The 144,179-nt window shown below is 41.9% G+C and overlaps 3 protein-coding genes across 10 annotated transcripts; 2 read left to right on the top strand and 1 right to left on the bottom strand.

Moving 5' to 3' along the window:
• The first annotated feature begins 41,170 nt into the window (after positions 1 to 41,170).
• On the top strand, positions 41,171 to 72,471 carry LOC106605126 (thyroid hormone receptor-associated protein 3). 4 transcript variants are annotated; one of them, XM_014200463.3, is made up of 11 exons: positions 41,171 to 41,754; positions 48,958 to 49,079; positions 62,086 to 63,027; positions 63,755 to 64,489; positions 64,853 to 65,025; positions 65,594 to 65,705; positions 66,165 to 66,249; positions 68,390 to 68,571; positions 68,942 to 69,134; positions 69,418 to 69,571; positions 69,782 to 69,919. In XM_014200463.3, exons 2-11 carry the CDS (start codon positions 48,988 to 48,990, stop codon positions 69,784 to 69,786), a joined length of 2,673 nt encoding a protein of 890 aa, XP_014055938.2. In that variant the 5' UTR covers positions 41,171 to 41,754; positions 48,958 to 48,987; the 3' UTR covers positions 69,787 to 69,919. The 4 variants fall into 4 exon arrangements, with proteins under 4 accessions (XP_014055938.2, XP_014055934.2, XP_014055936.2 ...); XM_014200459.3 differs by having other exon boundaries at positions 41,177 to 41,754; positions 69,418 to 69,567; positions 69,782 to 72,471; XM_014200461.3 differs by having other exon boundaries at positions 41,179 to 41,754; positions 68,954 to 69,134; positions 69,418 to 69,567; positions 69,782 to 72,471.
• Positions 72,472 to 73,750: 1,279 nt separating this feature from the next.
• Positions 73,751 to 94,364, top strand: mnmip1 (manchette microtubule inner protein 1). Of its 2 annotated transcripts, XM_014200457.3 has the most exons (17): positions 73,751 to 73,909; positions 75,115 to 75,272; positions 75,559 to 75,616; positions 76,161 to 76,270; positions 77,262 to 77,352; positions 77,464 to 77,525; positions 77,636 to 77,681; positions 78,555 to 78,649; positions 80,166 to 80,267; positions 80,791 to 80,842; positions 88,515 to 88,565; positions 88,774 to 88,897; positions 90,346 to 90,511; positions 91,693 to 91,746; positions 91,995 to 92,185; positions 92,588 to 92,651; positions 92,972 to 94,364. In XM_014200457.3, exons 1-17 carry the CDS (start codon positions 73,906 to 73,908, stop codon positions 93,008 to 93,010), a joined length of 1,467 nt encoding a protein of 488 aa, XP_014055932.1. In that variant the 5' UTR covers positions 73,751 to 73,905; the 3' UTR covers positions 93,011 to 94,364. The 2 variants fall into 2 exon arrangements, with proteins under 2 accessions (XP_014055932.1, XP_014055933.1); XM_014200458.3 differs by lacking the exon at positions 91,693 to 91,746.
• Positions 94,365 to 108,922: 14,558 nt separating this feature from the next.
• eva1ba (eva-1 homolog Ba (C. elegans)) lies at positions 108,923 to 128,523 on the bottom strand. Of its 4 annotated transcripts, XM_014200453.3 has the most exons (5): positions 128,178 to 128,522; positions 124,414 to 124,451; positions 113,162 to 113,313; positions 110,913 to 111,012; positions 108,923 to 110,710 (listed from the first exon to the last, which is right to left on the bottom strand). In XM_014200453.3, the coding sequence occupies exons 4-5, from the start codon at positions 110,977 to 110,979 to the stop codon at positions 110,274 to 110,276; spliced, it is 504 nt and encodes a 167-aa protein (XP_014055928.1). In that variant the 5' UTR covers positions 110,980 to 111,012; positions 113,162 to 113,313; positions 124,414 to 124,451; positions 128,178 to 128,522; the 3' UTR covers positions 108,923 to 110,273. The 4 variants fall into 4 exon arrangements, with proteins under 4 accessions (XP_014055928.1, XP_014055930.1, XP_014055929.1 ...); XM_014200455.3 differs by lacking the exon at positions 113,162 to 113,313 and having other exon boundaries at positions 128,178 to 128,523; XM_014200454.3 differs by lacking the exon at positions 124,414 to 124,451.
• Positions 128,524 to 144,179: the final 15,656 nt, after the last annotated feature.

The following is a 144,179-nucleotide window of genomic DNA, read 5'->3' as shown; positions in this document are numbered from 1 at the left end:
TTTCATCTGGATCTTCGCAACTAGCTAACCGCAATCCCAGGTGACTACTCCTGGCTAGCGTTTCCATCCCGGAGCAAGCACCAATTAGCCTGAAACTAGCTCGGCCAGGGCTCCTGTGCTACCACCGAAGCCCACTCTTGGGCTACAATATCCGGACCCCTTCTACTGCCGGTACGGGGCACGGAACCCCGCCGATCCTCTACGACTGGAATACAGACATAATCTGCCCGAGGATTCCAACAGGCTCCTCAGGCGCGACGTCCGCTGAAGGCCCATTCTTCTAACCGGCCTGCTAGCTATCTAGAGCTACTTGAACCCTACTAATTCCACAACTGGTCTATCGACGTCACCACACGAAAACAAAAACAGACTTACCCCCATCGCGACTTCCCCCAAAGGCTAACTTGCTAGCCCCGGTCTGCTAACTGCAAGCTTGCCTGCCCCGGTCTGCCAACTGCTTGCTTGCTAACCCGGTCTGCTAACTGCTAGCTTGCATGCCCCGGTCTGCTAATTGCTAGCTTGTTTAGCCCCGGCCTACTAACTGTTAGCTTGTTAGCACTGGCCTGCTAACTGTCTGAATCGCCGTGTCCCCAGTCAGCCCAACCAATCACTGGACCCATATGTTCACTTGGCTACGCATGCCTCTCTCTAATATCAATATGCCTCGTCCATTACTGTCCTGGTTAGTGATTACTGTCTTATTTCACTGTAGAGCCTCTAGCCCTGCTCAATATGCCTTAACCAACCATGTTGTTCCACCTCCTACATATGTGATGACATCACCTGGTTTAAATGTCTCTAGAGACTATATCTCTCTCATCATTACTCAATGCCTAGGTTTACCTCCAATGTACTCACATCCTACCTTACCTTTGTCTGAAACACTATGCCTTGAATCTATGCTATCATGCCCAGAAATCTGCTCCTTTTACTCTCTGTTCCAAACGTGCTAGACGGCCAGTTCGTATAGCCTTTAGCCGTACCCTTATCCTACTTCCCCTCTGTTCCTCTGGTGATGTGGAGGTTAATCCAGGTCCTGCAGTGCCTAGCTCCACTCCCACTCCCCAGGTGCTCTCATTTGTTGACTTCTGGAACCGTAAAAGCCTTGGTTTCATGCATGTTAACATTAGAAGCCTACTCCCTAAGTTTGTTTTACTCACTGCTTTAGCACACTCTGCCAACCCGGATGTCTTAGCCGTGTCTGAATCCTGGCATAGGAAAACCACCAAAAACCCTGAAATCTAACTATAACATTTGCTAACTATAACATTTTCCGCCAAGATAGAACTGCCAAAGGGGGCGGTGTTGCAATCTAATGCAAAGATAGCCTGCAGAGTTCTGTATTAGTATTCAAGTCTGTACCCAAACAATTCGAGCTTCTACTTCTAAAAATTCCCCTTTCCAGAAACAAGTCTCTCACTGTTGCCTCTTGCTATAGACCTCCCTCTGCCCCCAGCTGTGCCCTCGATACCATATGTGAATTCATTGCCCCCCCATCTATCTTCTGAGCTCGTGCTACTAGGGGACCTAAACTGAGACATGCTTTACACCCCGGCCATCCTACAATCTATGCTTGATGCCCTCAATCTCACACAAATGATCAATGAACCTACCAGGTACAACCCCAAATCCATAAACACGGGCACCCTCATAGATGTCATCCTAACTAACTCACCATCCAAATACACCTCTGCTGTTTTCAATCAAGATCTCAGAGATCACTGCCTCATTGCCTGCATCCGTAATGGGTCTGCGACCAAACGACCACCCCTCAAATTTTTGCAACCCCTATTACTAGCCTGTTCAACCTCTCTTTCGTATCGTCTGAGATTCCCAAAGATTGGAAAGCTGCCGCGGTCATCCCCCTCTTCAAAGGGGGTGACACGCTTGACCCAAACTGCTACAGACCTATATCTATCCTACCCTGTCTTTCTAAGGTCTTTGAAAACCAAGTTAACAAACAGATTACCGACCATCTCGAAACCCACCGTAGCTTCTCCGCTATGCAATCTGGTTTCAGAGCTGGTCATGGGTGCACCTCAGCCACGTTCAAGGTCCTAAACGACATCATAACCGCCATCGATAAGAGACATTACTGTGCAGCCGTCTTCATCAACCTGGCCAAGGCTTTCGACTCTGTCAATCACCACATTCTTATCGGCAGACTCGACAGCCTTGGTTTCTCAAATTATAGCCTCACCTGGTTTACCAACTACTTCTCTAATAGAGTTCAGTGTGTCAAATCGGAGGGCCTGTTTTCCGGACCTCTGGCAGTCTCTATGGGGTGCCACAGGGTTCAATTCTCGGGCCGACTCTCTTCTCTGTATACATCAATGATGTTGCTCTTGCTGCTGGTGATTCTATGATCCACCTCTACGCAGACGACACCATTCTGTATACTTCTGGCCCTTCTTTGGACACTGTGTTAACTAACCTCCAGACGAGCTTCAATGCCATACAACTCTCCTTCCGTGGCCTCCAACTGCTCTTAAACGCAGGTAAAACTAAATGCATGCTATTCAATCGATCACTGCCCGCACCTGCTCGCCCGTCCAGCATCACTACTCTGGACGGCACTGACTTAGAATACGTGGACAACTACAAATACCTGGGTGTCTGGTTAGACTGTAAACTCTCTTTCCAGGCTCACATTAAGCATCTCCAATCCAAAATTAAATCTAGAATCGGCTTCCTATATCGCAACAAAGCATCCTTCACTCACGCTGCCAAACATACCCTCGTAAAACTGACCATCCTACCGATCGTCGACTTCGGTGATGTCATCTATAAAATAGCCTCCAACACTCTACTCAACAAACTGGATGCAGTCTATCACAGTGCCATCCGTTTTGTCACCAAAGCCCCATATACTACCCACCATTGCGACCTGTACGCTCTCGTTGGTTGGCCCTCACTTCATACTCGTCGCCAAACCCACTGGCTACAGGTTATCTACAAGTCTCTGCTAGGTAAAGCCCCGCCTTATCTCAGCACACTGGTCACCATAGCAGCACCTACCCGTAGCATGTGCTCCTGCAGGTATATCTCACTGGTCACCCCCAAAGCCAATTCCTCCTTTGGTCGTCTTTCCTTCCAGTACTCTGCTGCCAATGACTGGAACGAACTGCAAAAATCTCTGAAGCTGGAGACTCATATCTCCCTCACTAGCTTTAAGCACCAGCTGTCAGAGCAGCTCACAGATCACTGCAACTGTACATAGCCCATCTGTAAACAGCCCATCTATCTACCTACCTCATCCCCATACTGTATTTATTTATTTATCTTGCTCCTTTGCACCCCAGTATCTCTACTTGCACATTCATCTTCTGCACATCTACCATTCCAGTGTTTAATTGCTATATTGTAGTTACTTCGCCACCATGGCCTATTTATTGTCTTAACTTACCTCATTTGCACTCACTGTATATAGACTTTTTGTTTTCTTTTGTTCTACTGTATTATTGACTATATGTTTTGTTTATTCCATGTGTAACTATGTGTTGTTGTAAATGAGATCTTGTTCTCAACTAGCCTACCTGGTTAAATAAAGGTGAACATTTTAAAAAATAAAATAAAAATAAAAATATAATGTTTCATATCAGTAACCAGAGTGTATTGCACAACCTCAAGGAGCTGCACTACTGTATCTGAATATGGGGCATCCTGCTTCACAGATTCGCCTTCACAGATTGGCCTCTCTGATTGGCCACTCTGATTCAACATGCATTTTTGGTAACTACTTGGCCACAACACAACTGGATAAATATACAGTACATGTTTCTATTGCAGATTACAGTTTACTTGTTGGATTTGAAGTTATAAACGTATGGCCACTTTATGTCTTTCATCTTCTCCTGTATCTTAATTTGCTTTGACAGCTGGAATGAATGACTGGCAGATATTCAGTCGTGGCCAAAAGTTTTGAGAATTACACACATTTTTATTTCCACAAAGTTTGCTGCTTCAGTCTTTAGATATTTTTGTCAGATGTTACTATGGAATACTGAAGTATAATTACAAGCATTTCATAAGTGTCAAAGGCTTTTATTGACAATTACATGAAGTTGATGCAAGAGTCAATATTTGCAGTGTTGACCCTTCTTTTTCAAGACCTCAGCAAACTGCCCTGGTATGCTGTCAATTAACTTCTGGGCCACATCTTGACTGATGGCAGCCCATTCTTGCATAATCAATGCTTGGAGTTTGTCAGAATTTGTGGGGTTGTGTTTGTCCAGTCGCCTCTTGAGGATTGACCACAAGTTCTCAATGGGATTAAGGTCTGGGGAGTTTCCTGGCCATGGACCCAAAATATCGATGATTTGTTCCTCGAGCCACTTAGTTATCACTTTTGCCTTACGGCAAGGTGCTCCATCATGCTGGAGAAGGCATTGTTCGTCACCAAACTGTTCCTGGATGGTTGGGAGAAGTTGCTCTCGAAGGACGTGTTGGTACCATTCTTTATTCATGGATGTGTTCTTATGCAAAATTGTGAGTGAGCCACTCCCTTGGCTGAGAAGCAACCCCACACATGAATGGTCTCAGGATGCTTTACTGTTGGCATGACACAGGACTGATGGTAGCGCTCACCTTGTCTTCTCCGGACAAGCTTTTTTCCGGAAGCCCCAAACAATTGGAAAGGGGATTCATCAGATAAAATGACTTTACCCCAGTCCACAGCAGTCCAATCCCTGTACCTTTTGCAGAATATCAGTCTGTCCCTGATGTTTTTCCTGGAGAGAAGTGGCTTCTTTGCTGCCCTTCTTGACACCAGGCCATCCTCCAAAAGTCTTCGTCTCACTGTGCGTGCAGATGCACTCACACCTGCCTGCTGCCATTCCTGAGCAAGCTCTGTACTGGTGGTGCCCCGATCCCACAGCTGAATCAACTTTAGGAGACGGTCCTGGCGCTTGCTGGACTTTCTTGGGTGCCCTGAAGCCTTCTTCACAACAATTGAACCGCTCTCCTTGAAGTTCTTGATGATCCGATAAATGGTTGATTTAGGTACAATCTTACAGGCAGCAATATCCTTGCCTGTGAAGCCCTTTTTGTGCAAAGCAATGATGACGGCACATGATTCCTTGCAGGTAACCATGGTTGACAGAGGAAGAACAATGAGTCCGAGCACCACCCTCCTTTTGAAGCTTCCAGTCTGTTATTCAAACTCAATCAGCATGACAGAGGGATCTCCAGCCTTGTCCTCGTCAACACTCACACCTGTGTTAACGAGAGAATCACTGACATGATGTCAGCTGGTCCTTTTGTGGCAGGGCTGAAATGCAGTGGAAATGTTTTTTGGGCAATCAGTTCATTTGCATGGCAAAGACGGACTTTGCAATTAATTTCAATTAATCTGATCACTCTTCATAACATTCTGGTGTATATGCAAATTGCCATCATACAAACTGAGGCAGCAGACTTTGTGAAAATTTATATTTGTGTCATTCTCAAAACTTTTGGCCACGACTGTACTGTATGTCTCTGTGGCAGGTCAGGGTAATAATACTATAGTGAATGTAAGACTTCGAATTTAGAATTAACCTCATTTTTTGAAATAAAAAATACAGCACCGTTGTTCCCTCACATTTAACCCAAATGGACTTGAGTGGAATTTTCACATACATACATACACACATGGTGTCTGAGTCTGGTTGATGGTGTCTGAGTCTGGTTCCCCCCAGTTCTCCCAACTATCTCTCATTAGGGTCCAGCTGCTGAGTGTCCTTATCAGGTAAACCTTTCGAACTAAACGTCTAAACACTGGTTGCGGTTTGATATAGTACCCTTCTCCCCTAAGTGTGCACTCGTTCATTCCATCTCATAGATTTAAAAGTATGCGATTGGTGTAGGAAATATGGTGGAAACTCCCTCTACCCCATGCTCACACCATTCCAATGCTTTTAAATCTATGAGGTGGAGTCCAAATCCAAGGGTAGAGAATTGAACCACCAAAGTGCCTCAGATAACCTCATGGCAACCTAGTAAAGCCTGTCAATGGATCCCATCCATATCTAGACAGAACCCCTTGGTTAATTTTACTCCCCCAAATTGGCGGGCCCCACTTAATTAAAAATAAACAGTTTCAGGGCAGGCTCTACACCAAGAGAGGTGGCGAGTCCTGGGGCCACAAGTCAAGTTTCTCCCACAGGGCTAAGAAATGCAGGCCTTCTTCTTTAGGATACACAAGTAAGTATACATTGGGAAAATAATACATTGGATGAAGCTTGTGTCTTCATAGAAATGCCATCAGCAGTCAGCAACCCCCCAAACTTTGGGCCCATTCTGACCCCTCTCCGGCGACAAGGTTTCTTCAGCTATTTCTCTACTTCTCTCAGCACCACCCTCCATTTTATTTTCTAATTTTGTGTCTGGCTCAGTATTATTACAGATGTACTTACACCTTCAAAATATTACAACCTACTTCTTTTGTACACTCACATTGGAAGCAATACAGGGACCCTAGTATGGATGTTGTACACTGCCTAGATGTTGTGAGCAGAACATTTTCATCATAAATAGGCTCCAGACTCCTATGGTTTATAGTGGAGTTGTTCTACTGCTGAATTTGCCAAGCTAATAAATAACTACTGATGGTTGGCATTAATAAAGCAGTATGGTTGGCATTGGATGTTGTGGACCCTCTAGCTGCTTTGCTGTCTGGACTTGATTTACTTCAATTGAATCATCGAGGAGCCTCTGGTGCTGCCAAGCTGGGTGATGTCAAGCCAATCCAGAGCACGGAAGGATGGGATACAAATACACAGATTCATAGACACTTGTGCACTTGCGAAACGCTGCATCATGCATTCACATATGAACAGACATACACACCAGTGGAGGCTGGTGGGAGAAGCTATAGTAGGACAGACTCATTGTATTAGCTGGAATGGAATAAATGGAACGATATCAAACATATAGAAACCACATGTTTGACTCCATTCCGTTGATTCCACTTCAGCCATTTCAATGAGCCCATCCTCCTTTAGCTCTGCCCACTAGCCTCCACTGATACACACATAGAACACACACAATCACACATGTGGCCTTTGGCATGGCCTATTGGCCTTGCTGTTAGGAAGATCATCTGTAAATAAAGTAAAGTAGGGTTGCAAGTGGATAGGACACAGTGTTCGCGAGAAGCGGGGCAGTTGATATCAGACATACAAAGGAGCAACAAGTGTTCCCAAGGGGATCTGGTTCCCCTTATGTAACAAACACCAACTGAATAACAAAAGAGATCAATGGGGAGAAAACAGAGGGGGTTTGATTATAGGTTATGAGAGTGATGTTGTCTTGGCTGTGTTGCATTCTGTTTGAGTTGTAGGAGACTTGAACAGTTTAGCCATACTGTCATTGTAAATAAGAATTTGTTATTTCATGCCACCTGGCACTGTCCACCTAACCTACAATTATGGAAAGACATAGCACACAAACTGTCTACCTTATTGTGTCACAGCATTCCACTCTCCCCATCCCTCTGCCTTCTTGGAAACGTCTCACCTGTTGATCTACCACCCAAAAATCCTCTTCGCATTTTGATCGCCTTAAAGGGATACTTCAGGATTTTGGCAACGAGGCCTTTTATCTACTTCCCCAGAGTTTTATGTCTCTGTGTCCCGTATGAAGTTAGAGGTAATTTCGCAATCCAATGCTAACTAGCATTAGCGTAAAGACGGGAGGTCTATGGGTATCTACTAGCATGCTAGCAGATACCCATATACTTCCAGTCATTGTGCTAATGCATGAATTCCGAAGTATCCCTTTAACTTAAGAAAGTTAAATGGTTAAATAAATGTTGAATAAATTATAGAAGGAGAAAAAAGTGCTCTGTAATAGACAACTTGTAATGTATACTGTTGAGAATATCTTGTGGCAATTTTACGTGCAGTAATGACAAATGGCCTTCAGACCTACACTACGGTGGTCCTTGTTGACCTTTTTACGTGCAGTAAATCTGCACTTTACTGCACGTAAAAAGGTCAACAAGGACCACTGTACTGTAGGTCTGAAGGCCATTTGTCATTCTAAAGGACCAGGCTAAGCAGGGCAATGCTAAGAGCAGGTTATTTCAGACCATTGCCACTCACAAGGCATCTTGTACAAAAATCAATAAACCTGCTTAAGTTCAAGTTCATGGGCCTCGTTCTGTCCAGGAGCCTATTAAAATGACCATGGGAGAATGCTCCCTCCTCTACAGAAAATATAATTGTTCTGTTCTGTCATCTGTTTGTCTTTTCCATAAAAAGAGAAGGAGAAAAGAACTGGGAAGAGAGAACAACTGGATTTCTAGACATGTGTTCCTCATCTGGTGTTAAAGAGGCACCAAATCAGTATTCTATTGGGAGAGGCAATCTCCACAGGCATTGGGACTCAGGAAGTCAGACTGGAGAGAATGGATAAGAACTGGCCTGCAATCTACAAGTCCACCTACTGTATCTCCAGGACAGTCACATAATACAGACGTAGGATCTTAATTTGAGCCAGTTAGCAACAGCAGGAAAATAATCCTGCAGCAACTGGAAATGTGAATTATTATGTGGATTATAATTAATGGACATTTTTGTAGGGGTTGATACATTTTTCCTAAGGGAAAATCAAGTGTGTAGTGTCAAAGTGGAAATTACAAACTTCAGAAGCCTTTTTAAATGTCAAATACAATACAAGCTTTACATTTCCTGCATCGCATGAAAGTTCTCCTGCAAAGGGGGATCAAATTAATATCCTACATTTGTAATATAACATACCCATGCAAAGCCAAACCTCTTTGCACATGATGGTAGTAAAACTCTCCATATCACTAGTGTAAAGAATTATCAGCCTGAATAAAGATGATTGTGAATCCAGAGAGATGTCCGACTTGCGCAACATCTTGTCTTTTAGTAGGATCAAGGGACTGGGGTAACAGTCTAACATTATGCAAACTGGAGGAAGACCAGATTCATGTAGTGTTGTGTTCTTCAACATCTTCGTTGCCAGTAGTATGACTCAGCTGTGGAGTGCAGATGTTGTTAGTGGGTAGTTGCATGTGTGGGATGTTGCCTACAAAGTATACTGGGTGTGGTTCAGTGCATGATTGTGTATGGTAGATTTAGTCTATAAAGAACCAAGGCTTGGCTGTGTGGTTGAATTAATATAATATACAATGGCCATGATGACTAAAAGGTATGGGATGTAGCTATGGGATCTATGAAACAGAGTTAATGGGAATGGAAGTTTAACATGGTGTTGTCTGTGATTTGGTGTTGCTTTGAGGTAATTGAAAATGATAGCAGTGTGTGTGTGTGTGTGTGTGTGTGTGGTGTGTGTGTGTGTGTGTGTGTGTGTGTGTGTGTGTGTGTGTGGTGTGTGTGTGTGTGTGTGTGTGTGGGGGGGGGGGGGGGGGGGGGGAGGTGTGTGCCTGTGTATGTGTACGTGATAGAGCCAAATTAAAAGAGGTAAAGCACTGTATATCTGGCCTTAGATTGAACCAGATGTAGAGTATACTATTTCATCGTTCAGATCTTAAAGCCATTTATGAGAGGCAAGATTTTAAGAGTGCCTGGCGAGTTTACAATGGTGTCACATGTCGAAACAGCTACTTTGTGAAGACCAGGAGCCTTTGAGCCCTCTGTCTATTGACAGAAAACTTGCCCTCTCGATCTGGCCCCTGGATGGTCCCCCGTCTAAGCATACAGTATGCAGGGAGGAGACTGTAGACTGTTTCCCTAGGATTGGAGCTGTCAGAACCATTTTTTTAAGTGTGTGGAAATGAGTTTAAATGTAAATGTATACAGTGAGGGTACAGTATGTGTCTGTGTGATATCGCGAGTAAACTTGAATATGTGTGTGTAATGTGTGTGTGTGTCTGTGTGTGTCTGTCTATCTGTCTCTGTCTGTGTGTGTGCATTCGCGCTTACTTGTATGTGCACACATTTGGGTGTGGGTACGCATGTACGTGTAGGGGGAGTGAGTGTGTGTGCATGTGAACATTTCTGTCTGCACTATACAGAATGTGTGTCACGGAGAGTGCATTTACGGTACATGTGTCTGCACCATGGTGCAGAGGTGAGGAATGGTGGTAACGCTGCTTAACTTAACTTTGGACTGCGCCCAAGAGCCACAAGAGTAGAGCTCTGGATCCAGCATCACAGACTTCTAGTGGGAGTGAGACTGCACAGAACAGAGCCAAGCAGAGCAGAACAGTGGGTCTATTCAAACCAACTATTTTCACCCGCCAGTATTCGGAAATTATATAAAATGAGACCACCATTTTCTTTCACATTCAAAAAACGTCAAGTGACGTGAAAGGAAAAGAAAGTATTTTCCTTTCCAAAACAGCAGCTCAGCAGTGGTTATTGTCTCTTACAGTTCAGTTTTGCTTCACTGCAATGGCATAGCTATGGGGACAAGAGAGCGAGAAAAACGTTGGTCTCTTTTTCGGGTGTATGCGAATAGCACCATGAACCTTATTCACTCCTCATTGGAGACGGGAGACGGGAGACGTTGTATCCGTTCAAACACTGAAAGAAGAAAATGGAGTCGTCACATGCACGCGCGCTCCAGTGCCATTGTTCTCAGAAGTACCACTCTCCAAAACCCTGCTGTTTTTCGCCCAGAGACTGCAGAGTTATCATTCCACGTTCTGGCGCCTTCTGAGAGCCAATTAAAACCTTAGAAAATGTCACGTTACAGCAGAGATCCTGTATTTTTGATAAAGAGGCTACAGAAGGCCAAGAAATGGTCAGACAGGGCACTTCCCATATAGAATGTTCTCAGGTTTTGGCCTGCCATATGAGTTCTGTTATTCTCACAGACACCATTCAAACAGTTTTAGAAACTTTAGGGTGTTTTCTATCCAAATCTACTAATTATATGCATATTCTAGTTTCTGGGCAGGAGTAATAACCAGATTAAATCGGGTACGTTTTTTATCCGGCCGTGAAAATACTGCCCCCTATCCCTAACAGGTTAACATAGTCAATCTGGAACAGAAAATGAAACATTAAAAATAGAAATCACACACAAGCTTCATTACAGCAAATAGGACAGTCATCACACTGGCACTATGCACGAGATAGGGGTCAGCATGACAGACACCCCTCTCTGGGTACATCATGGTCCTTATGCTCAGGATTGTGGTCCTCATCAGAGATGTAGTCAGGAATAGGTCAGGGAAATCATTAAATTCCCAAATCATAATCAAAACCCAATTAAATATCCAACCAAAATTTAGAATGACATTGCTCAGTGATTCACATTGGCTTTATCACCCAAAATAAATAAAAAAAACTCAATTTAACACTGGCAGAATGTACATTTATATTACCATACAATATATTCATGTCATTGTTATAGTATTACATTCCTCATCAGGGCTATAATTCCAGATCAGTATCTCAATGCATTCTTAGCCTAAATCACTATAAATGTAGCAGTGTATAGATCTAGTCTAAATAAATGATGGGTAAAGTTGACCAACCCCCCGACCCCCCCCCCCTTCTCCGGAATTTTTCTTCAGATAGCTTCACAGTTGAAAATGGATGGCCCATGATAATGTACCAATTTCAACGTCTCACCTGAACCCCACCACAACTCATTATGTCCCATCCATTTGCCAACCAGTATACCAGCTCACTCCACGTGGACTTCTGTTTCACTCCTGAGAGAAAAGGCAGTTGATAACTTCAACTGGATGCTGTACACCGGTTGCTGGCTCAGACTCGGGTCTCTCGATAGAAGTGGTGCAGGACAGGGCCATAGTGAACGCCATTTCTTCAACCGGTTAGAGGGGGTTTGTCCTCAAGAAAGGACAAATCAGAACAACAATTCAGTTCAGTTCATATGAAAAAGTATTACTACTAGCAATATTCTTAATGAAAATCTCTAAAACACATATATATATCACATTCTGTTGAAACAATGTTTGAAATTAGCTTATACTCCCTTTTCACACTGTCAACCTCATCCCAGTCATAGGATCAGTCACAGAGTCATGATGTTTTGCTGATCATCCATCTGACCCAATCTGATGAGATTGATCAAACCAAAACAGAACAAACAACCATAGGGAGAGCGATGTCTCACTTCAAGGGTGACAGTTTCCACTTAGTGCTATGGAGAGGCCTGGGGCAACTACTGTAAACAACTCCAGTCAGCTGAAACTAATGTCTCCTTGGTTACAGTTGCAGGTTGAGCTCCACTCCAGCAACTTAAACTACAGGACCACACAGTAGTGTCCATTGATCTATTCAGTCATCTTTACAGAGTGTGATATGAAGAGGGGTGAATTTTAGAACATTTCATAAGACCTAAAATTATACACTTATTTGTGATGTGCTCTGTGTCTGAGGGAGTTGGTGTTATGGAAACGTTTTGAAGTGGCAAAGCCACCACTTGTGAGAGGTGCCGTTTAAGTTGGCAAACACTTCTAAATGTATGCCTGCTTTGGCTCTGGAGTTGCTAGGGTGGTTACATTTGTAGGTCTCAGCCCAAAGCTATGCACAATACCCGTAAAGCCAAGCTAAATGGAACAGTCCACACTGAAGAATACTAATGAGCCTGGATGGAAAATAGACTTTGTATTATCAGCTGAAATGCAACATTTTACTGCAATATTATATCACTGTGAACTGAGGTTTATAATGGTTGAAGGAAGATTCCTCTTTCATTTTATTGTTTAGGAGGATTTCTCTTCCTCCAATTTCTTATTACCATGTTGACTCGAGACCCAGAAATGTGATCTCCTCCCTCCTCATTGAGGTTGTGGTCTCTGGCTTTGGCCTCTTTCATCCACCATTTTTCTGCTCTCCAATTGGGATAATTTAGCACTGATCAGATTCAGAATGATTTGGTTTGGTTAGAATAGGCTCAGAGCCCTACACAACTAGGGTCTACACAACAATGTTCTCTATCAGCCACTGTGAGGCCCAAGAGAGCCATTGTGTGCCTTAACAGAGAAAACCATAGACATACAAATATTGTTTATCCATCATTGGAGGAAACATGGCATGACTTCAGTGTTCCAAAAGCCATTGTGTTCTTCTCACAAGTTTTACCACCGGCTAAAGCCTGAACGGATCCACACCAGCGGATACTGGAATGGTCTGGCCATCTTCCAGATGCTATTTCCAGTGCCATGACTGACGCCAATGTTTAATTTCTAATTTCTATGCATGCCCGCCTCTAAATCCCATCCCATGACTGGCAAGATTGGGACAGGAAGCGTGGCATAATCGGAACCAAATATCTTTTTCATTTTGTTGTTTCTCTGTCTCTCTTTCTCTATTTGAAAATGCGGTCGGAGACAGAGATTCAGCCCTGGAGCATTCTAGAAGGGACTTGCATTGTGGTTTTCCGAAGAGCATTCCTCTCTGACCCTATGTCTCCTGGAGGGAGCGGCCATTTTAATTTCCTCCAAAAGCCACACACTTTCGAGAGAGGAAAACCACTGAAGCAATGTTTTGAATATCATAAAAGCTATTTCTAAATGCAGTAGGCATATATCAACCGGTGTATGTTTAATGCCAGCGATTGTTAAATACAGCTGCATCTGATTTTTTTTGTTTTTGGAATATTTATTTCTGGGTGTTTCGGTTGTTTGTTTGTGAGCTTTGTTCTTTTATTTGGTCATTTATTCTGTTTGTCTCCTGTTGCTAAGTGGTTAGATAAGAGCCCAGTGGGCATCTGTATCGTCTTTATGAGATGAAGATTCTTTACGGCTCTCTCCCCAATTAACAACAAACGTTCCCACAACTTTAGAGAACGTTCCCTTAAGATTCTCATTAGGTCATTCACTAACGTTTTCATAGGAATGTTCCTGTGATGTGCAGGAAATGTTTCCAAGAGACCATTCCCTTAATGTCAAATGGAATTTTCCCAGAACGTGGTTACCATGTTCTCAGAATATAAGATATTAATGTTCTAGACATGTTTCATGGGAACATGGCAAAACCATTAATGTGTCCAGTTTTCTGTGGGTTAGGAGAATATTCCATCAACGTCCCAGCAAACATACCCAGAACATGGTTGTCATGTTCTTAGAACATAAAATGTTCAAGACATGTTTCATTGGAACGTTGCAAGAACATTTGTGTAAAAAATTACTTTACACATCAAGTCTTGTTACTGTTGCCAAGCCAATTAAGGCCCTGATTGGTGAACCATTGATAGCTCTTTGTCTGTTGGCAAGATTAGAAATACTCACGCACACAGTGATTTCAATTTACTGTACATATTTGACACACCTCAACTATATTGTGCATGTTCATTTATGCAGTTATTATTATTCAACATGTCTCCCCCTGGGATTTGAACTCACAACTTCTTAGTTCACGGTACTCCGATCTTCTTGCTACGCGACCATGTCCATGACAGGTATTAGTTAATCTCACATCATTGATTATATTTACTTACTTCAGCAATGTAAGTGCTTTCTGTATAGTTGTCTAATGTTGGAAGTGACTCTGATCAACACTCTATGCAAGAGGTTTTATTGTCTTCTCAGGAATTCAGCCTTCTCTGTACTATCTCTGTTGTGATAACATCCTGTAGGTCTGATGTTGGATTGGAAGTTAACAGTAATGCTATTGGTCAACAGCTCAGATCTAGAATCTAAACATGGTAAAATGGATATAAAAGGGTTGATTGTCTCTCACTCTCTATTTGTTCCTGACCTGATGTGGTCACTCTCTCTCTCTTTCGCTTTCTTTTTCTCTCTCTCCACCAAAAGCTTTGGGCCATGGCACAAGCCATGGATTATTTTTCTCTCTTTCCGTCTCTGATCATGCATAAAATAATGCCTTGTAATGCTTGTTAATGCTTTGTAACTTAAGATGTATGTCTTGTATGTGAATACATACATTTTATAATATTAATTAAATACACTTGCATTTAGAATTCCCTTCTCAGACTTTCTTGACCTAGCAACTCCTGCAATTCAAACATAGTCTCTTCCGTAATGCTAAATAATCTTTATGGAGTTAGTTAAAGATGCTGGTGGCCTCAGTGTGGTGGCCTGGGTTCGATACCTGCTAGTTGAGTCACCCTACTCTCACATTTATAGCGATATACACTGAGTGTACAAAATGTTAGGAACACCTTCATAATATTGAGTTTGCCCTCAGAACAGCCTCAATTTGTCGGGGAATGGACTGTGCAAGGTGTCAAAAGCCTTCCACAGGGATGCTGGCCCATGTTCACTTCAATGCTTCCCACAGTTGTGTCAAGTTGGCTGGATGTCCTTTGGGTGTTGGACCATTCTTGATACGGAAAACTGTTAAGCGTATAAAACCCTGCAACGTTGCCGTTTTTGACACACTCAAACTGGTGTGCCTGGAACCCACTACCATAGCCCATTCAAAGGCACTTAAATATTTTATCTTGCCCATTCACCTTCTGAATGGTACACGTACACTGACTATACCAACTATTAGGAACACCTTCCTAATACCAAGTTGCACACCCTCCTTTTGCCCTCAGAACCGCCTCAATTCATCGGGGCATGGACTCTACAAGGTGTCGATAGTTGGGTGGTGGACCATTCTTGATACACACAGGAAACTGATGAGCATGAAAAACACAGTCTCAATTGTCTCAAGGCTTAAAAGTTCTTTAACCTGTCTCCTCCACTTCATCTACACTGACTGAAGTGGATTTAACAAGTGACATCAATAAGGGATCATAGGTTTCACAGATGTTCCTAATGTTTTGTACACTCCGTGTATGTTAATTATTGTCATTTTTAGTTACACTTGGAAATATTACTGATGCATATCTGTTTATTATCATAATGTGTATAGATTTCTCCTCTTTCACGCATTTGGTAACCAGCTTTGTGCATTTGTGCACCCCCCTCCAGATGCCGTTTCATGTTTGATGTGGTGTTTCTGGACGAGCAGATCCATGCTGCCTTTCCAGAGTTGGCATTTGACTAAAACATTCTCTTTCTACTCGATTAACTCAAAATAATGGGACCATTTTCACAAGGAAAAGGTTAATCAGCCATATTTCTTACATTTTCAGCTTTACTATAGCCTATTGGAAAGTAGTTGACCTACAGATTGAATTCCTTTAGCACAAGACAAGGGTGGCAGGTAGCCTAGCGGTTAAGAGCATTGGGCTAGTAACTGAGAGGTTGCTGGTTCAAGCTCACTAGGTGACAAAATCTGCCAATGTTCCCTTGAGCAAGGCATTTAATCCTAGTCAAAAAGGAAAAGACTGTTGGCTAAAATGTGAACAAGGCATACATTTATTTAATTATTTTGTCATTTTGTTACAAAACTACTTATTACTGTAAATAATTTCTCTGCACAGAATCTGGTTTGAGGAAAAGGCCACCAAGCCACCAATGTGGGCCCCCTCCGCTTACGAGGATTGCGTGCTCCCGATCTCCATGGCCGGCGTGAGTAAGACATTTAAGCATGTTAACCCTCGCAAGGCTGCCGGCCCAGAAGCAAAGCAAGGTAACTGAACTAAATGACTAATCATAAAGTGCTTTGAGAGGCTAGTTAAGGACCATACCAACTCCACCTTACCTGATACCTTAGACCGGCTATTCCCAAACTGAGGTACACATACCCCCAGTGGAACGCGGAATGCCGTCGGGGGTACGACACATTTTTAAACAGTCAATTTTGATTATCCAACAGGGATATACATTTGGGTGACGTTTTCCTCTCGTCTGATTAGCCTCGTTTTACTGCCAAAAATCAAATTAAGCCATCTAGTGTTCAGCGAAATAACAACACAATGTCAAATACAGGTAGCCTAGTCAAATAATTAACATCCAATCACATTAACCGTTACTCTCTCACAGGAAACATGGTAATTAGAAAAATAAGCCACGGGAGTTTTTTGAGCGAGAATTTAGACGACTTTCGAGTAGTAAGACATGTATAAAAGCATCAGATACCTTTAATAAGAAGGGGTTAGAAGCGTCTTATATGGTGAGCTACCGAGTGGCTAGGACAGGCAAGCCCCATAGTATTGTGGAGGACTTCTTCCTGAAGTTGCAGATATGGCTGGGAAAATGCTGGGGGAAAAGGCCCTAAAAACTATACAGACAATCCCTCCATCAAACAACACATCAGTAACATGGCAGGAGATGTTTTGAAACATTTACTGCTTCGCATACAAGCCAGTGAATTCTATGCGTTACACCTGGATGAATCAACAGATGTGGCGGACCTGGCACAGCTCCTGGTATATGTCCGTTACGTTTATGAGGGGTCAATTAAGGAAGACATTCTCTTCTGTAAACCACTGGAAACCAGGACAACATGAGAGGATATTTATTAAGTACTGGACAGCTTTGTGACATCAAATGGACTTTGGTGGTCAAGATGTGTTGGTATCTGTACTGATGGCGCAAAAGCCATGACATGGAGACATAGTGGAGTGGTAACGCGCGTGCAAGCAGTTGCTCCCGATGCCACTTGGGCACACTGCAGCATCCACCGAGAGGCTCTTGCTGCCAAGGGAATGCCTTGGCAGCACTACAGTGAAAATGGTTAACTTTGTTAAAGCAAGGCCTCTGAACTCCTGTGTATTTTCTGCATTACGCAATGATATGAGCAGCAACCATGTAATGCTTTTACAACATACAGAAGTGTGCTGGTTATCAAGGGGCAAGTTATTGACATGTTTTTTTTAAAATTGAGAGACACGCTTTAAGTTTTCCTTACTGACCATAATTTCACTTGTCTGACCGCTTGCATGATGACGAGTTTCTCACACGACTGGCCTATCTGGGTGATGTTTTTTCTCACCTGAATGATCTGAATCTAGGATTACAGGGACTCTCCTCAACTATATTCAATGTGCGGGACAAAATTGAGGCTATGATCAAGAAGTTGGAGCTCTTCTCTGTCTGAATTAAGACACATTAAGCCCTTTGCAACCACGTACCTACGTGAGAGTGGATTCTCGGCCCTCACTAGCATGAAAACTAAATCCAGGCACATACTGCGTGTGGAAAATGATTTAGGACTGGGACTCTCTCCAGTACAACCCAACATTGCAGAGTTATGTTCATCCTTTCAAGCACACCCTTCTCATTAACCCGTGGTGAGTTATTCACCATTTTTGATGAGTTTTTGTTGTGACACCAACCTCCAGGTCGATCTCCTGTGACATCTGCCTCTTCCTCTGCCTCTAGCGGGGCCTTTACCCCTTTTCGTTTTCCTCTTCGTCTCCTGTCTTTTTTCAAATTTGATAAAGGATTTAGAGACCGGTGTCTTCTAATGGGATGTAAGGTGGGCGAAGACAGATGACACGTAGTCTGGGCTCAGTGGATTATAACTTTTCCTTGTGAAAAGATTCAGAAGTTGGTATCAGCAAACGTAATCTGCTTCCTGTTATTCTTATAGTATATAGTTCAGAGTAAGTTTAATAGTTGCAACACTGCTGTAGCTAGCAGTCTAACAGTGAAATCAAAAGATCAACTCCAATTTCCACTCTTAAAATAGAGATAGATTAGCAGGTTATTTCATTAAAATGCAAATATATAGTAGATAAACACATATAGAGGGCCCTCATTTTGGCTGTAGTCAGTGTGAAGCTTTTGTTGTCATTCTCTCAGGCTTTCCTCAGGTGTCAGTTGTCATGTAAAGATGGCTAGCTAGCTAATATTAGATTGGTAATCAGAAAGCAATTGTGGCTGATGACAGTATCAATGCTGAACAAGTTGAATTTAATGAAGTTGATGATTTCGTCTCTTTCGTGTCGTCTGAGATTCCCAAAGATCGGAAAGCAGCTGCGGTCATCCCCCTTTTCAAAGGGGGGGGACACTCTTGACCCAAACTGCTACAGACCTATATCTATCCTACCCTGCCTTTCTAAGGTCTTCGAAAGCCAAGTCAATAAACAGATTAATGACCATTTCGAATCCCACCGCACCTTCTCCGCTATGCAATCTGGTTTCAGAGCTGGTCATGGGTGCACCTTAGCCACGCTCAAGGTCCTAAACGATATCTTAACTGCCATCGATAAGAAACAATACTGTGCAGCCGTATTCATTGACCTGGCCAAGGCTTTCGACTCTGTCAATCACCACATTCTCATCGGCAGACTCAATAGCCTTGGTTTCTCAAATGATTGCATTACCTGGTTCACCAACTGCTTCTCTGATAGAGTTCAGTGTGTCAAATCGGAGGGCCTGTTTTCCGGGCCTCTGGCAGTCTCTATGGGGGTGCCACAGGGTTAAATTCTTGGGCTGACTCTCTTCTCTGTATACATCAATGATGTCACTCTTGCTGCTGGTGAGTCTCTGATCCACCTCTACAAAGACGACACCATTCTGTATACTTCTGGCCCTTCTTTGGACACTGTGTTAACAACCCTCCAGACGAGCTTCAATGCCATACAACTCTCCTTCCATGGCCTCCAACTGCTCTTAAATACAAGTAAAACTAAATGCATGCTCTTCAACCGATCGCTGCCTGCACCTGCCCGCCCATCCATCACTACTCTGGACGGTTCTGACTTAGAATATATGAACAACTACAAATACCTAGGTGTCTGGTTAGACTGTAAACTCTCCTTCCAGACTCACATCAAACATCTCCAATCCAAAGTTAAATCTAAAATTGGCTTCCTATTTCGCAACAAAGTATTCTTCACTCATGCTGCCAAACATACCCTCGTAAAACTGACCATCCTACCAATCCTCGACTTCGGCGATGTCATTTACAAAATAGCCTCCAATACCCTACTCAATACATTGGATGCAGTCTATCACAGTGCCATCCGTTTTGTCACCAAAGCCCCATATACTACCCACCACTGCGACCTGTACGCTCTCGTTGGTTGGCCCTCGCTTCATACTCGTCGCCAAACCCACTGGCTCCAGGTCATCTACAAGACCCTGCTAGGTAAAGTCCCCGCCTTATCTCAGCTCGCTGGTCACCATAGCAGCACCCACCGGTAGCATGTGCTCCAGCAGGTATATCTCTCTGGTCACCCCCAAAGCCAATTCCTCCCTCGGCCACCTCTTCTTCCAGTTGTCTGCTGCCAATGACTGGAACGAACTACAAAAATCTCTGAAACTGGAAACACTTATATCCCTCACTAGCTTTAAGTACCAGCTGTCAGAGCAGCTCACAGATTACTGCACCTGTACATAGCCCATCTATAATTTAGCCCAAACAACTACCTCTTCCCCTACTGTATTTATTTATTTTGCTCCTTTGCACCCCATTATTTCTATTTCTACTTTGCACTTTCTTCCACTGCAAATCTACCATTCCAGTGTTTTACTTGTATTTACTTCGCCACCATGGCCTTTTTTTGCCTTTAACTCCCTTATCTCACCTCATTTGCTCACATTGTATGTAGACTTATTTTCTACTGTATTATTGACTGTATGTTTGTTATACTCCATGTGTAAATCTGTGTTGTTGTATGTGTCAAACTGCTTTGCTTTATCTTGGCCAGGTCGCAATTGTAAATGAGAACTTGTTCTCAACTTACCTACCTGGTTAAATAAAGGTGGAAAAAATTAAATAAGAATACTAATAATTTACAACAGAAAACATAGCTAGGCAGCAAACTGTGACAAGACATACCAGACATGAAATGTACACTGCACAGCTGATAGTGCTTTGTGGGTGTCCATTCAATCCTCCATAAGGCAGCAAGCCACCTTTGCTGACAGTCTAAATCAGTTGGGATACGATGGAATTTAACCCTTTCCATTAAGGTGCAATTGTTACACTCAACAGCACAACATATTACAGGCATGTTTGCTAATTCAGCGATTTAGATAAAACTACTGAGGAAAATAGTGTGAATGCTAATGCTCTGCAACTGATTTTAATGGAACGATGCTAACGAGTTGGGCATCAGTATTGCGGGCACCACGGCAGCACCACTGTTTACGACGTCAGGTGCAAACCATTAATAGGGTTCTAGGTAGAACCATTTACAGACGGTTCATAGAGGGTTCTAGGATTTTTAAAAAGGTTCCCCTTTATGTGGTTGACATATATTTGGTTGCTGCTTTAGACTGATCACTTTTCCAAAGCGGGTCTGCTAGAGTAGCAGAGCAGCTAATGTCTTCACACACAGCAGAACATATTTCTTATAGCGACTAAGTTTTTAGGTCCCTTTCAATGCCTTTGTAACTTTCAGTAATAGTGGTGCTTAATAGTTGTCGTGTTTGAATGCATTTCACGGCAGTTGAACTGTTAAGTTATTAATGTAGCTTTCCTTGAGAGTGTGAGGCTCTGTCTATGTGCTGGTGTTGAGCTTGTCAGGCCATGTCTTAGGACCTTGGGGCATAGGCCCTCAGCTCCTAGAGACTGGCATAAATAAAGTACTGTATGTCAGCCATTGATTGCTGCGATTAAGTTACGGCTAAGGAGATGGCCTTTTGAAAATATGCCGTCTAATAAATGAGAGAGGGAAAAGACCAACAAATAAACATGATTTATTGCATGCCCACCCCGCCAAATCAGTTTCACCGTTACAAGAAAAGAGCAGAATGTTTTCTGTTGAAAGAGAGAGAGAGAAAGAGAGAGAGAGAGAGTGAGATTGATTGACTTCTGGGGCCACTTCTAGAGGGCAGAGGGGACCCGAAGAAAAAACAAACAACTTGTGGTGTGATAGTAGATTCACAGACTAAATGATTCTCAAACTAAGTTTAAATGAACTCCCCTTGAACCTCTTTCTGTGTGTGTTAGAAGTGCATTAGCGATGTGCTATATGATTCTCAAGCCTCCCAGACAAAAAAGCAAACTGGACTCTCGGGTGTCAGCAAAGGCCATATGAACGTTTTATGATGGAAACCATAGGAGCGTTCACTGTCCCATCCCTCTACCGCGATCTCCGGTTACCAGTGATACTCTGGAACACTAACGGTAAGCGAGACCGTTAATAGCCTGAAATGTTGACAGACAGGCCTGGGAGATAGGGTGTCCGAGGCAGGGTAGGATTTGCGTGGGCTCTCATTTTACCCAATTGTGCATGGGTGGTGGTGGGATAGGGAATTGGGGTGCACCTGTGATGAGGGTCTGTGTGGAGTGTTTGCGTGTGTGTGCATGTGTGTGCGTGTGGAATGTGTAGGCAGATGGCGTTCCATCAGGGATGTCTTTGTGATGTTTCACATCAAGCGAAGAGAAACCTGTTTAAAGCATCAAACCATAGAGCCTGCTTGTTTTCTTCTTTATTGAAATAACAGATCACAACCTTCCCACCATGGGATTGAGCCTATCGCTATAGAGCAAACGGTTCAGTTTGTTAACCCTCGTAGAATGAAGGTCTCAGCTACCCACCCCGGGCATCTCTCTCCCCTAGGGTCTCTGGCTCTTCCTAGGAGTTTGGGAAGGCAGCTGGTTTGTACTGTACCATGTTTTCCACATTCTTCCTTACAAACACACACTCACATGCATCTATGCACACGTACTCACAACCTGCACAACTGGAGAACTGTGTCCTTTGTGTGGCCCCACCTGTATTGTTTACAACACTCACCGCCCTCAGAGGAATGAGCTTCACAAAACCATAACTATTTGCATAATGTCAGCTCTATGCTGGAAGTGTGCGTTGTTCTCTTTTCTCTCTACACACAAACTCTCCAGAGACTAGCTCTAACATTTTCAACAGAAACGTAGATATTGACTATGAAGAAGCTGAAGCCTTATTAGTTGTGGAAGGAGGCTGTTGCAGAAGCATTCCGTCAATTACAGAAGTATGTCTAATCCCATTCCATTTGGTCTGATCTGAGTTTGATATGGATCAGCTGGGTTTTCCTACTTGTGCAATATCATGCTTCACATCTGTGCCATATTATCTGTTCCTTACATGGAAGCAGGCCCGGGACACGCCAAAGTGCTTCCTTGAATTTTGGGTCTGAAGATGAACATTCCAGTTGATCATGGGGTGACGCTACTCTGCCTGGTATTCCATGGTCGAGGATCTATCAAATTGGAGGAACTCCATTGCAAAGGCAGTGGAAGGTAAGTTGGGCAACCAGACAGCATGTTTTCATTTCACATCTCATTAATTACTTTGGGAAGAATCCACCACAAGAGGTGTCATGTAGCCTTGGACACCTCTGAGTTCAGGTTCAGATCATTTATTGGTCATCGGTGGAGAGGTTTGAATTTCCGTTGAGATGAGTTAAGACTACAGCTAAAGCACAAAGCCATAAACAACATAAATCGAATCATGTTACGGCAGAATCCGCCTCCCCCATGTTCCCCTCTACCCGCTCACAGGCCTTTCCACCTTGGGGGGGGTTCATATAGTTCAAATATTTTGCCATTCAATTTTAGCTCAACGCTTTCCCTCTTAAGTCCCCCAGGTGGGAAATGGTTGTACCCCTCAATACCACCACTCCCCTCATCCCCTGCTTGACGTAAAGACTGCTCTTTAGCAGTAACTCCAACTGACTCAGCTGCTGTGTGTGTGTGAGTAACACGCCGGGAGAGTTCTTATTTTATGAGTGCACCGTAGTGCATTATAACGAGGGATGTCTATTTAGGTCTGGGCTCTTGGCAGAGACCTCTAAGTAGGGGCTTAAGTACCAAACTTAGATGAGGAAAGAGGCCTGGGCCAGGAGAGAGAGAGAATCTCCTCTGTTACTAAGCCTTCTCAAGCCGCTGACTCTGTGCACAAAAAGGCCTGCTAACACTTTACTGAAACGTTCAAGTATAAGGCATTCTGAAGCGGTTATTAAAGCTCATACAAGTAATGAAGCATTATACCAGCAGTCTTTAAGTAGTGTTCTCAAAGGCCTATTTCATCTCTGTCAAAGCTAGCTCCTGGAATGTGGATAGTCTGTGCCATGGCTGTGCCATGTTACAGAGCTCTCTGACTCTGCCATGAATTGTTCTACGTTCTGCAATAAAGAGCCACGATAGAGCCCATGTGAGGCCCCAGAGCAATTAGAGCAATGGGAGAAGTTAACAACTCAAATTTGTCTCTAGCATGTGAACATTTTGTTTGGATACATGTTATATGCAGTGCCTTCAGAAAGTATTCACACCCCTTCACATTTTGTTGTGTTACAGTCTGAATTTAAAATCTATTGAATTGATAGTTTTTTTTTGTCACTGGCCTACACACAATACCCCATAATGTCAAAGTCGAAATATGTTTTTCCAATTTTTTACAAATGAATTAAAAATGAAAATCTGAAATGTCTTGTCAATAAGTATTCAACTCCTTTGTTATGGCAAACCTAAATAAGTTTGTTAACATGTGACATAATAAGTTGCATAGACAATAGTGTTTAACATGATTTTTGAATGACTCCCTCATCTCATCTCTGTACCCGACACATAATTATCTATAAGGTCCCTCAATCAATCAGTGAATTTCAAACACAGATTCAGCTACAAAGACCGGGGAGGTTTTTCAATGCCTCGCCAAAAAGGGGATGTATTTATTATTATATACATATTTTTTAGTTTTACCTTTATTTTAACTCGGCAAGTCAGTTAAGAACAAATTCTTATTTACAATGACGGCCTACCAAAAGGCAAAAGGCCTCCTGTGGGGACCGGGGCTGGGATTAAAAATATATATTTTTTAAATATATTAATATAGTACAAAACACACATCGCGACAAGCGAGACAACACTACACTACATAAAAAGAGACATAAGACAACAACATAGCAACGCAGCAACACATGACAACACAGCATGGTAGCAACACAACATGGTAGCAGCACAAAACATGGCAGCAGCACAAAATGGTAGCAGCACAAAACATGGCACAAACATTACTGGGCACCAAAAACAGCACAAAGGGCAAGACGGTAGAGACAACAATACATCACGCAAAGCAGCCACAACTGTCAGTAAAAGTGTCCATGATTGAGTCTTTGAATAAAGAGATTGAGATAAAACTGTCCAGTTTAAGTGTTTGTTGCAGCTCGTTCCAGTCGCTAGCTGTAGCGAACTGAAGAGGAGCGACCCAGGGATCTGTGTGCTTTGGGAACCTTTAACAGAATGTGACTGGCAGAACGGGTGTTGTATGTGGAGGATGAGGGCTGCAGTAGATATCTCAGATAAGGGGGAGTGAGGCCTATGAGGGTTTTATAAATAAGCATCAACCAGTGGGTCTTGCGACGGGTATACAGAGATGACTAGTTTACAGAGGAGTATAGAGTGCAGTGATGTGTCCTATAAGGCGCATTGGTGGCAAATCTGATGGCCGAATGCTTGAGAGCACCCTTACCTACCGATCTATAAATTATGTCATGTAATTTTACACATCTATTGGTAGATGGGTAAAAATAAAAAAAGCTGACATTGAATATCCCTTTCAGTATGGTGAAGTTCTTAATTACACTAAATTACATTTACACTGGATGGTGTATCAATACACCCAGTCACTGCAAAGATACAGGCTTCTTTCCAAACTCAGTTGCTGGCGAGGAATCAAAACAAATCAAATTGTATTAGTCACATGCGCCGAATACAACATGTGTAGACCTTACAGTGAAATGCTTACTTGCGAACCCCTAAACAACAGTGCAGTTTAAAAAAATATGGATAAGAATAAGAGATAAAAGTAACAAGTAATTAAAGAGCAGCAGTAAAAAATATCAATATATACAGCGGGGTGCCGGTACAGAGTCAATGTGCGGGGACACCGGTTAGTTGAGGTAGTATGTACATGTAGGTAGAGTTATTAAAGTTACTATGCATAGATGACAACAGAGAGTGGCAGTGGTGTGGAGAAGGGAGGGGGGAGGGGACTGATGACAATGCAAATAGTCTGGGTAGCCATTTGATCAGATGTTCAGGAGTCTTATGGCTTGGGGGTAGAAGCTGACCCATGCCAAATCTTTTCAGTCTCCTAAGGGGGAATAGGTTTTGTCGTGCCCGCTTAACGACTGTCTTGGTGTGCTTGGACCATGTTAGTTTGTTGGTGATGTGGACACCAAAGGAAACCGATCAGAGATTTCACCACAAGGCCAATGATGGCTTTAAAACAGTTACAGAGTTTAATGGCTGTGATAAGAGAAAACTGAGGATGGATCAACAACATTGTAGTTACTCCATATATTAACCTAATTGACAGAAGGAAAAGAAGGAAGCCTCTACATAATCCAAATATTCCACAAAAAAACATCCTGTTTGCAACAAGGCACTAAAGTAATACTGCAAAGCAATTCACTTTTTGTCCTGAATACAAACTGTTATGTTTGGGGCAAATCCAATACAACACATTACTGAGTACTACTCTCCATCTTTTCAAGCTTAGTGGTGGATGCATCATGTTATGGGTATTCTTGTAATCGTTAAGGACTGAATGTTCCAGAGTGGTCGAGTTACAGTTTTGACTAAAATCTACTTGAAAATGGTTGTCTAGCAATTATCAACAATGAATTTGACAGAGCTTGGATACTTTTTTTAAGAATTATGGGCAAATGTTGTACAATCCAGGTGTGGAAAGCTCTTAAAAATGTACCAAGAAAGACTCACAACTGTAATCGCTGCCAAATGTGCTTCTACAAAGTATTGACTAAGGGATGTGAACACTTTTGTAAATTACATATTACATTTTCAATACATTTGCAAAAGTTTCTAAAAACATGTTTTCACTTTGTCATTATGGGGTGTTGTGTGTTGATGAGTGAGAAAAAAAACAAATGTAATACATTTTTAATTCAGGCTGGAACACAACAAAATGTGGAATAAGTCAAGGGGTATGAATACTTTCTGAAGGCACTGTAGCTCAGGTTCAACATGACAAAGTCTATTTTATAAGTCTGAAATCCAAACTATGTGGGTCTAGTCTACAGAGGAAATGAAATACTGTAAATGTGCATAAAATGCCTGTCTTATTATGGGTTGGCCGGTTCTCTTCAAAACATGACTATTTTTTAATTTTCTCCCACGTGTTTCCAATGCAAAGGGTATATTTTGGAAAACACATTAGCTTCCTTGTATGGACTTCTTATTTTTCTAATGACGCTGTTAACTTCGAATGTATTAGCCCTTTTCATCCCTGTCACAATTCGAAACAGAAACATCATTCATTTTAAGCCAAGTTCACAGTTTTTTCCAAAGCGAAAAACATTAAACAAGTTCTGTTTGTTCCATCAGAGTTCTAAAACCCGGAAATTCTTGGTATGATGGTTATTCTCATGAGGGAATAAATAGTGAAACCAGTGCTAATCCACAAACCTACTGATACTGTGTTCACCTGTATACACTGTCCTTGGCCCAGTTAAATACAGTAGCGTCCTTTGTTTTCTTTCCTGCCTACAGCTTCTATCACATTTGTCAAACCACTTGAGTTGTATTTTTTTAACATCACGTCCCTGGATGAAAGCATCCTCAGGAAGTCCATCCATCTAATGACTGGCCAAAACTGCCTCACAGCTGTACCTACAGTGGGGGAAAAAAGTATTTGATCCCCTGCTGATTTTGTACATTTGTACGCCCTCTGACAAAGAAAGGATCAGTCTATAATTTTAATGGTAGGTTTATTTGAACAGTGAGAGACAGAATAACAACAAAAATATCCAGAAAAACGCATGCCAGAAATAAGTATTTGACCCCCTCTCAATCAGAAAGATTTCTGGCTCCCAGGTGTCTTTTACACAGGTAACGAGCTGAGATTAGGAGCACACTCTTAAAGGGAGTGCTCCTAACCGCAGCTTGTTACCTATAAAAAAGACACCTGTCCACAGAAGCAATCAATCAATCAGATTCCAAACTCTCCACCATGGCCAAGACCAAAGAGCTCTCCAAGGATGTCAGGGACAAGATTGTAGACCTACACAAGGCTGGAATGGGCTACAAGACCATCGCCAAGCAGCTTGGTGAGAAGGTGACAACAGTGGGTGCGATTATTCGCAAATGGAAGAAACACAAAAGAACTGTCAATCTCCCTCGGCCTGGGGCTCCATGCAAGATCTCACCTCGTGGAGTTGCATTGATCATGAGAACGGTGAGGAATCAGCCCAGAACTACATGGGAAGATCTTGTCAATGATCTCAAGGCAGCTGGGACCATAGTCACCAAGAAAACAATTGGTAACACACTACGCCGTGAAGGACTGAAATCCTGCAGCGCCCGCAAGGTCCCCCTGCTCAAGAATACATATACATGCCCGTCTGAAGTTTGCCAATGAACATCTGAATGACTCAGAGGACAACTGGTGAAAGTGTTGTGGTCAGATGAGACCAAAATGGAGCTCTTTGACATCAACTCAACTCGCTGTGTTTGGAGGAGGAGGAATGCTGCCTATGACCCCAAGAACACCATCTCCACCGTCAAACATGGAGGTGGAAACATTATGCTTTGGGGATCTTTTTCTGCTAAGGGGACAGGACAACTTCACCGCATCAAAGGGACGATGGACGGGGCCATGTACCGTCAAATCTTGGGTGAGAACCTCCTTCCCTCAGCCAGGGCATTGAAAATGGGTCGTGGATGGGTATTCCAGCATGACAATGACCCAAAACACACGGCCAAGGCAACAAAGGAGTGGCTCAAGAAGAAGCACATTAAGGTCCTGGAGTGGCCTAGCCAGTCTCCAGACCTTAATCCCATAGAAAATGTGTGGAGGGAGCTGAAGGTTCGAGTTGCCAAACGTCAGCCTTGAAACCTTAATGACTTGGAGAAGATCTGCAAAGAGGAGTGGGACAAAATCCCTCCTGAGATGTGTGCAAACCTGGTGGCCAACTACAAGAAACGTCTGACCTCTGTGATTGCCAACAAGGGTTTTGCCACCAAGTTCTAAGTCATGTTTTGCAGAGGGGTCAAATACTTATTTCCCTCATTAAAATGTAAATCATTTTATAAAATTTTTGACATGCGTTTTTCAGGATTTTTTTGTTGTTATTCTGTTTCTCACTGTTCAAATAAACCTACTATTACAATTATAGACTGATCATTTCTTTGTAAGTGGGCAAATGTACAAAATCAGCAGGGGATCAAATACCTTTTTCCCCCACTGTACAGACAGTACTATATATTTATTTTTTGTTTCTGCTGCATGTAACCATTTACACAATAGCAGACTTGTTGACATTCATATGCCATTACAGCTGAGCTGTACTCATCTTACTGTATGCCTTGAATGTATCAAAGTAGAACAATTCTGAAACTATTGTAACAGCAATTATGTCTGTCATGTCTTTAGATTCAGAGTGGTTTGACAAGTGTAGCACAGTAAAAATGTAAGCGATTTGGCAGCCTTAATTACCTTCACCAGTGGACTCCTGAATTAGCTTTCAGGAAAAGGGTAGCCATGTTAATAGGGACTCATATTTAATCTGGCGCTATGCCAGATGTAATCCAGATTTACAGCAGCATGAAATTTGGGCAGTTTTGGGAATCTGAACCATAGCAATGCCAGCGACGGAACAATAACCAACTCACTACTACCTTAGACAGACTTCCAGGCTGAAAAAAACTGCATTAGACTAGCCAAAATTTCAAGCTTGTCTATGCTGGTTCATAATGGTCTATGCTTGTCAAGCTGGTCTGACTAGCTGGTTAGGCTGACCACCGGGTTCTTGGTCACCTCCATGACCAAGGCCCTTCTCCCCTGATTGCTCAGTTTCGCCAGGCAGCCAGCTCTGGGAAGAGTCTTGGTGGTTCCAAACGTCTTCCATTCATGAATGATGGAGGCCACTGTGTTCTTGGGGATCTTCAATGCTGCAGACATTTTTTGGTACCCTCCCCCAGATCTGTGCCTTGACACAATCCTGTCACGGAGTTGTAAGTTGTAGAAACATCTGAAGGATGATCAATGGAATCAGGATGCACCTGAGCTCAATTTCGAGTCTCATAGGAAAGGGTTTGAATACTTATGTAAGGTATTTCTGTTTTTTGTTTTTAACCTGTTAGGGCTAGGGGGCAGTATTGACACAGCCGGATAAAAAACGTACCCGATTTAATCTGGTTACTACTCCTGCCCAGTAACTAGAATATGAATATAATTATTGGCTTTGGATAGAAAACACCCTAAAGTTTCTAAAACTGTTTGAATGGTGTCTGTGAGTATAACAGAACTCATATGGCAGGCCAAAACCTGAGAAGATTCCATGCAGGAAGTGGCCTGTCTGAGAGGTAGTGTTTCATCTTGGCTCTTTTTATTGAAGACTGAGGATCTTTGCAATAACATGACACTTCCTACAGCTCCCATAGGCTCTCAGAGCCCGGGAAAAAGCTGAACGATATCGAGGCAGGCTCTGGCTGAAACACTTTATCGCTTTTGGCAAGTGGCCGCTCAGAGTACTATGGGCTTAGGCGCATGCCCGAGTCGACCGAATGCTTTCTTTTCTTTTGTCTGTTTACCTAAACGCAGATTCCCGGTCGGAATATTATCGCTTTTTTATGAGAAAAATGGCATAAAAATTCATTTTAAACAGCGGTTGACATGCTTCGAAGTACGGTAATGGAATATTTAGAATTTTTTTGTCACGAATTGCGCCATGCTCGCCACCCTTATTTACCCTTTCGGATAGTGTCTTGAACGCACGAACAAAACGCCGCTGTTTGGATATAACGATGGATTATTTTGGACCAAACCAACATTTGTTATTGAAGTAGAAGTCCTGGGAGTGCATTCTGACGAAGACAGCAAAGGTAATAAAAATTTTCTTATAGTAAATCTGACTTTGATGAGTGCTAAACTTGCTGGGTGTCTAAATAGCTAGCCCTGTGATGCCGGGCTATCTACTGAGAATATTGCAAAATGTGCTTTCACCGAAAAGCTATTTTAAAATCTGACATATCGAGTGCATAGAGGAGTTCTGTATCTATAATTCTTAAAATAATTGTTATGCTTTTTGTGAACGTTTATCGTGAGTAATTTAGTAAATTCACCGGCAGTGTTCGGTGGGAATGCTAGTCACATGCTAGTCACATGCTAATGTAAAAAGCTGGTTTTTGATATAAATATGAACTTGATTGAACAAAACATGCATGTATTGTATAACATAATGTCCTAGGGTTGTCATTTGATGAAGATCATCAAAGGTTAGTGCTACATTTAGCTGTGGTTTGGGTTTATGTGACATTATATGCTAGCTTGAAAAATGGGTGTCTGATTATTTCTGGCTGGGTACTCTGCTGACATAATCTAATGTTTTGCTTTCGTTGTAAAGCCTTTTTGAAATCGGACAGTGTGGTTAGATTAACGAGAGTCTTGTCTTTAAAATGGTGTAAAATAGTCATATTTTTTTTAAATTGAAGGTTTTGCATTTCTAAGGTATTTGAATAACCCCCCACGGGATTACACTGGGTGTTGAGTAGGTGGGACGCTTGCCATAGAGGTTAATAAATTTGCAAACACTTCTAAAAACCTGTTTTTGCTTTGTCATTATAGGTTATTGTGTGTCGATTGATGAGGAATATCAGAATAAGGCTGTAACGTAACACAATGTGGAAAAAGTGAAAGGGTCAGAATATTTTCATGATGCACTGTATGTAATGTACTGTCTTAAATAATTAAGCACTTCGATGCTGGTTTATGATGTTGTGCTGGTGACCAGTTTATGCTGGTGCAGACCCAGTTAGGGTCTAAATATTTTCCGATTACACTATCTCTTTGGGAGCATATACCAGTGTGTAGGTTTAATTTGTGTTCCACATTTCTTAATATGGAATGACAAAGAACTGTGTCAATTAAGATGATCGTAAATCTGCGTGTCAACTTTACGTGTCATCTGTCTGCTCATCAAATTTGGACTGTTGATTATAATGACAGGGTCGATAAAATCTTAGATCAGATGGCACCTTCTTGTGTTTCCGACCCTCGTCTCCCTTGAGTGCTGACACAGATCGATGTGGCCTGAGGAGGTCCGAGCCCACAGGTCTGTGGAAACATCTAGAGGGTGATAAGAGGTTCTGAACAGAGGGATGACACCACCTCTGGAATCAGTCTGGAGTCATGGGCAGCTGCCCACCCCAAACGGTATCATCCTCTTAGCCCAACCTCAGGTCAGCCCCGGCCTGTCTTTCAACGAAGAGGACGAAGAGACTGAGAGAGACATAGAGCCCGACTTGGTAAAGTGTGAGATGTCCAGACTGATTGTGGACTACAATAGAACTGGCCAGATGGTAGAGACATCGCATATCAATTTACTGGACTCATTATGAACAAATATGACATCTAACTAACTCTACCATCCTGAAATATAAATATTTTTTAACACATTTGATGGAGGTCTGTGGCTTTAGGGATTTACAACTGAAATGATGAAATGTACTTTCCTCCACACTGACATTTATATTATTGAAGTCACTAATTCTAGCCTTGTGGCACAAAAAGAACCCATCCTTCAATGCACTGCAAACAACAACAGATCAGACAACCATAATCAAATGTTCTTTGGGGGCTGAATAGTAGTGACAGTCAATGGAGGGTAATGGACATTGAACTAGTGTTTCATTTGTTTGTTTTCTCTTATTCATTTGTATGTGACATTGTGAAATCTGTGGATTTCAACTTCTAGTTGTTCTAATCTTGGTTAGAAAGGTTAAAGGCCTCTGTACTTAGGTGAAAAGGTTTACCTTTATGGGTACTCACCTCGAATCCTTTAAATCCAATTTAAATTCATTGGCCTCTCCTTTGAAGCTGACCTTTCTGGGCTCCTGGGTAGCTGGATAGTTGCAAGAGGCTCACATAAAAAGGCCTGTAATTGAATAGCAGTGTTTTGTAGAGGGTGGAACAGGTGCCATGGTTGTGTCAGCGTGGAGTAGGAAAGTGAGTAGAGGCTGGATTTGGGAGTTGACGTGGGATTTGACGATAGCATAGCGTCTTGGCTCCAACCAACCCCGTCTCCCCACGCCGCCATTACCGGGCAGGAAACCGTTAAAGTGTGTAGCACTATGTACTCTATGTATGACTGCTCTATGCGTCACTTACATAGTTTGGGCTTTACAGAGAAATTGATCTGAATGTTGAGAACGTTGTTTAAATACATACAACGAGATCTAAATCTATAATGCCTTCATGTCATCACAATGCTTCGTAGTTTAATAATCGAAACATGGCCAACTGTATTGCTAAACTGTAGATCCCGCCATGCTGTTGTAACCATTAACAGATGGTCAAAAGGCTTTAAAATCAATATCATGCAACATCACTGGCACAGAGACACTGGGAAAATAGTCAAGTTCAGAAGTGCTTCTGAGAAAACATGTTTGGTTCAGACTGCATGCCCATTTATGATACTAGTGTCCACACAGCAATGTTGGGAAATCACACAGCTGCCAAACACGTCACTTTCTATTCAAAGTGTGTCCTTGATCCCTAGTAAGGTACTGGTTAATCATTGGTCTCAATCAGTATTTTTTATTTAATTTATTTAACCTTTATTTAACTAGGCAAGTCAGTTAAGAATTAATTCATATTTACATTGATGGCCTACCAAAAGGCAAAAGGCCTCCCGTGGGGACGGGGGCTGGGATTAAAAATACAAATAAATTAAATTAAAATATAGGACAAAAGACACATCACAACAAGCGAGACATAAGACAACAACATAGCATGGCTGCAACACATGACAACACAGCATGGTAAAAACACAACATGGCAACAACATGGTAGTAACACAACATGGCAACAGCACAACATGGTAGCAGCACAAAACATGGTACAAACATTATTGGGCCAGACAACAGCACAAAGGGCAAGAAGGTAGAGACAACAATACATAACGCAAAGCAGCCACAACTGTCAGTAAGAGTGTACATGATTGAGTCTTTGAATGAAGAAATTGAGATAAAACTGTCCAATTACGTCTCCGTAATCTAACATGGGTAGGATGGTCATCTGAATCAGGGTTAGTTTGGCAGCTGGGGTGAAAGAGGAGTGATTAAGATAGAGGAAACCAAGTCTAGATTTAACTTTATCCTGCAGCTTTGATATGTGCTAAGAGAACGACAGTGTACCGTCTAGCCATACTCCCAAGTACTTGAATGAGGTGACTACCTCAAGCTCTAAACCCTCAGAGGTAGTAATTTCACTTGTGGGGAGAGGTGCATTCTTCTTACCAAACCACATGACCTTTGTTTTGGAGGTGTTCAGAACAAGGTTAAGGGCAGGGAAAACTTGTTTTACACTAAGAAAGTTTTGTTGTAGAGCATTTAACACAAAATCCGGAGAGCGGCCAGCTGAGTATAAAATTGTATAATCTGCATATAAATGGATGAGAGAGCTTCCTACTGCCTGAGCTATGTTGTTGATATAAATTGAGAAGAGCGTGGGGCCAAGGATCGAGCCTTGGGGTACACCCTTGGTGACAGGTAGTGGCTGAGACAGCAGATGTTCTGACATTATACACTACACTCTGCACAGTAGAGTTGAGATGATTTTCTTCTTGAGGTTCAGAATAGGTGTTGGTTGAGTCTGTACTTGCCATCCATAAGCATCTCCTACTTCAGTATCTTATATTATTCTTTACTACGAAAGCTGCACTGTCTGTGGCCCCCTGCAGATGAGGGCAGTTTTATGGAACTTAGTTTGGATATTGTAAAGACCTGTGTGTCCTGACCTGTCAGTTAGGGAGTAAACGGCTCCAACAGGTGGGCTGTATGTGGGGGAGTGAGACCTCTTTTATCCAGGCACAGATTAAGAAAGTGGTGTCAGAGGGGTCGCCCAAAAATAAACCTCCCTGCTGTCTGTACACTCGTGGGTTATACCAATTCTGTGGGTCACAGTCCAGGGCTAATAGGGTACGTGGGGAAGTCCATGAGGGGCGTGACTCAGGGGGCAACTATTCAACTGTAAGGGTTAATGCAAAACCACTCTTTAGTACATACACACACACCCACACAACAGTTGAGGAGGGAATGTGGCCTGTGTTTGGTATTGTCCAAAAAGGTTTGTAAAGTGTGCGCTGTTCAGTCAAAGAGAACCCAAATATCCTTGGAATCGATATATCACTGGATAACTATTCATTAATTTACAATAAAGACAAATGTGTCTCTATTTATGTAGACCTGCTGTTTTCAACTCTCTAGAGACAGCAGGAGCGGTAGAGATAGTCTCAAAGATCGGCTATGAAAAAGCCAACTGACACTTACTCTTGTGTTGCTGACTTGTTGCACCCTCGACAACGACTATGATTATTATTATTTGAGAATGCTGGTCATTTATGAACATTTGAACATCTAGGCCATGTGCTGTTATAATCTTCACCCGGCACAGCCAGAAGAGGACTGGCCACCCCTCATAGCCTGGTTCCTCTCTAGGTTTCTTCCTAGGTTTTGGCCTTTCTAGGGAGTTGTTCCTAGCCACCGTGCTTCTACACCTGCATTGCTTGCTGTTTGGGGTTTTAGGCTGGGTTTCTGTACAGCACTTTGAGATATCAGCTGATGTAAGAAGGGCTATATAAATAAATTTGATTTGATTTGAACTAGTAAAATACTGCTCTGAACCATAGACTGGGCTCTGAACACATACAAATGAATTCTGTCAATTGGATAGTAAATCATATAGAATATTTGTTTAGATATGAGTGCACAAAACTCATGTTGGTAAAACTACAGTGTTAAACGTTTTTGGAAGGTGTTCCTGAAGACAGTTTAACACCTTTACACTACATTTCACTCCCAACCCCCAAAAAATATTCTGACAGAGATAGTGTATTAAATAAAGTATTGCAGCTAAATTATTTTAGTGGATAAAGAGTAGGATAGTGAGGCCTTTTGGTGACCCCTTACAACCGTAAACACTGCATAACAACCCCTGCGTGATGGAGAGACATCTCTCTTTGACACTTTAACCACTTTACAACCACTGACCTCTACTTTGCCTGCTCTCACATCTACTCATGAGGTGAACAATGTACTGTAGGCGTTTGCTTTTGGCTTCCTGTTTTAAATTAATCAAATAAGCTCTCAGATAGTACTATTTGTTTTGAGATTGACTTGTGCTATACATGCCACACATTTGGTTAGAGGAATTTGTCTTTGCAATGCAAAATTGGTTCATTATCGCTGTCCAAGGTTCTGGCAGAAGTGGCCATCTGTTTCAAGGTTTAAACCTTCCAAGTTCTCTTATTTTATCACACATGAGGATAATTTGATAATATTCACAAAATATCTCAGAGTAGGATGAGTTTTGCCTTCAAAATCATAATGTGTAACATTACATGTACGGGGGGGGGGGGGGGGGGATCTGAACCTAGATCTGCACTACTACTCTGAGAGGCTTTATGAATACAGGCCCTGCTCTTTAAATATTGATAATGACATGCCACAAATGCCAGTAATGCTACACTAAGCTTCACAAGGAGGTTAATTTTGTACTCAGGTATGTTTTTCTGTTTCTCATAATGTGGTTTTCCCACAATGAGTTTTCCTCCTGGCAGAACAAGTGTTACACAGTAGAAAACAGGACGCAAAGACAGAAGCAACTAGTGTCTTTAGGTGATTTGCTAGCAGGCACTGTTATAGGCTGTGTTGCATCTTGAGCAAAAAGCTTTTGCTATGAGTGGAAAAGTCTAACTTCCCTTTGCTAGTTACAGTGGTGTAGGGTAACTAAGTAAAAATACTTTGAAGCACTACTTAAGTAGATTTTGGGGGTATCTGTACTTTACTTTACTCTTTGTATTTTTGACAACTTTTACTTTTACTCCACTACATTCCTGAAGAAAATATATAATTTTTACTCCCATACATTTCCCTGACACCCAGAAGTACATTACATTTCAAATATTTAGCAGGAATAGGGAAAATGGTTTATTTGTAAATGATGTCTGAGTGTTGGACTGTGCCCCTGGCTATCTGTAAATGTAAAGAACAAGAGCATTGTGCCATCTGGTCTGCTTAATATACTTTACTTTTGATACTTAAGTATATTTGAGCAATTACATTTACTTTTTATACTCACATTTAAAACCAAATATTGTTTTACTTTTACACAAGTTGTCACGTCCTGACCAGTAAAGGGGTTATTTGTTCTTATTAGTTTGGTCAGGACGTGGCAGGGGGTATTTGTTTTATGTGGTTCAGGGTGTGTTTGAGTATGTGTTCATGTAGAGGGGTATTTGATTTATTAGTCCGGGGTTTTTTGGTTAGTTCTATGTTGTTAGTTCTATGTCTGTGCTAGGGTATTGTATTTCTATGTTTAGGTATGGGGATTGGGGCCTTCAATTGGAGGCAGCTGTCTATCGTTGCCTCTGATTGAAGGTCCTATATTTAGGAGTGTGTTTTGGGAATTGTGGGAGATTGTTTCTTGTTTTGCTGTATGCCTGACGAGACTATCTAGTTCGTTAGTTTTTTGTATACGTTGTTTGTGTTTTTCCTCCTTCACTAATAAAAAAGATGAGTATACCTTTTCCCGCTGCGTTTTGGTCTACACCCTACGACACCCGTGACAGAAGTAGTATTTTACTGGGTGATTTTCACTTTTACTTGAGTCATTTTTTTATTAAAGGTATCTTTACTTTTGCTCAGGTATGACGATTGGGTACTTATTCCACCACTGGCTAGTTACTATTTGGGTATTGTCTTCTAGCTGGGTCTACGCAAGGGGTTACTTGTAGGTTACTTGTGGGTTACTTGTAGGTTACTTGTAGGTTACTTGTGGGTTACTTGTAGGCTACTTATGGGTTACTTGTAGGCTACTTATGGGTTACTTGTAGGTTACTTGTGGGTTACTTGTAGGCTTACCACTGGAACGCTGTAAGTCTACTTGGCAGGGGAACATTATCACTATGTACTGTACATTCTATCTGGTCGATGTCAAGATAAAAAGCAAAGATTAAAAGGAAGTGTGACAGCCAACAGTTGATGAAAAGGTCTCACAGCAATTGATGGTTGCCGTTAGTCTACTGTAAAGTATAGTTCTACATGCATTATGCTGATGTTATATCTCTACCTCCTGTTTTTTTTTTTTGGAAGACAATTCATTTCATTTGGCTTCAATTCATCTGGCTACTGTCTTTGGCATTGCTAGGGCCAGGTGTTTTTCCTTTCCCAGGATTAGATCACATGGTCAGAAAAAAATATTGTTGCCTTAACCATGACCTATGAATTATGTATCATTGTATGATGGATTCATTGTGTTGTCTCATCCCCTGGTAATAGAAGTCCGTATTTGGGGTTGTGGTTCTTGTGATTTGAATGGGCTCAGTACTACTCAACAGAACTTTGCCTAAGGGGTTGTTTTATTCCCTGTTTTTCCAGACTGTTAGCTTGATTCATCCTAATGTATACCAATATTTGCCTTGCAAATACACAGCTAAAGGCAATGTCATTGTAATTCCGGCATCTGAACGGTCAGTGCATCCAGTTGGTCCAAGCACTCAGGTCTGTTGATAAATGAATGTCTATGGTAGATATTGAACAATTAATGCAAAGTTCATGCCACCTTCATCATTTCAGTCTTTATGACTCTGGTATATCTTAATCAAGACTAATGATGTTTCCTTCTGTCCAATTTCTGCCAGGACAGAAATAACATGCTGTAGTATAGCAACAAATTATGGAACATGCCAATAAGATTCTTTCTTATACTGTATATGCAGCGTACATGACCAATGACATTTCTGCAGAAGCGCTGTAGTGACTGCAAATTGTAACAATTGTGGTGGACTTTGTCAGGAGCGAAAATCTGATATCAACTTTGGAGGGGACAATTACATGACATTTTCTCAAGAGCAATTCCTGAGGGGGACACCAAAAGTAGTGGTGTAACACATAGCCTACATTGTAATATGGTAAACGTATATTGAGGAACCAAAGAAATAAGGTGTTTGCTGTACTCCTAACTACCGGTACCCAAAACTACACAACTAATCACAACAGCAATACCATTGCCTTTAACAAATCTTAGTTCAGTCACCAGTTTAAGTTGAGAGTGGGGGTATCCATGGCATTTTCCAATTATGTTCCTATTTTACAAGTAAAAAAAATTGAGAACCTTTCATAATGTTGCCAAACAAAGACTCAACAAACTTACCTGAGACTCCCTGTCTCTGCCAGTCTGTCCCTGCATATCTGTCCCCAACTCTGCTGTCTGTGTGCCATCTGTTGCCTGCTCTGCCTAATGACATCATTGTGGAACATTGCCATTAGAATTTCATTTCTTTCTTATGAACATTTTATCAACTAGTCTTTGAGATATTAGGCTACTAGGGTTCTTACTATGCGTTTTGGTGTATTTATTTTTCTGCCATTTTTCTACCTGGCTGGCTGGCTGGCTACACACACACACAGTGTGTAGGTTATTTACAGTAGGAGATGGGCTTCTATCATTCTATTTGGGCTTCGATCTAAAAGGTAGCTAGCAAATGTGAAACGGATTAAAATGACAAGAGTTGACAGCTGTATGAGTTCACCATTTACACAACATATGCTGCAACCTTTTGTAATTTTAATAGTTTGTTTCATATTGGCTGGCTTCCAACAATAGCTGAATTTGCAAAGCTAGCGAGCACCAATTCAGTTTCAGTGGTGTTTGCTATAATCTTTGCTACCCGGGTTAAATAAAGGTGAAATAAAATAAATAAATAAAAGTTCCCTTGCGACAATTTAGCTTTTGCAACGAGACCATTAAATATATTTAAGACAATGGTAGAAGAGAGTGTAGTTCTGTTCAGTTTGGACTTCAGTTTATCGCTAACCTTATCACAGGGACTTTGAAGCACTAATTTACATCATCTGCATGCTGATCTTGGAATAAATTGACGATAGCAAAGATTCCATCTTTGATGACGCCACATAAATGGAATAGGTACTAGCTAGCTTAATAGTTCATATTTGCGCGCTAGCTCTGCATATTCAGCTAGTGTGTGCGCAATTGACTGGATTAACCTCATGTCAGTTACGTTCATTGAGTGCCTTTCAGACAGTAGACACGACCCCTCTGTTACCTTGCCAACTAAGGACCTGGCAGTGGATCAAACCATTGTGAGGCAAAGGGTGGGGGGGTCGCAATCTTTTGAAACTTAAAAACGCGCTATTAAGTGTCTATAATCAGCACAATAGCTTTCATTGCGTATTATTAATATTATTTAAATTACATAGTTATGTTTCAGTGATATATTGGGGGGAACAAATCATATTTTTCCCAGGATGGGGGGGTCGTGTGTCCCCCGTCCCCCCCGGGATTTCCGCCCCTGGACTTTGTTACAGTGTAACTCGCAGCTGCTGATGAAACAGAAAACATTTTGCTAAAGTGTAACTATACTGAACAAAAAATGTAAACGCAACATGTAGCAATATCAAAGATTTTACGGAGTTTTACTGTTCATTTAAGGAAAATAGTCCATTGAAATAATTTCATTAGGCTCTAATCTATGGATTTCAAATGACTGAGAATACAGATATGCATCTGTTGGTCACATATCTTTTAAAAAAAAGGTAGTGGCATGGATCAGAAAACCAGTCAGTATCTGGTGTGACCACCATTTGCCTCATGCAGCACAACACATCTCCTTTGCATAGAGTTGATCAGACTGTTAATTGTGGCCTGTGTAATATTGTCCCATTCCTTTTCAATGGATGTGCGAAGTTGATGGATATTGGCGGGAACTGGAACATGCTGTCGTACACGTCGATCCAGAGCATCCCAAATGTGCTCAATGGGTGACATGTCTGGTGAGTATGCAGGTCATGGAAGAACTGTTACATTTTCAGCTTCCATGAATTGTGTACAGATCCTTACGACATGGGGCTGTGTATTATCATGCTGAAACATGAGGTGTTGGCGGCGGTTGAATGGCACGACAATGGGCCTCAGGATCTCGTGACGGTATCTCTGTGCATTCAAATTACCCTCGATAAAATGCACTTGTGTTCATTGTACATAGCTTATGCCTGCCAATACCATAACACTACTAGCCACGATGGGGCACTCTGTTCACAACGTGGACATCGGCAAACCGCTTGCCCACACAACGCCATACACGTAGTCTGCGGTTGTGAGGCCAGTTGGACGTACTGCCAAATTCTCTAAAACAACGTTGGAGGCGTCTTATGGTAGAGAAATTAACATTCAATTATCTGGTAACAGCTCTGGTGGACATTCCTGCAGTCAGCATGCCAATTGCACACTCCCTCAAAACTTGAGACATCTGTGGCATTGCGTTGTGTGCCAAAACTGCACATTTTAGTGGCCTTTTATTGTCCCCAGCAAGAGGTGCACCTGTGTAATGATCATGCTGTTTCATCGGCTTCTTGATATGCCACACCTGTCAAGTGGACGGATTATTTTGGCAAAGGAGAAGTGCTGACTAACAGGGATGTAAACACATTTGTGCACAATATTTGAGAGAAAATAAGTTTTTTTTGCGTATGGAAAATTTCTGGAATCTTTTATTTCAGCTCATGCAACATGAGTCCAACACTTCACATGTTGCGTATATATTTTTGTTCAGTGTATGCTTGACGAGGGAATACCAGGAAGGAAATTTGACCTGCGTGCGCTGAGCACTGAGCAGCACTCACACCCCCTGCTGCGCTGCGAAGGAAGGTTCTACTGTAGCCAGTACTATAGCTTCGTATTGTATGCGTTCTCGGAGAATTTCTCCACTTTGAATTCATTCCTCGTGAGCGCACAGCGCAGTGTCTCATTACAACTGCTCTAGTTATTTAATGTGACCTGAATACAAAACGGACCTGATAAAAGGCTTGTTGAACGAGCTGATAAACGTCATTCCCGCACATTTTTTGGTCAATAAGATGCTTGACACACAGTAGCCAAAGTTAGCTCAACTGGCCTGTTTATTCGGACTGCAACCTATCATCGAAAATGACTTGGTTGACAGTGTGACAGCAACGGATCCTCTGTCACCCAAGAAGCTATACGACCCGGACCCGCCAGAGGAAAAACCCCCCAGAAACATCGGAGGTAAGCTATAGCCTGTCTATCCCTGCTGTAGTATGTCCTTTTATCCCCACCAGCTACTATATATGCTATAATGTATTACATGTGAGGTTGTTCTCATGGCATGATACAGTGTAATGTTATGTTTGTATTCCTCTGGGATTTCTTCGACACCATTTGTCAAGCTACTAGTGATGGGTCGTTCGCGAACGAGTCAGCTCTAAGAGCCGACTCTTGTAGGTGAACGTTGGGAGCCTGCTCGCATATTGGAAGAGCCGGCTCGCATATCAGAAGAGCCGAATCTATTTATAAAAATATTTTAAAAATAAGATATGAATGATCAAAAGATTTAAATGAATAAAATTAACTTATTCAAAGAACGAAAAAAGAAAGAAAATAATTTAGGCCTAAATACTCAAGTGCACACATTCGTTCTGAAAGAGCTGCAGATCTGAGCTGGTGGAAGAACAAGGCCTCTGTCTACCCACGGCTTACTAAAGTCATGACAGGGAGACTCTGCATAGTTGCCACATCCGTTCCCTCAGAGGGTCTTCTTGAAACAAATAATTACTGAGAGAAGAAACCGCATCAGCCCCTCGAAAGTGAGGCAGCTTGCATTTCTGAATGCAAATCTCTCGTAAAAGCAAAATATGGTCAGTATTGCTGTGTGCTGCTGGTTATAACATGGCAATAAAGAAGATAGAGAAAAGAGGGACCAGTTTAATGTTTTAAGTGGGATGCTACAGTTTTGCACATTGTTATTTATTTTTCTTTGATATGGTGCAATGTTATATTATGCTGTTCAGATTGTATTCGTTTTGAATGATTAGATTTATATGCACTTTGTTTATATACATTAAAACGTTATACTTTAAATGCAAATGTTTAATAGCATTCTTTTTCATAACAAACCAATGCATTTTTAAATACATTGTGGTTAAGGTAGAGATGGTTTCATTTCAAAATGTAATTAGAATTGTTTTAACACCAATCATAGTCAAACTATCGCAAAATGTTTTGACTTGAAACAATACAAAACATATTTTTTTAAAGAGCCGTTTGGGAGCCAAAAGAGCCGGCTCTTTTTGGTGAACTGAGCCGAACGAACCGGCTCACTGAAAAGAGCCGGAATGCCCATCACCACAAGCTACAGAAAGTCAACAGCTCGATGTCACTTTAAATGCATTTCATGTTGTCAATTGATTGATCAGCAATGCTAGAGCAATGCTAGAGTTCAGTCAGCCAGTGAGGTATCCAGCTTTCTTCATAAATGCATCAGTTGCATAGAGCAAAACCCGTTCATAGTTCATAGTTCACCCCCCAATTATCATTTCTAATTATTTCTAAGTAAAAAATGGGACATGGTTGATTGCGCCGCACTTTGCATAAATAATCACTACATCATAGCATATCCTGTTGCAGTTTGCTCTAAAATCCTGGTTTATTGTTCTCTTAATGCAAATAATATCTGTTCAAATGTACACAGATAAGAAAGGTGTAACCACATTCCCACAGGTATCCTGGCACAGGTCCTTATAACAAAGAGGCTGTACTGTACTGTCACTTGTTTATTTAATAAGAATAACTTTTATATTTGCTGTTAATGGGGATCATTGTAAAGCAATAGGATGTTGTTGACTAGTCTACAGTTGATGCTGTGAATGCATGGGTGATGCCTTCAATTCTGTGTGGTGTACATTTGAGGACACCCCGGTAACTGGCACTCTCCAGTGTCAAGGTGTTGTATCTACAGGACGTTGTATCAACACTTGTCTTTTCACAGGATTCACAACTTACGTGACATTTCTTTTCAGACAGTCGCAAAATGTGATGAGAAAAGGTGGAGTTCACAGGAGAAGTCGACAATTTGATATGGCGATATAACATCACTTGTGTGTGAATGTAACGACTCTGGCCCTGGTAGAATGGCTGACACTGAAAGTTGACCAAATACATCAGATATCTACAGCTTTAGCCTACATTTGAATGAAGATGTCTGTCAATGGGCAAGACCTAACATATACATCATCTCATCACATTGCTGATATAAGGAACGATAGCTTGCCATTTGCCATGCTGTTCACAACGGACCAAAATAGAGAGGACCTTTAGCTGTTGAGTTCCATCTTGATAGCAGCAAGTTGAGAAGCATGTCCTCACAATTTGAGGATGCCTCAGTAAAGTTCTACTATGTATTTTCAGGACAACAGTTGTGTAAATCAAAAAGCTCACGTAGATATTAACTTTCCACCTATTTACAGCAAGAAATAAACAAGAAATTAACATACTGATTATAGTGCTGACTGAGGAGGTTTTTAAGAAATCTCAAGTAGGAACAAAGAGTGATTATATGTGGTGTTCATGGATCCTACTCCATTGGTGGGAGTGGATGTGAATTAGCTTTGGCGGTTGCACCCAATAGAGGGACTGTCTCACATAGACAGACACTGAACTTTTAGTGAGGACACTGCTATGGGTTCCTGTATTTTCTCACTCTGAGAAAATAAACCACATAACTTTCTCAGCCTTTCAGTTATTAAGTGATTTTTGTTGTTGTTGTTGTTTGGTATTAATGATTATTGTTGCGTTGTCCAATTCAATGTTGGTTTGTCAGAAAATCAGTGTTGAGTTTGCCTCAGAAAATCACAATGACGCAGTCATGGTTGAGTTCATTCTTATCTGAGAGTTCCATTATTAATAGGCCTAAATCAAGTTACAATAGGCCTATTTGGTAATAAGGCGACTTTAAGAAACATAATAATTATCCTATGATGTCCATGGAACTGTATGGAAGGAAGCTACATAGTGTATCTTGACTCCAGCAGCAGGGTCCGCTTGGCAATCCATGAACCGCCTCTACAAAGCCACGTCTTGAGGGAAAACTCTGACACTCTGACAACGATGCCCACATTTCAGTGACAGTTGCTGTTGGGAGTGTTGTCTCAGTGGTCCATATAGTTGCCAAATGTGATTCCAGCTGCTTCTGAGGCATCCAGGTCTTAATGATAGAGTAGTTGATTGAGCGGGGTGTGTCTGCTTATATTCTTGCTGCTGTATCGAGTTGCCCAACCATTGTTCGCAACAACTTCTGCCCTTTAATAAAATGAACAGCTGACCGGGCTTGAGCAGCTATCACTCTTTGCACCAGGGTGGGTGTTTTTGTGTGTCTGTCAGTAGAGGGTACATAATTAGTGTAGATGCTTGTTACAGCCTTTTGGATGTTTAAATCCTAGTGATTAGGCTGGGGAGCACACTCTGTTAGGAGGAGACAGGCAGCTGCCTCTGGTTATCAGTTGGAAGTGGGTCACTGTGCTCTGACTGAAATGGACCCATGATTCATCACACTGTACTGACACTTATTACTTATTAAGTTACAGTTAACTACACCTGGAATGGGCTACACATATCCTTGCCATTTTACCAGTAAGATAAACCAGTCACACACAATTCAGGGGAGCATCTATTTAAGTTAAAGATGATGATACACGATACAATAGTTACCTAGTGAATGCCCAGTTTGCCCAGTTTTGGCCCCAGCAATGCGCTACACGGTTTTACCAGTAAGATAAACCAGTCACACAAAATTAAGTGAAGGAAGTGATTATACTCTAGTTACCTAGTGGATGAATGCACAGTTATGGCCCCCGTCTTGTTTAGTTTCATTTGACAGGCATTTGAGAGCTTTTAGAAAGGTTTATTCTCAGCCATATGAAACCTGTCCCGAGAGAACCCCTTTTCTTGTTTGTTTAATGAGTTTTTAACAAATTCTTTGTATTACAGTATATGCACTTATACAGCTATAGGCTACGGGTATTAACTCACCTGTGTATGACTAGGAGATAAAGGTCTTCTGCAGAGAGTACTTTGCAAAATGTCTAATTTCATAATATGCCATACCATCTGTTGACCAGGGTTTAGGTTCCCTTTATTTTCCAAATGTGGATACGGGAGCACGCTCTGAATGCTGGTCATGAAATGTGCCCGGTAAGAATAAAAGTATATTCCAGTGCCTTCAGGAAATTAGCCTTGGAAGCCAAAAATAACAAGCGCAGTCTGCAATGAAGAAAAGTGACGGAAGGAGCACCATAGAGGAGTAGCAGGAGGAGGGATCCATTTCAGTACTCACCAAAATAGTAGCAGGGATATACTCTGCGACCACCATGTGCTGCTTGATGCCGGTGCACCGTTTTTGAAGTCCTCTCAATGTTTAGTCTGCAATTTCCTCCTCACGGCATTCCCCCTCAGATGCTTCTCAAAATGAAAAATAAATGTTTTGATCCCTACTCACTTAGACCGAAGATCATATGCCATGGAGAGTGTCCATAGACTGAATAACCTCATCTGCTGGATCATATGAGTCATTCTCAGAATATAGCCAGAATCCCCTTAAGGAATCGTATTTACCCTCCACAGGGGTAAGGAACATGTTAAGATGTTAGGCACTGATTGTGCTATTCTAGAATGGACATTCTCGGGCCACTGATTGGCAGTTGCATTAGGCCCAATAATCAGATCATCTTCTCAACTCTCATGAGCCAATCCACTTGCTGGTCTGGCACCATATGCCCGTTATCCTTTCAATTAGTTTATTTCGGAGAGTGTTTTTCACACATTGTTGACATTCAAGGTGAGCCAGAGTGACCTCTTCCCTTCTCTTTATTGCCGGCCCAGTTGTTCAGTCTGTGAAACGTATAAAGCTCTCCAGTAATGTCTTGTAACTTTGTATAATCAAATCAAAGTTTATTAGTCATGTACACATATTTGCAGATGTTATCGCAGGTGCAGTGAAATCCTCCAACAGTGCAGTAATAATACCTAGCAATATGAAATTATACGCACATAATCCAAAAAGTAAAATAAAAAAATATTTAAAATATCAGAACGAGCAATGTCAGAGTTATTGGGTACGCCCATCTAGTACCGGGTCGGATCCCTCTTTGCCTCCAGAACATACTGAATTCTTCGGGGCATACAAGGTGTCGGAAACGTTTGTTGCTCAAATTATATCAAGGGACCTAAAGTGTGCCAGGAAAACATTCCCCACACCAGTACACCACTGACACCAGCCTGTACCAGGCATGATGGGTCCATGGACTCATGCTGCTTATGCCAAATCCTGACCATTGAATTGCAACGCCACTTTGTCCCTGTACTGTCGAATATACACTGCAGTGATGATGACCAAATAAAATTATATTGGGAGGTAATGTGGTCTGCATTTGATGGGGAGGTATTCCAGATCGGGAGAACAAAAGGACTTGAGTTCATGTACGTTACCACAATCACACCATGAGTTGTTAATCATGAAACAAACCCCTCTGCCTTTCTTTTTCCCTGAGAGTTTTTTCTTCCTGTCTGTGTGATGGATGGAGAACCCCGCTGGCTGAATGGATGGGGACAATGTATCCGGAGAGAGCCATGATTCCGTAAAACAGAGTATGTTACACTCCCTGATGTCTCTCTGGAAGGAGATCCTCGCCCTGAACTTGTTTACTTTATTGTCCAGGGATGGTATACACGCCGCTTGAGTCTGACTAGGGCCCCACTTCTTCTTCCACTTCTCTGGACTTCTTCCTCTTCTCCGACATCAGAATTTTGGTGCAGCCCCCAGGATGAATAGAGCTCCCTCGGAAAGATCAAACAAAGGATTCAGGTCAGGGAAGTCAAATTTCTGCTCAAATTTATGGTGAGTGACCGCTGATCTAATGTCCAAAAGTATTTTTTTTCAGCTGTAGGTAATAATCCAACAAGCGCTCTGAGCAAATAATGTAAGAGATAACACAACAACAACAAAAATACTGCAAAGTTGTCTAGGAGCTAGAAACAGGGCGACCGGGTCTGTCGGCACCATCTTGTTCTGTCGTGTATAATGATGATATAGTAACACCCCTGACCTGTAAATGTTGGCTGTCATTTTCTATTACATTCCATTTAGAGCTGAGACTGATTTGTATGCTATAAACTTGTTATAAACATCAGTCATGTATTTTGTTATTTCTTCATTGGTCGCATCGTGTCCATAAAGCCTTTGCTGTCACTCCTCATACTCCTTCTCTCTTTTTATTTTCCACCTTTGCACGTAAAGTGGTTCTAAAATCGTCTACAAGTGAACAAAAACTGGGTTGTAATACTATTAAATATTGGAATGATGAATGAGTTTTCAGTATGACTCTGTGCCGGGTAGATACCATAGAATGCTGTCCTAACAATGAGACTGATGGGTGTTTGGTAAGAAGAAAGATAGTAGTGAAACAACCCCTACTCTCCTCTTGTATCTTTGTTGAAAGCTGCCATTAGTCTATTTTTGAACAGCTGGCTATAAGGATTTTCTCTCTTGGGAGAATAAACATTCCCATCAACCATTCTTAGACTAGCACAATAATTAGAGACAATGTAATAGGCTAGTGGAATGAATAAAGTGTGTATAGAGGCTTGAGCCTAGAATGCATCTATCCCATTATAGTGAAATCTAGACATAAGCAGACTTAGTGTAAGGTTCCTCATCTTTTCTTGGGACCAATACAAGTCAAAAGTTCAGTCTCATCACTGGAATGAAACAGATTCCTTAATGCAAATGACCGACTACATGAAACTGGTTTGACTGACTACATGAAAGTGGTTATGTTACTTGCTGCAGTATCCACCCTGTTCTCCAACAGTTTTTTGGCAGCAATAGTTAGTTTGTGCTAGTAGCTTTTTTGCACTTCTTTTAAAGTTGCTTCACTGCACATTTTTTGCACAAAAGCTTTATATCTCTTGGAGGTATTGTTGTCATGGTTTTCTGGAGTCACAGCTCTTTATCTTAATCCCTCTGTTTCTGCAGTGACTGTAGATAATCATTCAGCGGCCTAGCCGTCTGGTTGTAGTTTGCCACCTGACACTTCGGTCACAGTGATTTACAGATTTGCCCACTTTTACTCTTTGACAGCCATTTTGCTCTGAATCATCAAATATGTTGTGAAGAATCCTTTATCTTGTTAAGTTGTATTAAATTGTGGGTATCTCCTATGTAGTAGGCCTCATTGAAGAATATCCGTTTTTGTACGCAAAAATTAAATCATAGTCAATCATGTTTATTAATCCTATGACCAGCACTTTAGCTGATTACATTTTTCCTTGTTGTACTTATTCAATGTTGCCTATGTGGGCCTATGAAAATGTGGGTGAAATGTTGAAATTGAGTAGATGCTCATGATCACTGATCACTGATCTCTGTTTGTCTGACAGGCTGTTGTCTCAAAGAGGTAGCTTGCAGTGATGTCCAAGGCAACGAAGTCAGCCTCCAAGTCTCGGTCCCACTCCCGCTCCAGAAGCAGCTCACGATCCAGATCTCGGAAACATTGCTACAGGTGGCTAACAACGTAACTTACTGTAACTTAGCTAACTTGCTTACCTATAAATTACAGACCACCTCAAACTAGGACCACCTCAAACTAGGGCATTGTTATGAATTCATATTATTTTGTCTAATAATTGTCTATAAACAGGTTAAGAGGGATGAGGCAACATATTCCACCTTATAAGGACTTATGAAGTATTTTTTTTCTGTCTAAATTTCACAAAAGTTCATTACATGCGTAGAGAGCCTGAAGAAGATTTTGAAACGGAAACAAGAGGGGAGGTAACACTTTTTCTGAGAAAGATTGTTTCCGTCTTTCTGTCTATATGGAAAACAACGAGTGATAAATCGAAACGAGAAAAGAGTTGCTGACAGCGTCTTGACAGATATGCAACACATAGATTGTAAGAAATGCTTTTGACCCATCAAAGGTTGTTGCTATGTTGATTAGTCAAGGTTTTAAATGCTCCTGATTGGTTGCTGACCTTCAACAGTTATGTGTGGACCTACGCATGCTATGTTTGGGCCTCAATGCATGACCTGTTTTATTTGTCATCACCAACATGTGAAGTTCATTGGAGCATGTCAAATTGTGTGCATGGCATGTTTCATTTGTCATCACCAACATGTGAAGTTCATAGGAGCATGTCAAATTGGGTGTCAAATGAAAGCTGAGTCATAAATGTGTTACAAAGTATCTATTACCTTATATCATGCTTTATAAAGGGTCCATAAATGTGGCATGACTGTGACATAATCACCAATGTCAAATGTAACATAAATCACTATGTCGAATGTGATATAACCATGTGCTTTATAAAGGGTGAGATGTAGGGTCGAAGGATTGGATTACGATCTAAAGTAAAGTCATGTTAGTCACAAGACCCCTAATCTCATTCGCAGACCCTTCCACCCAAATGTGCGGAAGTTCTGGAGGACCAACGCATCAAACTTCGCTTTTATTAGTTATGGTTAGATTTAAAATCTAATTTTAAGAAGATAAATTGTGGAAGTGGGCAGGGTTTTGCCATAATTATTTATTTTTTACTGTGTTAACTAGTGACAATGACAAATACTTTACTCAGTAAGGTCACTCCCACTAAGGCCAACTTTGAATGGTTGATATCCCAGGCTTATATGTGCTGTGTGTGCAATAGCCTGGAGACGATGTTACACCAAGAAACACTTATCTTGATGAAAGCTCCCAACCTAAAGAAATTGAAAGTGTCTTTCTTCTGGAAACAAGTTACATGTTCCTCAGTGCACAAACACGCACACAACAAAAACGAGCCATACCGTGCGGTGTTGGGTCCATCAGGTCTTTGACACATTCACCCACTCCCCCGCTGAAAGATCAGCCACAAAATGTTGGCACCATTGTAATCAAGCCCTGGTCTCCAGCATGGGAACAGAAGAGCGTTGCGGTGGTCTCAGGTTGGACTACTCCAAATCATCTTGGCTCTGACACACACAAAAGCTTTGCAGGTCCATTAACCCATTTAAATACCTCAAAGTAACCTGTGGATCATGAGAGAACCTTCATAAATCAGCAGAACGTTAATAACCTATTTATTGACACTATGTAGTGTCCTGTAACACTTTGAAGTGAGACATCTTCGGTCATTCATAGCACATCCATTAAGACTATATCACATGATGCTTTCCTTAATTTAAAGTCAGACACATTTTGTAACTGAAAGGTTGCTAGATAGAATCCCCGAGCTGACAAGGTAAAAATCTGTCAAGGCAGTTAACCCACTGTAACGGCTGTCGTAGAGAGGGGACCAAAGCGTGTTGATTGCTCATGATTAATATTTATTAGAACTGAAAACACTAAAGGAAAAATAACAAAGAGAAAAACGAAAGCGCACAGTTCTGTCAGGTACATAGGCTAAACAGAAGACAACTACCCACAAACACAAGTGGAAAAAAACCCTACTTAAGTATGATCTCCAATTAGAGACAACGAAGACCATCTTCCTCTAATTGGAGATCATCCCAAAAAACAACAACATAGAAATAGAAAACTAGAAACTAAACATAGAAATACAAAACATCGAAAAACACAAAACACCCCGTCACGCCCTGACCTACTCTACCATAGAAAATAACATCTTACTCTGGTCAGGACGTGACACACTGTTCCTAGGCCGTCATTGTAAATAATAATTTGTTCTTAACTGACTTGCCTAGTTAAAGAAAAATAAAGTAATATGATGCTGTACTTACTATAAAGTCAGACACCTTTGGTCATTCCTAACACATACATCAAGGCTTAATGATGTAAACACAAAATGAATTATCACTAACAAATTAACATCAAAGACATGTTTAACCCATACATGTCCTTTCATATGCATATTTTTTTAACAATACAAATACTTAAAGTTTCAAGTCCAGCAATGCAATTACATTGAACATTACACAGAACTGTGAATAGTGCAGCTTGTCCCTGAGATGGCGGACAAATGGTTCTTGCCTCTGTGCCTCATGGAGGTACTGAATGTTGGTTCCAACCTTAAAAGTAACAACAACAAAAAGTTAGCATGTCTGTTAGCGTGTCTGTTAGGAAATGCCTTTGTCACACCATCTGGATAAGGGCATTTCTGTGCAGCGCCAGAAACTAAATGGGGAGATGGGAAATTCGATTCATATTATTATATTCCTCTTTCATTGACAAATTTCATGACGTGACTATGAGACGTGGATGTATCTAAGGGGATTTTTATTTAGCTGAGCCTGCTAGCTAGCTTGCTAAATTGAATCTAGCTAGCAATTGCTGTAAAGTTACCGAAATTATTTTAAATAACGACTGAGGTAGCTACAGTATATAATCTAACACGACCCTTAACTACTTTAAATTACAGTAAATAAAGGTTAATTTGCTTGTTTTTTGCTGCCCGGTTGGCACCACAATTGGGCATTTGATTTGCGAACTCATCACATGACCAGCGTCTCATCAGCAACACTAAAAAAGTACTTCCGGGTAACTGAATATCAAAAAGTTTAAAAATAAAAGTCCTCCCACATAACAGTATAAAAGTGTCAACAACATACATGTTATTAATGATATATGAAAGATTATTGTCTAAACATTAACAATATTTGTTCATATTTAAGTGACATATGCATTAATTTTGGGTTTTTAACATGTTCCAAGGTCAATTAAATTCCCCCAATGCGAATCACTGTTTATGGAATACATATTGGCTTATAGAGCAAGAACTATTCTGGGTGCCGCAGTAAAGGTATTGTAGGGAGTACTTGGCAGGGTCTATAGAATGTACAGTACCAGTCAAAAGTTTGGACACACCTACTCATTCAAGGGTTTTTCTTTATTTTTACTATGTTCTATATTGTTGAATAGTAGTGAATACATCAAAACTATGAAATAGCACGTGTTAAACAGCTTTGCTCACTCTTGGCGTTGGGATAGCATATCACTGCAAGATGCTGTGGTAGCCCTGCTGTGGTAGCGATGCAAAAAGTGTGGGTAGCCATTTGATTAGCTGTTCAGGAATCTTATGACTTGGGGGTAGAAGCTGTTGAGAAGCCTTTTGTACCTAGACTTGGCGTTCCAGTACCTCTTGCCATGCGGTAGCAGAGAGAAGAGTATGACTAGGGTGTATGGAGTCTTTTACCATTTTTAGTGCAAACCAGATGGGATAGCATATCACTGCAAGATGCTGTGGTAGCCCTGCTGATTAAGTGTGCCTTGAATTCTAAATACATCACTGATAGTGTCACCAGCAAAGCACCCCCACACCATCACACCTCCTCTATGCTTTATGGTGGGAACCACACATGGATGGATTATTCATTCACCTACTCTGTCTCACAAAGAAACAGTGGTTGGAACCAAAAATCTCAAATTTGTAGTCATCAGACCAAAGGACAGATTTCCACCGGTCTAATGTCCATTCATGTCTTAAAGTAATGAATGACTGTCGTTTTCCTTTGTTTATTTGAGCTGTTCTTGACATAATATGGACTTGGTCTTTTACCAAATAGGGCTGTCTTCTGTATACCAACCCTACCTTGTCACAACACAACTGATTGGGTCAAATGCATTAAGCAGGAAAGAAATTCCACAAATGAACTTTTAACAAGGCACACCTGTTAACTGAAATGCATTCCATGTGACTACCTCATGAAGCTGGTTGAGAGAATGTCAAGAGTGTGCAACGCTGTCATTAAGGAAAAAAGTGGCTACATTGAAGAAACTCAAATATAAAATATATTTTGATTTGTTTAACACTTTTTTGGTTACCACAATGTTATTTCATAGTTTTGATGTCTTCACTATTATTCTACAATTTAGAAAATAGTAAATATAAAGAAAAACCTTTGAATGAGTAGGTGACTGGTACTGTATATATGGTGTCATTTCTTGAGGCTCTGAATAATATGAAGTGTTGCTGGCCATTTACTACACCCATTCCATTGGCGGTCACAATACGAATCATTGTATATGGAATACATAATCATCACATGTGCGATTACTGCACTACAGAAAACCCTCTAACCAAACAACAGTGCAGGGCATGAGCGCTGAATTAAAGGGCAACTACACCAAAAAAATCTAAGTTTCTTAGATTTTTCACAGATCTAAAAACTCATCCCCTGATGTGGTTTGAGCATTGTTGTGGACACAGAAAATCTAAGTTTGTTGTTTTTCTATTAAAAAAGTGGGAAAAAACTGAGGGAAAACTTGAAAGTATTGTGGAAATCCGAAACCTGGATAAACTAAACTGAGAAAATGGAATGAGGTGAAAATTCAAATTGATTTTAAAAGGCCACACCAATGTTTTTTGGCTGTGCATGACTGCATTTTGTGGGAGGTCAGATCCAATATAGGGAAATAAGCTGGGCCATCCTAGAAATGTTTTAGAATAATGTAATATATCAAGTTTTGCCGATGCTTTTAATGAAAGAGACTTACAGTCATGCGTGAATACATTTTTATGTATGGGTGGCCCCGGGAATCGAAACCACTATCCTGGCATTGCAATGCTCTACCAAGATGCTTGACTTGACTTGTACTGCAATTGAATATGATATATAAGGCCTTTATTAAGCAGTGCTTATGCCACCTTTTATAATGCACAGGTTTATGTCATATTTGACATAGTGGGGTTATGTCACATTTGACATTGGTGGTTATGTCACATAGCTATGCCACATTTATGAACCCTTTATAAGGCATGACATAGATTATTTGTAACACATTTATGTAGTGTTTATGAACGCTTTATGAAGGCTTTATGAAGCCTTTATAAGCTGCACGTCATTTAAAGGTGGAATAAGCGAAGGCTTTGATTTCTTGTCAAACATGGAAAAGGGGTCTTATAAAACATCTACCAGAAAAAGTCGTAAAAGGTATTAGAAATACATAAAAACACAATAATGTTGAAGACCCCTGCCAAATAATATCAACACTTAAACTTACTGAAGGCAGAAAACATGTTAAGAAACATTGCCTTGTGGCTTAAAATTGTTACCAATATCCCACATACTCTATCTTTAAGAAATTTTCTAATACGAGGAGAGAGGATAATGAACGTTCACAGAAATAACAAGTAAAAGTAGACCTATCAATTAGTTAGTGTTTTTACTAATATACACTTTGTTTATGAATTATTAAGTGGATAAAACTTGTAATTCAGCTACCAAATCGGTAACAGAATTTCAGAAAGATCGGTAACAGAATTTCTGCTATTTTAATAGGCTAAAATGGGAAATCATAGTAGTAACAAACCACAGTTGGGTCACCCGCTACTGTCCTTCCTTCCACTGGAATATGGTTATGTTCAGCTGATAACGGTTTCCTTTCTATTTCTGTCGTCATGTGGTCAAAGCAAGAGTGTGAAGAGTCGGACTGTAACGGCCGTCGTATGAATTGGACCAAGGCGCAGCGGGTTGAGTGCTCATTTTGACGTTTATTTTAAATAACCACGAACACTTCACAAAAACAAGAAACCGGACGACAACATAACAGTTTGCAGGCTAGCCCTAGCAGTGCAAAACAACCTCCCACAATTCCCAAAACAAACATACTCCTAATTATAGGACCTTCAATCAGAGGCAACGATAACCAGCTGCCTCCAATTGAAGGCCACAATCCCAATTACTAAACAAAGAAATAAACACCCCTAGAAACAGACATAGAACTATACAACATAGAACTAAACCATAAACCCCGGAAACATAAATCAAACGCCCCTCTACATAAACACACACTCAAAACCATATAAAACAAATACCCCCTGCCACGTCCTGACCAAACTCTAATTACAAATAACCCCTTTACTGGTCAGGACGTGACAGTACCCCCCCAAAGGTGCAGACCCCGGATGCACCTGACAAAAAATAAATACAAAAATAAACCCCTTACTAAAAGGGAGGGAAGGGAGGGTGGCTGCCGTCACCGACGGCTCCCGTGCTACACCCCCCCCCCCCCCCCCTCCCCAAACCTCCTACAGTGGAGGTGGCTTAGGCTCAAGCCTTAGTCCCCTACTTGACCAGTCCACCCCCACTGAATACCTCGGCCTGAAGCCTGTCACTGTAGACCCTGGACTGGACTCTGGGAGCTCCGGACTGTAGGGCAACTCTGGGAGCTCCGGACTGTGGGCCGTCTCTCTTGGTTCCGGACAGTGGGCCATCTCTCTTGGTTAAGGACAGTGGGCCGTCTCTCTACGGGGCACTGTCGCCGGAAGCTCTGGACGGGGCACTGTCGCCAGAAGCTCTGGACGGGGCACTGTCGCCGGACACTCTGGACGAGGCACTGTCGCCGGACACTCTGGACGAGGCACTGTCGCCGGACACTCTGGACGAGGCACTGTCGCCGGACACTCTGGACGAGGCACTGTCGCCGGACATTCTGGACGAGGCACTGTCGCCGGACATTCTGGACGAGGCACTGTCGCCGGACACTCTGGACGAGGCACTGTCGCCGGACACTCTGGACGAGGCACTGTCGCCGGACACTCTGGACGAGGCACTGTCGCCGGAAGCTCGGGACTGGGCTGACGCACTGGAGGCCTGGTGCACTGGAGGCCTGATGCGTGGGGCTGGCTTAGTGCGCGCCAGACTAAGCACACGCACCACAGGGCTAGTGCGAGGAACAGGAACAGGACGTACTGGACTGGGCTGATGCACTGGAAGCCTAGTGCGTGGGGCTGGTACTGGAGGTATCAGACTGGAGACATGCACCTCAAGGCTAGTGCGAGGAGCGGGAACAGGATACACTGGGCCGTGAAGACGCACTGGCGGTCTTGAGCGCAGTACTGGCTCCACCCTTACTGGCTGGATGCCCGCTTCCCCCTGGCAAATGCGGGGAGCTGGCACTGCGCACACTGGCCTGTGAATACTTGGCCTCAACGCCGTGCGCATCACTCCAAAGCACGGGACCTGACCAGTAATAAGCTGCCTCCAATAAGCACGGGGAGTTGGCTTGGGGCTTAACCCTGGCCCAGCCAAACTACCCGTGTGCCCCCCCCAAAATAATTATTGGGGGTGCCTCTCCTCTACCTGCTTCCCAGGCAGGCTGTCACAATGGTCCAGTAGTTGTTTCCACGTCCAGTCTATCCTTGCCTCTAATACCTCCAGCGACCAGGATGCCATCACCTCCCGAGCGCACTGCTTTCTCCACTCCAGGTGCTGCTCCCTTCTTTCCCTGGCCCAGGATCCTTGCTCCTCCTGGGCCCGCTGCTTGGTCCGTTGTTGGTGGGAGGTTCTGTAACGGCCGTCGTATGAATTGGACCAAGGCACAGCGGGTTGAGTGCTCATTTTGACGTTTATTTTAAATAACCACGAACACTTCACAAAAACAAGAAAACAAGAAACCGGACGACAACATAACAGTTTGCAGGCTAACCCTAGCAGTGCAAAACAACCTCCCACAATTCCCAAAACAAACATACTCCTAATTATAGGACCTTCAATCAGAGGCACGATAACCAGCTGCCTCCAATTGAAGGCCCCAATCCCAATTACTAAACATAGAAATAAACACCCTAGAAACAGACATAGAACTATACAACATAGAACTAAACCAAAAACCCCGGAAACATAAATCAAATGCCCCTCTACATAAACACACACTCAAAACCATATAAAACAAATACCCCCTGCCACGTCCTGACCAAACTCTAATTACAAATAACCCCTTTACTGGTCAGGACATGACACAGACAACCCCTCCGTCCCTCTCTCTCTCCTCTACCTCCAATTAATGTCACCTCTCACTGCTCTTACTGACACCTACCCATGAGCCCCCTCTCTTTCCATTTACTGTAACCAGCAGCATCATCCTTCATTTGGCCCAGACTGGACCAAATCTGAACCAATCATAAATATCTGTGTTACACAAAATTGGAACGCACAGTACATTACAGTACAGTACAGTAGAGCACAGTAGAGTGCAGAAAAGTAAAGAAAAGCAGTGTATAGTTCAGTACTCAAGAATAGAGTGGAGTAGAGTTCAGTACAGTACACAGTAGACCACACTAGAGTTGAGTACACTATAATGTATACCCTCCAGACGAGCTTCAATGCCATACAACTCTCCTTCCGTGGCCTCCAACTGCTCTTAAATACAAGTAAAACTAAATGCATGCTCTTCAACCGATCGCTGCCTGCACCTGCCCGCCCGTCCAGCATCACTACTCTGGACGGCTCTGACTTAGAATATGTGGACAACTACAAATACCTAGGTGTCTGGTTAGACTGTAAACTCTCCTTCCAGACTCACATCAAACATCTCCAATCCAAAGTTAAATCTAGAATTGGCTTCCTATTTCACAACAATTCATCCTTCACTCATGCTGCCAAACATACCATCGTAAAACTGACCATCCTCCCGATCCTCGACTTCGGCGATGTCATTTACAAAATAGCCTCCAATACCCTACTCAACAAACTGGATGCAGTCTATGACAGTGCCGTTTTGTCACCAAAGCCCCATATACTACCCACCACTGCGACCTGTACGCTCTCGTTGGCTGGCCCTCGCTTCATACTCGTCGCCAAACCCACTGGCTCCAGGTCATCTACAAGACCCTGCTAGGTAAAGTCCCCCCTTATCTCCGCTCACTGGTCACCATAGCAGCACCCACCTGTAGCACGCGCTCCAGCAGGTATATCTCTCTGGTCACCCCCAAAGCCAATTCCTCCTTTGTCCGTCTCTCCTTCCAGTTCTCTGCTGCCAATGACTGGAATGAAACACTTATCTCCCTCACTAGCTTTAAGCACCAGGTGTCAGAGCAGCTCACAGATCACTGCACCTGTACATAGCCCATCTATAATTTAGCCCAAACAACTACCTCTTCCCCTACTGTATTTATTTATTTATTTATTTTGCTCCTTTGCACCCCATTATTTCTACTTTGCACTTTCTTCTACTACAAATCTACCATTCCAGTGTTTTACTTGCTATATTGTATTTACTTTGCCACCATGGCCTTTTTGCCTTTACCTCCCTTATCTCACCTCATTTGCTCACATTGTATATAGACTTATTTTTCTACTGTATTATTGACTGTATGTTTGTTTTACTCCATGTGTAACTCTGTGTTGTTGTATGTTGTCGAACTGTTTGCTTTATCTTGGCCAGGTGTAACGGCTGTCTGAAGAAGTAGACCATTGTCGCTGATTGGGAGTCATACTTAGGCAGCCTGTTTTCCTTTGGGGTTTTGTGGGTAGTTGTTTTCTGTCTTGTGTGTGTTCACCTGGCAGAACTGTTGGCTTTCGTTTTCTTGTTTGTTTTAAAGTGTTTCATTAAATATAATTATGACCACTTACCACGCTGCATCTTGGTCCCATCTTCCAGACGATCGTTACACCAGGTCGCAATTGTAAATGAGAACTTGTTCTCAACTTGCCTACCTGGTTAAATAAAGGTGAAATAAATAAATACAAATAAATTGTACTGAACTGTACAGTTCCGAATACTGTTCTGAACTGAATTATACTTTACTTTACTAAATTCTACTCTACTTTAATATACTCTACTCTACTGAACTCTACTGTACTGCACTGAATTCTACTCTACTGTGCTGTGCTGTACTCTACTATACTCTACTGAGCTCTACTGTGCTGTACTTTGATGTCCAAACTTGTGAAACATAGATGTCAATGATTGGTTCAGATTTGGTCCGGACCAACCAAATAGGGTCTTGTTTGGTGGCGGAGCTCATTAAAAATAATATCCAAATATGCAAAGGAGGATATTGCATATTTCTACCTTTGTGTACCTATTCAGGATACATCACCATGAAGAGAATGACATTCATATCCATAGTTATGCATTTATGTGTAGGTCAGATCAGAGACCCACGATGAAATTCCTTTAACGCAATTCTGTTAATGGGTGTAAATCCACTTCACTTACTGTAGTTCAATAACCAAAATACACTCACCTGGGCTCCATCACCTCCTTGATTATCTTCCCTATATCTGTCACTCCCCTTGGTTCTTTCCTCAGGTGTTATTGACTCTGTTTCATGATGGTGCGTTGTTTGTGTTTCGTGTTTGTTGGTTTGTTTATTTGATTATTTATTAAAACACTCACTCCCTGATCTTGCTTCCCGACTCTCAGTGGACACGTTACAGTCAAGGTGTCATGTCATAGCTGACACCACATTCTTTCTGCCGATGTTCATGGTGTAATATTTGAGTGTGCTTGGAAGGGGTTGCAGTGGTGCTGAAGCATACACCTTTTGATTTCCTGCCTCAACCCATGCATTTCCTGTGCTTTATGGTGAGTTGGCGCTCATATTAACTGCAGAGCGACAACGGCTTTCTACTGGCCTTACCCAGGGTCTGGTGTACTTTATACAAAGGAAATTGATGTGTGTGGGAAAGAGCTCTGGTGCTGTGATGGCACACTTGCCTCAGTGAGACTTGGTTCTTGGTTATTGTTATGAGCTCTCCCACTACTACACAGACCTTTGACTTGCACTAGAAACATTTCAGAATTATTTGCATCACTCGCACCTCTCTGATTCGGAGGGGTTGGGTTAAATGCGGAAGACACATTTCAGTTGAATGCATTCAGTATAACTGACTAGGTATCCCCTTTTCCCTTACTACGATATTGGCATTTCCTAATAGGCTACATGTTCAACATCTACCTAGTGCTTTAACTAGGATGGGTAGCCCTAAATGGAAATGAATCTGTCAGTCGGCTGCAATGTTATTCATTGGAAAGGGAAACCTGTTTGAGTGTGATGCCACCGGCCACTCTTGCTGCTGGCAGAATTGTTTTGTGGAGTCTAAAATGCATGGCAGCTCTTCTCTGTGGAGTGGCGCTGCATGGCACTATTAAGCCATGGTCTTGAGTTCTGTGAGTTCAGAAAAGAGATGGCTTGAACCTGCAAGTCAATGCTGGACCTGGATTGGCCTATCACTGTTTACAGTGTATGAAATGTAACCCTCTCGCAGTACAAGCATGACTTATTTTAGATGTAAGCATTCCGTGAAATGTTCCTTCATCAAAATTACTGCATTTACCCACAGATCTTTAGCATTTCAAGTGAAATTTAAATCCAATGCAAATATAGCCTACGTTGTTTGGTTTGAAAATGCTGTACAATGTAATGTTAGGCCATTTCCATCATAAAATTGTGATTTTAGCTGTCCTAAATCCCTGTATATAGTAGCTGGCTGACTGAATTTCTTCTTTTAGCCTAGGTTTCTGGGCAGGCTGGCCAGCCAGGGTAATTGGCAAGCCAAGCCCACTCCTTTTGCTTAGAAGGATTAGAGTAGACATTTTTCCCATATGGCCCATGTGACTGCCTCTTTCCACTAGTGCTCAGCATAAGAGATGCAGAGTGTCTTGCTTTCAATGTGAGTGTGCCATGCTGCTCGGTGCACTACCTTTTCTACTCACTCTTTATTCCAATGAAAAAACACACTGGGTGAGTAGTACTGCAGGGCTTTATTTTCTTCAAAGGTTTCCAGATGGGTCTTACTTAGGAGTACTAGATTGTTCTGTCAATGGTGGTTTTCTTTTTCGATTTTGAGTGCTTTTAGTCTAAGTGATGTAATTTTAGGTATTTCTCTGTAATGCTGACTGTAGTTTGAATTTCTCATTGTTATTTGTGCAAGTTATCCATCTTTGCCTGCGTAGGGATATTGACTGCAGTGCAAAGCTGCTGAGCAGTTTGGGATTTGAATGACTTTTAACTCATATTATTATCAAAGGATTCTGACTATTTACCAGGCTATTTATTGTCGGATCGTGCTGATATAGGAGTAGTCTCAGATGCATCCTCTTTAAATGAGATTGTTTTCTTTACTGTAGCTAAGATGGACCAAATGTGTCAACTAAATCTTAGTACTTACAGAGGCGATAGATTGTTTATAGGAACTGTAGAAACGTGTCTAGTGGTACTGAAGGCTACTTCTGTTATGCTTTAGTGTCCATGGTGCTATGGAGCCACCATGTGGACTGGGTAGACCTCACAGCCATGTCTCTAGACGAATCGAGAAGTCTGTTTTTCTCCATTGCTCCATTGTGCACCCATGTATTCCCACTTCCCAGCAGTTACATTTTAAGATGTGGTTTGCTCCCTCTGTTAATATATTTGTCAGATGCACACAGATGCGTCACAGTGTGCCATGTACATGGGATTATGATGTACTTTACAGAAACAAAACTACTAAGTACATGAGTATCTGTCACTTTTTTTTTTCTGTAACCAGCAGGCACTTGATTATTTTTTAAGCTGTAGACCCAATGTGAACTTGAAAACAAAATGTGTTGGCCTAATTGTTTCAAAGGTCTTGGAAGGAGAACAGCATCACTTTCTTAAGCAACACAAACAAATGTATTGCTCAGGCTATAAGGTTGTTTATAGTCTTGAGAAAAACAGCATTGCACACTTTATTCCTCAAAGTACTTTTTTCTAACGATATTTATACAAAGGAAGGTGTAATCAGTCATCTTCTCTTCGTCTTCCCTCCCTTTCATCTCTCTATCCCTTCTGCCTTCTCTCTTTCTCCCACTTTCATAGCTCTAGGTCCCGCACTCGCTCGCGCTCCAGATCTCATTCTCCATCCCACAATAACCGAGAGCGGAACTACCCAAGGGAGTACCAGAATAATAACCGCGAGTTCCGGGGCTACCATCGAGGCTTCCGGAGGCCCTACTACTTCAGAGGCCGAGGGCGTGGCTACTTCCCACGGGGACGCTTCCAGAGGGGTGGGGGACGCGGCTATAACAACTACCGCCCCAATAACTGGCAGAACTACAGGCAGCACCCCCAACAACAGCACCCCCAACAACAGCAGCAACAACAACAGCAGCAGCAACAACCCCACAGCCCGAGACGGGGACGATCCCGTACCCCTAAAAAGCGCTCTGGTAGCCCTCATTCCCACAGCCACTCCAAGTACTCGGACCGCTCTTCCTCGCCCCGATCCCGGCGCTCCCACCGCTCCTCTTCCTCACATTCCTCCTCTCCCACACGTAGGTCAGGCTCTGGGTCGACTACGCAGAACTCTAAGGATGTCAAGGAGGAGCGTTCTGCCTCCAAGGAGGTCCAGAAGAAAGGAGGAGGAGGAGGAGGAGGACATGGTGAGCCCGTGGAGATCACAGGGGGGTCTGCAGGGCCTGATGGGGGCGCCAGTGGGGACAAGCCTAAGGCTGACTGGCAGGGCGTGACGGATCACAGCAGCAGCCCAAAGGGGTCAAGTCCTCAGGTGCGCTCAGCTGTTATCATTGGTCAGGGCGCTCCAGCTTCGACCCAGTCTAGTCCCTCTCCTAAAAGCACTAATGCTAATGGCCCCAATTACAATGGTGCCCCCTCATGGCAGATACAGACGGTGGACAGTTCACCTTCCACCAAAAGCCCTTCTCAGAAAAGCCCCACACCTGTGTTCTCTGGCTTTGGCTTCTTCTCTAAAGACGACAACCTGGCTGGAGATAAAGCAGCTATCTCCTCAGTGTTCAAAAGGTAATACAAATATTTGTCTCCTTTTCTCTTTGCCACTTATGAAATATCTTTAGAAGTGAAAGGTTAACACACGCACTACCATATTTTTCTCATTTTTGGTGCAAGAATTTACTGCCCCCAAGTTCACGTTGTAGCACACGATTATTGTCAACATTTTGGTCAAAGACCCTTTTCATGGCTAGGCAATATCTGTCATATTTTTTAAAACCTTTCATTTAGTGAGGTTAGTAGATAGTTGTAATGTGCCAATTGTATGAGTCTCTTATTTGTATTTAGAATTCATGGTTCTTTCCCAATGCGTCATGCACCACATAGAATAATTTGTCCCTGGTATTTGTTCTTGGCCCTAAGCCCTTGGGGAAGTTGTGGTCGTCATAGCATGCTGAAACAGGAGTTTGTAAGTTGAGAAGGCATTACAGACCCTTGGGAGTTTTGAGATGTGTGTTTTCTTGGCCAGTCAACGCTGCACTAACCATGACAAATCCCTCATGGCCTGGGCCTTTGAAGAAGGGAGATCTTTTGCTGGCCGTCATATTCTGTGTTTATAACTTCATCATCCATTACCCTAAGTCTTCCACAATAAGTGGGATTTTTACCTACACCATTGACAAGCATCGTTATTTCTTTCGCATTGTTTTGTAATACAGTTGCAGGGCACTCACCTGAACTGTTGTTCAAGATGCATTTAAACACAGTTGTTTCTCTTTCTCTCTTCGCCATTGTTTAGGTTCTTGGAAGAGCACAATCGTAAGAAAAAGCAGTCCGGTTGGGAGAATGGCAGAGAGATGGAAACCAATGGTGGGGATGTGGAGTGGGAGAAAGGGAATGGCATGAAGGCCTCTGGGGGCATCTTTGACAGAGAGCCCGACAAAGGGGAGAATGAGAAGTACAAGTACAGGGAAGACTTTGATGATGAAGGGAACGTGTTGTTGAACCATTTCTTGAAAGCCTCCCCTTTCTTTTCCTGCGATGGGGAGGAAGAGGAGTTGATACCCAAGCCCCGTCCCAAGGTGCTCCGCAAAGAGCATGACCGGGAGGACGACGAGTCGCCCAAGCCCAAGAGCAAAGTCACCCTCTCGGCCCGTGAGCTATTTGAGGAGCGCTTCGGCAAGTGGGAGGACCTGGCCTACTTGCAGGTGGCTGCCAAAGACGATGATCTTGATGCCATGGCGGAGGAGATTTACCGCAGCCGGAAGGAGGAGAAGGCTGCGGCCATAGCTGCGGCCTTGGCCAAGAGAGAGGCCATAGCGGGCATGCTCAGAGGCTTCTCCCCGGAGAACGTCAGCAAAGACAGGAGGAAGGAGAAAGCAGCCTCCAGCCCGTCCCCCACACCCGCACCACGGAGGAACTCTGACCGAGAGATGTTCATAGTCAGGCGGGAGGACTCTCCCCCAAGGGCCTCTGGGAAAAGAAGAGCGGAGTTCAGTGTCAGAATGGATTCTCTCAGAGATGACGTGGCAAGGTAAGCAGTATGCACCATCATCACATAGATTCACATAGAGACTCTGATGCCTTATCGCCTTGGATAGATTTCAATCTCCATTAGCAGGAAGCCATGAATCATGGCCCTCTGGCTCGGCCTGGACCTGAGCTTCTTTGAGTCATAGTTCTATGAAACCAGGAGCTTTATCAAAATGAATAAAGATGTGTGCTATGACAATTGAGATAATGAAATTACTCCTCCCGATTAAATCTTTCAGGTGTTGTTTATTAAAGTCTCATGAGAAAGATCCCATTCTCTTTGTTCTCTGTTTATTTTCACCATAAAGGGAAAAGGTGAAACATCAAATGAAATGTTTTTGTTGTTGTTTTGTCTCTTCCCCAGCTCCTCTGGTGTTATGGTTGGTGAGCGAAGGTTATCACGGGATCTTGTGCATCCTACTAAAAAGGAGCAGGAGTTTCGCTCTGTCTTCCAGCACATTCAGGCCACACAGTTACAAAGGAGTCCCTCAGAGCTGTTTGCACAGCACATTGTCACCATTGTCCACTACATAAAAGGTGACTGACTTCTCTCACCCCTGATCCTTTGCAACTGACCAGTCTCTCTGCTAGCTGTGCTTTAACACAGGTGCGAGTTAACGTGCAATTGCGATATCAAAAGGTTTATATAGCCTATACAGTATATCATTTGATAGGTCAAACTGAAAAGGGTTGCCAAATGCTTGTGAAATAGCTTGGCCAGTATGCCTATCTAGCCCTGCCACACATTGCAATCCTGTGTGGGAATGATTATGGAAAAATATTGCTGTACACCAAAAAAACATGGAGTCGTTTTTCAGGCACAAATGTTATCTAATTGAATTTGGTTTCGAGAAGTTTTCCGAAAATGTTTTTCATTGCTATGAAACATTTGCATGGTTATTAGACCTTGTATGACTCTGTGGCTAATAAACTCACGTTAAAAAATATATATATATAACCTTTGATACAGCTGAAAATATTGTTTTTATGGTCACAAGCTAACACTATGCGTAACTTATGAATTTAAAGTAATAGGAAAGTGCATTGGCACAATGTACGGTCATATCTGTTGTGTAACACAAGTTCTGGTTCCTGTTGATTACAGCACAGCACTTTCCATCCAACGGAATTACTCTAAATGAGCGATTTGCCATGTACCAAAGAAGAGCTGCACAAAAGGAAATGATGAAGCCAAGAAAAAGCCCAGAGATACACAGGTATAGTCTCCTTCTGAGTGACCATCTCACCTTCAGTGTGCTGTGGCATCACCTTTAGTTTTTATCAAAGCTTGCAAAGGTATTTATCTTACATTTTGTCATCCAGTGCACGTTCAATGGTGGTCTTGTTTGCTATGTGATATCCTGGAGTTATCCGGGTCTATACGTTGCTCGTAGACAGTTAATTTTAGTCCTCATCTGATCATCACTGAAAATAAGAATAATTCCTTGCAGTCATTTCAGTACTCACCTGAGCAGCACAGACGTGAAACTAGGAGTAATTCATTTCAGTTCTCACCTGAGCAGCACAGACTTGAAACTAAGAGTAATTCATTGCAGTCATTTCAGTCCTCATCTGAACAGCACTGACCTAAAATGTTTTAGAGTAATCCCTTGCTTATGTTATATTTGCCACCTGAGCTGTGGCAAAGTTAGACCTTGTGTATTTCTCTCTTGCAGGATAATTGATGTTTCTCTCAGTGCTTTTAAGAAACACTCTCACCTGTTTGAGGGGATGAAAAGCTCCGGGGATGGCAGTTACAAGGTGACTGAACATTTTGAAATATGAAGTATTTTGGGAAAAGTGAGACAACAGCAAGCGAGCGAGTGAGCCAGCCTTCCACCTTTAGACTGCGTTCTCTGTCTAAGCCTGTGCTTTTCTTTGAAGGGAGATGCATAACGTCTAAAAGCAAAGCAAATGCAAAACAAGGCACATTCAATTTGTTGTGTGTTATATACTCCCCCTCCACATATGATGATTTGGTTATACTGTGGGTACAAGCCTGCCTGAGGCCATTGAGTCGAAAAACATGAGGGGTCAGAAATGGAAACGGCCAATTGCTCCTGTGTCCAAGCCATTCAAAGGACTCTAAACAAATGTCATAGTAAGTATTCTTCTTCAACAAATAAGGGGAAATATAGTCAAAAGCAAAACCTGTTGTACTTATAGAGTGCTTATACAGTCTCTAGGCCTTCTTATAACTTCGGTCATTTGATGACATCTGACTGAGACCATTTTGCAGTATGGCTAAATTGAACTCTCTTCAAAACGGAAACATTTTAAGGGGAATAAAACAACGTGAGAGTCAATGAACTCAGCCTTCAGGAGTTTCAAACCGCATTATGTCCAGTTGTGTTGCAGAGGTTCAACATTGTGTTGTGCAGACCTGGGAAAGTACACTGAACAAAAATATAAACGCAACATGCAACAATTTTGTAGATTTTACTGAGTTCTAGTTCATATAAGGAAATCAGTCAATTGAAATAAATGAATTAGGCCCTAATCTACGAATTTCACATGACTGGGAATACAGATATGCATCTGTTGGTCACAGAGACACTATATATACAGAATAACTGTTCGTCAGGAGCTTCATGAAATGGGTTTCCAGGGAAGAACTGGGACATTTTCAGCTTCCGGGAATTGTGTACGGATGCTTGCCACAGGGGGCTGTGCATTATTATGCTGAAACATTAGGTGATGGTAGCGGATGAATTGTACGACAATGGGCCTCAAAGCCTCATCGTGGTATCTCTGTACGTTCAAATTGCCATAAATAAAATGCAGTTGTGTTCATTGTCTGTAGCTTATGCCTGCCCATACCATAACCCCACCACCACCATCTGTTCACAACGTTGACATCAGCAAACCACTCGTCCACATGACACCATACATGCCTTCTGCCATCTGCCCGGTACAGTTGAAACCGAGATTTATCCGTGAAGAGCACAATTCTCCAGCGTGCCGGTGGCCATCAAAGGTGAGCATTTGCCCACTGAAGTCGGTTACGACGCCGAACTGCAGTCAGGTCAAGACCCTGGTGAGGACGACGAGCATGCAGATGAGCTTCCCTGAGATGTTTTCTGACAGTTTGTGAAGACATTCTTTGGTTGTGCAAACCCACAGTTTCATCAGCTGTCCGGGTGGCTGGTCTCAGATGATCCCGCAGGTGAAGAAGCCGAATGTAGAAGTCCTGGGCTGCCGTTGTTACACGTGGTCTGCGGTTGTGAAGCCGGTTGGATGTACTGCCAAATTCTCTAAAACGATGTTGGAGACGGCTTATGGTAGAGAAATGAACATTCTCTCTGGCAATAGCTATGGTGGACATTCCTGCAGTCAGACTGCCAATTGCACACTCCATCAAAACTTCAGATATCTGTGGCATTGTGTTGTGTGACAAAACTGCACATTTAGAATGGCCTTTTATTGTCCCCAGCACAAGGTGCACATGTGTAATGATCATGCTGTTTAATCAACTTCTTGATATGCCACACCTGTCAGGTGGATGGATTATCTTGGCAATGGAGAAATGCTCACTAACATGGATGTAAACAAATGTGTGCAAAACATTGGAGAGGAATACGTATTTGTGCGTATACAAGATTTCTGGGATATTTTATTTCAGCTCATGAAACATGGGATCAACACTTTACATGTTGCGTTTTGATTTTTGTTCAGTGTAGTTCCAGAATGGTCTGTTTTCACTTATGCCGGTCAAATGTTACACAGCAGCCGTTAAACGGGCAGTTCCCAGAGTTTGTTGGTTAGTTATGTGCTTCTAACAGTTCTCCCGGTCCCTCGCATGCAGTGTACAAACAAGACAGATTGCAGACTGACAGCACCTCTCAATGCTAACCCATAGCATGTCCACGTTCTCGTGTTGTTTTTATTTTTACCTGCACAGGACGAAGGTAAAAAAATGAAGGGTGACTCAATGGACCTTCGTCTGGATATTGAGCGCCGTAAAAAATATTCCACCCGGGAGAGAGATTATAAACAGGATGGGGGGAGAGATTCAGGAGACTCCCCAGAGGCTAGCAGGGAGAGGTCCGTTGAGAAATCCTCCAAGCACCACAAGAAGTCCAAGTATGTTCAACCAACTCACACTCTATAGCAGTGGTTCTCAAACCTCTCATCGGAGCCCCCAACAGTTCCATGTATTTGATTTATTACATAGCAAGCACACCTGATTCAACTTGTCAACTAATTAGCAAGCCTTTGACTATGTGAATCAGGTGAGTTAGTTCAGAGCTACAGCAAAATTGTGAAAGGTCTTATGGTCCCTGAAAGGTTTTAGAACCACTTCTCTATCACACTATCACTTTACTACATTCCATTTACTACATTTACTTTACAAGTCATGTACATATCTACAACTAGCCAGGGTCTTACAAGACACGCAATGGAGCTAACAATAAACTGACTTTTAAAGTTATTTTGGTCCCTCAACCTTAAGCTCTTCCTCCAGGAAAAACAAGAAGAAGCAATCTCGCTCTCGCTCCTCCTCTTCATCTGCCGAATCTCACAGGGGAGGAGACTATCCCCACAAGGAGCCTGAGTTCAAAGACGAGGGCTTTAACAAGGCCAGGCTGGGGCCTCGGGGGGACTATGGCGGCCCCACGGAGAGGGGACGAGGACGCGGAGGCTTTGTAAGTCTGCTCATGGACGTGCACTCATATTCATTTTGGAAAGTAAAGGATCTGATAAAGAATAGAATCATTAAAAGAATAAGACAAAGTACCACCACAACTAACCTGAAAAAAAAAACATTTGGAATAGAAAAATATGCCATGATAGCAGTTTATTTTCTTCTTTGGCTTTGCACTTGGAAAGATTTTTCTGGAAATCAAACTAATGGATAGTTATTTTAATTTGTGCAATAATTGTCTTGTTTTTATGATCTGGGTTCTCTGTGTCTGACTCATATTGCAGCAATTTAGAATAAGAGGAAGGGGCTGGAACAGGGGAAATTACCAGGGAAACAATGCCAACGGTAATCCCCCTAACATGGGCATACCAGTTCACCCCAAGAATGAGGACTGGGACCCGGAATACACCCCCAAGAGCCGAAAATACTACTTGGTAGGTTTGTACCCATGCCATTATAAATTATATCTTTGTTTCCTCTTGCCTATATATAAAATTCCATTCTCAAATGAATTCATTACTCAAATCAAATCGGTGAATTCACCAAATTCACAACTTCTTTGAACTTGCTAATAATGGTACTACCTTCAAGCTCACTTCAAGATATTAACTCTTTCTCTCTTTTCCTGTCTTTCCATTTCTCCTTCAGCATGATGACAGGGAGGGCGAGAGGAAGTGGGTGGACAACCGAGGACGGGGGAACTTCCTCCGTGGCAGCAGGGGCCGTTTCATTATCCGGAAGGCCAGCGTTGGCCCACCCAACAACCACACCAACAACAACAGCAGCCCCAAGTGGACACATGACAAGTTCCAGGTCAACGGGGGGGAGGAGGAGGACGAGCCCCAGGAGGAGGAAGCAGAGCAGGACCACAAAGACCAGGAGAAGTCTGAAGACATGGAAAACACTGAGCAGTGAGGGAGCTCAGGGAGAGAGAAACATTGTACCAGCACAGTGGCAATGTTCTACTGTCTCAAGTCATCTGGGTCGTGTTCAAATGGATGAAAACAGACTGAAACAGGGGAGGAAAGGACTACCTGGACTTGTCCAGTAACGAACACTGTCCAATAAGAACTACCTGGACTTGTCCAATAAGAAAAGACCCTGCTCTCAGCCTTTATCCATCACAATGGCTGCACTTGGGAGAGAGTTACCCGTGCACAAAAACACACATTAGGAATCAATCAGGACTCTCTTTGACACAATATCTTTACGCAACATTATGTTATACTTTTGTCAGGGTATAGCTGACTTGTGTTTTATCTGCTTATAGTAGAAACACTGTTAGACAGTGAACTGCTGTGTTGGAATAGGAAATATACATAACCAACCTCTGCGCTTGATAGGTTAGCACTATGAACAGTGCATTGTGGGGTGTTATGCCTCTTAGTACAGGGCTGATGCAACATTGCATAACACTTTTTTTATATCTTGATGCGAGAAAGTCACACTTTTTTTGCAGAGCATGACAAGAGGATATTTTTGTGCCTTAGATTTGTTCAAATATGTCAGACACATTTTTATCTAATGAAATTACTTTTGAGGCCAAACAGATTAATACTATACTAGAAGATAAACATTTTATTTATTTATTTTATAGTAGTGATAAATCGTACACAATTATACAGTAGATATATTTTTAGACTAGTCAACCCCAGAAAATGCAGTATACTGTTTTAGGATTCAACAATGTAACCTACGGATTCAAATACGTAACCTGCATGTTCAACTACGTAACATACGTAGTTGATTTCAAACACGTAGCATTCAACTACGTAACATTCAAATACGTAACATTCAAATACGTAACATTCAACTACGTAACATTCAACTTTGTAGCATGTTTTTGGATTCTACTAGGCTAAAGTACAGCTAGAGGCAATCGAATCCCCTTTTTACATGACAACTGGGCCAGTTTCTAATGGTCTATATGGTTTAGACCGTATGGTTTATAGTGGTCTTGCGAGTCCAGCATCTTGCAAATGACCCCTCTGACAATGGGACCAAATCGGGACAAAGGTTATATTCTACAGACCTGCATTGTGGAGTGAAACAAGAGGCTCACAGTCCCCCAGAAGAGCAAACAGCAGTGGTGGAAAAAGTACCCAATCGTCATACTTGAGTAAAAGTAAAGATACCTTAATAGAAAATGACTCAAGTAAAAGTTGAGTCTCCCAGTAAAATTCTACTTGAGTAGAAGTCTAAAAGCATTTGATTTTAAATATACTTAAGTATCAAAAGTTAATTTAAAAATATATATATACTTTTAAAGTATAAATCATTTAAAATTCCTTATATTAATCAAACCAGACAGCACTATTTAGTTGTTTTTTAATTTATGGATAGCCAGGGGCACACTCCGACACTCAGACATAATTAACAAAAGCATGTGTTCTATGAGTCCGCCAGATCAGAGGCAATAGGGTTGACCAGGAACGTTCTCAAGTGCGTGAATTGGACCATTTTCCTGTCCTGCTAAGCATTCAAAATGTAAAGAGTACTTTTGGGTGTCAGGGAAAATGTGTGGAGTAAAAAGTACGTTATTTTCTTTAGGAATGTAGTGAAGTCAAAATTATAAATAGTAAAGTACAGATACCCCAAAAAACAACTTAAATAAAAATACTTTTAAAGTAGTACCTAAGTACTTTACACCAAAATAAATAAATACATAAATTGGCATACCCTGTCTGCAAAGTCACAACGGGCTACCTGGACGTTTGTTATCTTGTCTAGTTTGTTGAGAATCCTGTATTGGATTGTTATATCTTGTACATTTCAGAACTGTTAACTTGGTCTTGGGTTGGGTGTGTGCTACTTATTAATGTCTCACCATTGAAGTCTGTGCCTCAGAAATACCTTTGCAAAGTCATTCATTTAACTTTTGATTAGGCGACACAATTTGTAATTATTTGTAGCAATTAATGCTTCCTTTTGTATATTAAGAAAAAATTGTGATTGATTAGATCATGGCACACTCAATGCTTTGATGTGATAGGTTTTCTTAATTGAATGGGGACTTTCACCCTACGTCTATGTTAAGTTTGGATTGTAGAGTAGACTGTGTGGGGTGCAACACAGTCAACTTTGGTTGAATATAAAATACGTTTTAAGGTATTTGAATTTGAACTGAAATCATTTTTGCTGTTCAAGAAAATATAAAAAAAGGATAGAAAAAGTAGAATGTTGCACTATTTGGATTTGTATGTCTTGCTTTGGGAGGCACTGCTCTTTAATGTACATGATAAACGTTGTGGTTGACACATTCATGTTCAACTTTTTTAAATGGTTCCTGTAGCCAATGTTTTTCAGATGTAAATTAAAAAGAACTTTGGTTAATTTAACATCTGTTACATGTACATCTGTGTTGCTTATTTTATGTATCTTTATTCAATAAGGAGTTGAAAATCTAACATTTACATTATTGACACCTGTCTATACTGTACTGGAAAGGTAAGATTGTAAGAGCCAGAGCATAGGCCACACAGTACATGCACTAGACACAAAAGTGCAGAGACGTATAAGTCGTTATACTGACTTTCATTACTGCATTCTGTGTATAGTGAGGAGAAGTGGTGAAACCTTTGATTTACAGATGTAGGATCTTAATTCGATCCCTCTTTTGTTGCTGAGAATTTTCCTGCGCTGCAGATAACCTTCATAATTTACATAGATTCACTGAAACCCCACTCTAAAACACAGTTGCACTCCAGTTTCCTTTTCACCTCATTTAACACCTGATTTACATGACATGGCACACGTGGGGTGGTGGGCCTTTCTCTTTTACTCTATTGCTCCTCTATTGTTCCTCAAGCGGCTGTTGACATCACATATTCCCATCAAACCAACTCCTTGAATGCCCTACTCCTTGAAGTTTGCAGTTACCCTTTAGTGTGTGTACTTTACTGTATTTATGCTTGGGATATCGCTCTTCAACAGTAAAAGTTCAAAATCGCTGTAGGACGTCTTTAACAGTATTGCACGTTCATGTAGCCTACTTTAGGCCAGCTAATAGCCTAACCACCATTCAATCAACGTTATGGACTAAACATGTAAATTCTGTTGCTGTGGTATTCTTTCTGTGACAATACAGGTAGATAATATTTAACGGGAATCCATTCAATGAGGTAAAACACTATTAGCAATAGAGGGTGAAAATGTTCACATATTACTGCCTGGAGCCTCCAAGACATTTTCAATACCTTGAGAGAGTAATGCAATGTATTTATTCTTTGCTGCAACAATGTCCTTTTCATGCACGCCATTGCAGAGTTGTTCATGTTTAGTCAAGCATGCTCGTTATCTGCAATCTCCAATGTAAGCTTTTCTATGAATGGACACCTATTCTACCATAAGGGGTACACACACACATACACACACAATTACGTCACATTGACGTATTGTGACTGTCTTGTTTCTTTCCCATACAATGTATGACAATTACTTGTACTTCTGAAAATATGTGGTCATGTTCTTTTTTCACGCTTGAAAATCGTCTCTCTCCAAATAGAAACCTGTCCCACCTGTTCTCTCTCTCTCCTCTTACTCTCTCGCTTGCTCTCTCTGACCCATCCTCTTCCTGGCTGGTGGCTTGTCATGACTAGCCGAAGTAGATGTTAATGATTGACTAGAGGGAAGGAGGGCCCTGGCTAGCCATATATAGCTTTGCTTCTTGGGCAATACTTTCTTTCAGTTCTCCTTCTGTAGCATGTGTCTCTGTGATCTGAAGAGGGTTTACATACAAGTCTAGAAGAGAGAGTAAAGCTTTCTAAGAAGTCATGGGTAAGTGCATTGTAACTGTGTTGTCCGTTCAGCAGTGTCTAGAAGGGTTTTGGGGAATGTTTACAATGTCTGTCAATCAATCAGTTATATTCAGGGAAATTATTTGTATTCCCAATTAATAGTTGCGAGTGGAGGTGTTTTTAGTGTACCAGATATGTAGGCCTGTTCATGGTTCTAGATTATACACCCTCTTTGTTACAAAACAGACAGAGATAATGATCTTGCTTCTTTATTATCCAGAAAACAAAGGGGTAGTAGGTCTCTGGGTGTCCACTATACTTTTGTATTTGGTGTTGCAGGGTTGCTTCTTAGCTAGCATTGACATAAATGCCTAAAGCCAGGTAAACAGGTTAGCACTAGTACTTGCAGTGGCTAAGGTACATTTTTTCATTATTTTCTTACTTACAGGTTGGTTGTAGGCAATGGGTGTGTGTGGTACTGAATCATTTTTTATATTCCTTGCCTAAAAACTACTTGAACAGAAACCTTTTCACTATCCCAGGGCAAATTCCAAACTGTACTGTTTGGTATCCATTTTGCTGCCCCAGTACTGTACTGTAACCTTGGTTTACATACATGTTGTTCAAACACAAATATGCTGCAGGAGACGGATTTGGTTTACAAAGGCCTTGGTGTTTAGTCAGAAAAAAACAAAAGCTTTTCTTGCCTGTGATTTACTGTACGTTCCAAACACAATAATCTTGATGTCACATTGTTGTCCATTGCAACTCTACTAGTGTCCTCCAGCCATGCATGGAACATACCATATAGCCTGTTGAAACAAGCATTGCCTTTCTAGACGTTGGGGCACATTACCTGTCTAATGAGTCCAAATAAACTTGCAATACCATTACCCTTCTCACACTATGCAGCCAAGCGGAGTCAAACAAGCTGGTTATATACCCACCATAGTTGCCAAAACCATGCTAGAGAGAACAATGTGAAAGGCAATATCCATGCCAGCACAGTACGGTTTGGATCAGCACAATAGTGTGAAAAGGGTCCACGTAATCTCTCTCCCCCTCCCCGTGTCTTTGAGTTACCAGACTATGGTGTTAACCTTCTAGATGTTGGGCCACATTATTTGTTAAATGACTCTAAATAACTGCAGTTCCTCAAGCAATATTGTTAGGTCTGTTTGAAAAGAGAATGAAACTTGCAACATCATATTCTCTTCCCCCTCCTCCCCTATTTGTGTGTCTCAGAGGTGCTGGTGCTGATAGCCTTTGAGGGCACAATGGGAGATGAGATGACGGTGCAGGTGGGAGACGTAGTGACGAGTGTCACCAATGCCAGCGAGGAGGGCTGGCTGGAGGGGGAACTGAGGGGCAAGAGGGGCATCTTCCCCTCTAACTTCGTCAAGGTACGGTATGTCCATCAAGAGTTTGCCTTCATGCCTTCAGTCCCAGGATTAGGATTAATACCATCTCAATTCAGTCAACGAAGGAAGTCAGATGAAATGATATTCTGTCAAGGAACTGAAATTCCATTATTTCAGTTTACTTCCTTCCTTGACTGACTTGAAATCGATTTGACCACAACTCTGATCAGCCTACTGTTTGTGCATTTTCATGAACTACCCATTGTATACTGTATTACTTGACTCGCTTTTTCCTTGTATGTGTTTGTATCTTTTATTTCCCACACAGGAGGTGCCAGTGTATTTGATAGGTGACAGCAAGAGGGAACCAAGAAGTCTACGGAAATGTATGTCACTCTCCAATGTCTTTAAACCTCCACTACCATGATACACTGCTTATTGTGTTTCCCATAACTTGATCCGTAACAAAAACTGTATCCAGATATGTTTCCCAGTCTATCAAACATGAACCCTGTTTTGTACTGAAATATGGAAGTGTTTTGGTTTGTGCCCATCGAGATACACACACGTTGTCAGCAAGACAGGCTGAAACAAGTAATTAAAGGACTTGTGTAGATATACAGCCTCGCCTGCTAGCACCAAGCTTAATTATAATGTACAAAGAAGGAACAGATGAAAACCACACAGAGTCTACTGTTATGGCACAGTCCCTTTGAGGGATTCAATTAGTTACAACACGAAGAAGCTTCCATTCTTCTAGTCATGCTCTGAGTCTGGGGTCTATAAGTTATCATATTGAGACTTCTGTATTTGTTTAATTCTAAATTTCTCTACTGAATTTCTATTCATCATTAGTTTTAATTATTATTTTACAATAATAAGAACAGTTTTGACTAATTTTGTGGCTGGTACAATGCTTTGTTCATGCAGCAAGGATGATTACACCAACAAGGAAGTGTGAGGTGGCCTTTGCCTACAGTCCCTTGAATGAGGACGAGCTGGAGCTGGTTGTTGGGGAGACCATTGAGATCCTCAGAGAGGTAAAGTGCTGCTTTTATCATTACTGACACACTAGATTATCAATCGATGGGAAAACACTTGAAAACATACTAGAGAAGGAATCTCAAACAAATATCCCACAAGACAATTTAACGAGGCCCTAGACCCAAATTATTTTGAGACCCCTGCTATAGAGTATCAGTGTAAATGAGTTGTAGGTTGTTGGAGAGAACATTAGCTTCTCTATTTAGAAGGATATGTTTATGTTTTTACTTAACAATTGGAGTGTCATATCATATTTACTTTCTTTGTATCATATCTCTAATGGCAAATTCATGAGCATGAGGGAACAACCACAAATCATTTATCTTCTTTGCCGAGCTAGATATGATACTAAAATGTTACCCCTCCAAAAGCTCCGAAAAACAAAAAGTCGCACAGACATTTCCAGCAATGCATATTCATTGTGATATTTCCCCAAGATTATCCTGAGCAATCACGTTTCTCGCACACATTACAACTTTACTTTGAGGTGTGTACAGATGTTGGCTCTTCATTTGAGCCAGTTTGCTACAGCAGGAAAATAATCCTGCAGTAGTAACAGGAAATTATAGTTATTATGTGGATCACAGGAGGTTGGTGGCACCTTAATTGGGGAGCACAGGCTCGTGGTAATGGTTTCACCGTTCTAGACATTATTATAAGCCGTCCTCCCCTCATATAGCCTCCACTGATGTGGATTAGAATTCATGGATATTTCACAAGAAATTACAAACTTCAGAAACCTTTTTAAACCTCAAATACACTCAGAGTTTTACATTTCCTGCATTGCAGGAAAGTTCTCCTGCAACAGGGTGATCAAATTAAGATCCTACATCTGTAGACACTATGCTGACCAAACCTGTTTTGAGAATTCCTATGCATGTGGATGATTGGTGAAACATGCTCTGTTATACGGTGCTATTCTTATATTTCTGTTTCTGTTTCTTTTTACTTCTCTCTTTTTTTCTTCTCTCTTTTAACACCTGACAGATTGAAGATGGGTGGTGGATGGGAATGAAAAGTGGTAAAGTGGGAGCGTTTCCATCAAACTTCACCAAAGAGATATTTGTCTCTCCAAAAGGTGGGATTTTCAAATGGCCTTTTTTTTTGCACTGCGGAGTTACTGTACGTGTTCTGAGAGTGGACTTGAATCAATATATCCTTATAGAACTTCCTTCTCAATCTTTTTCAGATGTCAAGCATAATGAGAGCAAAACAAGACCCAAACTCTCAGATACAATGTTTAGTAAAGAGGTATGGAATGCAAGATAAATCAAAATACAATACATATGGGATGTTTTTCTCCTGAAAACATAGGTGTGAGATGCCATTGATTAATTTAATACATTTGTTTTTTTGTTAAGACAAAGCTACCTCAGAGGACGAGTGTTAGGAACAAAACAAAAAATGGTACGTTTTTATAGTTCTTATTCCTACTTTATGTATGTCGTATAAATGAGTGGACTGCATTTTTAAATACATTTTAAATTGTAAAATAAAAGGTCCATCCTTGTACCCCTCATCAAATTCATCCTCCTTGTGGGAGAGACTTTTTGATACATTGAATGAAACTGCAAAGCAATGTCTCCGCTGAATATAGACATGTTCTGACGTACTACAACAACAGTGAGACCTCTGCTTGTGACAAGTTCTATTTTTGGACCAAACTACCACTTAGGCAGGTGTCCACAAAGAATAGACAGCCACATCATTGGCATGTGACAGTCAGTAATTCCCGCAGTTTACCCAATAGGTTATGTGGGTGTGGGCCCACAGAAACTTTGACGTTAACCCTGGCTTGATGTCACAGTTTAATGTGGAAAGAAGTCAGTGGTTCAAACAGGTTAATCTCAAAGCTTCACAGTTCACACCCTTCACAGAAAAAGATATGGATGTATGGACTGATATTCTTCCTTGTCAATTGGTTAGTCATGATGTGTAGCGTAAAGCACTTCAGTAAAAATACTTTCAAGTACTACTTAAGTCGTTTTTTGGTGTATCTGTACTTTACTATTTATATTTTTGAAAATGTTTAGTTTTACTTCACTACATTCCTAAAGAAAATAATATACTTTTTACTCCATACATTTTCCCTGATACCCAAAAGTACTCATTACATGTTGAGTGCTTAGCAGGACAGGAAAATTGTCCAATTCACACACTTATCAAGAGAACAAGTGGTCATCCCTACTGACTCTGATCTGGCAGACTCACTAACCTATTCCAGCCATGCATTGCTTAGGTTCTCTTTATAACACTCCCTTCTCTTTTATGTCTACTCAGTGAAAGAATGTTGTCAAGTCATGTTCGACTATCCAGCCTTGACCGAGGATGAGTTAAATCTGAAGAAGGGAGACATTGTTACAATCATCACCAAGGTTTGGGTCTTTGTACGAATGCTGTCATCCATGTTCCCCAATACAATATACTGTACCTTCATGACTTTATGCCTTTTGGGACCAAAATCAAGAATATTCTGCTCCAGTTTCAGACTACAATAAACCTGGTTATACAATTTCATAAATATTTTTTCTCCTCTTCAACCAGACAAACCTGTTAAGTGACTTGTGAGCAATTCCGTGAAAATATGTGCCACTAGACGACAAAGCATGCACAATTACATAAGTAGGGAAAACATCCAAAAATCTGATGGTATAAATTATATTCCAAATTACAGTGGTGTAAAGTAACTACATTAAGTAAAAATACTTTAAAGTATTACTTAAGTAGTTTTTTGGGGTATCTGTACTTTACTTGACTTTTTATATTTTTGACAACTTTACTCCAATACATTTTTAAAGAAAATATGTACTTTTTACTCCCATACATTTTCCCTTACACCCAAAAGTACTTGTTACATTTCGAATGTTCATGGTAGGACAATAATGTCGTCCAATTCACGCATGTACAGTATCAATATAATGTATTGTCACACCTACTGCCTATATATATATATATATATATATATATATATATATATACAGTACCAGTCAAAAGTTTGAACACACCTACTCATTCAAGGGTTTTTCCTTATTTTTGCTATTTTCTACATTGTAGAATAATAGTGAAGACATCAAAACTATGAAATAACACATATTGAATCATGTAGTAACCAAAAAAGTGTTAAACAATTTGAGATTCTTCAAAGTAGCCACCCTCTGCCTTGATAACAGTTTTGCACACTCTTGGCATGCTCTCAACCAGCTTCATGAGGTAGTCACCTGGAATGAGTTTCAATGAACAGGTATGCCTTGTTAAAAGTTAATTTGTGGAATATCTTTCCTTCTTAATATGTTTCAGCCAATCAGTTGTGTTGTGACAAGGCAGGGGTGGTATACAGAAAAAAGCCTCCATATTATGGCAAGAACAGCTCAAATAAGCAAAGAGAAACGACAGTCCATCATTACACTTTTTTGGTTCCAAAATGATTCCATATGTGTTATTTCATAGTTTTTATGTCTCCACTATTATTCTACAATGTAGAAAACGGTAAAAATAAAGAAAAACCCTTGAATGAGTAGGTGTGTCCAAACTTTTGACTTGTACAAATATGACAATTGAATACTTTTTCCACCACTGTACTTAAAAGAGGTTAAGTATATTTAAAACCAGATACTTTTCGACTTTTACTCAAGTAGTATTTTCCTGGGTGACCTTTACTTTTACTTGAGTAATTTTCTATTAAGGAATCTTTACTTTTACTCAAGTATGATAATTGAGTACTTTTTTCCCACACTGCCAAATTATAAGTGGAAAAGGGAGGTTTATGATAACTTTGAAGATCAGATAATAGTGTCCACTGTGGGCAATGACCATGGTCCTCATGGACATTGTAGTTTTTTGAACTATGTGTAGTTTTTTGAGTTGCTTTTTACACAATCTCTTCTTCTGAAGGAAACAGAGGACGAGGGCTGGTGGGAGGGAGAGATGAACGGACGCAGAGGTTTTTTCCCCGACAACTTCGTCATGGTGATACCGACGACTGATGGTCTCCAAGTGAGTTGTAGCAAAGAATGAAGGAAATGTTCCCAGCAATGGTCTTGCTGTAGCCCTGTGAATGGGAGTTTCCCCCCAACACATTCCAGGGGGGTTTAGCCTTTACATTACACTGACCTAAGCAGCTATGACACCAACCAGTAATGAACACGAGCTATTTATTAGACCGCAACATGTCAATAAAAACAAAGCCCTTCATCTACAGTTGGCTGACATAAAAATAAAAATACATTTCCAGTCAGGTCTTTCTTATATAACTAGCTTATAAAGGTTTCTGACTCAAAGATCTCTTCAACATCCGCAGTTTAGGAGTCACTGACAAACATTTCTGTCTGTGGAAAGAGTGTGTTAGTTTACTTTTAATTGTATTCATTTTATATCATTTTTTAAAAATAAAACAATACAAGACAAGAAGAATGGCCGCTTGCATCACTGGGTGATCTAATCAGTGGGTGTGTGTTACTGCAAATAGAGAGTAAAGAGAGACTGAGCCAACCTGTGTTATCCGTCCCTTTTCCTCCAGTCTGGGAGCACCAGCCAACCACCTGCGCGCCGTGACACGGAAAGACGCTCAGGTAAAGACAGCAACTTCCTGTTTTAACAGAGAGACCAGTGCAACAGGATATACTGTTACACCAGTTAGTCCATGATACCAATATGACAGTACAGAATGTCTTGTGATTTAGATGCTGACGATGGAACTAATGAGGTTTAACAGAATAGCTGGTACAACAAAACATACTGTGACACCCATAGAGTTCCCAATAAATTACTTTTATAATTAGTATTAGTGTATTAATATTTTAATTCCTAATTCTATGGTGACACCAATATGAACACCAATATGATTTAGAGATGCTAATGGGAGCTGAATTAGAGAATTCTCACACAACGAAATGGCTACGGTTGCTAATGTTTTCATCTGCGGTGGTGTTCAGTCTGGAACGTTGTTCATGTTTTGGGGTGTGTGAGGTTGTTGTTTTAGCAGCTGAATATGAGATTTTGCGTGGTCCAAATGGCTTCCTGAATATTTCAAAATCAAGGTCTTTGTATTTTACAGATACTGTTCCTGTAGATGGAAAACAGACATTAACATAGGCATGTTACAAAAAAATGTTATACTTTTATTAGCAAACCAGACCACAGACACACTCAAATTTCTTCAGTCCAAACCACATAGGCAAATCTTATGTAAGTGAAACCCCCCCCCCCCCCCCTAAAGACCAATATAATGCAGGAAAGCCCCAGAATACTCAGCTATTTTGGCGTCAAATTCACACAACCACACCTATATTAAAACCTCTTGGCGTTCCCCTAGGATAGGGGGCGCTAAAGCGATTTTTGGAAAAAATGTCGTGCCCATTTTAAACGGCCTCCTACTCAAACTCAGAAGCTAGGATATGCATATAATTAATACTTGTGGATAGAAAACACCCTAAAGTTTCTAAAACTGTTTGAATGGTGTCTGTGAGTATAACAGAACTCATATGGCAGTCAAAACCCCGAGACAGATGGAAACAGGAAGTGGAATTCTGAATTGCGAACTCAACTTCATCACGTTGCCTATTAATCACACCGTGAGCTATGGTTCATTGAGCACTTCCTATTGCTTCCACTAGATGTCCCCAGTCTTCACAAAGTGGTTTGAGCCTTCTACTGTTAAAACTGAATGAATGAGACGCTGTGGAACGTGGTCACACGGAGAGGGCCATCACCATTATGACGCCGGCGCCCCTGGTTACCCTCCCCTTTCGAAACGTTTTGAAACACAATGCAATCGTCCCCCTCGAATCTTATTGGCTCTCTTGTTGAAAAACGCCCTGAAGATTTATGTTATACAACGTTTGACATGTTTGAACGAACCTAAATGGGAAAAAAATGCATTTTCTCGAAATGGCTGTCCCGAGGCCGACGAAGCATTTGGATCAGCCTTCAGACGCGCTAACAAGAACAAGCTCTTGGAACATAAAGGAGTCATTTTTTCAAACGAAAATACATTTGTTGTGGACCTGGGATTCCTGGAAGTGCTTTCTGATGAAGGCAACCAAAGGTAAGGGATTATTGACAATAGTATACAAGACTAGATGTGATATGCGATTGTTCCAAGATGGCTAGCCTATTGCTATTGCTAGCCTATTGTTCTGAGTATCGCATCCCCTTTTATCGCAAAGTGTGATTACCCAGTAAAGTTATTTTTAAATCTGGCATTACAGGTGCTTTCAAGAGATATTCATCTATAAATCTTAGAATGACAATATTACATTTTAAAAATGTTTTCGAATAGTAATTTAGTAAATTGTAGCTCTGTTTCATCGGATGCATTTGAGGGAAAATAGTTAGTCAACGTTACGCACCGATGTAAAATGCTGTTTTTATATATAAATATGAACTTTATCGAACAAAAGAATGCATGTATTGTGTAACATGATGTCCTAGGTGTGTCATCTGATGAAGATTGTCAAAGGTTAGTGCTGCATTTAGCTGTTTTTTGGTTATTTGTGATGCATGTGGTTGGTCGGAAAATGGCTATGTGGCTACTTTTACGATATACTCCTCTAACATAATCTAATGTTTTGCTTTTGCTGTAAAGCCTTTTTGAAATCTGACAACGTGGTTCGATTCAGGAGAGGTGTATCTATAAAACGATATAATTTGGAAAAAATATTGAATTTTTTTTAAATAAAATTTTGTTATGCTAATGGCGATATGATTTTTCGCTGGATGGAGGGACGGAGGCCGCACAGGGGTTAACGGATGTAACTGGTAACAGGTTAGATACTTGGACAATCTAAAATGTGGTTTGTATGATATAAATGGAAGCTCCCAATCATCCTTATTTCAGATACTAGTTTTTCTTGCCTCTCAGTTATCTATAGCTACACATCATACAACGAAGTCAGGTAGCATAAATGATTGTTCATTGTTGAAGTTTCAAAGCCGTTCAAATGTTTCAATTTGACCTCTCTTGACCTGATCAAGTCTAAATCAATCAAATCAAATCAATCAATCAATCAAATTTATTTTTATATAGCCCTTCGTACATCAGCTGATATTCTCAAAGTGCTGTACAGAAACCCAGCCTAAAACCCCAAACAGCAAGCAAAGCATGTGAAAGAAGCACGGTGGCTAGGAAAAACTCCCTAGGAAAAACTCCCTAGAAAGGCCTAAAGTCCTAGCATTTTAATATGTGGTATATTTAGTCTCAACGTTTTGATGACTGCGTGTTGTTCAATGAAGGAATAGACCCACTGGGCGCACCACATCATTTCAATGTGGATAATAAAGTTATCAATGGCGTTCAAGATTCTGAACAGAAGATTATAGCAATTGTGAAGCTCTCCACAGACCTGCGACAACCTTTGCATGCTATCTTGAACATATGATTACATAAGAAGAAATGTATAGCTACAGTAACCTCACAGTGGCCATGGATGTGTTAATCATTTTTAGGATGAATGTTACATTCATTTGTAAGATAGACTTAACTTTTACTGTATTAAAAAAGTAATATTGAATTGTGCTTGGTTGACAACGCAACCAAACATTAACATTTAAAAAAGATGCATCTACCTCTTGGTTAGTTCCATCTGAGTCACTGGCTTAATCCCATTCTTTAACTTTGATTTTTTAATTGGAGATGTGAATCCAACATATAATTTGTTACCTTGTCGACAAGATCATTTATTATATTTCAAAAATGATATTGTGTTTGGTTGTCAACTCCTGGATAGTTCCATCTGTGCCACTGACTTGTGACTTTAATTCCAGTTTGTCTACAAATTAATAATTGATATGTTATATTCACGTCTCTATCGCAACCAAATATCTACATTTAAAAATAGGACTAAATAAAATTAAATCAATCTTTAAATGCACTAAATGAAGTTTGATTTGATTTAACCCTATTCTTTAACTTAGATTTTTGGTTGAGATGGAGTCGTGAATCCAACATATCAGACAAACTGGAATTAAAGTCATATTGAGTCAGTCGTACAGATGGAAGCAAAGCAAAAACTGTCCTTCAAATGTTAATATTTGGTTGCGTTGACAACCAAACACAATTCAATTCAATATTACATTACATTTGAAATCAACCAGAGCTTGAAACCCTAAGCCTATTATAAACAACAATAGCTGTTGATGACTTTGCAAATGCTATAGGCCTAAATAGCATCATTGATGTTAAATGAGTGGTAAAGTATGGTCACATTTAATTTGTTCTGTTCAACCTACCCTTTGGAATGACTTTGATAGCAACAGCGAATCTATTCATTTTCTAAGTGGAGAACACTCAACCATCGTTCTCACGATAGCACATTGGTAATAGTCAGTGATGAATTACATAGCTGCAGTACCAGTCAAAATTTTGGACACACCAACTCATTCCAGGGTTTTTCTTTATTTTTACTATTTTCTACATTGTAACAGTAGTGTAAAGTACTTAAGTAAAAATACTGTTGGCTACTTTTACCACTACATTCCTAAAGAAAATAATGTACTTTTTACTCCATACATTTTCCCTGACACCGAAAAGTACTCGTTACATTTTGACAGGACAGTGGTCCAACTCACACACTTATCAAGAGAACATCCCTGGTCATTCTTACTGCCTCTGATCTGGCGGACTCACTAAACACAAATGCTTCATTTGGAGAAAAAAAAGAAAGAAAAAAAGAAAGAAAACGGTGCCGTCTGCTTTGCTTAGTATAAGGAATTTGAAATGATTTATACTTTTACTATTGATACTTAAATATATTTTAGAAATTCAATTTACTTTTGATACTTACATATATTTTAAACCAAATACTTTTAGACTTTTACTCAAGTAGTATTTTACTGGGTGACTTTCACTTTTACTTTTCTATTAAGGTACCTTAACTTCTACTCAAGTATGACAATTTAATACTTTTTCCACCACTGCATTGTAGAATAATAGTGAAGACATCAAAACTATGAACACATATGGAATCATGTATTAACCAAAAAAGTGTTAACCAAATCAAAACATTTGAGATTCTTCAAAGTAGCCACACTTTGATGACAGCTTTGCACACTCTTGGCATTGTCTCAACTAGCTTCATGAAGTAGTCACAGGGAATGCATTTCAATTAACAGGTGTGCCTTGTTAAAAGTTCATTTGTGGAATTTCTTTCCTTAATGCGTTTCAGCCAATCAGTTGTGTTGTGACAAGGTAGGTGTGAAATACAGAAGATAGCCCTATTCGGTAAAAGACCAAGTCCATATTATGGCAAGAACAGCTCAAATAAGCAAAACGAAATGACAGTCCATCATTACTTTAAGACATGAAGGTCAGTCAATACGGAAAGTGTCGAGAACTTTGAACGTTTCTACCATCAAGCGCTATGATGAAACTGGCTCTCATGAGGACCGCCACAGGAAAGGAAGACCCAGAGTTACCTCTGCTACAAAGGATAAGTTCATTAGAGTTACCAGCCTCAGATTGCAGCCCAAATAAATGCTTCACAGAGTTCAAGTAACAGACACATCTCAACATCAACTGTTCAGAGGAGAATGCGTAAATCAGGCCTTCATGGTCGAATTGCTGCAAAGAATCCACTGCTAAAGGACACCAGTAAGAAGAAAATACTTGCTTAGGCCAAGAAACACGAGCAATGGACATTAGACCAGTGGAAATCTGTCCTTTAGTCTGATGAGTCCAAATTTGCGATTTTTGGTTCCAACCACCGTGTCTTTGTGAGATGCGGAGTAAGTGAATGGATGATCTCCGCATGTGTGGTTCCCCCCGTGAAGCATGGAGGAGGAGGTGTGATGGTGTGGGTGTGCTTTGCTGGTGATTTATTTACAATTCAAGGCACTTTACCAGCATGGCTACCACAGCATTCTGCAGCGATAAGCCATCCCATCTGGTTTGCGCTTAGTGGGACTGTCATTTGTTTTTCAACAGGACAATGACCCAAAACACACCTCCAGGCTGTGTAAGGGCTATTTGACCAAGAAGGAGAGTGATGGAGTGCTGTATCAGTTGACCTGGCCTCCACAATCATCTGACCTCAACCCAATTGAGATGGTTTGGGATGAGTTGGACTGCAGAGTGAAGGAAAAGCAGCCAACATATGTTTTCCAACTCCTTTAAGACAGTTGGAAAATCATTCCTCATGAAGCTGGTTGAAAGAATGCCAGGAGTGTGCAAAGCTGTCATCAAGGCAAAGGGTGGCTACTCTGAAGAATCTAATATCTAAAATATATTTTTTGGGTTACTACATGACTCCATATGTGTTATTTATTTCATAGTTTTTATGTCCTCACTATTATTCTACAATGCGGAAAATAGTTCAACTAAAGAAAAACCTTTTAAATGATTAGGAGTGTTCAAACTTTGGCTGGTACTGTAAGCAGGGCTTGGTTAAAACCCTGGATGGGAGACCAAAGGGGAGCTATAAATAAGTTATCCAGTATGAGGTGCTGCCTAGCCTAATGATCTGACATTGTTTAAAAGATACAAATGCAACATATTTGATGTTGAAATGTGATGACATAATCCTGTGGTTGTAATTTCACCCTCAAAACAACAGTTGACGTGGATTGCTTCTTTGAAATCCAATGTCGTTTCCATGTAGATTCCATGTCACAATACGCTGACAAATTACATTCAAACAACGGTGATTCAACCAGTTTGTTCCCAGTGGGGAGGGATAGACAGCATGTAACACATGTTTTGCTTTAAACGGTAAAGCGGATGTGGGAGTCCAATCTTGAGACTGTCAGTAGAACACATAGCAGGATGTGGTTCACAAGCAGGTTTTTTTATCTAAGTGCACCAGATCTTGTTTCAAACACACACTTCTGCTGACGGTACAACTTGTGTTTAAGACGCTAACTGTTAGTTAGCTGTTAGGCTGGATGTTTCTTCCCAGCTTTAAATAAATCAAGCCTTTCTAATTGAATACAAAGCGTACACAACATTAAGATGCAATATTTCAATCACATAATGTATTTTAATAATGAAATCTGTGCACAAATACTCAAAGAATTTTGTTATTGCTACAAGACCCCTTTGATTGAAGTTTTGAGGCACTGGCCCTTGCTGAACAATAACAAACGTTCATATCTTGCTGTTTGAGTTTGAGTTCAAACATTAAAAGGCCTAACAGTCATTTGGAGATAATATCATCCCAACTCAAAACTGCACTTGAATCCCTCCACCCCACCCCATCGCTCCTACTACTCCATTGGCGTCTAGTGTCACTGGGGGGTTGCAGTTATGTCACAGGAAGTCATACACCATGATGGAGAGGGGAATGTAATACAGTTGGTCACATGACCTGGCTGAGATGCCTTGGAGGAAGCCAGGGGGTGAGGGACCGTAGAGAGCTCTGTCTGTCACAGTGGCTTTTCACAAGCGGCCCAAGCAGCCAACTCTGCAACAACACTAGTGCTTCACATTGGTGCAAGGGCTTGGTCAGGGAGTTTTACATGTGCTTTGAACTGAGAAGGTAGGCTCTATTCTCATTCATTTACCATCGGTACTCAGTCTGTGGAATTCATCATCACCAGTCTCTTTCGGTGGTTTATTGTCTTAAATGTCAGCATGACACTCATCATGTTCTTCCTCTGTATCTTGAGAGATGTGCTAAAAGCTATAACGCAGATTCATGTTGTTATTGACTTGGCTGTATTGTGGTCCGTTCCCTTAACTGCACTCTGGTTGATCATTTCTTCTTTTATTAAACACTATGATTGCTTGGTAAACTCTTAATGGTAATTGAAAGGCAGAATATTGTGCATTGTCAAAAGACTCTCCCATAAGTCTATTATACATAGCTGTTCACACTTGAGGGATCTCCTTTGTGATAAATAAGTTAGTTTCACCTCCCAAGCCAAGGCCTTCTCAAGGGAGATTATTTGGAGCAGTAACTACAGTATGTTGGATTCTGTAGGATTCTATTGGACACAGCTGTGAACTAGCCTGCTCCTATGACATGCAGAATCTTGGCTTCGCATGCCACTATGCTGGTTAGAATTTAATATCAACTCAAATGGAAGAAAATTAACAATGTTTCTGCGCTACATGAATATTCATTTGCATTTTAATGAAATTATGCTAAGTACATTTTTGCAGAGAATTATTAACCCTGGGGGTCTGCGTCTTGATGCTGTTGTACACTCACCGTTGTCATAGCGAAGAGAACAACACACCAGTAGCAAGATAGATAGCTGTGGCCGTGTATAATATGGTGTGTATTTTGTGCTCTTATGGTCTTCTAGTCAAGGCAGAGGGTTCAGCGATGGAGAAGAGCAGCCCTGCAAAAGCAAAAGGTAATATACAGTATGTTGATACCGTTCAATTAAAGTACAGTTTTACTGTGTCTGTAGTCTCATTTAACCAGATGTTGTATTAAATTATACTTTAAAATACAGAGGAGATGATGCTTTACAATTATACCAAGGTGTGTGCGTTGTTAACAAGTACGTACGAGTACAGTTTGCTTACTAGTAATGCTTAAATGTGCACATGTGCGCACAGATGAGAAACCAGAGAGTAAAGACCTGAGAAGCAACCCCCCAACCAAAGTCAAGCTCCCTGCTCCAAGTAGACCTGCACTACCACCTCCAGTGAAGGACAAGCCTCTGAAGTTTGGTAGTAGCAAGTGAGTGATTCTAGAATATCTACTACTGTTCAAAAGTTTGGGGTCACTTCTAAATGTCATTGTTTTTTAAAGAATATCATGTTTTTATGTCCATTAAAATAACATCAAATTGATCAGTGAACAGGCGACTCCGGGGATGCTGGCCTTCTAGGCAGAGTTGCAAAGAGAACGCCATATCTCAGACTGGCCAATAAAAAGAAAAGATTAAGATGGGCAAAAGAACACAGACACTGGACAGAGGAACTCTGCCTAGAAGGCCAGCATCCCGGAGTCGCCTCTTCACTGTTGACGTTGAGACTGGTGTTCTGCGGGTCCTATTCAATGAAGCTGCCAGTTGAGGACTTGTGAGGCGTCTGTTTCTCAAACTACATTTTTTTCTCAGTCAACACCAACTATTTAGGTAAAGTATGGAGGTATAGTAGTGCCAACATGAATGCAATCTTAATCCAATGTTGACACTAATATCACTCCATAGTATCAAGTATGAACGTAAATAGTGAGACTTGTAAATGAAGGATTGCTTCATGAAGCATTGCTTTCAGACTTTGTTACTGATCAGAATGGACAAATAGGGCACTCATATGGAAGCCTTAGTAGTTATATAATTGCAAAAGCCACTAATAAGAAAAGCAAAAGGTCTATGTCAAGACAGGAACTGTTGATTCTCTTTAAACTGGCAAGGAAGGCGAGTGTGGAGGAGAGTTTTGGTTGGTGCCTAGGTTACTATAGCACATAGTCTTCATGTCTTAATGCTGAATTGCCAGGATTCCCAAAACTTGAGCGGTGCACTGGAAACTCTGGGATGAGTCAGTGTGGGCCTAAACAGACGAGAGCAGCCCATTTCCTGTTTCCTGAACAAACACACACACACACACACACACACACACACACACACACACACACACGCGCACACACACACACAAACACGACTGGGAAAACAAAAAAGGCCGTCTTTACCAAGGGGCAACTGACAAAGAAAAAGCCATTCGGAATGTTCTTTCCGAGTAACTGTCACATGTTGGAGGCAATGCAATGATAGTGTGGCCTTGGCTAAAAGCATTTCGCTTATTTGTAAAATTCCCTTGGGATTAAATCATTATACTTGCAAAGGTCAAACAAGTTTGTATATTTTATTAAAAGCTATTGCGTCTTTTTGTTCTAGTGAGGGTGTGGACGTTAAAAGGGGAAGTCTTAATGCTTGGCTTAACATTAACTCACTGAGGTTTCAATATGCAGTACATCAGCACTTGCCTCTAAAAGCACGCAACAGGAAACAGGATGCCACTTTTTCCACACTGAACCACAACAATTTTCATCAAAAGAACATCTCAAGTGTAGAAAATGAAGCATATCTTTCAGTTTTCTTCCTCTAAATCACAGCAGTTGGCCTGAAATAATGAATGTTTAATTTCTCTGAAAAAAAATGCCTACCTATTTTCCCCCATTAGAGCCAATGGCGATCTCCCTCCCCTTTCACCAAAATGTTCAGAGGAGAGCAACTCGGACCAGTTTGACGGAGTGGAGGTGTCCCCTGAGAAACTGAGTCACCCCACAGCCAACAGAGCCAAACCCCCACAGAGACGACCCCCGTCAGCCCTCGTCACCAGTCCACAGGTATGGTCCTGTGTGGCTCAGTTGGTAGAGCATGGTGTTTGCAACGCCAGGGTCGTGGGTCTGATTCCCATGGGGGACCAGTACGGGGAAAAAAAAAATGTATGCAATGTATGCATTCACTACTGTAAGTTGCTCTGGATAAGAGCGTCTGCTAAATTACTAAAATGTATGGCAACAATATATTTGGTCCCGTGTGGCTCAGTTGGTAGAGCATGGTGTTTGCAACACCAGGGTTGTGGGTTTGATTCCCACGGGGGACCAGTACAGAAGGAAAAATATTTATGAAATGTATGCATTCACTACTGTAAGTCGCTCTGGATAAGAGTGTCTGCTAAATGACTAAAATGTGAATGTATTACATTATTATGGTACAGAATGCACCTCTGTACAGTGTACATGTTATGACATACTAAGAACAGAAGCATTTCGCTACACCCACAATGACATTTACTAAATATGTGTATGCAACCAAAAGAATGGTATTTGATTTGATTTAGGACAGCTCACATATTAGAACAGAGTCACACATCCATGGAAGCTGTCAGAGTTACTTTGAGTAACACACAGTTATGTTTCCTCTGAAACCACAGGGAGACAATGTGGCTTAATCACATGACGCATGACACATCACATGATGGGTAGACCCCCCCCAACCCTTAGGTTATCATAGAGATGATGATACAATCCCTGATTTGTCTATTGTCATGACGCTACCAGTCCATATCTGCCCAAAGGTGCACACTATACTCCACACCCCCTCTGAAACCACAGGGGGGCAGTGTGGCCTAACACTCATCATGTAGTGACATTATGAACCCACAACCCCAGGTTAACATAGAGATGATGATACATTCTCTGGTTAGTCTGATGTCATTTTCTGATGTCACGCCACAAGTACATATCTGCCTAGAGGAATCATTGTCATCACAGTCATAGGGGAATATCAGTGGAGAATAGTGGCCCTTGTTAGATTACATTCCTCCAGAGTTCCCCTGAAGACTATTCGTTCGTATGACGTGGCCCATCTGGCCCACTAAGTCTTAACTCACCCGCCCAGAGAGAGAGATGGCCTGTTCATAAGTGGCTTGACAAGTTGCATGCCATGAAGGGTTAGTGAGGCCATGATGTGAGGAATGACTCTTAAAAAGTCATTAAGGTCATTGTTGTTGTTCTAACCCTAGGCTCTGAGTGGCAGGGACCAGACAGAAGCAGAAAAATTGCCTAAACTGCTGGAGGTTTGCAAAATTGACTTTGATTCCATATACATGAATAATCTATCATCATGTTAGGCCTTGCTGGCACGAACATAGAAGACAAAATTAACATAACGGCAATGTATCTCTCTCAAAGTATCAATTAGCCACAAAGTAACAACTGACTTGAAATAAGCTTACTGAGATTGAATAGATTTTAAAGGGCTTGAATTCTGGACCTGTCAATCCTTGACAATCAAACTGAGAGATACCTTGCCTAAACATTGCAGATTTCAGAAAGTCATTCACCACCATCCAAGCCTGAGCATCCTACCAAGAATCCAGTACCCTCCAGGCTAGCGCTTCCCAAGGCTGTAGTGGAGACCAGGGCAACCCAGGAGGAGAAGCCTTCTCTGGACAGCCTACACGCTGAGGTCAGGGAGCTGAAGATGGCTCTGGAGCTGCTGCAAAACAGACATGAGTAAGTGGCATTACACATTTATTCAGACTTCTAGATAACCAGGTTAAAAACTTGAGGAATCTGGGACATTAACCCGTTTGTTCAATGGTTCCACCAAGCTATTTTCAACGATTTTGATAATAGGCAAAATCTACAGCGCACCCAAAAAATGATTAGTGAAGGTGCTGAAGGCAAAATGCAAAACTGGAAAGACAGGAAAACGTCTCTGCACACTTCCAGTCAGACCTCACATATCCTGGTTAAACCAGACTGAATGCTGGGCTCACCATTGTTGAAACAATTCAGTATGGATTAACCAGGCTACATCTCTCCTGCCAAAAATGTAAACCATTCCTTCATTTTTGAACTCTTCTTTGACCTCTTAGTGCATCGATTGATATATTTTCTGTTCTTTCTTTGTAGACGAGACATACAGGAACTGAAAGAGGAACTGAGAGACGAGAGAAACAAACGTGTGGTGCTGCAGGTATGTGGAATATTTACAGTGAGCTCCAAAAGTATTGGGACAGTGACACATTTTTGGTTCTTTTGGCTCTGTACTCCAGCACTTTGAATTTAAAATGATACCATGACTGAGGTTAAAGTGCAGACTGTTAAATATCACACAAATATTGCACAAATATCGCACAAATAGCATACCCCCAAGACATGCTAACCTCCCCTGTTATTGTAATAGTGAGAGGTTAGCATGACTGGTTTTGAACATACAGTGGAACATACAATGTTTGGAGCATAACACAAGCTTTTGATTTAACTGAATATTAACACAATGTTTCCCCTATGCAGGAGGAGGTACATGGTCTTAGGACTAAACATTCATTCTAACTGACACCGTGACCGGGCGGTACATCTAAGTAAGGCTCTGTAATGTCATTCCCTTGAACACAAACTTGAAGTGAAATTAAAATGTTCCTGGCATTGGAGTGCAAGAGCAGATGGAAAGGATACGTCTGCTTCCTCTGCAGACATACCAGCTGAGGCCACATTAGGGGCTGGAATCAATCCGTATCTCTGAAGTATCACGGAAGATCCGCTTTATAGCTCGATTAAAAATGTAAAGGCAATGTTCCCGCGTTTGCATTTAAGGTAAACGCTGCATCGGAAATGACCTTTAAAGGGATACTTTGGGATTTTGGCAATGAAGTCTTTTATCTACTTCCCCGGCGTCAGATGAACCCGTGGATACCATTTTTTTGTCTCTGTGTGCAGTTTGAAAGAATTTGCTAACTAGCATTAGCACAATTTCTAACTAGCGTTAGTGCAATGACTGGAAGTATCTACTAGCATGCTAGTAGATACTTCCAGTCATAGCATGCTAGTAGATACTTCCAGTCATTGCACTAACGCTAGTTAGAAATTGTGCTAATGCTAGTAGATACCATAGACTTCTAGCCATTGCCCTAACTCTAGTTAGCATTGGCTCACAAAACTACCTCTAACATTGAGTTAATCTGACTCTGAGGAAATAGATAAAGGGCTTCATTGCCAAAATCCCGAAGTATACCTTTACATTTTAACATGGACCTTCCGCGATACTTTCGCGATAACGATTGAATACAGCCCTAGATTGTAGTCTTCCATTTTGTTTGAGGACATTCTGGACTTGATTGGCAAGGGACCAAAATTGGCAAGGGGCCAAAATGCTTTGTATATATCGACCAAAATACTTTGTAGCCGGGATTCAATTCAAGGTGGGTTATAGCACAGCGCACAATACAACTGACAATGTGTCTTTTAAAGGACTTTTCCCCAATATTTACATGGTAAACACTGCACACGTTGGACCAAGCCTAAATCACTTTTAAAAGTATGTTATAGTGTGCCGTGCTTTAACACGGCGCACTCAATGTCTTGCATTGAATCCCGGCCTTTGGATAGAAAATATGTTTTATTTTATATTGATGACATTGTATATTTCATTGAAAGAACAACACCAACCTAAAATACAGAGGACTGGTTTTATACATTGAATGTGGGCCACGTTTCTCAGTGATTATTTTCCTGTAAAAGCATATTTCTTATTTTTATAAGCATGTTTGGGAATATTTTAAGCATAAGTGTTTGCGGAACATGAGTCAACTGAACAAATTACTTGTATCTTTTGTGTAAACTGCCATTGTATATAAGAGTAACTATTTTGTCTCTTTTTTAAAATATAAAATATAACCTGTCCAAAATACTCCAGTGACTCAGCAATTATTCTGCAATGCTGCATGCATCCATTGGGAGGCACTTTTGTACTATTGTTCTGAATTCAGTGCTGCATTGTAGTTGGCTTTCAGTCCACAAAAACAAAACTATATTTTGTTAATTCCGTATAAATTAACCTTTTTCTCATTTTTGGACGTGTCTTTTAGAATAGGTGCCAGGGGGTCACACTTGTGATCTAAATGTTAAATTAGTGATATAAAGGGTAAAGTGAAACTAATTAAAACCTTGAAAATACAAACACACTGAAATTAAATGATCCGCCAGTGAAACATGTCGGTATTATACTTTTGCAGCTGGATAAAAGTGGTTGCGTCAGTCACACCAGAACATTAACTTATAGCATACTGAAACTGAAAACAAGTTGACTCAGCACAATGAACAAAAATAGAGGATGAAGGTTGAAAAACAAGGAGAGATTTACTGTTGGATATTTGATGAGATATCAGTATTTGTTGGTACCATTTTAGGCCTTTGGCTTCTCTTGAGTGAGCCCTATAGATCTGTTTCCCCCGTCTCGGCATTGGCGACATGATTCTGGCATGGCCCGGGAAGTCTGTGAGCTGGAAAGCACATCTGGAGAGCATCTGGAACACATTAGAGAGAGTGGGCTTCTGAAACTGCCATGGGAAAAAACTATTTTTAAAAATGGCATTGAATATGCATGATGGAGTGCATATTCCCTCTCGGGCTAAACTGCTAGTGTAACATGAAATAAACTAAAGTAAATAAATAGGGTTTGTTGGTACGGCAGTATTTTCATAATTTCTTTCACATAAGGCCTATTGAAAGTGATCCTTCATCCTTATGGACCTGCAAAGACAACTGAAAACTGTACTTCATGTAACATATTTGATAGGTCATTAATCATAACTGTTACGGCACAGGCATTTCCATTAAACACATACATTTTGCAACTTCTTGAAACTCCATAATCAACCAAAGAGACAATAGACAGCCTTTTCATTAGTCCAGAACAATCTTTTTTAAAGGGAAACAGTTACTGTAAAAAAGGAGGGATTTGGGAGGAGAGAAATGGTATCAGCAGGAGGCATGGAGCCAGAAATAAGATTTGGAAGAGGGTCAAATGTAAACTAAAATTAGCCTTCATAAAAAAAGGGTCTGATACGGACAGAAAGAGAACAGTTTTCCTCTTCTGTGGAGAGGAAATGAGGGATGAGGAGAGGGCACGAGCTACATAGATAAGCTGGTTAACCTCCAGGAAATGACAACAAAGCCATTTTTTAAATGTGTCATTGCGTTGATAAGGAGCCACAAGTCACAAATAGTACAGTTGTCACTGGTGACTGTCATTTCATTCAAAAGACATGAGCCCTTTTTGGATGCCTTTATCAATCAATCATTCCTTCCTATATAGGTTCAGAACCTTTGTGAAACAGAATAGTTAAAAATATATGTAAAATGTCAAACATTAGAAATAGATGGGAGAGGTTGAGGGTAGAGGAAGAATAGGACTAAAAACGAACAAAATATAACTATCGGAAAATAGATTGTTTCCGTAAAATGTATATAGTATGTATAAGCTGGAAGTAGAAGCCTAAGTGTTGTTTTTCATTATTTTACTCCAATTAAGGGAGGGGTGGTAGGGTTAGAGGAAAATAATACAGGAAAAAAAGATGTATATATATATATATATATATACACACACTACCGTTCAAAAGTTTGGGGTCACTTAGAAATGTCCTTGTTTTTGAAAGAAAAGCAAATGTTTTGTCCATTAAAATAACATCAAATTGATCAGAAATACAGTGTAGACATTGTTAATGTTGTTAATGACTATTGTAGCTGGAAATGGCAGATTTTTTATGGAATATCTAGATAGGCGTACAGAGGCCCATTATCAGCAACCATCACTCCTGTGTTCCAATGGCACGTTGTGTTAGCTAATCCAAGTTCATCATTTTAAAAGGCTAATTGATCATTAGAAAACCCTTTTGAAATGATGTTAGTACAGCTGAAAACTGTTGTTCTGATTAAAGAAGCAATACAACTGGCCTTCTTTAGACTAGTTGAGTATCTGGAGCATTGGCATTTGTGGGTTCGATTACAGGCTCAAAATGGCCAGAAACAAAGAACTTTCTTCTGAAACTCGTCAGTCTATTCTTGTTCTGAGAAATGAAGGCTATTCCATGCGAGAAATTGCTAAGAAACTGAAGATTTCGTATAACGCTGTGTACTACTCCCTTCACAGAACAGCGCAAACTGACTCTAACCAGAAAAGAAAGAGGAGTGGGAGGCCCCGGTGCACAACTGAGCAAGAGGACAAGTACATTAGAGTGTCAAAACATTCCCACAACATGATGCTGCCACCAACATGCTTCACCGTGGGGATGTTGCCAGGTTTCCTCCAGTCGCGATGCTTGCCATTCAGGCCAAATAATTCAATCAAAATCTAATAAAATCTGAGCCATTTTGTTACTTCCAATCTTGGTTTCATCAGACCAGAGAATCTTGTTTCTCATGGTCTGAGAGTCCGTTAGGTGCCTTTTGGCAAACTCCAAGTGAGTTGTCATGTGCCTTTTACTGAGGAGTGGCCTCCATCTGGCCACTCTACCATAAAGGCCTGATTGGTGGGGTGCTGCAGAGATGGTTGTCCTTCTGGAAGGTTCTCCCGTCTCCACAGATGTGACCATCGGGTTCTTGGTCACCTCCCTGACCAAGGCCCTTCTCCCCCGATTGCTCAGTTTGGCTGGGCAGCCAGGTCTAGGAAGAGTCTTGGTGGTTCCAAACTTCTTCTATTTAACAATGATGGAGGCTACTATGTTTTTGGGGACCGTCAATGCTGCAGAAATGTTTGGTACCCTTCCCCAGATCTGTGCCTCAACACAATACTGTCTCGGAGCTCTACGGACAATTCCTTCAACCTCATGGCTTGGTTTTTGCTCTGACACTGTCAACTGTGGGACCTTATATAGACAGGTGTGTGCCTTTCCAAATCATGTCCAATCAATTGAATTTACCACAGGTGGACTCCAATCAAGTTGTAGAATTATCTCAAAGGTGATCAATGGAAACAAGAAGCACCTGAGCTAAATTTTGAGTCTTATAGCAAAGGGTCTGAATACTTTATTTTTCTAAAAACCCTTTTTTCACTTTGTCATTATGGGGTATTGTGTGTAGATTGCTGAGGATTTTTTTATTTTATCAATTTTAGAATAAGTCCCCCCCCCCCCAAAAAAAAAGAAAAAAATTGTACATTCCTTCCTATCTTCCTTGAAGTAATCACAGATCTGACTTGGTTGCATTGGTGAAACTAATAGGGTGGTAACCTTACTTCCACCTATCCAATCACTTATAGATCTGTGTTTAGCTCCAGGAAACGAGGAAGGAAGGATGCATTTCTAAAGTATTCAAACAGGGCCATGGTTTGTTTTTCCAAGGAAACAATGGAACTCCAGAGATGTATGGTTTGTGTCTCAATTGCAAATTTGCCTATTATGCTAGTCTATAGAATCGTCTGTGGTTCAGTGAACAATATGAAGGGGTTAACCAGTTACATTGGGGAGGAATAGAGCGTGTGCGCCACTGTGGTTGTAATTACTTTTTAAGTGGTGTTTTCCGAAATCGGTCGCTGAACCACAAATTGCAGTTTTACCCTTTCTACGATGTTCAGATCCTCTCGGTGTGCTAGTCAGAAACTTTTCCCACACAGTGTTGTGGTTCTCTGTGTGGTCCATCCTGATTGGAGTTTCCTCATCTTAGCGTTTTGAAACTCCTCTTTGTCTCATTCATTGTTTTTTTTTCATGTTTTTCTTCACAGTTGTATAATCGGAATGAGTCATAACCAGCAAACAATAACAACTACAACATTAGAGACATTAATGGAGAAAACGTTATAGCTATGTCATGGGATCATCCCTGGGAACCTCTGTCAAACGTTGTCATTTTAACATTCTCAAAACTGCTAATGTTCTGGGAATAAGAAGGTAACCAGAAATTGTCTGCTGGGAAGATTTGCTGTGAAAAACCTCTACTCTCAACTCAACTCGATTACTACTACTGAGATTGATAACATGTCAGATGGAGAGAAAAATAGCAATTGACTCACATTTAGTCACACAATAACTTATTCAGCTTGATGAAGCCCTACGTAGATGCTTCACGAATCATTTACAAGCAAATGTCACTATATACAGTAAGGGTGATGATATAACTGGTCTGCACATTTGGTACATTGCGAATTGTGGCATGACCATTCTGCCACCCTTTATATGGTATGACATTCGTTATACATTAAGCATTTAAGGCCTTATTAAATGAAAATAAATACCTCAGTGTCTTCGATGATCAACATTGGACCGTGAAAATTGTACTGAATAACGTTCATATATTTCCAGTTTAATTGCCATACTATTTCATCTAATTTAATGTTCTGTAATGTACTGACATACCCTCTCATTGAATTGTAGTTACAGTAAACGCTAGTCAACATCATTGAAAAAATGCCTAGAAACATTGCAAATTCAATAACAACAGTCTGACAGCTGAAAGGCCATCACCACTACAACCATAAAACAATGCAATTCCCATGTATTATAAGATAACCATTACGTGACTATTAAGTAGCCCTTTCCTGCAGTCAAATGACCAAGAGCCCTCATGGGTGGAATATTATTAAAATGTTTAATATTTCATAATTAATAAACATGAATTGTTTTTAAATGCCGAAAATCCAGTGTTTCTATGGTAAACAGTTTTGTTATATTTCAGTCTTCTGTGATGTATATAAAGTGTAACATTGGGATGTAAACTCAATATTGAATACATTTCAACGATACACAATTGAAGTCAGCAGTTTACATACTCCTTAGCCAAATACACTCCTGACCTTTAATCCTAGTAAAAATTCCCTGTCCTAGGTCAGTTAGGATCACCACTTTATTTTAAGAATGTGAAATGTCAGAATAATAGTATAGATAATGGTTTATTTCAGCTTTTATTTCTTTCATCACAATTCCCAGTGGGTCAGAAGTTTACATACACTCAATTAGTATTTGTCATGTCCTGGCCAGTATAAGGGTTAATTAGTATTGTAGTTTGGTCAGGACGTGGCAGAGGGTATTCGTTTTATGTGGTTCGGGGTGGTGTGTTTGTTAAAAGGGGTGTTTGATTTAGTATTTCCGGGTTTTGGTTTATGTTTAGGTATTTCTATGTTTAGTCTAGTGTGTCTGGTTCTATGTTGAGTTAATTGGGGTTGGACTTCCAATTGAAGGCAGCTGTTTGGTGTTGCCTTTGATTGGAAGTCCTATATTAGTTGGGTGTGTTTGTCTTGTATTTTGTGGGAGATTGTTCTGTGTTTCGCCTTGTGCCTTACCAGACTGTTTTTGTTGATTGTTCGTGTTTTGTTATTTTTGTACGTTCATTTTGAAAGCAAATAAACATCAAGATGAGCCTGCACATACCTGCTGCGTTTTGGTCCTCCTTCACCGACGACAACCGTGACAGTATTTGGTAGCATTGCCTTTAAATTGTTCAACTTGGGGAAAACATTTCGGGTAGCCTTCCACAAGCTTCCCATGACAAATTGGGTGAATTTTGGCCCATTTCTCCTGACTGAGCTGGTGTAACTGAGTCAGGTTTGTAGGCCTCCCTGCTCGCACACGCTGTTTCTGTTCTGCCCACAAATTTTCTATGAGATTGAGGTCAGGGCTTTGTGATGGCCACTCCAATACCTTGACTTTGTTGCCCTTAAAACCTCTTACATCTAGACGTTCCGCTAGCGGAACACCGCTCCAATATCCAATGATAGGGCGTGGCGTGAAATACAAACTCCTCGAAAATACCGAAAACTTCAATTTTTCAAACATATGACTATTTTACACCATTTTAAAGACAAGACGCTCCTTTATCTAACCACACTGTCCGATTTCAAAAAGGCTTTACAACGAAAGCAAAACATTAGATTATGTCAGGAGAGTACCCAGCCAAATAATCGGACATCCATTTTTTCAAGCTAGCATATAATGTCACAAAAACCAAAACCACAACTAAATGCAGCACTAACCTTTGACGATCTTCATCAGATGACACTCCTAGGACATTATGTTATACAATACATGCATGTTTTGTTCAATCAAGTTCATATTTATATCAAAAACCAGCTTTTTACATTAGCATGTGACGTTCAGAACTAGCATTCCCACCGAACACTTCCGGTGAATTTACTAAATTACTCACGATAAACGTTCACAAAAAACATAACAATTATTTTAAGAATTATAGATACAGAACTCCTTTATGCAATCGCGGTGTCCGATTTTAAAATAGCTTTTCGGTGAAAGCACATTTTGCAATATTCTGAGTAGATAGCCCAGCCATCACAGGCTAGCTATTTTGACACCCACCAAGTTTGGTACTCACCAAACTCAGATTTACTATAAGAAAAATTGGATTACCTTTGCTGTTCTTCGTCAGAATGCACTCCCAGGACTTCTACTTCAACAACAAATGTTGGTTTGGTTCCAAATAATCCATAGTTATATCCAAATAGCGGCGTTTTGTTCATGCATTCAAGATATCCAAAGGGTAACAAAGGGTGACGCGCCGGCGCGTTTCGTGACAAAAAAATTCTAAATATTCCATTACCGTACTTCGAAGCATGTCAAACGCTGTTTAAAATCAATTTTTATGTGATTTTTCTCGTAGAATAGCGATAATATTCCGACCGGGAGTCGTTGTTTTCGTTCAAAGAATGAAAATGTAAAATGGCCTCTTCACATGCACGCGCGCACCCGTCTCATTGTTCTCAGATCGACCACTATCCAAATGCGCTACTGTTTTTCAGCCAGAGACTGCAGAGTCATCATTCAACGTTCTGGCGCCTTCTGAGAGCCTATGGGAGCCTTAGAAAATGTCACGTTACAGCAGAGATCCTCTGTTTTGGATAGAGATGACAAAGAAGGCCAAGAAATGGTCAGACAGGGTACTTCCTGTACAGAATCTTCTCAGGTTTTGGCCTGCCATTTGAGTTCTGTTATACTCACAGACACCATTCAAACAGTTTTAGAAACTTTGGAGTGTTTTCTATCCAAAGCTACTAATTATATGCATATTCTAGTTTCTGGGCAGGAGTAATAACCAGATTAAATCGGGTACGTTTTTTATCCGGCCGTGGAAATACTGCCCCCTATCCATAACAAGTTAAGCCATTTTGCCACAACTTTCGAAGTATGCTTGGGGTCATTGTTAATTTGGAAGATCCATTTGCGAACAAGTTTTAACTTCCTGACTGATGTCTTGAGATGTTGCTTCAAAATATCCACATAATTTTCCATCCTCATGATGCCATCTATGTTGTGAAGTGCACCAGTCCCTCCTGCAGCAAAGCACCCCCACAACATGATGCTGCCACCCCCGTGCTTCACGGTTGGGATGGTGTTCTTCGGCTTGCAAGCCTCCCACTTTATCCTCCAAAGTACATTCATCTCTAGGAGACAGAACGCGTCTCCTTCCTGAGCGGTATGATGGTACACCTCCAATTGACTCAAATGATGTCAATTCGCCTATCAGAAGCTTCTAAAGCCATGACATAATTTCCTGGAATTTTCCAAGCTGTATAAAGGCATAGTCAAATTAGTGTATGTAAACTTCTAACCCAGTGAAATTGTAATACAGTGGATTATAAGTGAAATAATCTGTCTGTAAACAATTGTTGGAAAAGGTACTTGTGTCATGCACAAAGCAGACGTCCTAACCGACTTGCCAAACAATAATTTGTTAACAAGAAATTTGTGGAGTGGTTGAAAAATGAGTTTTAATGACTCTAACCTAAGTATATGTAAACTTCCAACTTCAACTGTATCTGACATGGTACACAGTTCTTCTTTTGTTTTAGCCCATAACCATGTGTGTGAGGTGCATGCTTTTGTTTCAAAGTAAATTTGTTAATGACTACCAAGAAACACTCTGTGTGTCCCTGATTTAGCCCACTGCAGTAAAAGGTTTAGACTTATGGGACTTACGAGCTGTCTATAGCAATCATAGTCCAAGCTTTAATTTATCAAGTCTATCTTAGCCAGAGATGAAAAAAATAGAACCTCCGCATAATATGTTATGTGTAGTGTGAGTAACATTTATCATTAGACCATACATCAAATAGTAATTCAAGGAGTATTACTAAGAAATATTAGAACTACCGTTCTGAGGCCTTCCGTGTTTCTGCCAGGTACTGTAACATTAGTTTGGTGTAGTGAGGCAATGGCTGATAGCCAGATATTAGGGGAAAGTGGGGTAGGTTGAGACATTCTTTACATTCAGTATCCCTCCATCAAGGGAAAAAGAGCATCCTGTCAGGCTGTACAGCTACTGCACCGCCCTTAACCGCAAGGCTCTCCAAAGGGTGGTGTGATCTGCACAACGCATCACCGGGGACAAACTACCTGTACTCTATGACACCTACAGCACCCGATGTCACAGGAAGGCCAAAAAGATCATCAAGGACAACAACCACCCGAGCCACTGCCTGTTCACACCGCTACCATCCGGAAGGCGAGGTCAGAACAGGTGCATCAAAGCTGGGACAGAGAGACTGAAAAACAGCTTCTATCTCAAGGCCATCAGACTGCTAAACAGCAATCACTAACTCAGAAAGGCTGCTGCCTACATTGAGACCCAATCACTGGCCGCTTTAATAAATGGATCACTAGTCACTTTAAACAATGCCACTTTAAATAATGCCACTTTAATCATGTTTACATATCTTACATTACTCACATCATATGTATATACTGTATTTTATACCATCTTTGGCACCTTGCCTATGCTGCTCGGCTATCGCTCATCCATGTACTTATATGTACATATTCTCATTCACCCCTTTAGGTTTGTGTGTATTAGGTAGTTGTTGGGGATTTGTTAGATTACTTGTTAGATATTATTGCACTGTCTGAACTAGAAGCACAAGCATTTTGCTACACTCGCATTAACATCTGCTAACCATGTGTATGTGACCAATAACATTTGATTTGATTTGATTCATAGTATTCTTTCTAACAAAGATATCTACATATATTTCAGGATAAAGTGTATCCCTGGAAATCATCAGAATTGATGTAAACATTACAGTTCAGAAAAAATAGCTTGTCCAATAAAAGTAGTCTCTTGGCACAACTTACCCCGGGTATTGAGACTCAGGACAGCCTAAGTTAAGCCACCTACAAAAATCTGTACTGAATGAAATATTACCACTACCTTTTCAAAACCACGTCTATCTTCATTTCCCAAATACAATTCAACACAATCACAGTCACTTTTTTTATTTTCATCATTTGTACCTTAAAAAAAACATTTTGCTTAGATCAGGTCCTGTTGTTACCTAATATCCCAGCAATAATACTTTGCATTATTCCTGTGAAGAAAACTTCAATTTGCTCAACTTGCCATTGGCTCAACCATTGGCTCAAGTTACCCCATTGCCATTGGCTCAACTTACCCCAAGGCAAACACTTTGACTACATTAGCCTACACAGATACAAGGATGCACTTGTATGCTAGGTTTAGGAGCTCATATTGGAGACCCCAACTGATGTATAGAACAATCTTACAATTATCTACTTTGGTTTAGATACAAGCATCATGAAACCTCTTCCTTCGCAGACTCCATGAAATTATGACCTGTTCCTAAATGCTTGTTCAAAATATACATTTTGTGTATGGTTTCCTAGAAACAAAGATGGCTCAACTTACCCCTTTGGCTCAGCTTACCCCACTCTCCATTACTGTTCTAAGAGAATGTCCAGTCTGAAAAGTAGAAAAGGCGTTGTTAGTCGTGTTACTATCAGTCTTTTTCTGAGAAATGTGTGTTCAATGGCTGTGTAATAAAGACTAAGGGCTCTATTCAATCCGCATCGCGGAAGTTCAGCTTTACAGCGTGATTGAAATTTAAAGGCAATGTTCTCGCTTTACCAGACTACATTCATCTGAAATTACCTTTACATTTCTGTCGCGGACTCTGTAATGCTTCATTGTTACAGATTTAATAGAGCCCTAGCTCTTTAGAAGAGGGTTTACACCAGGGTTGGGGTCAATTCAAATTAAACTCAGTGAATTCAGGAAGTGATTTCAATTTAATGTCCCAAAATTCTATAACGTTTGGCATAAATAGTGTCTTCTTTTCAGTTTATTGAGAACTCATTGACAATAGATGCCCTTTTTCAATTATTGAATTGGAATTTCAGTTAACTTGTATCAGCCACAGTAAGATATCAAGTCATTCTAAATAGATTACTCATTCAAATTATATTGCTATTCATTTTATTTATTCATAGCATTGTACTCAACAGGGATATTACATTTTAATCAACATGTCAGTTTTCACATCAGTACCATAGAGTCCGCTATAAAGCTAGCTTGCTCCATGGGCCTACAGCTTTTGGAAAATGGCTCACTAAGTGTGTCACTCTCCCCATACGGGTTACATGGCAGAGGGTAAGGCTCCGATCAAGCCTCTGACCGACAAGATCCAGGAGCATGCTGAGAAGATCCAGGAGCAGAAGAAGCCCTTCATCAGTGAACTCGAGAAGCAGGTCCACTTCCACCCCATTACTGACAACATCCAGGCCTAGTTCAGTCTTCTGGCCGACAACCTGCAGGCCCAGTTAATGGCCCTGGTCGACAAGATGCAGGCCCAGTTCAAGCCTCTGGCTGATGACTTCCAGGACCAGATGGAGCAGGTCTTCCAGAACGTGGTTGACCAGACCAAGGCTCTCCTCCCCCCCAGTAAAGCTAACGTAACATCCCCCTAGCTTGGGTTCAGACCATAGATGAGAAAAAACTTTCCCCTCTGTCTGTTTCACCTGTGTCATGCCCATCTAACTCCTTTTGACATCATCTTGAAATTATGCCAAAATTTCACCAATAAAGGGGTTGAAAGGTGGCAATTTTGTCTGTGATTGTTTATTTTTTAGTTCACGTGGGCACATTGCAGATTAAAATAATGACCTGTGTACTGCCATGTAAATTATTGAAGGTTAAAGGTCAAGTTATGAGGTTGGAATTAGATTAATTTCTGGGCGGAATTTGATGGGAAGTGCTTATTGAAGTTCAAGCAGTATTTGTTTTTGATATACTGACCTTTGGGCCACTCCATCATATAGCTTAAGCCTATTTGTTAATATTCTGAAGTAGTTGCTTATATTGGATGGAGTTTAGCTGAATTGCTATATTAAGATATATTCATTTCATTGATTGTGACCTCTAGGTCTACTACACAGTAAGCTATCCCAAAAACTAAAAATAAAATAGCATTGGAATAGAAAAGCTAGCAAAAGTAGCAAATATACTGATTTACACTGTGGACTGGAACTTGAGCCAAGCCCCTTCATCTAATCCATGCACTCATGGCAGAAGTGGTGAACGCAGGGATGCGACCGCAATGCTGAGGAATAGCCCAAACCATAACTGAAGGGTGTGAAAATAATATGTTTTGTTTATAGTGCAATGGGGATAATCATAATTTGTTTATAGTGCAATGCAATAATCATCATCACGACATCACCATCACATTCTTCATCCCTAATCCTAATTATCCCCACCTCCACTACCATCATCATCATCAACTTCATTATCATCATCATTGTAAAAAAAGGTCTTTCAACCAATCAGCATGCCCGAATGGATATTAGAGACTCCTCCCACTCCAGGTCAGCATTATCATTTAGAAGTGTTGTCCAGCAATGTAAGTTATGGCTTTATAATCTCATCAATGTAATAGCTTAATAAAAATGCAATGCAATTTTAAATGGAAAGTGTATTGAAGACAGACCTAATTCAAATTCGATTTAGGCTAAGCAGTTTACCTATTTGAAATGGAATTTAGGCCTACCTGTCTTTAGAATCTTGTCCTCTCAACTGGAAACAAGGGAAGATAGAAAACACCTCTCTCAAAAATCTCTGCAGTCCCTTCCCAGGGCCGTAGCCAGGGTCTGAGTTTTAGTGAGGTCTGTGGGGTGGGGAGACATTTTTGCAATTTTAAGGCTAATTTCCTGCAATTCTACACATTTGATGATGATGTATTAGCCTGGCGAGGGAGAGCTGACACTGGTATGGACAGGAGGCCGTTGTATATGCAGTATTCAGGCAGAGTTTTGCTTATTTCTGGCTGAGCTTTGATTGGTTGTTTCAGGTTTTTCAGAGGGGTTGAGACCTCACATTGTTTGGATTTGAAAATCCAACAGTTGTATTGGAAGGGGGTGCCCCTCAGTGGCTGTCCATGTGGGTATTTGAGTGAGGAAGACACAGGGGTGCACCAATCAGTATAGAAGCACAGCCCCTTTCATTATCGACACATCCTGCTGACAACATCAAAAGAGCCTTTCCAGACTCTGAAGTCAGGAGGACTTTGAGTTAGGTGTCAGCCAGACTAATGACTTATGCCATGTTAAGGCAATGTTCCCGCAGTTGCGGAGAGCTCAATCGGTCAGCTCTGTTGGATATTACCTTAACATTTTAACGCAGATTTTCTGCGATACTTCGGCGATACTGGTTGAATCCAGCCCTTAATATGATATCTGAGTGAGAGTGACTAACAAAAACAATGTGGGCCCTCTGGAGGTCAGGGCACCTGGGGACGTGCCCTTCGTGCCCGGTCGGTAATTTGAACATGATTACTTCAAGTTTAGGTAGCTGGCTAGACTAACTATACTAATTTACCAATCTACATTTTATTTTATTGATATGGGCTAATTGAGTGACTGTCAGTGAGTGGCATATAACAAGAGGAAAACTGCTGATGCACCACGAAGTTTCGAAATTGCACCTTGTGAATTCTACTATAACTCTCAACAGCAAGTTGAGACCCCAATTATTATTAATTCTAATTCGAAAAAATTCCAGAGGTCCAGACCTCGGTGTCATTATATGTAGCTACAGCCTGGACCACATAAGGGTTTAGCCCTGACCTCAACAGAGAAAACCTCGCCAAGGCAAACCTGCTACCCTGTCTGCTTTTCCAGCACATTGTGTACTTCGAGGAGGTTTAAGACATGTTACAGAAGTTCTTGGCTGGTTCCCTCTACAAGCAATGCCTTCCTCCTCGCAACGTTAGCCTGGCCTCTTTATACATGGGTGTCCAGCACAGTCAGACTCCAGTACTAAGGCTTCTGGCTGCTAGGTTGGTCAAAAAGTCTAATGGATATAAGACATATCTACTGAGCACACACTGGTTGAATCTATGTTGTTTCAAGTTTTAATGTCACCTGCACAAGTACAGTGAAATGTCTTTCTTGCAAGCTGTAAACCCAACAATGCAGTAATCAATATAAATTACTGCATTGGTTCAATGTAATTTCAATGAAATTACGTTGAACCAATGTGGAATATATGTTGAATTGATGTCTGTGCCCAGTTGGTACACTGATAATTATATTTAGTTGGAGGGCCAGGTATTTATTTGGGGCTAGGGTCCTTTTTTCTGAATTTCCGCCTGACTGATGTGCCCAAAGTAAACTACCTGCTACTCGGACCCAGAAGCCAGGATATGCATATAATTGGTACCATTGGATATAAAACACTTTGAAGTTTGTAGAAATGTTAAAATAATGCATGAGACTATAACACAATTGATACGGTAGAAGACAATCCAAAGAAAAACCACCTGGATTTTATTCTTTGAGATCCCATGCTCTTCCAATGGAAAGCTATGGTTCCTATGCAATTCCAGCTCCCAGATTGAAATTCCTATGGCTTTTACTAGATGTCAACAGTCTTTGTTCAAGGTTTCAGGCTTGTTCAGAATTTTGAGTTTTAGTACAGGGAGTCAGAGTTGGAAATCAGTATGTGGGCACGCAACGAAGAGGACGCGCACTTGCTAATCTTTTATATTGAACATACTTCTTTCCGGTATGAAATACTATAGTTTAATTACATTTTAGGGTACCTGATGATTAAATAGTAACGTAGTTTGACTTGTTTTAACAAAGTTTAGCGGTAGCTTTATTGAATTCCTGCATGTTGAACTCAAATCGATGGCGCCAACTAAAAAAACTTTTGGGGATACAAAGAAGGATTTTATCTAACAAAACGACCATGCATGTTGTAGTTGGGACCCTTTGGATTGCAAATCAGAGGAAGATTTTCAAAAAGTAAGTGATTATTTAATCTCTATTTGTGATTTTATGAAGCCTGTGCTGGTTGAAAAAAAAAATACGTTGATGTGGGGCGCCGTCCTCAAACAATCGCATGGCATGCTTTCGCTGTAAAGCCTATTGTAAATCAGACAATGCAGTTAGATTAACAAGAATTTAAGCTTTTAACCGATATAAGACACTTGTATGTACCTAGATGTTTAATATCCAGAATTTTTAAGATGATTTATTTGAATTGCGCGCCCTCCAATTTCACCGGAAATTGTCGACAGGTGTCCCGCTGACGGGACGCCTAGCCCTAAGAAGTTTTAATAACCTGTGCAGCTAAAGCCCAAGAGAATCAAACTGGATAATGATCATACCCAAGATACATACGCAGATTGTGTTATTCATCAATGTTCAACATGATTCTGTTGGCAATCAAATATCCTTTTGTCCTGTGTTTTATTTCAGACAATAAAATAAGACTTTATTTCATTTAGATAGACCACTGGGTTTTGCCAAAACATTTAGCAAACAAGTTTTCAAGATACTGTATTATACAAATCATATCTATTTAACATTTCAAGGCACACATGGGAGCAATTGATTAAAAATAACAATTCACTATGAGTGACCTTACAATCCATTGTAATTAAATGGTTCAACTGAGGTTTTTCAGTTGTTAAATTTCAGCCCTCGACAATCTTTATATTGTACAGTATATTCAAAATACATAGTCCAGGGACATTTTAAGAAAGAGCATTGTTTGTCTAAAAGACATTAAGTGGAACAGAAACAACCACAAGGCCTTTTGAGTTTCACACTTTAATTACTTAATTTCCCCTAGTGTAATTGGTTCTGAAAATAGCCTAAAACTGTGTCCTTAAACTGAGCAAACTGAGCAGTCCAATTCCAAAATGACTTGACATCAGGTGAAAAATGGTCCCACCAAATCTATTTCTATTTTCTTACTTAGGCAAAACTATTTCCTCACAGAAGGTTCCAAGACCACTCTAAAGCATTGAGGATAATTTCCTAATATAATGACAAACAGCTCACGGCGCTGTCCCGCTGTAAACTCACCAGTGTTGAGGGAAACATGGCCCCATAGCAAACAAAAGAAACTGACCTCTCATTGCAAAATACTTGGTCCCTACTCCCTACTCCCTACAGTATCTCTGGCTATTTGTCAATGGCTGTATTAGTCCTTCCGAGTAAGGGCAATACTTTTTTTGTTTTTCGAAGGGCAATACTTTATTCAGGCATCTCTCTACACTGTAGACTCCAATTATGATACATGTTCCCATTCACATGCCTAAATCACAAAGCAGCTGAACTGGTCTCAAAGGTGCCTTGTGGTATAACTCCATTATGGCAGTGGTAGTAGGTGACAAATGTTGATGGGGGAAATACATTCACACAGCACACCACTATCACATAGTGTTAGAGTCAAGACTTACACTTCAGGGGCCTGTTCAGAGGGATGTCACGTTACGGAATGTTCAGATAGAAACTTATCGTGCAGAACAGATATGTTTGTCTTTCAGGTAGAATAGTGAATTGTGTCAGTTCTATTCATTATATTTCTATCTGCAACATTCAGAAGATTTCACATCACTGAATACACCCCAGATCGAAGTAGCACGCCACTTGTGACCTGTCTGTATACAACAGCATGAGTGACACCCCTCATGGGAATCTGTCTTTGGCGGGTGTGGACCACAGTGTACCCCCTGATTCCATAGCACCATAGTTCTATATAGTATCTCCATTCAGTGGCCCCGTAGTACTGGACGTTAGTAGTAGTGCACCCGACCTATAGTGCCTGTTCCTGAACCCAGGATATCAGGCTGCCCATTCCTCCAGATCTCCCGTATGATTCGCTCCCTCTCCTCCAATCGCTGTGCCCGCTCTAGCTCCTCGGCCGACGTGAACACGTTAACGCTCAGTGTCCCGTCCGATTGGCTGTGGTTGTGGTGGTTGCCAATGGGAATCTCTGTGGTGGGCAGGGGGGCAGGTGCTTCGACGTCACCCTCCTCTTCCTCATCCTCATCCTCGCTATCTTCATCACATTCATCCTCACTGAAGTCCTTTAAGTGTTTCTTCTCGGGCGTGGAGGCCGGGATGTTGGTGCGGGGCTTGCAGGAGATCCGGATGACGAGGAGGCAGAGGGTGAGAACCAGGCCGAAACAAACCCCGATCACAAAGTACAGCCCAAAGCTCTCTGGGTTCTCTACAGGACAGAAAAAGATAATTGGTAAATTCACCTAGTATTAGAAAACCCCACAATATGTCAAAAAGGTATTGTGCTAGTAGCCTAAATCAATATTGTTATGACTGGCACATTGGTGATTTTGTTTCATTGATTACTTTTGTGGTACTTTAAAAGCAATGTGAGAACTGCTGATGTTAAAGTGATTGATTGATTGATTGACCTTTGATGTGTGCGTAGGCAGCTATGCTGTTGCTCAGGAGGTCCATCTCTTTCCTCTTTGCGTCCATGCTGACGATATGTCCAGTAGCCTTTGCTTACACCTAGAACAAATAAACACAACCCACTGCATCAGAATTCCTTGCGATCTCAACTTCATTGCCATGCATGCAATGCCAAGTACTGTATGCATTAATGTATGCATGAATTCAGTTATTCCCACCGTGTACCACAGAAAGTTCCACAACAAACAAACTGACACAACGAGACTTGGCCAAAAGACACATTTGGCCAAAAGACACACGCTACCCTCATGCTACCCTCATGCACTACACCGAAACACTTCTGCTACCACAAACCCCCATAATTCCCCTCCCCTTTAAAATGTAGTTAAAGTGTTTAACGAGTGCCTCTAGTGCCACACTAGATGTTTTCTTGTTTGCTATCGCGCCAAACGCACTGACCACAGACTTTCTCCATCGGGACATTTTCTCAAGAGTGGTGTTACAAGTTTATCAACTTTCAAAGCAGAATTACTTTCACATTGTTCCTCAACTGTAGTGTATGATATACTACATTTTGCTACATAAGAACGAATTGAGCCGGTCGGGCACATATGTCTTTGGGTGGGTGAGGACCAGTCCTACTGGTCCAGCTGTGGCAAACAAAAACTCCACTTATTCGTCCTCAAATACCAACAGCGCAAACTGGGATCATGACGCGTTTGGAACATGGTCCTGCCTGTGAGCCGTGACAGGCCTCTACAGTGAGGGACCAGGGGTCAACTCTCTTCTCAGAAGCCAATGAACAGCACTTCCTCCAACGAGCGTCCCGGATCAATGGGAGCAAGGCCCAAAGCCCTCTGTGTTGTTTTTACAGTACCTGTTTTGTTCACCCTTTCAATTTCCCTGACTGACACAAATGGGTGAAAACCTGGAAGACCTGTGTTGTTGCTATTGTTTAACTATGTATTTTAGTCACACTTTTACTGACCCTGACTGAAACAGAGTCACTGGGTTTAATTTTTTTTTATCTTGTTCTGAAGGCAGCTCTGCCTGGAGAGCAGAACCAAATGTGAATGATTGAGTTTAGACAAGTAATTTAATTGGTTTAAGTTAAGTTTTGGCCACTGGGCTTATCCCTGGTGACGCTTTCTGGTCGTCTGAGTCTTTTCCTCAGCGTTTCCTGTCGCTCTGTTTGGCTCCATTGTGTTCCTGCAGGCCCTCGATGGCCCGGTCATTACTCCCTCACCTCAGACTCCCCAGGAAGTCTCAAGTTTCCCTCACAGAGAACCTTGCGGCACCACGCCTCACCACACAACAAAAGTATGACGCCTGGTCCTGCTTCTTTTCCTATGTGGTCTGTTTTTATTTTCTGTCAATTACATAGGCGAGCCCCTATGCTACCACTGTGCTTTGAGAGAGAGAGAGAGAGAGAGAGAGACTGTTTCCAATCAGAGTGAGAGGCTGGGTGGATTTGCCCATATGGAACACTCTATCCACAGGGTCCTGCTGGGTCTCTCCTGCATTTCCTGTGCAACCCCCTCTCTTCAACCTCAACCCTTGTCATAGCCCTTTCCTGCTGACTCTGCCCTTTTCTCGTCCGCTCCACTATTGTTCTCCCCCCCGACCCGCCTTGATGACATCCTCACATGGTACATGGAAGGCACATGGCACAGGAAAACCAAGATGTGATATATAGTGACACAGGGGTCCAGCCAATACGAGTATCCCTGAACCCTTCGATGTGTTAGCATGTTAGCATTAGCCTCCGATCCCTTTCATTCTACACGTGTTCTGTGTTATGGCTCCCAGGGGAGCAAACATGTTGTTCAAGTAGGAAAAGATGGCTGACTCTAGCACAGTCACATACAGTACTAACCCGTGGAATTGCTCACAACAAGCTAAGTCATAGCACATGGCATGATATTCTCATAGCCTACAGATCATTGACATAAAAAATGGCACAGGTCACCTGTTTTTGTTCTGTCACCTCAAATTTGTTGGCTTATCTCTTCAGTCTATGGATTTTACACTAATGTGAATCCCGATGATATTATACTGTTGTTATCACGCTCATTTGTTAATGCAGCAAGGATAGAAAAATGCAACAAAAACATTGGTCAACCATATGAATTGCACATGCCTGACTCTTTAAAAAAAGCGCAATACTCTTTCTCTTGCTCTAAGATATAAAGATAGGCAATAAGAAGCACAGACAGATGTACACCTTGTATTGTATCATAAACCTTACCATAAAATGAAGCTGTAGAGGTAACTATTCAGTCCCAGCTCATGATGGAAGTGGAGAGGTTTGCTGAATGATTGAGCTACCCTCTCTCTCTGTCTCTCTGGATCTATGCCCGTGCCCTTCGCTCCTCAGGCCGAACAGTTCATTTGGCCGCCCTGAGACAAGAGCAAACACGCAGACACTCACACAGCCGTCAGCCTACATCAGATCCAAACTCACTGAGGCGTTTGCAATGCAAACAATGACAGGCCTTTTGCTGTTGCTGAGGGATACACAGTCCGGCAGCAGACAAAATACAGGCTTAGCTTTCAGTAGTACAAAAGTTCATATTTCGATACGCATACATATACAGTGCATACTGTATAAATACAGTTTACATACGCATATGTTCAAAAGGCATGTAAGTAACTATGATGAAAAGGCATGTAAGAAAATATATTATAAACGTTAAACACTGAAACACTGCACTTGTTCATGTATGGAGACTACACAACAATAAATGATGTGCAAAGAAGAAAGAGGCATTTTTTGGTGGGGGATTTTTCCATGGTGTTTGTAATCAAACATGACAAAGATTGAATTCTCTCTGGGTTTTTGTGTGTACTCCTAAGCACTGATATGTTTGAAGTAAAGTCAAAGCTGCTTACAATAAATAAAAGTATATAAAATATCTCTGATAAAGCCACAGGCTGATGTTTTCCTGGAAACAGTTTAACACATAAACTTAAGTCTCATCCCATCTCTGACACATCAAACCACTGTAATATCCTCAGAGCACTTTGTCTCCAAGAAGTAGAAATCCTAGTCTATAAACCCGACAGCCACAGTATATCTCACAGAATATGAGCAGCTCTTTAAATGCCAGGTGGGGAAAGAGGACCGTGAAAAACATTCAAACGTTTTTCACAAACCCTTTTTGTGTTGTGAGGAAAAAGCCCAGTGCCAGTTTGAGTTGGTTTAGCAGGGCCTCTTTGCTTTCCAGTGCAGATTCTGATCTTGCTGACTCTTGCCAGACCCTATGTACACTAATGCTGGACCGAGAGAGTGTTCGGGGCTAGCAGGGACACAGGGAACAGTCGCCATGACAGCATCTCTCCACTCCAGGCCACCGAGTCATATGGTCAGTCAGTCCCCTGTGAGCCTTTTGTTTTGGACCACAGAAGCAGGTTCCATCCGCACACTCTTCCTGTTTTTACTTCCTTCCTTTTCAATTACTACAACTTGTGTTTGAACAGACAAGGTCATCTTTCCCCCAGCAAATCATTCATGTAGCCTGGTCCCAGATCGGTTTGTGTTGTATGTATAGCCAACTACAATCATTGTAATTGCCAAACAAAAACAGATCTCGGACCAGGCCACCTTGGCCTAATTCTTGCTGAGCTATTTGAAACAATTCATCATCTAGGCAAAGCAGTCAGTATGCGCATAGGATACTGTCTAAAGAGCTTAGGCTTTCCAATGCAATATTATGCTTTGGTCTCAAGGGTAATAAAGTGTAAGGTCCGAGCGACTTCACCAGTTTTCCAAGGTCATGGCTAAGGATTGGACTGCTAACTGGGCCTAACTGCTCTTTTCTCACAGTGGAATGCACCAGAATGAAATTCGTCAGAACTCAGGCATCTGAGAAGGGTGGTTAAAGACAACCGGAGACTCGTTTAAAGCCAATCTCAACAATAATTAACCTGGGTCTGTTGTTTTGTTTTTGTTTTGCCCCGAGGAAGAAATTATGAACAGACGTGCTCTCCACCTCCCTCAATCCCATGACTCAACTTTCAGTCATGTTCTCCAAGTGACTTAATTTTCTATTCAATAGCAGATGTTGCCATGCCCCTTGACTGCTGGAGAGAAAAACACGGTTCACATATGTTTCAGTGTTTCTGCAGTTTTGGGGACCATGAATGTGTGCTGAAAATGTTCAAATGCTAACTGGATCATTATGCCACTACAAAAAAAATTGACATAGAACCAAACAGGGTTTTCCTACACTGACATTACCATAAAACACCCTTTATGGTACTATAACCTTTTTTGGAAAATAAATAGAGGCACACTCCAAGCTAATGTTGTGTGAGAAGGCTTCAGCTTTGAAGGCCTCACTCATAGATTACATCACCTCGCATGTTACCAAATAATGCCTGTCATTCATTCCTAACTGACCACATATCCTCAGGTCAAACAATTTGAACACACAATCCACTTCCTGTGTCCTCACTCACATGGTGGGCATCATCAGTCAACCAATGACTTCACATTTAAGCCAATCAGTTTGTACTTAAGAGTGTAAGAAAAGTGTATCTTGACACCACGTCAAGATACAAAAACAATGAAAAGTTCATCCAAGTCTCAAATAACTGTAAGGCCTAAGCACAAATAGTGCCGAGACTGACGCTGAGGTAAACAACATGTGGTGTTGTGAGGCCTGGGAAGAGTTCATTCTCTATTTCTGACTGACAATTGTTTGCTTTGGTTGGGAGGACAGAGAAACCAAATTAAGGAAAACCCTGTCCGTTAAATTGTGTGATATTTTTGTTCTTATCATCTTGGAGAAGAGCACAATAGCTTTTCCTTTCCTACCAAGTTTTCCCCCCATACATCCGGTTGTACTGTCAGTCCGGAACCTAGTCCAGACAAATGCCCTCTACTCCCACTCCTTAAACGGCAGCCCCGCCACTTGGTTTGCTATAAAGCTGGGTCAAAGAAATGTAAACAATGTGAATTCATAGACAAAGGTATGGTAACAATGACTGACTGTCCACGAAGTCAACATGATAGTTTTAAAGTGGACCTTTAAAGTGAAGGATAACATTGTCTGATTGTCTGAGCTAATCATGCTGTTATTGTCTTGTGGGGAGAAGCTGATTATGCCGTCTCTCTAGATAAAGATAGTTCCTAAATGATTGACCAGCCACATAGTGACAGGGACCAACCTCAGAGGCAAGAGTTTTCGCTCCTATTACCAAACAGAAGCCCTTTTCCCCAGATACGTGTACACTATAAACCATTCATAAAGTATCTAACGATAGTACTCCTCTGCCACATCTGAGAAATCACATTAACAACCCATGAGTAGGAATTTATCCAGGGAGTGAAGCCATAATTGAATAACAATGAGAAAATGCATGAAAAAATACAAATCCCACAAGGGAGCAAGTACACCTGTTTCCTCATGATAATGACACACTTTGAACCACAGAGGGAAAGGGATATTTTTGATACCTAGAATTTCTGTGCTCCCGCAATATTTCCCTGGCACAATGGATGCTCTTTCTGTGGTTTGCCTGGCATAGGTCTTCAGTGAGTTGAAAAGCCCAGATTTGAATTTAATCACATTTTGTTGTTTTTATACACAGGTATAGCCTATTATACAACAACTCTGGCATGGGAGATCAGAGACATAGCTGGTGTCACTTTGAGTTTGAGTGTAAAGTGAGGACAATTTTATAGCATTCATCAACTTTGCCCCTGACAATGTTAATTAAAAAGATCCTTGTTTCTTTGATTTTTATTTCTGCTACTGAGAGAGAAAATCTGTCTGGGATTAATGATCCATGGGATCAAATGGACCACTAAGGAATAATTTATTCATTGTTTTGAGCACATGGAGGCAGTTCTAAGCTCAGTATACTCCACTTGACATTTGCAACGTGAATAAATACTGTATGCTAGAATTGTGCGGCCTGTAGAGCTACTGCTTTGATTTACTTGTTTTCCATTTTTCTCAGAAAGCCATGATGTGAGATTCTGTAAGTAGCAGAAAAGCAGGTTAATGGCTATTCCCTAGATGCTCATAAACTGAAGTTGTATCACAGCAATATCTACTGGATGTTTTTTTCCATACCTTTCCTATTTTAACAGATTTCTGTAAAAGAGTTTACCATGTGGCTTCAATCACGGCAGTGTATGGTCTCCCAGGCTTTCTCTAGCCTAAACCCAGCCAACCAAGATCACCTGACCACCAACCAAGGCAGGACAGCATCCAAATCCAGAAAAGCCTGAACTTCAAGTTCAAGCTCCCTCTGGGATTTGACTAGATGGGATACAGCTTTTGTCATTTAGATTTTTTTTGTAGCAGGTTAGGAGAACATACGCAGCAGGTTAGGAGAATATACGTAGCAGGTTAGGATATGTATGTTAAGGTTAAGAAAAGGGTTAGGGTTAGGTAAAATGCCCCCCCCCCCCCCAAAAAAAGTTTGATGTTAATTTGACAGAAGCTTCTAGCCGTATCCCTTCTAGCCGTGACCCTCTCCCTGAGACAGACAGGCTGAGGTGCAGGCAGTAATGTTCCACCCAATAAACACGGACACTTTTCCTAAGAGCTAGGGCTCTGTTCGCCGGGGCCTGCAAAAGCATTCAGAGGGTAGGCATCTGGTGAAGGCATTTTCTGTCCAGCGCGGCTGGTCTTTCTTGACGACAGTAAAGGGTTGTAAGGGCATTTCAGAGAAAAGAGAGTGTCTTCCTTTCTTGTTTTCTCTTGACATGGGATCTTGGGGATCAAGCTGTGCTAAGTGTTGGTGCTGTTTTCCATTGCACCGTGCCCTGGCCATGGGCTCGTACTGTGGGGGGAATTATTTCAGTTTGAGCCCAGTCAGACATGTGTTTACCATCAGGCCCAGTGACACCGAGCACAAGGTAGAGCTGACCCCAAAGATGTCTGCCAGCTGAGAGTATGGGGAGCTCCACTGAGCTGAGACTCAAACGTAGAAAATCTACTTTTCGTTTTCTCCTCCCGAACAGCGAGCAGGATTGCCACCCAGTGAAGGCGGTTTCCAAACATTAGCCTTGGATTAACTTTCTCTGGGTTATAAGTGAGCCATTTTAAACTGCCCACCAGGCAAACTGGGAGAATCAACCATTTTTGTAGATATTTTTTCACCCAACTTTTAACCAAAATGCACTTACATGGCTCAAAGATTGTTTTGATTTCACTTTCAATTCACACTCATTGACAACGCAATCAAATATAAATCAAAACTTGACGTTGTACCGACATTTGTGCACAGTGGGTGGACAGTTTTGATAAGTTGTTGAATTTGACTTTAGTCTCACTTAACAGCTTTTTAACACTGTAGCTTTCAAGGACCAGAACTTTCTTCTCAGCCAAGGCATTACTAAACATTCTGATCTAATTCACAGGGCAAGTACTCAATAAGGAAGTTATTTTGGTTTCTTTATGTCATACTTCTCTACGTGAGGCCATGATTTCATTTAAATGGAGAGTGTCATCTTTAACTCCACTCCAACTTGGTTCAGCAGAGAAGCCTCTATGCTTTTCAGTGCGAATGTAACTGCAATCCGTGACAAACCGAAGCAGGCATTTTAGTGACATAAGAAATTATCTAGAGAGCAATCTTTTTACCCCGTGAGGATTGGGCTGGTGGGGGTATGGGGAGTAATGGAGATACGGGCCCATGGGGGTGGAGGTTATTAGTGGCCAGATGTGGGGTTGAGGGGTTTGATATTAGACAGAGACAAAGTGCTGCTCTCCTATGGAAATCCAGAAGAGAAAACACATGCTCTATCACCATATCAACTTTATCATACGTGCTCCAACGCAATCCAGCTCATGCATGTTAACATTAGAAGCCTACTCCCTAAGTTTGCTTTATTCACTGCTTTAGCACACTCTGCCAACCCGGATGTCCTAGTCATGTCTGAATCCTGGCTTAGGAAGGCCACCAAAAACCCTGAAATTTCCATACCTAACTAGAACATTTTCCGACAAGATAGAACTGCCAAAGGGGGCGGAGTTGCAATCTACTGCAGAGATAGCCTGCAGAGTTCTGTCTTACTATTCAGGTCTGTGCCCAAACAATTTGAGCTTCTACTTTTAAAATCCACCTTTCCAGAAACAAGTCTCTCACTGTTGCCGCTTGCTGTAGACCACCTTCTGCCCCTAGCTGTGCCCTGGACACCATATGTGAATTGATTGCCCCCCATCTATCTTCATAGCTCGTGCTGTTAGGTGACCTAAACTGGAACCTGCTTAACACCCCGGCCATCCTACAATCTAAGATTGATGCCCTCAATCTCACAAACATTATCAATGAAACTACCAGGTACAACCCCAAATCTGTAAACAAAGGCACCCTCATAGATATCATCCTAACCAACCTACCCTCCAAATACACCTCTGCTGTCTTCAACCAGGATCTCGGCGATCACTGCCTCATTGCTTGCGTCCGTAATGGGTCTGCGGTCAAACAACCACCCCGCATCACAGTCAAACACTCCCTAAAACACTTCAGCGAGCAGGCCTTTCTAATTGACCTGGCCAGGGTATCCTGGAAGGATATTGACCTCATCCCATCAGTAGAAGATGCCTGGTTATTCTTTAAAAGTGCTTTCCTCACAATCTTAAATAAGCATGCCCCATTCAAAAAAAATTGAACCAGGTAAAGATATAGCCCTTGGTTCACTCCAGACCTGACCACCCTTGACCAGCACAAAAACATTCTGTGGCGTACTGCATTAGAATCGAATAGCCCCCACGATATGCAACTTTTCAGGGAAGTTAGGAACCAATATACACAGGCAGTTAGGAAAGCAAAGGCTAGCTTTTTCAATCAGAAATTTGCATCCTGCAGCACAAACTTGAAAAAGTTCTGGGTCCCTTTAAAGTCCATGGAGAACAAGAGCACCTCCTCCCGGCTGCCCACTGCACTGAGGCTAGAAAACACTGTCACCACCGATAAATCCACGATAATTGAGAATTTCAATAAGCATTTTTCTACGGCTGGCCATGCCTTCCACCTGGCCACCCCTACCCTGGTCAACAGCCCTGCACCCCCCACAGCAACTTGCCCAAGCCTCCCCATTTCTCCTTCACCCAAATCCAGATAGCTGATGTTCTGAAAGAGCTGCAAAATCGGGACCCCTACAAATCAGCAGGACTAGACAATCTGGACCCTCTCTTTCTAAAATGATCAGCCGAAATTGTTGCAACCCCTATTACTAGCTTGTCCCTCTCTTGTCCCTCTCTTTCGTTTCGTCTGAGATCCCCAAAGATTGGAAAGCTGCCCCGGTCATCCCCCTCTTCAATGGGGGAGACACTCTAGATCCAAACTGCTACAGACCTATATCTATCCTACCCTGCCTTTCTAAGGTCTTCGAAAGCCAAGTTATCAACAGATCACCAACCATTTTGAATCCCACCGTACCTTCTCCGCTATGCAATCTGGTTTTCGAGCTGATCAGGGGTGCACCTCAGCCACGCTCAAGGTCCTAAACGATATCATAACCTCCATCGATAAGAGACAATACTGTGCAGCTGTATTCATAGACCTGGCCAAGGCTTGACTCTGTCAATCACCACATTCTTATCGGCAGACTCAACAGCCTTGGTTTCTCAAATGACTGCCTTGCCTGGTTTACCAACTACTTCTCAGACATAATTCAGTGTGTCAAATCGGAGGGCCTGTTGTCCGGACCTCTGGCAGTCTCTATGGGGGTGCCCCAGGGTTCAATTCTCGGGCTGACTCTCTTCTCTGTAAACATCAATGATGTCGCTCTTGCTGCTGGTGATTCTCTGATCCACCTCTACACAGATGACACCATTCTGTATACTTCTGGCCCTTCTTTGGACACTGTGTTAACTAACCTCCAGACAAGCTTCAATGCCATACAACTCTCCTTCTGTGGCCTCCAACTGCTCTTAAATGCAAGTAAAACTAAATGCATGCTCTTCAACCGATCACTACCAGCACCTGCCCGCCCGCCCATCAAGCATCACTACTTTGGACGGTTCTGACTTAGAATATGTGGACTTCTACAAATACCTAGGTGTCTAGTTAGACTGTAAACTCTCCTTCCAGACTGACATTAAGCATCTCCAATCCAAAATTAAATCTAGAATTGTCTTCCTATTTCGCAACAAAGCATCCTTCACTCATGCTGCCAAACATACCCTCGTAAAACTGACTATCCTACCGATCCTTGACTTTGGCAATGTCATTTACAAAATAGCCTCCAACACTCTACTCAGCAAATTGGATGCAGTCTTTCACAGTGCCATCCGTTTTGTCACCAAAGCCCCATATACTACCCACCACTGCGACCTGTATGCTCTCGTTGGCTGGCACTCGCTTCATATTCATCGCCAAACCCACTGGCTCCAGGTCATCTATAAGTCTTTGCTAGGTAAAGCCCCGCTTTATCTCAGCTCACTGGTCACCATAGCAGCACCCACCCGTAGCATGCACTCCAGCAGGTATATTTCACTTGTCACCCCGAAAGCCAATCCCTCCTTTGGCCGCCTTTCCTTCCAGTTCTCTGCTGCCAATGACTGGAACGAATTGCAAAAATCACTGAAGCTGGAGACTCAAATCTCCCTCACTAACTTTAAGCACCAGCTGTCAGAGCAGCTCACAGATCACTGCACCTGTACACAGCCCATCTGTAAATAGCCCATCCAACTACCTCATCCACATTCTGTTATTTTTTTGCTCCTTTGCACCCCAGTATCTCTACTTGCACATTCATCTTCTGCACATCTATAACTCCAGTCTCTATCACGCCAGTGTTTAATTGCTAAATTGTAGTTATTTCGCCACTATATTCTATTTATTGCCTCACCTCCCTTATCTTACCTCATTTGCACACACTGTATATAGACTTTTTTTCTATTTTGTTATTGACTGTATGTTTTGTTTATTCCACGTGTATCTCTGTGTTGTTGTTTGTGTCGTACTGCTTTGCTTTATCTTGGCAAGGTTGCAGTTTGAAATGAGAACTTGTTCTCAACTAGCCTACCTGGTTAAATAAAGGTGAAATTAATTACAAAAAAAATAAAAATACTGTACATACAGGGCCCAGGACATTGATGCTCAGAATTGGAACTTATTCAATGAGTTTGTGTGTGTGTGCGAGAGAGTGTAAGTGTGTGTGTGTGTGTGCGGGAATGTGTGTGTGAGACAGAGCGTGATGGTGTGTGTCCGTGCATACACCCATATGTGTGTTAATTTTTGCCTCCTCATATGCACTCATATGCACTTAAAGCACAGTAACCCTCAGGTGATCCCCAACATCAAGCTCCAAAAATAGAGTTGTGATCTCTGATCGATCTGGGCCAGCATGTACCATCCGACCACCACCACACACTGCATTCATTACACAAAACTTGTGATTACCCTATGACACAAAATGTGTTAACCCTTTCCATGAGTGGCTGGGCAGAGTTAACCATGTCCTGTCCACAAACATGTATAGCTGGTTTCGTGGACATAAATTAAGCCTAGTCTTCTGGGAAAGTGACACGTGGTGTCATTTTTAGTCTGTATGGCATGAATTCTTTAGTTCGTCAGGGTACAGTTTTGTCAGAGCTGGACAAACGACTTGTTTGGTGTAGACCATAAATATTTGATGACCGACCTTAAACTATAATTCAATCATAAGATTGAGCTTCTGAGTCAAGTGTCTCTTATTTAATGTGCAATCAATGAATACTAGAGATACTTTACAAACGTCACTGTACCAGTTTCCAGAGGTGTGAACTCGAGTCACATGACTTGGACTCGAGTCACACTCGAGTCACAAATATGATGACTTGCAACTCGACTTTGACTTTACACCAGTGACTCGTGACTTGACTTGGACTTGAGCGTTATGACTCGATCTGACTTGATACCCTCCCCAAGCCCAAATATGAAAAATTATGCTATTAAAAAAGTGTGCAGCGCATTAACTCTTCATTTAACGGATTACCGTTTGAATCGGACAGCAGCCAATCAAATTGTGCCAGCTGAGAAAAAGTTGTGAGTGGCAGTGCAGAGGAATGTCGGCAGGTGAATTCAGATGGAGCCCTTGGAAAGAAGATACCCAAAATAATTATTTTCGGATATAAAGACGACGCTGTATCAACACTAAATGAATTGCAACTTGCAAAACATGCGGGAAGAAAATGACAGACGGAGGTGCAACAATTTCCAACTTTGTTCGACATTTGAAGCTGCATAAAGAACGGTAAGTCGTGGCTAATATAGCCGACAGCTATATATTTTATTAATTTAGTAGTGTATCTTGTAGGCCAACATAACGTTAAATCAATGAGCCTTCACAAAGTCAGTCAGTGCGGGAATGTAATCGTTGCAGCCAAGATTGAGCTACAACTGGCTAGGTAGCCTAAATCCTGCCTGATGTCACTGCTGTTCCTAAAACTATTGACATACGTTAGCCTACTGTAACCACACACAGAGAGAGAGTGTGTGTGTGTGTGTGTGTTAAGGTTGGGCGATTGTGTACAAGCCTACATCGTCCGATTGAGCCCCATAGTGATCCTCGATAGTCGATCACTATTGGGGGGGGGTCTTTCTCATGGCTACCCATGCATCTCCATGGAAATAATTTGGAAAGTAAAATTAATATATATATATATATATATATATATATATATATATATATATATATATATTTTTCAAGCATTCATGATTTGCGTAAATGTAATATACTCACTATTACTCTTGTTAAAAATATGAAATTGTATTACATTTGGTGAAGAGCACATTATGATTCGTTTCGGACTCGAAAACTCAAAGTTTAGGACTTGAGACTTGACTTGATACTTGACGGTCTTGACTTGAGACTTGACTCGGACTTGCCTGTCTTGACTTGGGACTTGACTTGGGACTTGAGTGCTAAGACTTGAGACTTACATGTGACGTGTAAAACAATGACTTGGTCCAAACCTCTGCCAGTTTCTGTGTGCTTAACCCTGTCATCTTGTTTTTATTCCTTTTTCACCATATGGTTTCTCTCTTCCCCCAGATTCCCATGTAAAGTTTAAACAAATTCAACCTTAAATGCAGGGCTCTTTATGTTCTTGGACATTCACATGTGTACAGAGATAGAGAGGCTTAGGCAAACCCGAGGGATTTAGCATGTCAAACATCCCCCTAAGTCTAAGGAGACCAGGGAGAAGCAGTCATTAGAAGGCATTGAGGCTTTATGAGACAGCAGTGGTTTTAGTTGGAGTCTTGCTAAACACAGCTTCAGAGATAAATCACTCATCAATCTATTATTTGTCAATGGCGAATCTGAATTGAATACAGTCTTGTTGGCTTTACATCTGATTAGACGAGGCAGTTCATAGCTTCTGAGTCTCTTTGAAAACCTGTTTCTAACATTTAATGGCTAGTGGTCTACAAAATATAATATACTGTACCTCCCACTTCATTTAGATAGCATGTCTCAAACTCTCTCTCATGTTACACAACAAAACAAAAATGATACCAACACAAATGTGAGAGTAATGTTTTACTCACCCTAAGAAGTTGTCAGATGTGAATTACTCTGTCAGTTTCTGCAAGGCAAGAACAGCAAGACCAAGGCAAAGGCTTAAATAGCAATACCAAGGCATCATTACAGGATTGTAGTGGTAATAAAGCAAATACACCACTCATCTTGATCCAGGGCTACAGTGGCTTACGAAAGTATTCATCCCCTTTGGTATTTTTCCTATTTTGTTGCCTTAACCTGGAAATAAAATAGATTTTTTGGGGGGGGTTTGTATCATTTGATTTACACAACATGCCTACCACTTGGAAGATGCTAAATATGTTTTATTGTGAAACAAATAAGACAAAAAACTGAAAACTTGAGCGTGCGTAACTATTCACCCCCCCAAAGTTAATACGTTGTAGAGCCACCTTTTGCAGCAACTACAGCTGCAAGTCTCTTGAGGCATGTCTCTATAAGCTTGGCACATCTAACCACTGGAATTTTTTCCCGTTCTTCAAGGCAAAACTGCTTCAGTTCCTTCAAGTTGGATGGGTTCCGCTGGTGTACAGCAATCTTTAAGTCATACCACAGATTCTCAATTGGATTGAGGTCTGGGCTTTGACAAGGCCATTCCAAGACACTTAGATCTTTCCCCTTAAACCACTCGAGTGTTGCTTTAGCAGTATGCTTAGGGTCATTGTCCTGCTGGAAGGTGAACCTCCGTCCCAGTCTCAAATCTCTGGAAGACTGAAACAGGTTTCCCTCAAGAATTTCCCTGTATTTAGCTCCATCCATCATTCCTTCAATTCTGACCAGTTTCTCAGTCCATGGTGGTGAAGCATGCTGCCACCACCATGCTTCACTGTGGTGATGGTGTTCTCAGGGTGATGAAAGGTGTTGGGTTTGCGCCATATATAGCGTTTTCCTTGACAGCCAAAAAGCTCAATTTTAGTCTCATCTGACCAGAGTACCTTCTTCCATATGTTTGGAGAGTCTCCCACATGCCTTTTGGCGAACACCAAATGTGTTTGCTTATTTTTTTCTTTAAGCAATGGCTTTTTTTCTGGCCACTCTTCTGTAAAACCCAGCTCTGTGGAGTGTATGGCTTAAAGTGGTCCTATGGACAGATCCTCCAATCTCCACTGTGGAGCTTTGCAGCTCCTTCAGGGTTATCTTTCGGTCTCTTTGTTGCTTCTCTGGTTAATGCCCTCCTTGCCTGGTTCGCGAGTGTTGGTGGGCGGCCCTCTCTTGGCAGGTTTGTTGTGGTGCTATATTCTTTCCATTGTTTAATAATGGATTTAATGGTGCTCCGTGGGATGTTCAAAGTTTCTGATATTTTTTTCATAACCCAACCCCGATCTGTACTACTTCACAACTTTGTCCCTGACCTGTTTGGAGAGCTCCTTGGTCTTCATGGTGTCGCTTGCTTGGTGGCGCCCCTTGCTTAATGGTGTTAAAGACTCTGGGGCCTTCAAGAACAGGTGTATGTATACTGAGATCATGTGACAGATCATGTGACACTTAGATTGCACACAGGTGGACTTTATTTAACTAATTATGTGACTTCTAAAGGTAATTGGTTGCACCAGATCTTATTTAAGGGCTTCATAACAAAGGAGGTAAATACATATGCACGCACCACTTTTCTGTATAAAGTAATTTTTTTCTTTTCACTTCACCAATTTGGACTATTTTGTGTATGTCCATTACATAAAATCCAAATAAAAATACATTTCAATTACAGGTTGTAATGCAACAAAATAGGAAAAACGCCAAGGGGGATGAATACTTTTGCAAGGCACTGTATGTGTGTCTGTGAAAGCACTCTGAAGTGTTCTGTTGTCTCTTGTGCAGCAGAGGGCCAGGCAAATGCTTTAGAGTTTAGACAAGCGTTTCAAGTCAAGGATTGACCTGTGACTCCTTAGAGGCCACAGATAAGGCAATAACCCCAGTGATAAAACATGGGGCAGTGAGATTGAGGAGAACAAGAGGATGGTGGGGAACATAGCTGGGAGAGGTCAGATACAAGTCAACTGTCCCAAAACACGCTTGAGGGTTTAAGGCATTCACACTTATCCTCTGTTATCTGTCACTTTATCAGATTGACACAGGGAGGGACAGCAAGCTGCCTGCCCACTTAGAAATGCTAATTAGAGGGGACCTCTGAGAATGACTATCTCCTACTGATAAGAGGAGCTGACCACAGCACTCCAGTAGAGACGGTGTGTGCATGTGTATGTGTGTGAGACAAAACCATTATCCCCCCCCCCCCCCCCACACACACATACGCACACACACAGGACCCCTATATGTTGATAAAACGGAGGGCTGCACATCAGTGAAGCATGACGCTCCCACCTCGGCTCCCCCTGATATCGTATTACGTTGTTGATGCGGCCCTCACCAAAATACAGAATGCGGCAGGATGTTTGTATTTATTGCGGCGAAAGTGAAGTCATTTATCACCGCAAGGTTAGCCACTGTGCAGCTAGCGGCATCAGCCCTGCTCTCTGGCACTGATCCATCAGATACATGTTGTGGCAGTGAGCTCTTAGCTCTTGTAAGAGCTCACGTTGAGACACTTGTTGAGACACTCAAAGGTGAGCATTGCTTCTCTTGAGGACACTCCAACAAGAACAGTATAGCTCCTATAAATGAGCTTGGATCACGTAAAGATATGAATATAGCTCCTGTTCCCGGAAGGAAGGAAACAAGCTACAACACACAGCGCTGGAACCTATAGCTGTGTGTTCTACTGAGTGTACTGACAGAAAGGGAACCTCTAGTCGTCATGAGAGTTTTAAAGAGTTTTTAAAGTGTTCCCAAACTCGTGCAACCACAAGAGTACTGCTTTGCAGAGTTCTGAAGGAACATAAACTGCAAAACATGAAACAGCAGACACTCATTGAAACCACACTGTACCTAGACACACACCACAGGTCGCACCCCCATAAAAATCAGTCAGTTTAAGCTAGAGATATCAATTTTGCATTGGATGCATCTCAATCCACTGCATCTGCCTATATCGCACTTCCACATCTGTGATGAAAGGTGAAAGAGCTAGAACGGTGTTTGTCATACCATGAGACATCACAACAATCAGTCTTCCCAAACTATTATGACTCCTCCATGAAAAGATGAGACTTTCACGAACACGATGGTGTTCTCCGTTTTGCTCTACGACCCCAATAAGCGTCTTAGGACTCGTCTGAAGTCGGTACAGCCGATCTGTCAACTTCTGTCTGTAGAGTCCGAACAGTTTGGGCTACACGCTAATATGATACCAGTTGATAAAATGAATGGAAGTATGTATATATGTGAAGACTGTTTAGTGCCAAAACTAAGGGTTAAATACATGCAAAAAATGATTTACAAATGTTTCCTGATCCTTCTTATATCTCTCAGATATAGGAGAGACATTTCAGAACAAACTTCCTTTCGATTTTTGGGGGGACTATCTGTTGTTCGATGTAGTGAATCTGTTATTCAACGCGTTTGTATGGGCTAATAGCAGGACGGCCCAAATAATTTTTCATAAATTTTTTTTAAACATATTTTTGGGGGATACTTCAAGGGGTCTTAAAATTCAAAATCAAATAGCAAAATTATCCTTGGTATGACCTTCTTAAAAAATTCCATATAGCTTAGTAGAACCCCCTCCCCCGGCTTAAAGCAGGGCTTAGACGCTTATGGGTTTTAAGGGAAACGCAAAAAGTTACAGCCTTTACATTGTAAATACAGTGATATAAATACCTCGTTGAGGTTCATATGTTATTGTACATACACAAACTGGGGTTGTCACACTCACCAAGTAAGTAGTACTGTCAAAGTGTCCTCTTAGGAAAGTTAATTCCTGTCAAGATAAGGTAAGGCTCGATGCTGGCCTCAGTCAAAACAGTCCACTTCTCGCCTCCAGGTTGGGAAAATCAACACAACAAGCAATCCTGACTTTGTCAATCTTGCCGATTCCCTGTGTGTGACTACTGCTGTTCTCCAGTCCTGGAGCGTGTAGAGAAACCTATGGGGAAGAGGTGGTAGCTTGCTCTGAATAACAGACTTTCCCTCTCCCTCACGGTCTCCACTCTCTCTGCCAGCAGCAGGAAAAGCTGTCATACAATCCCTCTCAGAAAGAGAGAGAAAAAAGGAGGAATGAGGAACTGCCAAAAATGACCAGGGTTTGGGAAAGAGGGAGGGAGGAAGGAAAGAGGGAGGGAGGGCGTATTGGGAGGGGAGTTCTTCCCCCTCGTCCCCTCTGTTAAGGAAACGGGCAGGAAAAGCACAACCCCCGACAAATGAAGGTTGATTTTCCACACTGAGTACAGAATGACAGAAAACACGAACAAAAACAAAACACGAGGCACGACAGTGATGGATTGTCGCTTACCTTTGGAGCTATTAATAATAACTGTGTATAAGAAACAAAACATACTGCATTGCAGCTTAAGCCTTTTTGATTTGAAGATGAATGGGAAAGTGGGACTTTTGGGGGGTAGGAGTAAACATGTAGTCTGAACAATATGACAACCCCCTCACAGTTGTGAGCCACACTCATATACATATGGCTATCAATATGATTTTAAAATCCATTATAGAGAAGAAAATGAACACTGAAGAGGTTTGACTGCATAATATGTGATATCTCTCTAGTAACTGTCCTTGCTGAATAACAAAATAATGCAAAACCACAAAGCCATGTAAGTATCCATAGTCTTCTGAACACTTTTGAAAAAAAGCCTACTTTTCAGGCTTAGCACTTGGCCATGACAGCATGACATGGCCATAAGTCCTACATTACGGACTCACAGCACATGCTCATCTTTTTTTGTAACCCAGACTTACTAGCAGGGAGGAAACCCCCAACCAACTGAAGAGAGTGAGCAGTAAATACACTAGACCACCAAGCAAAGCCTTGACCAGATTTAATTAAAGCCAGACGGAGTGGGTGGGCATGGAGATACAGTATTTCCCATCAACATGGACCGGGCCTCCATGGGAATCAACGGAGGGGAAGACTTCTCTACAAAGTGCTGTGAAATCAATATTGAGAAGCTGCATTAAAAAGTGCGTCACTGAGTTTCCTTATTTCTCAATTAGGTCAAGGTCAGCACAAAGCTGTTATTGTGATACACCCTGCTGCTGAGGTGGAAAAAGAAAGAAACATGGTATTGGAATACATCCCAAATAGAACCATATTCCCTATGTAGTGCTCTATGGGCCTTGGTCAAAAGTAGTGCACTATAAAGGGATTAGGGTGCCATTTGGGATGCAGCCTTGGTTTCTGTCCAAATATTTCACTCATTAACCTACGCTCACAAGAGAGCAGAACTTAACAACCCATGAAGGGACACAAGCTCTTTGGATGCTCTGGAGATGGATTCAGTTCAATTGGACTTCTTCGCCACTCCAGTTCAAACATCCTCCCTTTCTGCCTCTCTTCCCAGATTCTTTGCTTTTCCCTTGTCCCTAATAATAAAAGTTGGAGAAGAGAGACAGCAGAAGGCATCTCTCCAGCCCCCCCACCCACCCCACCCCCGTGTCAGCTGAAGAGATAGGGGAGATGAGAGGAGGAGTGTGGGGTGGGCTGGAGCAGTTCGTTTTTAGACTGCAGTCCCGTACGTGTGCGCGCACACACATACTATATTGAGCTCTAGGATCTCAGTGTTTTTTTCTGGATGATCTTCTCATGGCTGGCAGATGTCCCCCTGTCCCTGGGACTGATTTACACTCCAACGCTGAGAGAGAGAGGGGTGTGTGTGTGTGTGTGTGTGTGTGTGTGTGTGTGTGTGTGTGTGTGTGTGTGTGTGTGTGTGTGTGTGTGTGTGTGTGTGTGTGTGTGTGTGTGTGTGTGTGTGTGTGTGTGTGTGTGTGTGTGTGTGTGTGTGTGTGTGTGTAGGGGTGGAGAGGTGGTAGAATCTTTGGAAGCCTCCGGGCTGTTATTAAGCATACCTTACAGTGGGGCACAGCGAGTCAAGGTAGTGTAGACCATAGATTATGAGAGGCTTTTGTCACAGGAAGAAGGAGTGGGTGAGACTTTGTTCAGAGATGTGAAGGTTCTATCTCTAGACCAGGTGGGAGAATTAAATGAACGAAGGATGATGAAATGAGAGGTGGATGGATGAAGGAAGGAGGAGAAGAAGATCTCAGACAAGATAGCACTTGTTCATTGAGCGAGCTGCTGCTTGAGGTGATAAACTATAACAGCCTGGCCTCAAAGACGAGACGTAACATAGTAAAAGTACATCTGTGACACTGAAATTAGTATGATATGTTACGTTTGGTATGGGGAAGATGGTGGTGCAGATGTGGCAATTGTGCTCCAATGGCGCGAATGAGGAATGTTTGAGCTGCAGAGAATTTGAATACATGACTACAATTCCTACAGAAATAGAGGAACGTAATGATGATGAGGAGCGGTAAGGTTGCATTTGTGACCACAGGGATTTTGCTGCATACATAAACTCTGGTGTCCTGGAAACAATTTTCGGTATTCCAAAAATGTATTGGTGACGCAACCCTGTTCCAGCTGGGCAAAATGGACAGTTATTTAATGAATAAGTAGCTAAACTTTACTTTATTGAAGGATTGCTTATCATAAATCTCTATGAGCGGGACCGTTATCAGGGTTATGTTTTCACATTTTCACATTTTCACATTACAAAACACTATATAGCCTATGTTTATTTATCACAATGGTTTTATGATACTCTATTCTGTAATGTAAGGTGACACAATGTCTATTGTCTCTCTCCATAATTTCAGATTACATATCTCAATCATATGGATTATTGCTGAAGTGCTAGTTACGCACACACAGCGATGTAAGGTTGGCTGCAGGGGTATTTACATATTTTATTGGAAAACAGTGGAATTTGGTGCCTTCTTCCCTTGATTTCCTGTATAAAGTGCAGCCAGGGACTGAACACCAGTTTGCTCTTGCTGTCATCTCTGTTTCCGAGGCCAAGGAGATGGCCCAGCTCATGGTGCAGCACGTCTTCCGGATCCATGAACTGCCCGTGGACATGGTCTCCGACCGGGGTCCTCAGTTCTTGTCCTGGTTCTGGAAGGCGTTCTGCACCCTCATTGGGTCGTCGTCCAGCCTGTCCTCTGGGTTCCACCCCCAGTCCAATGGCCAGTCGGAGCGAGCCAACCAGGACTTCGAGACTACTCCACGCTGCCTGGTCTCCGCCAACCCCACCACCTGGAGCCAGCAGCTTGTGTGGGTAGAATACACCCGCAACACCCTTCCCTGCTCTGCCACGGGCCTATTGCCATTTGAGTATTCCCTGTGGTGTCAGCCCCCACTCTTCCCCGAGCAGGAAGAAGAGGTTGGCATACCTTCTGTCCAGATGTTTGTCCGCCGCTGTTGTACCTGGAGGAGAGCCTGGTCGGCCCTCCTCAAGACCACCTCCAGGTATCGACGAGAAGCGGATCGCGGCTCCACTGTATTGTCTCAGGCAGAAGGTATGGCTATCCACCCGGGATCTGCCCCTCCAGGAGGAATCCACCCGGGATCTGCCCCTCTGCTGTTCGTCTTCTGTTGCCACGTACCCTTAGTATACATCCCACCTTTCATGTGTCCAGAGTTAACTTCTTTGGGAAAGGGGGGCAGTATTGAGTAGCTTGGATGAATAAGGTGCCCAGAGTAAACTGCCTGCTACTCAGGCCCAAAAGCTAGAATATGCATACAATTACTAGATTCTGATAGAAATCACTCTGAAGTCTCTAAAACTGTTTGAATGATGTCTGTGAGTTTAACAGAACTCATATGGCAGGCAAAAACCTGAGAAAAAAATCCAACCAGGAAGTGGGAAATCTGAGGTTTGTAGTTTTTCAGGTGAGTGCCTATCCAATATACAGTGTAAATGGGGTCATATTGCACTTCCTAAGGCTTCCACTAGATGTCAACAGTCTTTAGAACATTGTTTCAAGCTTCTACTGTGAATGGGGAGAGAATAAGAGCTATTTGAACCAGCTGTCTGGCAGAATGGCATGAGCTCAGTCACGCGCACAGCCGTGAGAGCGAGCTGAGTTCCTGCATTAAGGAGAAGTGTATCTTTAATTCTATGTAAAACACTTGTATCTTATATCAACGTTTATGATGAGTATTTCTGTAAATTGATGTGGCTCCCTGCAAAATCACTGGATGCTAGCGTCCCACATTTCCCAGAGAGGTTAAACCCATGACTCACAGTCCTTTGTCTCCTGTTTCCAGGCCCACCCGTCTTCCCTGTCTCATCGACGGCCAACCGGCATACACTGCGAGGCGTCTCCTGAAAGTTCGACCTCGGGGCAGGGGGTTCCAGTACCTGACTGGAAGGGTTATCGCCCGGAGGAGAGGTGCTGGGTCCCTGACAGGGACATTCTGGACCCAGGACTCATCACAGATTTCCAACGGAGACACCCCGGTCAACCAGGTATGCGCCCCCTCCAAGTGTCTCTCATCTTCCCCATTATCCCCTGTGTATATATACCTGTGTGCTCTGTTTGTCTGTTGCCAGTTTGTTTGTTTCGTCAAGCCTACCAGTATTTTTCCCTCTGTTCCTGTCTCTTGATTGTTCCTGTTTACTAGTTTTCCCGGGTTTTGACCTTTTCTGCCTGCCCTGACCCAGAGCCTGCCTGCCGTCCTGTACCTTTGCCCCACATATCTGGATTACTGACCCCTGCCTGCCCTTGACCTGTCTTTTGCCTGCCCCTGTTGGATTAATAAACTGTTGTTAATTCTGGGTCTGGGTCTTACCTCAAATGTGATAGCAGAGGGCAAACTCCACTGAACTTGCTTCAATGTATGCACTTGGGAGTTTCTGTATTTTTGGTAACCATCTTTCTTTAAGGGTTAAGGTTTGGGAGAGGATTCAAACAAAAAAAACGAAATATAAATGTCACCACTGGAATCAAACACACAACTTTCTGATGCAGAGTCATGGGATTACACCCATCCGCCACCTATGTCCGCACCTTAGCAAAAACCAAGCCTACTTGGTGCCGACAGATAGGGCTGCCGTGCTTATAGCTCTTAGGAAACTTTGCAGTATTTTGTTTTGTCTGTGTTATTTCTTACATTATTAGCCCAGAGAAGTTTTTGTGTTTTTACATACAGCCGGGAAGAACGTTTGGATGTCAAAGCGACGGTAACTCACCAGTTTTACCAGCATTACGACCATGAATATGACTTTCCTGAATCGGCTCCTTGGTTTGTACCCCCCAGGGCAATTGAACTGATTCCAGAGGCTGACCCAAAACACTGCCGGCAGAGGAGAGGTACTCGGAGTGAATGTCTAGTCCGACTCAGTAGGCACGCACACCACCCATCGCTTCGGAGTATATTACTCGCTAATGTTCAGTCACTGGATAATAAAGTTGACGAGCTCCGGGCAAGGATTTCCTTCCAGAGAGACATCGGGGATTGTAACATACTCTGTTTCACGGAAACATGGCTCTCTCGGGATATACTGTCTGAGTCCGTACAGCCAGTTGGGTTCTCAGTTTATCGTGCAGACAGAAATAAATATATTTCCAGGAAGAAGGGCGGGGGTGTATGTTTCATGATTAACTACTAATGGATTGATTGTGAGAAAATACAGGAACTCAAGTCCTTTTGTTCACAAAACCTAGAATACCTCACAATCAAATGACGATCGTATTACCTCCAAAGAGAATTATCTTCGGTTATAGTCATAGCCATGTATATTCCCCCTCAAGCAGATACTATGATGGTTCTCAAAGAACTTCACTGTGTCTATGGACATATTCAATTGCTCCCTATCCCAGTCTGCTGTCCCCACATGCTTCAAGATGTCCATCATTGTTCCTGTATCCAAGAAAGCAAAGGTAACTGAATTAAATGACTATCGCCCCGTAGCACACACTTCTGTCATCATGAATTGCTTAAAGAGACTAGTCAAGGAACATATCACCTCTACCTTACCTGACAGCCTAGACCCACTTCAATTTGCTTACCTCCCCAATAGATCCAGAGACGATGGAATCACCATCGCACTGCACACTGCCCTATGCCATCTGGACAAGAGGAATACCTATGTAAGAATGCTGTTCATTGACTAGAGCTCAACATTCAACACCATAGTACCCTCCAAGCTCATCATTAAGCTCGAGGCCCTGGGTCTGAACCCCGCCCTGTGTAACTGGGTCCTGGACTTCCTGACAGGCCGCCCCCAGGTGGTGAAGGTAGGAAATAACACCTCCACTTTGCTGATCCTCAACACTGGGGCCCCACAAGGATGCATGCTCAGCCCCCTCCTGTACGCCCTGTTCACCCATGACTGCGTGGCCACGCACGCCTCCAAATCAATCATCAAGTTTGCTGACGATACAACAGTAGTAGGCCTGATTACCAACAATGACGAGACAGCCTACAGGGAGAAGGTGAGTGCCCTGGGAGTGTGTTGCCAGGAAATAATGTCAACAAAACAAAGGAGCTGATTGTGGAAAAGCAGAGGGAGCACCCCCCTATTCACATCGACGGTGGCAGTGGAGAAGGTGAAAAGCTTCAAGTTCCTTGGGATACACATCACTGACAACCTGAAATGGTCCATCCACACAGACAGTGTGGTGAAGAAGGCGCAACAGCAACTTTTCAACCTCAGGTGGCTGAAGAAACTTAGCTTGGCTCCTAAAACCCTCACAAACTTTTACAGGTGCACAATTGAGAGCATCCTGTCGGGCTGTATCACCACCTGGTACGGCTACTGCACTGCCCGCAACCGCAGGGCTCTCCAGAGGGTGGTGCAGTCTGCCCAACGCATCAACGGGGGCAAACTACCTGCCCTCCAGGACACCTACAGCACCCAATGTCTCAGGAAGGCCAAAAAGATCATCAAGGACAACAACCACCCTAGCCACTGCCTGTTCACCCTGATATCATCCAGAAGGCAAGGTCAGAACAGGTGCATCAAAGCTGGGACCGAGCGACTGAAAAACAGCTTCTTCCTCAAGGCCATCAGACTGTTAAATAGCCATCACTAGCACATTAGAGGCTGCTGCCGTATATATACTTGAAGTAACTGGCCACTTTAATAATGGGACACTAGTCACTTTAATAATGTTTACATATTTTGCATTTCTCATCTCATATGTATATACTGTATTCTATCCTATTCTACTGTATCTTAGTCTACACCGCTCTGACACTGCTCGCCCAAATATTTATATATTCTTAATTCCATTCCTTTACTTTAGATTTGTGTGTATTTTTGTGAAATTGTTAGATATTACTTGTTAGATATTACTGCACTGTTGGAGCTAGAAACACAAGCACTTTGCTACACCCGCAATAACATCTGCTGAACACGTGTATGTGACAAATAACAATTGATTTGATTTGATACTTGATGGTAATAGCACTCACTGTTGCATTGATCATGTGACACCATTCATTCCTATGTGAAGGCTCAAATAGCGCATTGAAGCCAAATTAAGTCGGTTAACATGCACCGTTTTAGCTACTCCAGGAATGACGTTGCAGGCTACGTCAGTGCTGCCCCTTCTCTTTAAGTAACTCAAGTTGAAGGCCGACCAGGGTACTGCAGGCTGCCATTAACAACTCAATTATCCTTATAACTTCTTCTGTGTGCGATTTTAAAATAATCGGTTTAAGGACTTACATTATTGGTACCATGATTGCCTTCCATTTTATATATTTTTTTCCATGAAGATTGACCATGAAGATTAAAAATGTTCTATTCAGTATAATGGGGGATCCTGTTTTCTGCTAATGCCTGCAATACTGCGGTCCGCCTTGAACTTCTGGGGCTTCAATGGGGGGGGGGGGGGGGGGGGGCAGTCGTTCTCCCTTGCCGTTGCCCCTAGTAGCTGGTTTTGAAGGACTTTCCCGACGTCCTCAAGACATGGATAGAGGTCCAATTTATAATTCACTCTTCTGCCTGAGCCACGTAGCCATCTGGAGTTGCAATTTGTAACATATCATATTAATTGTAATTCGTAACATATCATACAAAATGAATGGACAGCCACAAATTAATACATTCCATGCGAAATGTAAATCATAAAATGGAGGGAGACAGACGTTTACTTTGTTACATCCACCCCTGAGTCCAGGTTGACTATAAATGTTAAGCAGGTTTTGGAAGAACAAAGACTATGAAAGTATAGCCTCTAGCTCAGATTAATCCTCATAGAACAGTGTTTGAGAGTAAGGATTCGCCCACGCGATCCAAAAGATTTCCATTAAACTCCTTTGTTGATGCTTTGTATTGTGTGGGTAGATGTGTGAATGGTACTGGGGAACACTGATGAAGGGCTGGGCTGCTTTACAGACACATTCACACAAAGACAGAAAACGCCTGGCAAACACTGGAGCCAACCTTATACATACATACATACATACATACATACATACATACATACATACATACATACATACATACATACATACATACATACATACATACATACATACATACATACAAATAATGTAGGCTACATATGCATAGCAAAATGACCCTTATCCTACATGTAAGCCTTAAAGGACTTGTTACACTTTAACTGTGAACAGAACAAGGCATTAAGGTATCATGGTTAGCTGTTATGCTAGCTAGTAGCTAGTTTCAAGATGAGGAACATAGATCGTAATAAACAACTGCACAATTTTTCTACACAGCCACTAATCTGATAATTGACTATAATGATTTCATCAGTCAAGCTTCAATGGCCATTGAAAATCCCAGACAAAAGTGAGACAGTTAAATCCATGGGATAAACACACCTCACACCACTGTAATAGTCATCTGTATAAATGCAGTACCCTGGAAATGAATATCATGGGAGAGCTCCCTAAGGATATTAGCATACTTTGTTATAAATCAGAAACGTATTAAACATTTTCAAACTCCAAACACATGTTGCTCAGCCTCGGTCCAAGCTGTGATTGCTTACCTTGACTGACACTGAAATGATATAAATCTTAAAAAGTGAGCAAGATGGAAGGAATGGAGGGAGGAGAAAGAAAAAAGCATGTTCCTTTTCCAGTTTACATGGACTGTCAGACATGCCAAGATGAAGATAGCATGCCAAGATACAACAAAATGCCTTGGCACCTCGCAACCATTCATTAGCTAAAGACTGCTGCATCCTGGAGCTCCAGCTCTCTGGCGGTTCCATGTCAAGTCCTATAACCAGGCGGCTGCTGCTCTCCAGGTTGTCCCTCGGACCCCCTCTGTTGAAGCGGATGTCATACGGTGTCCTCTCCAGGCTGGGGGGACCCGGTCTCCCATGTACTGCGGGGGCTGGTGGTGGTGCAGGGGGGGGCTGTCTTTCGTCAGCAGCTCAGCTCTCTGCAGCCGAGGGTCTATGATAGGAGTGTGGGACGCCACCAATAGGTGCAGCGTATCTGGCATAGCAGGGGAGGAGATGCCCTTCTGCTGTAGGAGGGGAAGGCTTGCCCCTGTCTTTGACCTGGTTTGGACTCTCTGGAGTGGGGTCCAGCTCTAAGAGACTCCTTATCTGTCCACCTATGGTCCTGTAGGTGTGTGTGGGTGTTAGCTTCAGGGTGGGGCTGTGCTGGAGAACCCTGGCCATGTAGCCAGGCTTGGGGCTCTCTGACCTGGTGGAGTTAGCCTGGGACGGGGTGGGGGAGGGAGTCCTCCTGTTCATGAAGATGGTGGACAGCTTGGTAACCTCCTCAGCCAGCTTACGGGCCATGTGAGGGCTAGTGGCCAGGGAGATACTTCTTCTGTCTCTCGTCTGGTTCATTCCCTCCCCCACCCCGTCCCAGGCTAGCTCTACCAGGTCAGAGAGCCCCAAGCCTGGCTACATCTCCAGGGAGTCTCAACCCTACGCCACCCTCCATGGCCAGGGTTCTCCAGCACAGCCCCACCCTGAAGGAGACATGGTGTAGTTGTAGTAGGACTGCCTGGCTTGAACAGAGAGCTGGTGAGAAGCTGGACTTCTGGTGAGGCCATTCAAACCACGGTTCCTGTCTGAGTCTATGAGGCGTGGATTGACTGGCAGCATTTTGGCACCCCTAGGCAGGAACGGGGACCCACCCCAGGACAGGCAGCGGGGCTGCTGCTGGTAGTGCCGAGACAGGCTAGGTCTTCTGTCTGGGCTGTAGGCTGCCAATCTGCGCCTCAGTTCCGGGAAGCCAAATTCCTCCATGGCCCTGTAGGTGGCCTCTCTGGCTACAGTGTCCAGAGTGGCCCTGCGGAGACAGGGGGAGCTCTTGGGGGACTTGACCGAGGTGGGACAGGACAGTTTGGGGCTGGAGCTACCGGAGGGCTGCCAGCTGTCCGACCACACAGGGTCACTGAGCCTGTTCCTAAGGTGGGCAGGCATATACCTCTCCTCCATGCCTCTATTGAAAGGGTTCTCGGGTACACTTTGGCACACAGCACTGCAGTTTTCCCTGCAGGTAGAGCCCACACCTACACCCTCCACCCAGTACATAAAGACACGTCTTTGTCTTTTGGCCCTAGAGGCCCCTCTTTAAACCAACTGGAGGCATCTGCCAGGAGCCACTTTATGACAGACATGGGATTCCATGGCAGTGGCACCGCGTTCCGTACGTGGAGCTTGTTTTGTGATCAGCGGGCTCCACCTCCCCCTACTTCAACTACTCCTATACACACACTCGCACACATGACGGCTGACACGCACACAAACATATGCAGAACATGCGCACACGCACACACACAGATTCCACTCTCTACCGCTTGACTCCCTGCTGAGCCATCGCTTACATTGTGATTCTAGAGTTGTGATTACAGCCAGCTCGGTACTCCTTCCACTGCCTCTGCTCCTAAGTGAGAAGCCTCACAGAAGCCTGAATTCTTCTATTACAGACAGTTTTAACCCCTTGTTAACTGACCATATCGTGGAATATCAGGGACATTGTGGTGTTACCCAGCCATTGGGGTTTTACAGTCCTATATGTTTCCGGGGAGGGACTGTATCTATGAAGAAATTGGTGTGAACTGTGAAGGTTCTGGCATACCCATGCAGCGTGGAAGGAAGGAGGAAAAGATACAGTAAGCCTCAGGACTGAAGAAATGGTCTATTAGGTGGGAAAGGCTGGGTAGGCTGGTACAGGAAATGGCTCAGGGAAGACTGGGGAGGGTGGCCCCTGCACGGTAGTGGGCAGCGGTCCCGTCATGCAACCCCAGGGCAGAGGGCCGAATATAACATTTACATTTACATTTACGTCATTAAGCAGACGCTCTTATCCAGAGCGACTTACAAATTGGTGCATTCACCTTATGATATCCAGTGGAACAACCACTTATATAAGGCCCCTGTGTTCCCCTCTCCTCAGGAGGGGGGGACAGAGTTTGAACTGGTGCAAGCCAGGCACAGGTCTGGGGGAGAGAGGGTGGAGGGGAAGGTCTGTGTTCCCCTCTGGAGAGAGGGTGGAGGGGAAGGAGAGGGGGTGGGGTGGGATTACATAAACAGTTCAACACCCTGGCAGCTAGGCATCTTGACATCCATCTACCCCTTCCCATCTCTCCCATCCCTCCATCCCTCTCTCCCTCCATCTCTCTCCTTGACAGCCCTGTGCCAAGCCCCCAGGGCTGTTGGCCCCTGCAAGGTTGCGGCAGGCACGTTGGAAGCACTCCTTACATTCCTGTGCTTCAGCTTGTCCAGATGATACGCTAACGTCATACTAGTTGGTATTAACTGTTTCATTCAACAGAGTGGATTGTTGGCAGGACACATACAGCGGTCGTTGTCAACAATTAGCTTGCCTAAGGAAAACATTTTTGAGAGTTTTGTAGGCCATTGACATCCACTATTCTTTGTGGGGTGAAATGGTACCTAAAGCAGCAGTAACGCGTATGTTCTATTTATTTTCTACAGAATGAACTCAAGAGACTAAACACATCTCAGTCATCACTAGTCTTCTTTTGTGGAGGGACTAAACTCATGACAATTTGAAACACATGCTTTGAGATATTGTCAAAAGGCAGTTTTCCAAAGAACTAGATTTGCATACAAAAATAGATCAGTGTGTGTGTGTTGTGAGGAAATAGTGTGACGGGACTACTTCCCCCTTCAGCCTCGAGGCAGGAGGTGCAGACTGGCACCTTTGAACCCCTGTACAGTATGTGTCATTATCAGTATTTAATGGGGACCGGCATCAAACACTCACAAGGCCAAAAGACTCATTATTACGCCTGCAGAATGAAATTCCAGGGAGGGATACTAGGTCATGTTCAGTAGGCACCAAACGGAAGAAAACAGATTGAAACAGTTTAGGATTCACAGTAAAAGCTCAAGAGTTAAAACCACTCTGGTCATGGGGTTGATTTTAGTTTAGATTTAAAATTACTTTAAATGCCATTCCATACTTTTCCATGTCGTTTTATAAATAACTCCCTTGTCATTTAATACTTTTCTGTGTTGTTTTGAATTAACTCACTGAATTGGTGTTAAAATAACACTTTTGAAAGTGTTGAAAATAAACTTGGTTTCAAATGTTAATAAAGTGAATGGGGATAAGATTAACGTTGTATACTGTATGACTGTGATGTTACGAGCTATGCCTGTCATGGGCCGTTCGGTCACACAGTTGTTGATTAAAACCATTCTAGAACCCCCTTCCTGAAAGGAGTTCAACAACCAGTTACTGATTTACTGTAGGTCGGAACACGGACAGGGTTAGAAAGTTCAGAACGAAGTTTGAACACTTAACATTGTTATAAAATGGCAGTTGACAGGGCTTAAAAGTAAGGTATACATGTTGCCATTCACCCTTCCAAGTCTTCCAAGCGTTGGTAGCTGAACCATTCGTTTTCACTGAAAGTATAACTTTTACCCCTGTAGCATTTGTGCTAGAGAGAGGGGGGTTATGAATCACTTCTGTGCAGCGTTGTGTAACTTCAACATTCAGTTTTACTTGAGCTTGACTAAACTTTACTTACACATACTGCCTGTTTTCAAAAATGTTCTGGAAAACCCCGAGTTAACCACATGTTACCTTATATCTGAACCTACCAGCCAGTGCTATATTAGTTCATAACTGTTTGGGCCAAAAATCGAAAGGAGATGCTGATGTTGACATAACAATCCCTTTGCATAGCTGTGGGAAGAGTGCATAGCTGTGAGTTAGGGGGGCTGGATAGGAGGAAAACAAAATTAAACAATATTTAGTAACGCATTGCATGCATCTATAATCACATTTGCGTAGCATACATTTGAGCACACACATTTTTTGGATTTCCACGCATGGGGATTTTATTTAGCAGGGTAAGGAAAAAAATCGGCCTTTTATAAACACATTTCATACGTCCGACCAGGAAGGCAGGCTTCATCAGTGTGTCACACATTACATTACAATGAGCTGGAGGTAGTATGCATTTTGGAAAACATATTTGAATCCTGAATGTTTTACTACTCCAGCTCATTATGAGGTATGTTTTACCTTGCTTCAAAGTAGCCTAGGAAAAGTATCTGTGGAGGCAAATATTTTATGTAGACTTCCATATGCTATTGAAACCACTAGCCTATTTCTCTCATGTTCTATTGGTTTTCAACTTTCTTTCATTGTCCGGTAGCCAAAGGCACAATCCTGGTCATATTAGCAACCCGGAGTTGTTGCATCTTTAGATTTCCCCTCTCTACATTTCTAAAGGATATTTTTATCTGTCACTTTGACAATGGTGTTTTCCGCCAGTTGTATTATGAAACGAACATTTGCGCGTATCTAAAATTGCATCCGGCCGCCTCGGTCGGGATTCTCGTAAGATGCCTGGCAAATTCAGCTGAATTCCGGTAGATGGAAACTGCCCGATGTACTTGGGGCGATTCTGGGCAGTCATTCATTTGAATTCAATCAGTTCTGTGCAGATTCCTCATTGCTAGCTGGGTGGTCTGAATACTTATGTAAATGTCATATTTCAGGTTTTTATTTTAAAGAAATTAGTAACATTTTCTAAAAACCTGTTTTGCTTTGTCATTAAGGGGTATTGTGTAGATTGATGAGGGGAAAAACTATTTTATACATTTTAGAATAAGGTTGTAACGTAACAAAATGTGGAAAAGGTCAAGGGGTCTGAATACTTTTGAATGCACTGTAGCTATGTATTGACTGCGCTTGACTGGTGCACAAAATGCATACAGGACAATGGGTTTTAGACATATAGAACTTAATGTTTTAAATATTAATATTTGATCTAATAGGAGTATTGTGTCGCTTGTTCAGCATAGTTTGCACTTTTGAGACTATCACATTGGGTCTTTTGTACTGGGTAAGCTAAGTCAAGCTCACCTCAAGTATTTGAGTTAGGCCTAGATTCAATCAGATCCGCCTTAGCCTGAGGTAACCGGGAAAATGCATAGCGTGTTTTAGTTTTTGACAATGTCAGAGGTGTAACTGTGTTGGAACTGCCAAATCGGTAAGTGGCTGCTCTCACAGCGATCTAGGGTGTTGTGGATGGTGTTGAGGAAGGACTCAATCGTGAGCTACGGCTTCAAACAGCTCTGGTTTAATCCCAGTACTAGGCACTAGTTTTTTTTATTCGAGTTTTTATATTTTAACCCTAACCTAAGCCACTCGAAATGAATGTCTAAATTTAACCCAACCCTTTACCATAAACTTAACCACTCAGAATGAATGCCTAAATTTAACCCTTGAGGTTAATTTCAGTTTTACGAGTGAATGATGTCACTGTCATTGAGCAGTTTGACTGATGGCTGACAGGACGTGTTGAGATGTTATATTTGGTTGGACATTGGGATTCGGATTTGGCTGTTTAGAAGTTTGAAATGGGGGGGTCGTAATTTGTGTTGTTGTGCATTTAAGTGTAAAAATGTTTGAGTGTAAACAGAAGAATCTATGCAAATTCAGGTGGAATTGAAAGTAAAGAATCTAACTAGAGCAATGAAGATTTTATTTAACTAGGCAAGTCAGTTAAGAACAAATTCTTATTTTCAATGACAGTCTACACCAGCCAAACCCGGGCCAATTGTGCACCGCCCTATGGGACTCCAGTCACGTTGTGGTACAGCCTTTATTCGAAACAGGGTGTCTGTAATGACGCCTCCAGCACTGAGATGCGGTGCCTTAGATCGCTGCGCCACACGGGAAGAGGATGGATATTGCTGACGACACGTATGCCAACAAGCCCAGATAAAAGTATGAAGTTGGTTTAGATGTTAAGGTATTACTGGAAGTCCATACAAACACACACCCCTCACCACACTTTTAACAGGTGAGAGTACTGTGGTACATGTTATTCTTAATGATCAATTGAGAAACTGAAAACATAATACAACCAGACAGGGTACAGCGATCTGATATGATAATACCCTGTGATTTAGCAAATGTTTTGTGGTGGAAGAGACCCTCTAGAGTTGTTGGGGCTGCTGTGTGTTTTCCTACTGGCTGGGATCATAGGCCTGTGTGTCTACTGTAAGTTTAGAATGTTTTGACTGACACATTTGCAATCTTCAGTGGTGTGATAGTTACACTTTTCGCTTTTACAGAAGGAGTCATCACTAATCAACAGAGAGAGATCAAAAGGCCAGTTGCAGCATTCAGACTATAGGAGATCAGCAACCGACCAGTTATTATAAACTGACTAAAGAACAAGACCAGATACAGACCAGTTATCACAACCTGACTAAAGGCAAAGACCAGCTACAGACGAGACCAGCTACAGACCTGTTCTCTCATCCTGACTAAAGAGAGAAAGACAAGCTACAAAACAGTTATAAAAACCAGACTGAAGAGAGAGACCAGCTACAGACCAATTACAACACCCTGACTAAAGAGAAAGACCAGCTACAGACCAAAAATGCCAAACTGACAAAAGGTGGAACCCAGCTAGACAAATGGCTA

Source organism: Salmo salar, chromosome 05 (assembly GCF_965601325.2).
Source record: "Salmo salar chromosome 05, fSalSal1, whole genome shotgun sequence".
Lineage (NCBI taxonomy): Eukaryota > Metazoa > Chordata > Actinopteri > Salmoniformes > Salmonidae > Salmo > Salmo salar.
Note: the sequence above shows the minus strand (reverse complement) of the source record. Positions and strands in the feature narration are given on the sequence as shown.

Bases quoted from the DNA above. Each gene is read 5' to 3' on its own strand.
- eva1ba (XM_014200455.3), bottom strand. From the start codon at position 110,979: ATGGACGCAAAGAGGAAAGAGATGGACCTCCTGAGCAACAGCATAGCT. The intron at 110,711-110,912 runs GTCAATCAATCA...TCTGTCCTGTAG, and splicing joins TGCCTACGCACACATCAAAG to AGAACCCAGAGAGCTTTGGG.
- LOC106605126 (XM_014200459.3), top strand. From the start codon at position 48,988: ATGTCCAAGGCAACGAAGTCAGCCTCCAAGTCTCGGTCCCACTCCCGC. The intron at 49,080-62,085 runs GTGGCTAACAAC...CCACTTTCATAG, and splicing joins TCTCGGAAACATTGCTACAG to CTCTAGGTCCCGCACTCGCT. The intron at 64,490-64,852 runs GTAAGCAGTATG...TCTCTTCCCCAG, and splicing joins CTCAGAGATGACGTGGCAAG to CTCCTCTGGTGTTATGGTTG.
- mnmip1 (XM_014200457.3), top strand. The intron at 75,617-76,160 runs GTATGTCACTCT...TTGTTCATGCAG, and splicing joins ACCAAGAAGTCTACGGAAAT to CAAGGATGATTACACCAACA. The intron at 90,512-91,692 runs GTATGGTCCTGT...TTCTAACCCTAG, and splicing joins CCCTCGTCACCAGTCCACAG to GCTCTGAGTGGCAGGGACCA.